Source organism: Dipteris shenzhenensis, chromosome 28, assembly GCF_047967505.1.
Source record: "Dipteris shenzhenensis isolate YYH24624 ecotype China chromosome 28, Dip_SZ_1.0, whole genome shotgun sequence".
In the NCBI taxonomy this organism is placed as follows: Eukaryota; Viridiplantae; Streptophyta; class Polypodiopsida; order Gleicheniales; family Dipteridaceae; genus Dipteris; species Dipteris shenzhenensis.
The window spans coordinates 2,768,806-2,891,360 of NC_141623.1; the positions used below are offsets into that span (position 1 = coordinate 2,768,806).

Consider the following 122,555-nt stretch of genomic DNA (forward strand, 5'->3'; position numbering starts at 1 on the left):
GCTTTACCCTCTTCTCACTTGCCAGCCAGTGATTCTGCAAAGTGCTCTGTAAAGACAGTTGAAAATCTTGCATGTTGACCTTTGCAGGTGGCATGGTCAAATATGCTTCCACTTTCCATCTGCTGAACCATTTTCTTATGTCGGTGAGAGAGAGAAAGAAAGAAAGAAAGAAAGTGTATTATTGTCCACTAAAGGCCAAAATGGGCCCATGGGACATCAAGAACTCTGCGTACAAGCATGAGAGAGAGAGAGAGAGAGAGAGAGAGAGAGAGAGAGAGAGAGAATTGCATACACGCACAAGCATGACACTGTGATTTTAAATTGGATTGAGAAAATAATACATCAATGATACATTATACATTAGTTTGAAGTTAAGTTACAATCATAAAATGAAAATGAAACTTTGCATAATGATACACTAAATTCTTTAAAATAACAATGTGATTGTAAGTGGGCTTAGAACTTTAAACGATGTAAGAAGTCTTTTTTCACACGAAAAGTCCAAATAACAAAATTTGAAATCCACAGCAATTCCATAATGAATGTTGCCATGCTCAAAAGTTGAACTTGAAAGAGGAAGAATCCTGACTAGATGATTCAATCAGGCCCTCAATTTGGGTTCTTTGGAAACAAAAGGAAATTCATTTTTTGGGGTTTTGAACAAAATCTGAAAGGGATACAAACCCCTTGTGTCATGAAACATCTTTTGCAGTGACTATGTGTCCTGACCAGGGCAATTGTTAGAAAGGGACCCCCTGGGGGCGGACAACATTAATGTTAGAAAGGTTAGATTGGAGTGCAGACCCCTAGGCAATCAAAGACGTTAATATGCTGAGCATTCCCTGTTTTATGACTTGCTCAAAAGCAGATGTCAATCTACCTTCACTGAACATCCTTGGTAAGCAGCAATATTGAGCGAGGAATGGGACCGGGTGGGTGGGCATGTGTTGCCTATGTGACTTCTCCATACAACAATCCAACCCTCAAGGTAACGTTATTTCCTGCATGTCAATCTTTGACACATTCCCCGGATTTTGCATGTCCAAGAGAATGATAGATTCAAAGGAACTGCATGCTGACAAAATTGATGTAAAATTTCCAGATAAATCTAACCTTAGCTATTCAACAAATTCCATAACCTTGTAAAGAGACAGCAATGGCTTAAACTTCCGCATGCAAATAAAAACTTATTGGACATGCATGAAAGTTTACAAAGCCTACATGAGAACAATAAGCTCTTATGAGGTGCATGAAGTTGTGCGAACTACTGTACAAGTCAGGTAGCTGAATTGCTTTGTCATTTAGCTGCAATGACCAGCCATATGTTAACAAACAAAGCACAAAGCTATCATCCAATTCTGACTCCAAATAAGATGACATGAGCCAAGGCTATGTGTGTTGTCAAATCCACTGGAATGGAAGCTCAACCTTTACCTCAACCAATATGCTATAACAACACAGAATCAGAATATACAGAAGCAACACACAGCCAACATGTAAGATCATTGCACAAGCCTGCTCTTTATATTCTGATGTTTGCTCCAAAGCTGCAAATTTGTGTGCCTAGATGGACAGATCCGTTGCTTAGCAAACGGCCAGATCATCTTAGCTAGCACCATTGTCACGTGCATGCTCAATCAATGAAGGTTCTTCCCCTTGATTCTCAGCATATGATGCACTTCCCCATGAACATGCAAATCTCCATATAGAGGCACAATTTTCTAGAACTGCAACACCAATTATATTGTTAGGAGGAGAACTAGACTTTAATAGATGATTAGAAAGCATACACTATGTTTACAGGAAGGCCTTCCAGGGAAGACCACTTTCAGCACACGACTCAGAAAGAAGCTATGGGAATACCCTAGGCTCTAAAGGAAGCTAGATTCAATATTTATATGAGAGCATATCACTGAATTATCAAGGACACCAGTTGATTTCTCAGAGACTACACACAACAACATAAATATCAAGCACGGATGCAGCCTCTTACCAGCTTTAATTGAATTATTTATTTACAAATAGATGAATCGATGGGGGCACACAGTGGGGCAAGTGGCCAAGTCTCAGGCCACACCCTCTTTTGTTGCCATGTGCAGATGATGTAGTTCTATTTGCAGGTGACTTTCAGAAACACTTGAATGCCTTAATTAAGTTCTGTGAGTTTTGTAGTATCTAGGTGAATATTAACAAAACAGAACCAGGATCAATGGGACACAACTTTTCAAGGAAAGATGTGGAGATGGTTGATCATGTCTTTTCAAGGAAAGATGTGGAGATGGTTGATTCATACATTACCTGGGTATAGAGGTGACATACAACTACAAAATGCATTGACATGGAGTGCTTTGGGAACCAAGTTTGTGTTGCCATAACGTTATGCTCTTGTGAATGTGGATGTCTCAGAATGAAAAAGTTTGGCATTACCAATGCCATAGGCATTGGTTATGGAGCATGATCACTTGAAAGACAAGGAGGTTAGGTTTGTGAAAGGATTGAAGAGAACAAAGGAGTTAGGCCTGGTGTATTGATTGTACCAAATAATTGCATATGTCCACTTATCTCCTTATCGTAATCTTCTAATTTGTCTATGAATAAACCGAAGAGAGTTAGCGAGAGGGGCACCCCTATGTCACTGCTTAATGATTCTCTTCTCCTTAGAGTTTGAGGGGGGCTCTTTCTAATGATTTAGCTTATGTAGATACTCTTCTTGATGAAGAAGAACCTGAAACTTTTGAAGAAGCCAAGGATAATGTGCGGATGAATGCCATGCACAATGAATTACAGTCCATTGAGTAAAATCAGACTTGGGATGTTGTGGATTTACCACCAGGAAAACATGCCATTGGTACCAAATGGGTTTTCACAGTGAAAAGGAAGTCAGATGGGTCTATTGATAGATACGAGGCATGGCTGGTTGCTAAAGGCTATGCTTAGAAAAAGGGCATAGATTATGAGGAGACTTTTGCTTCTACATCCCGGATGACCACCATCAGATCAGTTATTGCCATGGCTGCAACTTTTGTATGGAATGTCCATCAGTTGGACATAAAAACAGCTTTCCTTAATGGGGACTTGCAGGAAGAAGTTTATGTCAAACAACTTTTTGGCTTTGAACATTCGGGCAATGCAATTCAAGTTTGCAAGCTGAATAAAGCTTTATATGGGATGAAACAAGCCCAACGTGCATGGTATGCTAAGATTGATGCCTCTTGACAAGTAAGGGGTTACACAATAGTTCCACTGAAAGCACCCTCTACATCAAGAAGGATGGGGGGGATATTTTGGTCATCATTCTTTATGTAGATGACATGCTGCTCACACGGTCAAAATGAGGAAATAATTATTGGTTTCAAGGCTGAACTGAAAGCTGAATTTGACATGATAGATTTGGGCATGTTAAATTTCTATTTGGGGATCTAGTTCGTACAAGACAAGCGTGGCATTGTTATGTCTCAATCGAAGTATGTGCAAAAACTCTTTGATAGGTTCAACATGCAAGATTGTAAGCCTACAGCCGCTCCCATGGAGCCAGGGCTGAAGCTTACTATGTATGATGCACGTGAACTAGTGGATGCCACACTTTACGGCTAGGCTGTTGGATGCCTCATTTATTTGTGCAATACACGGCCCGATATTCACTATGCAGTATCTCAGGTGAGCAGGTATATGCACAGCCCAAAGACAACACATTGGCAAGCTGTAAAACGCATCTTCCGTTTCTTGCAAGGCACAAAATCTTATGGCTTGATGTTTCCCAGGGGGGGGTGACTTGTAGATGCATGCTTACAATGACTCAGATTGGTGGGTTGGAGACTATCACACTAGGCAGCCCACAAGTGGTAATTGTTTCTTTTTGGCAAAGCTTGCATTTCTTGGCTGAGCAAGAAACAATCTACTTTAGCTACTTCCTCATGTGAAGCTGAGTACAGGGCAGCTTTCATAGCGACAATTAAATGTGTTTGGCTGCGTCATTTGTTTGCTAATCTTCATCTCTTATTGGAGGGTCCTTCTCCAATTCTCACTGATATTCAGAGTGCAATAGCAGTGGCAAAGAATCTTGTGTTTCATGCTCGCACGAAGCACATTGAGGTTTATTATCATTATGTCAGAGAGAAGTTGCATGCAAGGGAGATCAGTATGATCTATGTGTCAACACATGACAAAGTTGCAGATATCTTCACCAAAGCACTTCCACGTGAGAAGCTTGAGGCATTTCGCAGTGCCCTGAACTTATCTCCTTTTGGTGATTGATCACTTCCTTGTACATCATCGCATTGGCACCTCACATGTAGACCAAAGAGCTTGTACCTTGATACTTGATTGACGCGTGGCTACCATAGGACACACTAGACTAGAACTCACACTAGAACACACCAAACTGACTTAACTTGGCTTCATATTCTAACATCCCCCTATGAAGGCAAGGTGAGAGACTACTAGAATGGAACCAAGGACAAAACATGATAGTGATAGGACTACTAAACTGTGCAATGTATGAACTAGACATGGCTCCCATGTCAACTCAGAGGCTGAAGTCTGAGCATGTTTTAGAGGTCGGAGTGAGCACTCACATGGCTTTACATCCCAAACATGACTCAAAGGCTAATGTCTCAGTGTGGATGCATGAACAACTCAAAGGTCTAGAAGACCAATGCACCAACATCCTGGAACTCATATGCCAGGCCTGATAACTAGACCCTATCACTACCAATATATGGCTCCCATAGTACATCCCCCTCTTGACTCCAAGGACTAACTAGGAACATGGAGTCACACACCAAACATATAAGAGAAAATACATCATTTTAGGATGACTATCCAAGGCAAAGGACCTTTATTAACTCTTCAAACATTCTTTTTATAGGGACTACTCGAGGCAGAGAACCTTTAACTTCAACATATAAAAATATATAAAAGATTTCATTCATTTTATGCATAGCAAGGGTAGAGAACCCATGAGCATGAAGTAGCTACCGCACAAGAGTGTGCACATCTTGATGCGAAGAGGTATGTCGGTGAAGAACAAGGCGAGGATGCCCTCGAATGATGTGTCGATGAAGGCCATAGGAGCAACTACCAAGGGTGATCACGTCATGACTCTCAATGTGCCGATCGGAGAGTCACCGAATGCGAAGAAGAGGCTCAAATTTGAGCAATTATGCCCTAAGAAGGCAAAATGCCTAAATGAGTGTACAAAATTAGAATGAGGTTACATGAATTTGAAGAAAGCCCCAAAGAAATTTACATGTTGATGTCCAGTTGGAGAAGCAAATCGTGGGCAACTCAAATCAACTTTGTGACCACCAACGGGAGCCTGAATAAAGATGGTAGTAGCAGAGGCAATCTGTGGCGGAATCAAGTGCAGATTTTGGCGTGGATGTCGAGGGCAGGAGCAGCAGCAGTAGACGGAATCAGATGGCGCAGCAATCGAGGCTATAAGCAGCTGCAAATGGCACGAAAATTGAGGGCAGGGGTGGCTGCAAGTGGTGATGCAATCGAGGGCAGGGGCAGTTACTGTTGGTGGCAGTCCCGAGGGCAATGAGCAGAAATGGCGGGTGCGTCACATCAGTACGGGCAGGCTGGAACTGTCCGTACTGTACGGAACAGTCTGTACAGCATGTACGAACTGTACAGCAGGCTGTACGGCCTATGCGGAGGTCTGGTGAGGTGCAGCAGGGGTAGGCAACAGTCCCGAGGCAGTACCGTACAGTCCGTACAGCCTGTTTGCAGCGGGCTGGAGCAGTTGGAGGCGAGGCTACTAAGGCGGTTGTTGGCGATGCAAAAGAAGCGGCCCTTGGCGAGGCATTTCGGGCTGTAGAAGGGGTAGTTGCTGGCGAGGTAAATCAGCTCCGAAGGTGAGGCTAAGGAGTGGAAGGGAGCTCAATCATGGAGGAGAGAGGAGCTTCCATTTGTGGGCTTCTCTCATCCTCTAGGTAGAGCAAGAAGAAGGGGAAGGTAGGAAGGGAGGCTCTGATACCACATGAAGGCACATGGTGGAGAGAGGGAGAGAGAGAGGGTAGGCTAGGGAGAGAGGAAGTGATACTCAAAAGGAGACATAATGAAATGGAAATTGAATGACTAGAGCAATGAACAAAAATGAGAGTACTCACATGTAGACCAAAGAGCTTGTACCTTGATACTTGATTGATTTGATACTAGACAAGTACAACTCTTATATAAGAGCACACACACACACATATGAACACCTATGCATATGGGATAACCAATATGACACGTGGCATCCATAGGACACACTAGACTAGAACTCACACTAGAACACACCAAACTGACTCAACTTGGCTTCATATTCTAACATTTACTAAAGTTTAAAAACCAGCCAGCTAGTGATGGACAATGGATGGAAGAAGAGTTCTTTACAGATTTTCCATAGATACTCGTAGATTATAAAGAGGCGATGCAATTGCAGAAGTAACAAGAGAAAGTACACGTAAGAGGAGGAGACAAGCAATTATCCAGAAGAGGACTTCTGCTCATTCAAGCAGGAGGGAGTGTCATGACAAGAGAAATGATTATTTAGTTAATTAATAGTCATTAGAACCTTATTATTATTAGGTGTCAATTTGATGGTGAGGTTATATGTTTGTATTTATGATCGATCAAGCGGTGTAAATAGTACCGCAAAACTATGTAACACTGGCCAATTATTAGTAATAAAGATGTGCACACACGTGTCTAGGTCCTAGGGTCAATAGGAAAGGGAAGGGTGCATTAGAGTGCATTGAATGGTAGGTGCATGGGTCATAGGATAAGGGTAGGTGTAAATGGGAAGATGGAACTTGAGTGATCTCAAGGGACATTAATGAAAGGGCATCACCCTTTCATTGTGAATCTCACGTAGCATTCTCTCTACCACATATAAGATAATGAAACTACAAGTGTGGAGGTGGCTTTGTCTAAGTGACAAAACCACACTAACCCACTAACTGTGGTTAGGGGGAAAAACGTCTAGTGAGGAAAAAGTGCCCCTAACTCACTTATGGATAATGTATTGGTCACTGCCTAGAATATGCCAATAATTCTAACACCCCCCTGTCATTTTTATTCATCTCTAGTCATTTCATTTCCATTTCATTATGTCTCCTTTTGAGTATCACTCCCTCTCTCCCTAGCCTACCCTCTCATTTTTATTTATTGCATATTGTGCGAAGGAGGTTGATTCAAAGGAGCATTTTGTTTTCAGGTGCCCAGTGTACTACGAGATCCGAGGTCGCTACCACTGCCTCTTCAAAGACGGCTTCGGGCTCCTTTCTAGATTCCTCGCCTACCCAGATCAGAGATGCCTCGCAGCCTTCATTCATGAGGGGGTCTGACACAGAGAGTACTTACTCAGGCGATGGGGCTTGGCCACATCATGAGACACCTCTCAAAGCAGGATCACAGAGTTCTTCCCATCGAGTGACATTGATCATCCAGTCTCTAGCCGCAGACGTGATAGAGATCCCAACCCAACGACCGCAGCAAGGGGACACACAGATCACTCTGGGAGACCTCTCGTCATTGTTTAGACCCGGGATACGTCCCACGAGAGTCACGGTGGCTCTGGTCTTGCGTTGAGCCTCATCCAGGAGACCGAGACACACGGCACCTCTTGACGGGCGCCAACGTTCCATCACTGGCTATGCACCAGCCAAGGCGACATGACATACGGAGGATGTCTTTCTCTTTTCATTGTTACATCCAGATGTATTTGATTATGTACGATCATACTTAGGATTCAGCACGGGTGATGATGCTCGTTTCAGTAGCTCCATCCTTACCGTGATTTGTATCAGGTTTTCTTTCAGTCTCATAGACCCATCGGTCTTCCGAAGACTCTAATAAAATTTCTTTCTTTCTTTCTTTCTCCCTCTCTCCACCATGTGCCTTCAGTAAATACATATATCTCTTCTTTCCACGAGTACTCTTCTCTTTATGGTACACAATCTGTTCTCCGGAGTAAGAACTTCAGTCCCATCTTCAAGTTCAGGTTCTTCTTGATGATGACTATCCAAAAACGCAGAAGTATTGCTTGCCAAAACCTTCTGGATACGATCTAATACCTTCAGAAGAAATCTTGTGTCCTAAGTAAATGATCTCCTACATAAAGAAGTCACATTTATTCATCTCATGGTATCTCTTCAAATTGCTCACATGAAAGTTATTCTTCATACGCTAGTGGGCTAGTAATTTCAGCTCATATGCTCTGGATCCTTCTTCTGGATATAAAGCTGCTGAAATCTGAAATGGACCATAAAACTTCGGTGCTAACTTGACACGTTTTGTACTTCCTCTCGACTTGATTCTTCTTTTATCAATCTTCAGTAAAACCCAATCATCCTCCTTGTAATAAACTTCTTTTCTTTTTTTATTGGCTGCCTTGGATTGTTGAACCTGGGCCTTCTTAATATGTTCTTTTACCTGCTCAATAACGTGTGGCATATCCTCAGTAAACTGGTCAGCAGCAAAAATTCGCTCCCCCAAGTGTGTTATTGGAGTGGGTAAACATTGCCCATACATAATTTAAAATGGGGCTTTCTTGGTGGAAGTATGTACAGTGTTATTATAAGCAAACTCTAACATGGGTAAGAACTCTGGCCACCTTCTAGGTTGGTCATGGACATAAGCTCGAAGTAAAGTAATTATAGTTTGATTGGCATTCTCACTTTGTCCATCTCCTTGTAGTAAATTTCAGTTTGGTTCCAAGATTCTCTAATAGGGCTGTCCAAAAGTTGCTAATGAAACAACCATCATTATCGGATACAATAGATTTTGGTAACCCATGTAACCTAAAGATTTCCCTAATGAGTAACCTCGCTGTTTCAAGAGCAGACAACTCTTTTTTACAGGAAACAAAATGAGCCTGTTTACTCAACCTATCTATATAACAATGAAACTCTGCTCAAACTGACCAACCTTAGGGAAACCTGACACAAAATCCATTGTAATGTGTTCCCACCTTTCAGAGGGAATAGGCAAAGGCTGCAAAAGACCAGAAGCCTTACTTGTGTCAGATTTAATGCGCTGACATACGTCACATTGTTGAACAAAAGTTGAAGTTCTTTATCCAATAAATCATCCACTCTTGGAATCGGATACCGGTTCTTAATCATAAGTTTATCAAAGCACGGTAATCTATACAACGCTATGATCCATCCTTCTTCTTGACCAATAATACAGGTGCTTTAAATGGAGAACTGCTGGGTCGAATCATGCCTTTTTGCAATAGAACTTCAATTTATTTTTCCACCTCCTCTATTTCTATTCTGTTCATCCTGTATGGGACTCTACATGGAGGAGAAGCTCTTGGCTCTAAGTCATCATCTTCTCTCTCCATAGGCAATTCGAATGAGTCATCTCTTGAAAATCGATCCTCATAAGCTCTAAGGAACTCATTTCTCTCCTGATCTTCTTTTGAGATATGAAGATCTCGTGAATCCTATATATACACAAGATTACAATCTACCCCTCTTTTTACCAATCTTTTCGCTTGGGTAGGAGTAATCAATGGAATTGTATACACGTCTCAATCCCCCATGATCCTTATGTTTTCATCTTTATGTACAAAGCAACAATGATGAGTATGAGGATGAATAGTAGGGTTAAAATCATACCGCCATGGTTTACCTAGAATCATGTCAATGTCTTGTAAAGGAGCTACTAAAAAATCCCTTCGATCTCTATATTTTTGTATACGAAAAGGGATATTCCATACTATGGATGTGTCTTCTTCATTATGTCCCCTAAAAGCTCTTGAGAGTGATATGTTTTTTATAGGTTCAAGTTTAAGATGGAGTAATTTTACCAATCTTTCACTCACTAAGTCATAAATACATCCATCATCTAGGAGAACCACTATCCTCTGCCCATTCACGAATTCATAAACCTTAAAAAGTTCATGAGGCCCAAAGGTATTGGCTAAATGGACAACATTCACTATTGGCTCAATAGTCACGGTAGATTTCGAGGGTGACAAGGTAGAAGCCTCACCCTCCTGCTTATGCCTTGGCTTTCCCTTTTATTGAATTCGTCTTGGCAATTTTAGCCAAGAGAACGGGACACTTATGCCATACGTGCCCTAGCTTATGTTTCTTACACCCGAAACATTTTCCTTCCTTAATCAACTTCTTCTTCTCTTCGTCCGTCATAGAAGGAAATGGCACCCACCAGGGACGTGATTGGCTGTTCACATTCCTTACAAGAGCTTTACCCTTCCCTTTATTATTCTTAAACCGGTATGGTTTCCTAAAAGTGGGTATGTTGTTGGTCTTAGATGTTGACCCATCCTCCTTATTGAAGGGTTTACGAGGATTCAATTTTCTCTCGACTATTTCAGCTAGCTTAGTGAGGTCCTTAACATGGTCGGGTTATACATTTCAACCTTGTATCTTACTTTTGGGCTTAAGGCTGCTAAATACTTCTTTCTTCTATCTTCCTCACTCTTTTTGGGTAACTCTAGAGAGAGTTTCCAAAGCCTGGCTGTAAAATCTGCATTACTATCATTATCGAACTGCCTAAACCTTTCCCAACGAAAGGTTAGGTTCTCTTCATGCCTCGGTGGCATGAAAGTGGCTTTCAATTGCTCCACAAACTTAGCCCATTCATGAATAAGTAGAGCATCCTTTTGTAGATGCAATGTGGCAAGAGCAAGCTTCTCTTGCTCGGTCTTGTCTTGATGGGCAAAGTATAGCTTAAAATGGCTAATCCAATTGAGGATTTTGTCAGCCTCCCTTGCTCCATCATATTTGGGGAACTCGATTCTCTCTCGCGGTTGGAAATTGGATCTCTTAGAAGAGGTACTCAACTCTTCATCCCCAAAGTTTAAAGTTCTCTTAGTCCCTAATCTTGTCATAATGGACTGTTCAATCATATTGCTGAGCTGGAAAATCAGCTTATCAACAAGAGTCTCCTCTCTTCCTCTTGCACTTGGATTATAATCCATATGTGCTGGGTTTCGAGTTGAAGGCGTAAACTCATCACCTTGTTCTTGGCTGGTCTCATTTCTTCTTTTATTACGAAAGGAGAACTTCCTATCAAGAGGTTCTTGAAGGAGAGACTGCTGTAAATCTAATTGTGGGTTATCATACTCAAGATGAGTGTAACTCTCACCTAATCCATCCTCTTCACGAGGGGGTGAAGGTGTTCTTTCTCTCTCTCCTTCGGGTAATGGAGGAAAAGCAATAAGTTCATTGTTATATCTCCCTTCCCCTTCCATTCTTTCCTTTTAGTAATATAAGAGAGAAAATGACTTACTCTAATTTAAAGAAAAAGGGTTTATTTTACAGCAAAAGTCAAGTGTTGTAGAGTTGGTGATACTTACCCGACTCCCGCTTCACTTGTGTCCAAAAACCTCTTCAAATGACCTCTTCTTCCCTCTCTTTTACACTTTTCTTCTTGTATTTTTGATGTAAACTGGTACACTTCGTTTGGGCTACTTATTTTGAGTGGATTGGAGCTCTAGATACCGTTATAGGGGGTACTTGGTGGGTGGATCACTCCCTTAAAATCTTGTTCCGATCCGACTTTCCGTTTGGGAGAACGGGGGAGTCTCTTTTCCTCACGGTTTAATGATTTTAAGGATACATTCACACAAGGGGGACTCAACCCGTTAGGACACCCCGTTCACCGTTCAAGAGCAAAATTTTCCAAACAGATCCCTTCTCTCAGACCCTCAAGAATTCAGGGTTTGGAGGGAATGAGAAGTTGGTTTGCAGCCCGAAAAAGTAAGTACCTTCGGAATATGCATGATACTCTGTTCGCAGCAAATACGTGCCGAGTGAAGGTTTCGTCGCTCAATTTCGATGTTCTATACTCCCGGAATATTGCTTCGTTCCTCCGCGCGTCGTCTTTTTTTTAGTTTCAAGCGTCGGTCCGTCACCTCGTACTTTCTCCCCACCGTGTGTTAATGTCCCTTGAGATCACTTAAGTTCCATCTTCCCATTTACACCTATCCTTATCTTATGACCCATGCACCTACCATTCAATGCACTCTAATGCACCCTTCCCTTTCCTATTACCCCTAGGACCTAGACACGTGTGCACATCTTTATTACTCATCATTGGCCAATGTTACATAGTTTTGCGGTACTATTTACACCGCTTGATCGATCATAAATACAAACATATAACGCACCATCAAATTGGCGCCTAACAATAATAAGGTTCTAATGACTATTAATTAACTAAATAATCATTTCTCTTGTTCAAAGACAGAGAGTTCAGGGAGGATCTCAGACCACGTTAGAGGAGACTAAGAGTGCAGTCTCTATGGACTGGAGGGCAATTGAGGAGCCACCTGTTGCACACGATCGTTCATGACTAGGATATTTTATGAGAAATGGAGGTCAACATGGAGGACTTTGGAGAATGTACAGCAGAGAGTCACGATAGCATCTCAATATCAGAAGAGGTGGTACATTAAACAAGATCCACCCACAATGCTTGGAGGTTTTGGGTATGGAAGAGCAGACCCTTGCAGAGGCTTTAGTGGGATCCAAGAGTGGTTTTGGGGACCCCTTTCATCAAAATGCTCTGGATATTCCCTTTTTCAGCTATTCAACGAGATTGGGCAGGAGCATCTAGATGGGAGAATTGATCGCATGCCATGTGCAACAGTGCATTGGCATAGCTAGGGACTCTCAAAAACATTTCTTAGGATTTTGGGGATAGGCTCTGGGATAGTAGGCCAAGGAGCATAACCCTTGCAATGGGCACCTGCCTTGGGTTTGGTCGTTTCCTGTTGCATGCTTACGAATATGGTTTCGTAGAGAAGAACTCAAAGGCATTGCATTTGGGATTCCCCATTTGCACAAGAGGTTTGGAGGAGAGCTTTGAGGATGGTCTTTGCTAGGATTCATGGTGACATGGGGAGCGGTGGCCTGAATTATAGATAGAGGACTTGCTTGTGGGTAGGATGACATTCAGGGGAATTCGTCCTTCAGATTCGTAGGGCAGGAGTTGACTTTCATCCATACTCTGCATTTCATAGGAGCTTTGAGGATGGTCTTTGCTGGGATTCATGGTGACATGGGGAGCGGTGGCCTGAATTATAGATAGAGGACTTGCTTGTGGGTAGGATGACATTCAGGGGAATTCGTCCTTCAGATTCGTAGGGCAGGAGTTGACTTTCATCCATACTCTGCATTCCATACTTTCATAGGAGTTGACTTTCGTAGGGCAGGAGTTGACTTTCATCCATACTCTGCATTTCAGGAGTTGACTTTCATCCATACTCTGCCACCTAGACACTGTCAAATAGGAGCTGATTGGGAGCATCGTTGCCTAGTACATATGGACAGCTACGTGCAGGCAGACCAAAGAGCAGCAGACCACATCAGCCTCTGAGACACTAGCCAGCATTTGGCTAGATATCATTCGTACTCTCAGACGTAGATGGGATAGACTCCAAGGAGATTCAGATCACGCTAGGTGCAGGAGGGAGGTTTTATCAATACATGGGAGCTAGGCCCTTTCCTTCATTCCAAAGTTGTTGGTATAATATAAAGAACTGGAATGGCTATTTGTTCAGCCCTTTGTACAAGGTAATCCCCATAGAGCGGCCAGCTAGGGGCATATCCTTGTGGTTTGTCCATTGTACCCTCCATTGGGAAGTTGTACTTTCCCTGTTGTCTGTGTCACTGTGGAGTTTATTAATAGAATGGAAAAAAATAGAAATGTACCTTGGAGCTCAGAGACCAAAGAGACAACGAGAGCACATAAATCAGATGTGGAGTGTTTAGTTCAAGATTAGAAAATTAGCAACATGGTAGCACTGTTGGATTGCAATGACTTTGCCTTTTTGGATTGGTAATTCACATCATCCTTAGACACATTCATAGGTCTTTATAATCCCAAAATGATGGCAACAAGGAAAGCATAAGGGCAACAAATGATACGCCAAGAATAAATCATTTGGAATGTAATCCCAAAATGATGGCATGTATTATTGGATGATAAAAAATTTAATTTTATTCAGCCACATAGCTCTTTTTTTTGCGAAAAAACCTAACTGATAAAAACAGCAAGCCAATCAAAAGACATCAAAGCATGATAAATATTACCATTTAATTGTTCGTCTTCAATTTCTTCATCATGTATATCGAATCTGCGCTGCCCAGAGGTTGAGATTGCCAATGGTAGAGAGGGGTGAAAGCCAAAGCAATTAACAGTATCTGCAACATCATATATATCCCCCAACATTTAGCGAGATTTGTCAAGCTACTGAAGTAATAGATAATCATCTAGTAAAATTGCAACATATATCACCCTGAGCTGCCTGGAAACTTGTCAGGTATTGTCCAGTTTGAAGATCGAATACTCGAACATAGCCATCCTATCAAGAGTTTTAGAAAATGATCATAACAGCTTTCCTACAAGGCTGACATACTTGTCTCTCAGCTGCCAACTTTGGCTCTTTGAAAATACAACTGGCCCAAATGTAGAAATAATTAGCCATGCCAATTGCAAATATAAATAATGGGCAGTTAGAAGAGACTCTGAAAGCTTTTAGACAGAAATTAGCATAGAAACAGAGGCCCAAAGGCTTACCTGGCCCCCAGTTCCAAGGTGGCGTCCAAATGGTTCAATATCAAAAGCAATGCGTTGATTTGTGTCCATTGTTGATCGTTCCAACCTACACTTTTGGGCAAAAGATAAACTTGCGACAATCTAGAACTGTAAAATAAATAGTATCCTATGTAATGGTAGACTGTGTAACAGCTGGCTTCTCAATTTTAATCATGAAGGCTATAGGCAAAGCACACCCTGCTAGATGCAGTTTAATTCCTAAAATTCCCTCTTCCTCAAGATTATGAGCAGTTTTTTCGTAGCCTTACAAGTCATTTTGAGAATGAACAGGGTTGATGTTCACGATGTTAATGAGAATCCTGAGCTTCAGGACCATTCCAAAGCAGAAATTCTCCTTTGAATTAGTTGGCATGTGCCTATTGTTGTTTTTTAAATTTCTTTTCCAAGCTTTCCTAACATTACAGTCATAGGTTGTGTTTACTGTTAGGTGCCAATGGATGCAATACATGCTTACATGTCAAAAGTCCAATAATACAAGTCACATACATGACAATTTCGCTTGAATTTCCATTTCTATCTTCACAAGAGAGATTTTGCTTTTTTCGATGAAAAGACCTTACTTAGGTATTGAAAGAATCCCCAAGAGCGATGCTCATGGCAGTGCCTTGTGCCAGTCCTTCACGTCTGTCCTGAGTTCGTACTTCGTACAGCAGTACGACTGCCATAATGTCAGCTGTGCACTCCAGTTGCCACACACCCCTTATTGCACTGCCATACTTTCACCCTACTGCCCCACTGCCTAATCTTCACTCACTCAAGCCATCACTCACACATGCACAAAGTACACATAGACGCATGGCATGTGCACGGGCATGCACACACACACACATACACTTTTTTTGGGGGGTCAAATCCATGTAACTTTATTATTACAAAAAGCAGTCCCCAGATAGGGAACATGCAATCACAGCATCAGAAAATGTCATTGCAAGACAAGCAGAAGAATCTATCTCACGAGCACACATACAATCGTAAAATGATTGCCATAGTGACATCTAGAAGAAGAGAAACTTGGAAAAAGTTGATTTCTATCTTTCCATAGAGTCCAAAGTCCTAGGTAAGGAGCCCTAGTGAAGCAAAGATCAAATAAGCTTTGCGAGCACCCAATCCGTTCATTGGCAGCGAGTGACCATCCACCCAATCCGTTTGTTGGCAGCAACTAACCCATGGGATAACCAAGATGATGAACAACCTGACTGGGCAAAACAATTTTTCCAAGCCACAAAGAATGGTGCCAGACTTTAGCATGCAAAGGACGAAGTTTAGAATTTTGAAAGTTCACCTGCAAGCCAGCAGCCAATCCATCCTGCATGGCTGCAAGTTGTGCCTCATGAGGCATCTTATGCAAAACCAAAGGGCATTGGGAAGCCTTGTTGCAAAATTTGCAGCATCCAAAACAAACACCATCAAATAAGCCCCATTTAAGCTTGTAGAAAGCACTACCCTTGGCCACATTATTAACAATAACAAAGTCTGATTCTACGGTAGCAATTTATCCGTGTCCCACAGAATGCAAAAGTGATTTGAATTTCCATTGTGCCGAGGGGGACACACCACTTTACCAAAGAGGCTACAATTTTAGGCAACACTGATTCCAAACATGGGGAAAGTCCATGACTTCAACACAAACAGGCATCGATGTCTGATCAACGAGGAATAGTCTCTTGTGGGAGACCAAGGCAACATGTGCGCCATTTGTTGACCATAATACAATGGAAAGTATTCCAAGAGCATGTGCTTATAGTTTTCCTATGTCTAAATCACCGCAAAAAAGCCCTTGGTAACCATCCTCATCAACCACTTGCCAACATCCTAAGCATGGAAAGAAAATGATGACAACATTATTTGCATACATCCGAACTGGGTCAACGTTTTCATCTCCCTCAATCAAAATACCCACAGATGGGACAGGATCTTCTGGTGTCTTCAAATCCCTCATGCACAACATCAAAAACAGGGTGGGTTTCATATGAAGCATGAACAAGATCATCTGAGCCCACCACTAGCTTTTAATTCTTATTTGTGACATCTTGTCCCTGCAATATGTCTTACCAACTGAACCCGAAGCCTTATTTTGAACACCAGCGATCAAAATAGCAGAAATGAAAGGGGGTCTTATAGACAGCCTGAAAAGGCGAATTGGAAGAAAGGCAAATACCTTAGAAAACAGGCAATTATATAGACAGAAGAAGGGAGCAGAGAAAGCAATACTAGAGAGACACAAACAGAAGGCGAAATTCTGTTTGTACAGACTGTGATAATCAGGTGAGCAGGCTGGAAACCAAGTCATACAAGAGGGGTATGTATATGTCATTATAGCAGGAAGCTAAGGCATAGAAGGGACAAACAACCAGCAGAAAAGGGCGTACAAAATGAAGTAAACAAACCCCAAAACCCACAACTCATACACCCTATGGGTAGTGGCAAAAGCAAGCGAAGTCCAGTAACAGCAAGAGAGCAGAGGGAAGATGAAATAGCAAAAGTCCAAAATTGGACTTAGCTCGAGAAAGGGGCAGGGAATGGCGCACAATAGGCAACTGCAGCTTCTAAGGACTTGGAAGACTATGTGAACCAGTAGAGGCTCCAAATGGAGGCATAGGGAAGCTAGAAACCCCCACCAAGGGGGCTGGCCAGCCAGTCTGTGCACACGAAGGGAAGGGGGAAGCTCCTCAGACTGGGTCTCCTACACACACACACACACACTCACTTTTTTTTTTTTTGGGGTGAAATCTTTGATTGATTATATTATATGAGTAGCAACCTCAAAAAAAGGTGCTACAATTACATCAACTGAAAATTTCAGTATATGCCAAAAAGACATCATGATCTATGCAGCGGGTCTGCAAGCAATCAAAGAAAGATTGCTGCAGAGAACGCCTAAAAAAGCCAAACAGAGAGAAAGTAGGATCACCAAAGACTTTACAATTCCTATATGTCCATAAAGTCCATAGTGCCCAGTAGCGAACCCAAACGAAGAAAAGATGAAACTCCGGTCTGGATGGATGAAACCCAAATAGCCAGAGGAACTTCCCAAATGGAACATATGGGAATCTTGCTCGCAGGTGCTGTCGAAGCAGATCAAAAAACTCACGAGAGCACGGACAATGCCAAAACAAGTGAGGCACAGTCTCCAAAGAAGCAGAACATCTATGGCAAAGTGCAGAAGCAATGTGTCGATGAGCTAATACCTGTCTAGATGGAAACACTCCCAAAAGAACTCGCCAAAAGAAAACCTGTTGCCGAAGCGGTACTTTATAGGCCCAAAGTTGCTGTAATCTTTTCCTCCACCACTTGGCTGGGCGATGCATTTGCCAAACAGAATCACCTCTCTCTGAAACCCAAGGTTGAGGCAAAAGGATTTTATACAATGCAATTACAGTAATCTGAGATAGCCTCAAAGGACGAGAAGAGGACCCTGGAGAAGTCAACGTCCAATCTTCTAGTCGTTCTTGGAGTTCCAAAGGAGGAATCAGAACAAAGGGCGAAAGCATAGAAGTAATTTGTCGCCACAAAGGACGATAATGAGAGCCCAATCCATATGTAGTGGTTGCTAGAGAAAAGGAGAGCACAGTACCAGCATCATCTATAACATCAGCAACCGAGGTGATGCCTTTAAACGAGACAAAGTAGGAACGTCAAGGTTCTTGTAAAGCAAGGGAGGCTGAAAGACTTTCGACCAGTGAATGCTCTCAGCTCTCAAAGAATTCCCAAGCAAAGATTGCCGTCCATTCCATTCCAGATGAGAAAGAACATGCTTCCAGTCAAGAAGCAAGCGGGAGACAAAAGGGCATCCAGGCAAAGTGCCATCAATGCAGCCAAAAAAGAAATCCCTGTGATCGAGTTGCCAATGACTCAACGCAGAAAAAGTGATATGAGTGACAAAGTCCTAATCATAAGAGCCCAAGGCTGATCACCTTGCAGAAATTGCAGCAACATTTTCCCCCTGTGGGCAAGAATATGCACATGAATATCCGTGATGTTCAATCCACCATGCATCTTGGGAGAACAAATGTGATGCATCGAAAGCAGCCTGAGACTTTTTCTGCCATGTTTGGATCGCGAGAAGAGTTCCATAAAGACAGACATGAAAGATGTAAGATCTGCCTTAGTGAACATGATCAATGGCAAGTAAAATTGAATATATGCCACGAGGATGGACTGCACTATTCGAAGACGAATGTGCAAAGGCTAGTTGCCAGTTTCCAATACTCAAGCTTTTTCCAAAGCTTAGCCAAAACCCAATCAGTTTGTTGTCGGCGAGTGAGTTCCCACCCCAAAGGGTAACCAAGATGACGAACAAACTGAGTGCGTGGAATGATATCCCCGGGCCATAATAGACTATGCCAGTCTTTGGAATGCAAAGGGAGCAGCTTAGACTTATGAAAATTAACATGAAGACCAGCTGCCAAACCATAAATAGAGAGGGCCTGCATCAAGGCACCAAGATCATGGGGCGTATTCTTCGGGGTAAAGAAAGAATCATCAGCATAAGCTTGAACAACCATGCTGCGATTAGCATCCAATTCCTGTAGCCACAAGATGATCAATATATTGCAGCATAGGATGAGTAGCAATGGCATACAGTAAAGCATTGAGAGGGCATCCCTGGCAGACCGAACAACAAAGAGTCCACTCATCAGAGATATCCCCATAGATAATGCAAGCCGCATTGCTATCTCTGTAAAGCCAGTAAATAACCTGCTGCATTTTTTGTCCAAACCCCAAAGCTCGCATAGTTTGCGAGATGAAATCCCATTGAACTGTGTCAAAGGCTTTTGCGATATCTACCTGCAAGAGTAGAACATCCTGCTGTGTGTATTTGGCATATTCAATAACAATATAAGCATTGGCAATGTTATCTGTGATATGGCAACGTGGAACAAAGCCATATTGGGAGGGATGCAACCCATCATGCAAATAACCTTTAATCCGATCAACCACCATTTTGGCAATGATCTTGTAAATGACTGGCATGAGCGTGATTGGCCTCCAATCACCCAGTGAATCACAGAGCTGCTTTTTTGGAATCAGCTTGAGAAGACCCTTTTTCCATGACAAAGGCATCTGCTGATTTTGCCATGCTGTATTTACCATTTGCAACGAGGTGAATTTAAGAAGATTCCATAATGCAAGAAAAAATTCAACAGTGAGACCATCCCATCCTGGAGATTTCCATCTGCCACACGATCTCAGTGCATCAGACAATTTCCTTTCAGTGAAGGGATGTTCAAGTTCCAAAACCTGAGCATCAAACAAAAATGAATATGCTGCAAAAGAAGCTGACGTACAGACACGACCCAAGGAGAAAGAGTATCCAGATGCCCAAAATGAGTGGAGAAGTGCTGCACACATAAATCAGCAAGCTCTGAACGAGATGTTGACCAAGAACCATCAGGCATCCAGATCCGACAGATATTGGCAGCCTGTCTTTTGTAGTGTAAACTCTTAAAAAATTGCTTGGAAGAGCAGCCTTTATCCAAAAATGCCCGTTGTCTGGATCGAGTTTCCCATTTAGCAAGCTTTCTGCGATCATTAGATTGAAGAGAGAATTGAGCCTGACATAAGAGCATGCTTTACTTTGAAGACAAAGGGCGAAGATGAGTAAGCTCAGTCAAACTCTGACATGTAAATTGGGCATGTGCTACAGTCTCCCTTGTGGCTTGCATATAGGATTTGCCATAATCTCGAATAATTGCTTGCATCCGAGCAACAAAAGCTTGCCAGGCATAATCCAAACCAATGTGTATCTGACGAGAGAGAGGCTGAATAGCATCAGAGACCAAGGCTTTAAAGTCAGCATGCTCTAGATAACTATTATTAATCAGCAAAAGCCTTCGGCAAGGCAATCTGTCAGTGGGAAATTCAAGTAAGGAAAGCCTCAACCAAAGAGGAGCATGATCACACACACACGCACACAAACACGTACACGCACACATATGCATACTCTCTCTCTCTCTCTCTCTCTCTCTCTCTCTCAGGAGATGTTTGTACAGATGACAGGTGGTGTGGGCTCTACTCTCTCAGGATCCTCCATTCCTATCCTCCTGTATGCGGACGATGTGGTTCTCATTTCCTCTACTGCTCAGGGCCTCCAGGCACATATTGAGGCACTCCACAGGTTTTGCCAGGACAGGGGGTTGACCGTAAACCTTGGCAAGACCAAGGTTATGGTTTTCAACACCTCTGATCGTATTTACAGCACGGATGAGTTTTACTTCACTTATGACGGACAGCCCATTGAGCTTGTTAGAGAGTACACTTATTTGGGGGCAGTTTTCAGGGGACCGGTCGTCATCATGACATATGCAGCACGAGATAGGATTAGTAAAGGATATGCTTCGTTGGCTCATCTTGAGCGTCAGTGTTTTCAGTCCCACTTTCAGCATCCCGATACGAAATCCTTGCTTTTTGATACATTGGTGAGACCAGCTGCGATGTATGCAGCTCCTTTCTGGGCAGGAGACCTCGGCGCTGCAGATTGGAGACGAGTAGAGAGGTTACAGATCATCATGTTCTCTCGGCTCATTAGGGCCAAGGCTACAGTTCCGCACGAGATCATGCTAGCAGAGTTTGGAGCTACTCCCCTTGCATTGGATGCAGCGTTTCAGTCGGTCATGTATCTGCACAGGGTCAGGGAGTTTGGAGACTCAGCAGCAGGCAGAGCTCGGTTGCCATGGTTAGCACTTGCATCTTCTATGGAGTTGGCACGATCAGGGACCCGATACTGCTGGTACTTCAGACTCACTAGATGGCTCACATCCCTTGGACTAGACATGGATAGACTGCCTCCGTTCCGATACAGCATAGATGCCCCTCATCTCGAGTTGACTCGCCACGAGCTTAGCCAGGTCACGAGAGCAGACTTGCTGCAGCTTCATACGTATCGCACTTGGATTTATCCCACGCAGCTTCCGGTGAAGATGGTCACATATCGTGACCACTTCCTTCGGATCTCAGAGGATGGATTTGTCATCCCACCAGGCTATACAGGTACCCACATGTCCCACTCACTGAGGATTGCCCTCGGCCAGCTTAGAGTCTCTTCGCATCAGCTCGAGATAGAGGCTGGTAGGATGCGACGCATGGAGGATGGACGGCGACCAGGCCGAGAGACCAGGATCTGCCCTTGTTGCACCATGGGAGAGGTGGAGTCAGAGGAGCACTTCATTTGCAGATGCCCGCTATATTATGAGATCAGAGGTAGATTCCACTGTCTCTTCACGGATGGCTTTGGACCTCTCTCACGAGTGATGGACTACGAGGATCAGCATTGCCTAGCCCTTTATGTCAGGGAGGCCACTATGCTTCGGCGAGACTACCTCAGAGAGCACAGACCGGAGCGTGATAGAGCCCAGCCTCATAGAGCTTAGGCACACGCCATACCAGAGGACAGAGACCAGGAGGAGCACGAGGACGGCAGAGCCCACACAGGACACATGCCTCCACCATGTGGATGTACATATGAGATGGTTTGTAGACGCCGCAGGATCTTGTTACATAGGGGACGTACTCGCCGCTTCATCTCCAGACGATCCAGGATGATGGCAGCATTTCGGAGGAGACTCACTCATGGAGATCTCGCCCCACCAGCCGCTCACCTCACTTTTGCCCAGATTTGTACTCTCATAGCAGGAGGCAGAGTCGATGGACAGGATTTCCAGTATTATTTTGGTTCTCAGACTCCGTGACACCTGGACTTGTATCTTTGCATTGGCATATTGTGCTCATCCCCCCCATTTTGCACCCGGGGGCGGTTTCCTTGCATCTAGTTTACTCTGTATTTAGGCTCAGATTTGACATTATGTACTTTCACTTGCATTATATTGCGTAGCACTTAGATGATATTCGACGATGCCTCTTCTTTGGGGCACGTTGATTTTGTGCTATCTTGTATGCAGAGTTCTTGATGTCCCATGGGCCCATTTTGGCCTCTAGTGGACAATAATACACTTTCTTTCTTTCTTTCTTTCTCTCTCTCTCTCTCTCTCTCACCCTCTATTGAGAAAAGGGCTAAGTATGAGTACTATTGTACACATATCAATCCCATCTATTGGGACACCTACTCCAAGGAGGAAGATAATGCACAAAAGTACATAACTATACCCATACCTGCAAATGCAAGAAGAAGTATTGCACTCATCCGCACCCGATCACACACTTTGGAGGTAGAGAAAGGTGCTTGGGGAGATGTCTCAAGGGAACAAAGATTTTGCAAGTTATGTGACCAAGAACAAGTAGAGACAGAGGCACATGTCCTCCTTACATGCCCACGATATGCATGCATAAGGAGGGACTTTAACAACATTACAAAGGAACACGACACCCTCGCAAGCTTGCTTTCACATACCCATATAGCCACTCTGGGCAATTTTATTGCCAAGATTCTTCAATATCGGGAATGTTGTATTACTCAATGTATTTCAGAATAGTTGTTTTCCTACCCCTTCCATAAAAGAAGGAAGACACTTGTATTGTGATTTTCATGGGTCCCATGGGTCGGTTTCTCGGCCCCCAGAGGACGGTAATACATTCTTCTTCTTCTTCTTCTTCTCACCCTCTCACCCTCTCGTCACCTGTGAGCTGCTGCTGCGTGGGGCTACTATTGCTACGTCACCTGTGGCTGTCACCTGTGAGCTGCTGCTGCGTGGGGCTACTATTGCTACGTCACCTGTGGCTGCACCATCGACGCTCCCCTCCGTTGGGAACTGCCGTGGCTACGCTACGCCAACGTAACCCCTCTACCATCGACGCCCCCCCTCTCTCTCTCTCGTCGCTCACCCCTCCCGCTCACCCCTCCGCCCAACCCCCCGGCTCACCCCTCCGCTCACCCCCCACAGCCCTCACAGCCCGCCCCCCCTCCGCTCAGTCCCCCGCCCACTCCTCCGCTCACCCCTCCGCTCACCCCCCGCACACCCCCCCCGCTCAGCCCCCACAGCCCTCACAGCCCCTCGCTCAACCCCCCCGCTCAGCCCCCCCCCCTCGCTCACCCCCCCGCTCACCCCCTCGCACTTGCAGCCCCGACCCCTTTTTTTTTTTTTTTCCGGGCGCAGCCCCAACCCCCCTTTTTTTTTTTTTTTTTTTTTTTCGGGCGCAGCCCCAACCCCCCCCTCTTGGGAGCAGCCCCAACCCCATCTTTTCTTTTTAATTTTAAAATCTCTCTCTCTCTCTCTCTCTCTCTCTCTCTCTCTTTCTCTCTCTCTCTCATCGCGCATTGGCAGCGCTCGCCATCTCCCGCTTTTCAATGTTGCCGGCTTCCCGTAATTAAAAATGGCCGACACCGTCAAACATGTTACAGAAGCAGCAACAGCAGCAACATCAATGGCCGCCACGACCGAGATGCTGCACTATAGTAGAAGAGGACTCGCATCTTCTACAAAGGATAGCGCACTGCCCGCACTTGCCGCACTCCCAGTCGCAGGTACACTGGTTTCAGCTCCATTGTCTCATCTTCCGCCCAGCGCAGTGCCCGCACTCCCAGTCGCAGGTTCACCGGTTTCAGCTCCATTATCTCATCTTCCGCCCATAGCTACTTTGTACCCGCAGTTTTTTTCACCCCTCCCCTCTCAGGTTCCTTCTTCTCCTACCCCTTCTCCACCCTTTTTTCTCTCCCTCTCACAGCCCTCTGTCACCTCTTCCCCTTTGTTGTCTATTTTACCTACTTTGCCAGAGGTTACCTCCTCCTCATCCTCTCTACAGACTTTACCCATCCCCTCCTCTCCTTCCCCGGTACCCGTTTTCTCTCCCCCTTTCCAGCCTTCTCCTTCATCCCCGCTACCCACCTTACCAGTTTCCCCCCTGTCTCCCTCTCTGTCTCCTTCCATGCCTTGCACTGTTTGTCCTTGCCGCCACATCCTGCCAGAGCTTCAGCACTTTGAGACCCATCTCTGAGCTGCACTTCAGATGCTTCACAGGAAGGACGAGACCATTTCTCTACTTACGGCTCAGGTTGCATCTCTTGCTGATCGAGTGACACAGCAGGATCGGGAGGTATTATCTATTAGGACAGATCTTCAGGTCTTACAGGCGACCCATAGGACTCTTGCTGGAGAGATTCATGGACACACAGAGCGAGTGCAGCAGATCGAGACTCGCGTTCAGCACATGGATACATCTCCCACTACAGCAGTAGCAGCGGTTGAGGAGCTTTTGACCTCCCTTCAGACAGAGGTCCAGAGAGCCACAGAGTGGGTGGATGTCGTCCGCCGTCAGCCATCACAGCCTCAGAGATCTACTGTATCAGCTACATTGGTCGAGTCACAGCAGAGGGCCACAAAGGCCCTCAACATTCGCATTCGTGGTATCTTACCCTCGGCGACAGAGTCCACGATGACACAGGCTGTGACCTTTGTCTCTCAGACATTGGGAGTACAGGATCATGGCATTGTAGGAGCATATAGAGTCGGGAGGGATCCTACTAGAGAGCAGCCCCTCATTATCAGATTCAGAGATGCCCAGGCACGTCTAGCTGCCCTCAGGAGGAGAGGGACACTCAGAGACCACCCACAGATTTCCATGGACGAGGATCTGACTCAGATACAGGTTGAGGAGCGCAAGGCGCTCATGCCTCAGAGAGATGCAGCCCGAGCTCAGGGCAAGTGGGCAGTGATTAGGGATGGCAGACTCATCACAGGCACCTTGAGGGCACCTTGAGGCGTGCTCCCACAATGCTTAGAGATGGCAGACCAGCAGATACAGCCCCACCTCCACCTCCTGCCCCGTCCGCTTGACGGGACAGGGCCCATGGGACACACCACCCGTCAGATAGTCTACGCATCGCTGTATGGAACTGCAATGGTTCTTTTACAGCACAACCAGGCAATCTACGGGGGGCATTCTTTGGGAGAGATATCATCTTTTTCACGGAGACACACGAGAGTCCAGAGAGACCTTTGCCACGAGTGACAGGGTATACATGGAGATCTGCCTTCAGGCAGCACGCCCGGACATTTGGAGTGAGAGGATCTGGAGGAGTGGCCATTTTGTACAGAGAGCATCTCGATCGGATCATCACAGTGGAGAGAGCAGATTCACATGCCCGATTCTTGTGGGTACGCATCTGCCGCAGGGCCCCTCAGCGAGATCTTTTTATTGCAGTTTGCTACTTCCCCCCGGCGCAGTCGATCTATTCTTCCACTGGACCAGGCCAGTCCATATTTGAGGATCTCTCAGCGGACATTGCAGATTTTTCACGTCGCGGAGAAGTCATCCTTTTAGGAGACTTCAACGCGAGGACCTCAGACAGACAGGCCCTCACTTATGACTTCATGGAGGATCCGGTCATACTCCCAGCATTTCACGATGATAGCCTCTGTCGGACTTCATCAGACTGCACAGTACAGCCCACAGATCAGGGACGTCAGCTACTGGAGCTCCTCACCTCGCACAGTATGGTCATTTATAACGGCTTGTCAAGGTGGCCACAGTCTTCCATGCCTACATTCTCTTCTGCTTCTGGGCGTGGTACTAGCGTGATCGACTACATCATAGGTCCCCCGACTCTAGTCCCTTCCATCCATAGCCTTACTGTTAGCCCCTTCATGCCCTCTGCCGACCATGCACTCATCCACTTTACTTTGACTCATGTCTCCCATGACCCACCTCCCCCTCGTTATCACGACCGCCAACCCTACTATGAGGTTCATTTCAACCACCAGTTCGATGATGTATATAGCCAAAACCTCAGCCGCCTACTCCGTCCTCATCTATTAGATGCTCTACCATCCACGCGAGACCGGTGGGAACTTGTACATACTTCACTCGTTTCTGCCGCTCACATGTCGTTCCCTGCCACGTGTCATTCGTCTAGTCCCCCACCGGTTGGTCTTGTTCCTTGCAACGGTTGGTATGACGAGGAGTGTAAGGAACTCCGCAGGAAACTTAACCTTGAGACCAAGGAGAAGTCTCCCCTCCTTGCCGAAACCAAGAGAGACTACAAGTGGTTGGTTAGGCGCAAGAAACGCCAATTTCTAGCACGGAATGAGGAGGAACTGAGAAGCTTGCTTTTCAGCTGTGACTCCAAGGAATTCTGGAGAAAATTCCTCCGCTCGAAGTCTCAGAGCCCCCTCACTGATCCACGTGTCTGGTCTGCATATACTTCAGCTCTATACGATGTTCCAGATCAGCCAGAGATCGATTTATCCCACTCCCCTAGGCCAGCTTCATCTAGTCTCTTCACACCAGAGAGTGTCCGTGTAGCAGTCCACCGATTGAAGAACGGGAGAGCTAAGGATCATGATGGATTGCAAGCGGAGTATGTAATCCATGGGATTGATACCTTAGCTTTTGTTCTCTCCCGTCTCTTCAATGAGTCTGTTTGTACAGGCCTACCACAGTCCTGGTTAGGCAATACCATAGTACCTATCCACAAGTCGGGGGACCCTATGGAGCCGTCGAATTACAGGACCATCATGATTGGCCACGTTATGGCCAAGATCTATGCATCAGTTTTGGAAAGCCGTATAAATGACCATGCCGAGACGACAGGACTCAGAGCCAGAGGGCAGGCTGGATTTCGCAGGGATCATTCGACGCTTGACCACATTCTCACACTCAGGGCACTAGTAGAGGAGGCGAAGTCACGAAGGCAACGGCTTTATTGTTGCTTCGTAGACTTCAGGAAGGCATTTGATACAGTTCCGCGATTCAGATTGTTTCAGAGGATTCGCGAGATGGGCTTCAGTGGAGAAACACAGTGGGCTATCATGGCTTTGTATGAGAGGGTCACTGGTCGGGTTCGGACACGTGAGGGGCTCTCAGAGGAGGTATGCAGCACGATTGGGGTGAAGCGGGGTTGCCCGCTCTCTCCTACTCTCTTTGGACTATATATTGATGAGCTAGAGATGTTCGTACAGATGACAGGCGGTGTGGGCTCTACTCTCTCAGGATCCTCCATTCCTATCCTCCTGTATGCGGACGATGTGGTTCTCATTTCCTCTACTGCTCAGGGCCTCCAGGCACATATTGAGGCACTCCACAGGTTTTGCCAGGACAGGGGATTGACCGTAAACCTTGGCAAGACCAAGGTTATGGTTTTCAACACCTCTGATCGTATCTACAGCACGGATGAGTTTTGCTTCACTTATGACGGACAGCCCATTGAGCTTGCTAGAGAGTATACTTATTTGGGGACAGTTTTCAGGGGACCGATCTTTACCATGACATATGCAGCACGAGATAGGATTAGTAAAGGGTATGCTTCGTTGGCTCATCTTGAGCGTCAGTGTTTTCAGTCCCACTTTCAGCATCCCGATACGAAATCCCTGCTATTTGACACATTGGTGAGACCAGCTGCGATGTATGCAGCTCCTTTCTGGGCAGGAGACCTTGGCGCTGCAGATTGGAGACGAGTAGAGAGGTTACAGATCATCATGTTCTCTCGGCTCATTAGGGCCAAGGCTACAGTTCCGCACGAGATCATGCTAGCAGAGTTTGGAGCTACTCCCCTTGCATTGGATGCAGCGTTTCAGTCGGTCATGTATTTGCACAGGGTTAGGGAGTTTGGAGACTCAGCAGCAGGCAGGGCTCGGTTGCCATGGTTAGCACTTGCATCTTCTATGGAGTTGGCACGATCTGGGGCCCGATACTGCTGGTACTTCAGACTCACTAGGTGGCTCACATCTCTTGGACTAGACATGGATAGACTGCCTCCCTTCCGATACAGCATAGATGCCCCTCATCTCGAGTTGACTCGCCACGAGCTTAGTGAGGTCATGAGAGCAGACTTGCTGCAGCTTCATACGTACCGCACTTGGATTTATCCCACGCAGCTTCCGACGAAGATGGCCACATATCGTGACCACTTCCTTCGGATCTCAGAGGATGGATTTGTCATTCCACCAGGCTACACAGGTATCCACATGTCCCACTCACTGAGGATTGCCCTTGGCCAGCTTAGAGTCTCTTCGCATCAGCTCGAGATAGAGGCTGGTAGGATGCGACGCATGGAGGATGGACGGCGTCCAGGCCGAGAGACCAGGATCTGCCCTTGTTGCACCATGGGAGAGGTGGAGTCAGAGGAGCACTTCATTTGCAGATGCCCGCTATATTATGAGATCAGAGGGAGATTCCACTGTCTCTTCACGGATGGCTTTGGACCTCTCTCACGAGTGATGGATTATGAGGATCAGCATTGCCTAGCTCTTTATGTCAGGGAGGCCACTATGCTTCGACGACACTACCTCAGAGACCATCAGCACAGACCGGAGCGTGATAGAGCCCAGCCCGATAGAGCTCAGACACACGCTATACCAGATGACAGGTATCAGGAGGAGCACGAGGAGGTCAGAACTCACACAGGACACATGCCTCCACCCTGTGGATGTACATATGAGATGGTTTGTAGACGCCGCAGGATCTTGTTACATAGGGGACGTACTCGCCGCTTCATCTCCAGACGATCCAGGATGATGGCAGCTTTTCGGAGGAGACTTACTCATGGAGATCTCGCCCCACCAGCCGCTCACCTCACTTTTGCTCAGATTTGTACTCTCATAGCAGGAGGCAGAGTCGATGGACAGGATTTCCAGTATTATTTTGGTTCTCAGACTCCGTGATACATGGACTTGTATCTTTGCATTGACATATTGTACTTATCCCCCCATTTTGCACCCAGGGGCGGTTTCCTTGCATCTAGCTTACTTTGTATTTAGGCTCGGATTTGACAGTATGTACTTTCACTTGCATTGTATTGCGTAGCACTTAGATGATATTCGACGATGCCTCTTCTTTGTGGCACGTTGATTTTGTGCTATCTTGTACGCAGAGTTCTTGATGTCCCATGGGCCCATTTTGGCCTTTAGTGGACAATAATACAATTTCTTTCTTTCTTTCTTTCTCTCTGCTGGTACTTCAGACTCACTAGGTGGCTCACATCTCTTGGACTAGACATGGATAGCCTGCCTCCCTTCCGATACAGCATAGATGCCCCTCATCTCCAGTTGACTCGCCACGAGCTTAGCCAGGTCACGAGAGCAGACTTGCTGCAGCTTCATACGTATCGCACTTGGATTTATCCCACGCAACTTCCGACGAAGATGGCCACATATCGTGACCACTTCCTTCGGATCTCAGAGGATGGATTTGTCATTCCACCAGGCTATACAGGTATCCACATGTCCCACTCACTGAGGATTGCCCTTGGCCAGCTTAGAGTCTCTTTGCATCAGCTCGAGATAGAGGCTGGTAGGATGTGACGCATGGAGGATGGACGGCGACCAGGCCGAGAGACCAGGATCTGCTATATTATGAGCTCAGAGGTAGATTCCACTGTCTCTTCACGGATGGCTTTGGACCTCTCTCACGAGTGATGGACTACGAGGATCAGCATTGCCTAGCTCTTTATGTCAGGGAGGCCACTATGCTTCGACGAGACTACCTCAGAGACCATCAGCACAGACCGGAGCGTGATAGAGCCCAGCCTGATAGAGCTCAGGCACACGCTATACCATAGGACAGAGACCAGGAGGAGCACGAGGAGGTCAGAGCTCACACAGAACACATGCCTCCACCCTGTGGATGTACATATGAGATGGTTTGTAGACGCCGCAGGATCTTGTTACATAGGGGACGTACTCGCCGCTTCATCTCCAAACGATCTAGGATGATGGCAGCTTTTCGGAGGAGACTTACTCATGGAGATCTCGCCCCACCAGCCGCTCACCTCACCTTTGCTCAGATTTGTACTCACATAGCAGGAGGCAGAGTCGATGGACAGGATTTCCATTATTATTTTGGTTCTCAGACTCCGTGACACCTGGACTTGTATCTTTGCATTGGCATATTGTACTCATCCCCCCATTTTGCACCCAGGGGCGGTTTCCTTGCATCTAGTTTACTTTGTATTTAGGCTCAGATTTGACATTATGTACTTTCACTTGCATTGTATTGCGTAGCACTTAGATGATATTCGACGATGCCTCTTCTTTGTGGCACGTTGATTTTGTGCTATCTTGTATGCAGAGTTCTTGATGTCCCATGGGCCCATTTTGGCCTTTAGTGGACAATAATACACTTTCTTTCTTTCTTTCTCTCTCTCTCTCTCTCTCTCTCTCTCTCTCTCTCTACCACAAGGCGACGCAGGCTACCTCGGTTGGCACTAGCATCTTCTATGGCATTAGCACCTCACGGTGATCAGAGATGGTACGCACTCACATGCAGATGGTTTGAGAGATTGGGTTTTCATATAGACAAGCTGCCACCCTTCCACTACAGCATTGACACTCTATCTATACCGTTCCAGGGCAAGGAATTCAACCCAATCATCCGGGACGATCTTCTACAACCACACATTCAAGGCTTGGCTAGCACAGACAGAGCTCCCTGTCTCAGGGCCTTGCATTACATCATTACATGTGTCATGGTCTAGACACCTCATAGCACTGCACTAAGTGTGCTTCACACAACACACACACACACATGATCATATGATTGCTAGAGCAAGCCCTTGATCACACAATTCCCAACATACCCCCTTCAAGGGTTTGCCTCTTGCTATGTCAAGGATACATCTAGTCACATAGTTTCACATGCCATCTCATGGTGGTCAAGGATAAATCTATGGCTAGGATCTCATGCTAGCAAAGGTGCCCAAGGGTCAAGGTTTACAAAATGGGATAGACCCCCCCCCAAATGGTTATCTCCCTTGCATGTACAAGGATTAATCTTAGGCCTTTGTGTGAACCTAGTTTCTCATGTCTGCAAGAGGTACGATGGAGGCAAATACATATCACATGGCCTACATCATGTGGTGACCATAAGTGATTTACAAAGACGAGAAAACACATTAACATTCTTTTTGCAGTACTACTCCAGGCAGAGAACTTCAAAATTGACTACATTACCAAGTGATGATAAAAGTTCAAAGATATTGAACTTTAAAAAATAAAATCTTGATTTTCTTCTACCATAAATTTTGTGACTTCATTTGCTGATGGAGTTCTCTCTTCAACCAGATTTGCCATGCTTTTCTTCTTCTCATTGCAAAACTTCTCAGAGTGATTGTTTTTTGCCACAATAAGTGCAAGGATTGATCTTATAGCAATCTTTTTCAAGATGATTAGTCTTTCCAAAATGCTTGCATGCTTTGTACTTGCTTTTTGATGAAAACTTCACTACAAGTGCTTGAGTTTGCTCTTCACCCTTCCTTGAAGTCTTCTTTCTCTCTTCTTCTTGTAGAGCACTGATGATGCCTTCTAGTGTTGGTTGGGGAAGATTCTTCAAGGTAGTCACAATATAGTCAAAATCTTGAGGCACACTCTTCAAGAGCACATCCATTGCATCATCTTCAATGACTAGGGAGTTGATTGGGGTCAATTGTGTCATAAGACTCCTCATAGTGTTAACATGAGCTGCAACAGTGTCTCCATCCATCTTAAGTTCAAAGAACTTAATTTTCAAATTCAACTTACAAGTATGAGAGCTAGCACCAAATAACACATCTAACTTATGCCAAGGCTCCAAAGGGGATTCCAAATCTGAAATATGATGCACATAATCATCTCCCAATCCTAATGCAATAATTGCATAAGCTTTCTCTAGTCTTTTAGCAACTACTGCTCATGTAGTTGAAGTAGAGTCACTTGCCTTCCCTTTACCTTTGGTTGTGGTGGATTCACCTTCTTGTGATTATTGATTCCCTAGCTTGACCAAATCCCACAAATTCTCCTTCATAAGCACAACTTTGATTTTCATTGCCGAGTGTGGAAACCTTGGCCATTGAACTTGTCTATCTTAAAGGCAGCCATGAGAGGGTCTTACCTTTATAATCAGGCAATGTCTACTCTCTTACAGATGGTCAATCTTCTTAACAAAGAAGTCTCCCTCACCATACCAATGCAAGTTATTGGCTAGGTACTCCAAAAATCCTAAATTCTTGGCATAAAAATATCCAGTAGGCTTTTCCCAAAGTCTCTTGGAAGGAGTTTTCTTAACCTTGATCTTTGCCCTTCTTGTTGACTTGGACTTCTTCACATAGTCCTCATTATAAGAGCCATAAGAGCTAGTCCTGTTTACCATTCAAATGCTCATTTAAAAAAAACATAGTGCATGTGTATCCAAATTTCTCATCTTCAAATCAAGGAAGGTAGCTACGATGGAATAAAACACTAAAGGAGAGTATTTGGACCAAAATATCAGCATCAATTGAGAGATAAGTAACTAATGGCATATAGTCAAGGATTTCGTCGGAATTTTGCGACAAATCGGCAGACGGTTGTCTTGTCGGCATGCGCAATAGAGACAAGCATTGCTTAATTCCACCGGGTCAGAGATTTGCCCCAAGATGAGGATCTTCAGCTTAGAGGGCTTGGAAAATGGCGCAACACATGAAAAGAACAAAGCTTAGCAAGATTTTGAGAGAGAGGATGCAAAAAGGGTAAGAAGGTGGAGAGTGGAGAAGAAGATGATGAGGTGGCATTTTGGAGCTAGAGTAGGCTAGGGGCACGAGGTGGCTCTGATACCACATGTTGGGGAGTGGGAGAGCATTATGAAGAGAGTGTGGGAACCAAAGAATGAAATGTTCCATTGATTTGAAAGGAAAGCCTCTCTTTTATAGAGTGAGAGAGAGGGTGGCCTAAATCATAGGCACCTCTCCTACATTAAAGGAGATAACTCCTACATCATAGGAACTCCTAAATCAAAGGCACCTCCCCAAGTGGGAGCCTTGCATTACATCATCACCTGTGTCATGGTCTAGACACCTCATAGCACTAAGTGTGCTTCACACAACACACACACACACACACACATGATCATATGACAGCTAGAGCAAGCCCTTGATCACACAATTCCCAACAAGTCGTATCTGCACATTGTGTGAGCGCCATGAGGTGGAATCAGAGTAGCACTTTTGTTCCTGTTGCCCATTCTACTATGAGATTCGTGAACGATACCATTGCCTTTTCAGAGATGGATTCGATGGCCTCTCCAAACTCCTCCTATACCCAGACCAGAGATTCTTGGCAGCTTTTATTCACGAGGCAGTCCAACATAGAGATTGTCTCATCTCATCGAGGAGACAGGAGAAAGGGATTGTGCCCAGCCCATCCCAGAGTACGATCATAGAGTTCTTCTAGGCTGAGCAGGTTGCTATCCTAGCCACGATTAGCAAGAGAGGCAGAGACCCTGAGACCGAGACGCGACACACTCGACAGAGGACAGACACACAGATCACATTCACTGACATCTCTATTTTCAGACATGGGGTGCAGCCGGCCGAGGTTACAGTGGCACTCGTTAGACGTCGGGTAGCGGCCAGGAGGACACAACAGGTTACTCATCTAGATAGCAGACAACGATCCATTACGAGCTTCTTGCTTACACTACCCAGTCCACCTATGGGTGTATCTTGATGTTCTATATGCCTATTGTATTGTATTGGATCAGATTGTGTCTCCACATGAGGATGATGATGCCAGGATGGCTGCATAGGTTTATGGTGGACATGTACTATGATATCACTGACTATACCTACACAATTTTCTAGCATGGGTTAGGATGCTCGCTTTGTAGCTCCACCCTTTTGCTCATTGTATCAGGTTTTTCTTCAGTCTCATAGACCCATCGGTCTTTAGCATACTTTAATAAATTCTCTCTCTCTCTCTCTCTCTCTCTCTCTCTCTCTCTCTCATTCACTCTGAACATAGCTCAACGGGTTCAGAGATTGAGGAGGCCAGCAGTGATAAACCCTTTGTCTCCGTGCTTTGGGCTCCTCAATGACACCTTGAAGTGAACTTTGAGTCTTGGAGCTCTGCAAGCTTGCAAACCTAGGTGGCGAAGACTGATGCATAGATCCTAGACGTGACATGCCCACATAATGGTCATGTTGTTTTTCAGGCTCATGGGATCCCCTGCCTTGTAAATGGGAGTGATGGTATTAAGGGTCCAACTATGGGGGAAACCGGTGAACTGCCATATGCCATGCATTTGGTACATAGTCCCTCATGATCTTTGGCTCAACCATCATGTAGCTTCGGAGCTGTGTGATTGATGTCACTAGTGGTGAATTGTTCACTATAGGCCTTTGACACAGTGTCGAGGCCCACCTCATCATACGCTTGCAGGATCTCTAGGATACAATTAAGAGATCATTTATGCACTTAGGGCACTCGATTGGAGGGTCTCATGCATGGTTCATATCGCAACAAGGTGGACAGAGGAGATTGCGAGTAAGGATTGGGTTCAAACACGGTCGTCCATTATCACCAACTCTGTTTGGCCTCTACATCGACAAGCTTGAGACCTTCATCGAGACACTAGGAGGGGCATGCTCCTCTCTGAAGGTCTCCTTGTTTCTCCTATATGCAAACGATGTGGTCTTACTCTCCTCTTTAGTTGAGGGCCCCCAATGACACTTCGATGGACTACATACCTTTTGCAAGACATGATATGAAGCTCAAACTTGGTAAAGTCTCTTCTCTTTGATTCCTTGGTCTGCCTAGCGAGCACGTATGGCAATCCTTGTTGGGAGCCTGATCTATCAAATGTAGACTTGGCTCAGGTGGAGAGGCTCCAAGTTCTCTTATTATCATGCATGATCTACAGTAAGATGTTAGTCTCACATCATATCATTTTCAATCTAGGGTGGAGGAACCATAATCCCTGATTTGATGAAGATATGTGATCACCTAGAACATTGCATCAAGATGTAGTGGGGGATGCCCATACATGTAGATGGTTTGAGACCATATCGACAAATTACCCCCCTTTCAACATAAACTCGAGGTCCCCTCTGTTCTGCTCACCCACCACGAGGCTAAACAGGTTATCCAAGAGGATCTCATACAACTACACACATTCAAGACCCAATTAGCTTCTAGCGAGCTTCTTGTGGAGCTCAACATCTACAAAGATCACAGCTTGCGAATCTCAAAGGAGGGCTTCATCGGCCTGCCAGGCTACACACGGATCCACCTCCCCCATTCAGTGACCTACATGAGATTCAATTAGAGGAGCACTTTGCTTTCAGATGCCTTATGTACTATGAAATCAAAAGGTTGCTACCATTTTCTTTCAAGCATGGATTCAAACCCCTCTCCAACAACTTGTCTCAGAGATGTTTGGCAACTTTCATTCATGAGGTCGTACGACACAAAGACCAGCTACTCAAGGCACAAACAAGATCAAGGTGCTCAGTCAGCCCCACTCAGAGTGTGATCACAGAGCTTTTTTAGTCAGATAGCATCGACTAGCAGGCCCCAGGGAGATGAAGTCAGAGCAAGAGACACGATAGACCCGTCAATGTTGTCGTTGCACAAACTAGACCTCGGGATCTTCCCTCCATGTTCAGCATACTAGAGGCATGATTATCCGATGCAGGGCCATCCTCTACACCACAGCCTCTCTTTGCCACGACTCTCTTATCACTCAGCCACACATTTCAATACTCACAAACACTTTTTGTCACAGACTCCATACACTCCTTCATTCTCATTCTCACCCCTCCCCCACACGCCTACATCCACCTAGACACATTCTTTCATACACATCTTTCTCTCACACACTCACATCCACATAGAATCACATCATCAAGGACCAATTTCCCCCTCGGTCACTTGTGAACTAGCCTTGTGATAGCCAAGATGAGGACACATTTGGATGCTCCTTCATGACACGAGCTCAGGACCATAGATCTTGCTTTTAAAAAAGGCAAGTGCCTAGGTGATAATGTCATCATACTTACTTCTTCCTTACTCACTGAAATTCCATAAGGGCTACGATCACTTCAACATTCACAAGATTTGGGACAATGGTATCATGGTGTCTCTCTTTCTTAGAGGGAACCATTCATCTCATCCCAAAAGGGGGAGACTAAAGTCTTATTTCCCATGGCTAGCTCCCAAACTCCGCAATAAGCTCTGTTGGGATAGAGTTTTTAGCTTAGTAGATGACAGTGGGGGGGTTGTCTAACTCCATGAGAATCCTGTGGATGATACCCTCTTTGAAATGCTTATTGCATCTTCCTCCTAACTGATCCCAAATTGAGGCTTACTACCTTGGCGAAGATTTTGTAGGCAGTGCCAATCACAGCAAAGATGAGGACACATCACTAGGATTCCATAGGGGCTACCATCACTTCAACCTTCATGAGATTTAAGACAACGGTATCATGCTCGCCCTCTCTCTCTCTAAGGGACCCTATCATCTCATTTCCTAAGAAGAGGACAAAACATTTAGTTCCCATGAAGGCCTATCACTCTTCTTGGCATCGCCTACAAAATCCTAGCCAAGGGAGAAAGCTTCAAACTTGGCCCTTCCCTTGTGTGACACTCTTGTATAGGGAAGGAGCATATTTGAGAATATCTTCTCGTTTTGGCGAGTAGTTGATGTCTTTTGTTGTACTTTGAGAAGGCTTATGACAGAGTGGATTGAGGTTTCTCGAAAGGAACTCTACAACTTATGAGCTTCTCTGAGCCGTGGATCTTAGGTCCTTCTCTTGACCACTCAACTCAGAGTCAAATTTGTCACTCAGGGTGGCAAAGGAAATATGTTTCAAATATCTATATCCATCTGCTATGGCTGCCCCCTTGAACTCTTCATCGCTAAGGCCATGAGTCATTTTCTCTACTCATGTTAGGGTAATTCGCCCCCTGTCGCCCCTCGACTAATACTAATCAACCAATAAACATCATCGTGGGGACCTACTCATGACACATATTACTGGACTTTCCTTCCCATTACCAATGACAAGGAGCTTCTCAACGATGAGCTTGTAGATGGAACAATATATTCCTACATGACTTTCTTAGGAAATTACGATGCTTCAAGGCATCTTTGGAGCATTAATGCTTCTCAATAGGTGCACTCATGAACCTCCACACATCCATTGGATTTTGGGTCAGTGATATAGATAGAAAGCATGGGGGATTAAGCTTGGATTCACATGGATAAAGAGGGATACCATTGCCAAAATTTTGACATGCTAAGTAGGCTAAATGTGACCCCCACCTAACAGTTAGCTCTAGTTATGGAGAAGATTAAGCTTTTGCATGGTATGCCACTTCCTGTTGGTGCTTCTCACGCTCATGCATTGGCTAGTTATGGAGATTGATACAAAACTATTTGTGCTTACAATCTGTTGGTACACATGACAACACTAGGGGCATGACTAGCTCAATGCCTACCTTTAGTGCCCACCATATCCAAAAAGAGGTCTACACGCCTAGCCGACTCGAGCGCTAGTTCATCGGCCAGGGTGCAACCTCTCTAAGCTACTCGTCCGGACCTAAGACGATTCACTACTTATCTACAACGGAATATGTTGGTTCCAGACCCAGGCTACAAAACCAAACACTTGGCAAGGACCTCTTGAGACTCTTCGAGAAAATCACTCAAGCCCTTACAACTAAACCTTATGCTGTGCAAGCCTTCGACGAGATCTTTGCAAAGATTGGTCTCTCAAAAACACTCCTTACAAACTAGACAACTCTTCGTTAATTTTCAAAAATCCTCTGGGCTTGCTCTCAAATTTCTCGACAACATTGCAAGGCCCAGGCCTCACTGTCAGTAGAGAAGCCAACTAGAAAGTACTTGTGTGTCCATGAGTGATCCACAACTCCTTCCCCTACTGCCCCAACGACTTCTCCATCATCCTGAACATCTGACCCCTAATCATTAGATCAAAGAAAAGAGGGGTCCATTGCTCCCCCCTGTGGAGCTGAAGTTGAAGCCTAGAAAGGACATGATGAGCTCCCAATTGCAACAGTGGAACCACCTTTCCAGGGCTGCAAGATCAAAACTGATATCTCTAGTGCAAGCGGATAGTTGTCTGGAATGTAGATAGCTCCACAGCTCCAGCTGCTAGAACTTTTGTGGAAGGGGCTGTCCTGGGCGGCACTCAACCCTAGAGTCCAAGGGGAACACTCTTGTGCTGGCCTTGGGGAAGACTCACTCTAACCCTGCCAAGAAGAAAACTGGGGCCAAGATGAAAAAGTCACACTCTCACCAAGGGGCCTGAGTAGTAGAGCTAGACACTAAGTGGACGACGAGGCGGAGGAAGGAAAAGGGGGAGGGGGAGGGGGGAAAACAGCAGTGGGGAGGGGTGAGGAGTAAGTGATTGCAACAAACGAGAGAAGAGAGGGTAAAGCTGAGCGTGAGTATGGGAGGGGGGTGGGTAGTGAAGGTGATCTTTGGCCTTACTAGGGCAATAGAGACGAAGGGGGGCAGAGGAGGCGAGGACGAAGAGGAGAGCAGGGGAGTGGAAGGAGGAGGTGCTAGAGGGGGGAGGGGATACGAGGGTGGAGGGGGAGTGCAGGCTAAGTGACGCAGATGGGGGGGCTGATGAGAAGGGGCACCTCCCTTGAGCTTGAGCTAGGAGTGGATTCACGAACCAGGCGAGAGCCTTGGGGGGTGGTAGGAGAACCGAGACTATCGGAAGACCGAAGGAGACTTCCCCCTCAGGTGTCTGGGGCCAACCTATGGGAACATGCTCCTCTTGTAGCGCAGGGGCTGATAAGGGTGCCATCCCCATTTGCTGATAGCAACGTGCTTAGCATCTACGGTTCTTCACGGCACACTAACTTAGTTTCCTTTGATCCACCCAAGTCCATTGATCCACCCAAGTCCAAGCCCTCTCATCTAGAAGGCCCAACCGAAGGAGTCTCCGTCGCATTCGGTTATCTATTTGAGTGCGGAGGCATGACCCTCTTGCTATTGTCCTACATAACGGATAGGCGTAACGGATAGGCGGCGGTGCTACCTGTATTGCACGCGAGCCTCTTGCAAGGTGTCCCAATTGTCTCCAACGCAGGCACGGCCTTGGGAGTCTATAAACCTTGACCCTCTAATGCAAAGAGCCCCCATCCAAGGTCTCGAGGAAGATCTCCTCTGGTAGGGACCCTCGACACTTTGCTATCACCCTGAGTGGCAAGACTCCGTCATCCGCTAGAATGGAGATTGTTGTGGGCGGAGACTCTAGCACTGTGTGAAAGCATGCTCTGATAGAAGACAAAATGAAGCAGTACTCCTTCAGAAGGTCAGGGAACCTGAGGGTCACTAGAAAGTGTGGCACATGGTGTGTCCAATCCGTGTCGTCCATGGTAAAGCCATGGTACCACGTGATAAAGAAAACTAGATGTGGGTTGAGGCAAATCACACTCTGCTCCAACAGGGCCTGGATGATGTTGGGGGATCTCAATAGGAGAAGAAAGACACCTCTCTCATAGATGGTGACCTCTTGCATGTGGTCACCCTCTAGCGTCAAGTTCGCCAAGATCCAATCTCAAACTTGGCTCCTCATGGGCGGAGCCTATGATGCGACCCGCCAAAGCTCTATCCTACAAGGGGTGAACTGCAATCTGCACCTGCTACTTGTCCTCTGGGGGGAGGGAAATCCGAGCAGCTGTGGCAGTCAAGGGAGCTGCCATACCAGCCCCTCTGGCTAGACCAAGAGGTCACCACCTACATTCCCGAACGTGACAAAGCTAAGAGCTGCTTGGGCAAGCTTGAATAAGAGGCGCTCGAGACGAGAGAAGGGATGGATAAGATGCAAAAAAGGGGGTTTGCAGGCCGCAGCCACCCCAACAAAAAACCAGCAGAGAAGAAGAAAGGAACTAAGGTAGCTCGGGATACCTTGCGGCACCTCTGCCCACCAACACAAAGGTTGGCTCAAAGCAGGTAAAGAAGGAACTTGATCTAAGATATGGCATAATAGGGGATCATGCTATAAATCAAAAGAACGAAATTTGTCTCCCTTCAGCTTGTCTACTTTACTATATGTATCAAATTCCACTTGCATTAGAATCTATGTCCACTTTTTGCGATTTTCACTAATTGTGTTCATGCTTTGTCTTGGGCATTGGTGGACACTTCGGCTAAATTCCAACCACCATACTTTCACAAGGTTTCACAAGTGACTAAAGCGAAGGTGGACCCTTATAAGAGCAAGCCTTGGCAAAAAATAAGCGTGAAGAACACTTGGCTTGCATCTTTTTTTAACCACTACTGAGGAAAACCAAATTTTGCATGGCTAATGTGTTGATAGAGCAAAATTAGACGTCCCCTACAAAATAAAACTATCATATCAAGTATGCGATGGGGCAGCTCACCTAGCTAAGCGTAAGCTTTTGAGAGATGCAAAACCCACCTGAGACTTCAACTATCTTTACACAATAAAATAACTTAATGAGCAGCAATTGAGCTTGTTTGACTCATGCACAATTACATAAATGCAACATGCCCTTATCTTCAATGTTCACTATAAACATTTTGTTAGAACGCGTATCAACAAGCGGAAACAGCCATTTGGTACTTTCGTGAATATCAACTTCAAGACATTCTTCATGCATAGATACAAAGAGAAATACAAATTGAATTATAGGCAATCTTCACCATCCTGAGATACTTGAGTAAAGCTATGTCGCAAGTAAATGTCTTACTTGTATACAATTCCACTTGTGTTCCGCAAATCCCAACAAAGAATATGAGGATCCTGCACCACAACGAAAAGGAAATCGACATCACTCTCTCTCTCTCTCTCTCTCTCTCTCTCTCTCTCTCTTCCTACTTTCAGATACTACATGATATGATATGACATGACATGATATGATATGATACGACATGTTTTGTATTTGATTTTGCTTGAGTTATCGAGCTCTTTATTTCAGCATAGTACTCAGCAAGGGCCTTAGCGCGCCCTTTGTGGCTTGTATGAGTTTTTTTTCCCTTTTGGTGTTTTCCGCACTTTGTCCCATAGGACCATGACGCCTTCTGTGGACGTTAATCTCTCTCTCTCTCTCTCTCTCTCTCCATGCCCCGCACCACCACATGTGACAGCCTGACAAACACAGATTCAGGAGATCTTTGCATCTCACCAGAGAGCCATCATGGAGCCTGAATACATGGGGCTCTGAGCACCTTATACTTTGAGAATTTTGATGCTATTTTCTATTTTGTTGTTACTAGTCTTTAGCACTATAGCACTCAGCAAGGGCCTTACCAAAGCCTTTGCTTCAGCCCGCAGTAGCTTGTATGAGTTATCTCTGTATTGCTCTTTGTCTCATAGGCCAGCGAGGCCTCCCGCAGACGTTAATATATAGTTCTTTCTTCTCTCTCTCTCTCTCTCTCTCGCTATACCAGAGGACAGAGACCAGGAGGAGCACGAGGAGGTCAGAGCTCACACAGGACACATGCCTCCACCCTGTGGATGTACATATGAGATGGTTTGTAGACGCCGCAGGATCTTGTTACATAGGGGACGTACTCGTCGCTTCATCTCTAGACGATCCAGGATGATGGCAGCTTTTCGGAGGAGACTTACTCATGGAGATCTCGCCCCACCAGCCGCTCACCTCACCTTTGCTCAGATTTGTACTCTCATAGCAGGAGGCAGAGTCGATGGACAGGATTTCCATTATTATTTTGGTTCTCAGACTCCGTGACACCTGGACTTGTATCTTTGCATTGGCATATTGTACTCATCCCCCCATTTTGCACCTAGGGGCGGTTTCCTTGCATCTAGTTTACTTTGTATTTAGGCTCAGATTTGACATTATGTACTTTCACTTGCATTGTATTGCGTAGCACTTAGATGATATTCGACGATGCCTCTTCTTTGTGGCACGTTGATTTTGTGCTATCTTGTATGCAGAGTTCTTGATGTCCCATGGGCCCATTTTGGCCTTTAGTGGACAATAATACACTTTCTTTCTTTCTTTCTTTCTCTCTCTCTCTCAATGGATAGCTACGGAACACCTCAAGGAAGACATATCAGTATTTAAAAGACTTCTAATCTGCAAAATCAGAACTAGTTCACATGATCTCGAGGTGGAGAAGGGAAGATGGGCAAGACCTAAGATCCCCAGAGAAGAAAGAACTTGCAAAATCTGCCCCACACGAGAGGTAGAAAATGAGCGGCATGTACTCCTAAGATGTAGAGCCTACGCACACATCAAAGAAGGTTATAGGGACAGTAGAGATAATCTAAAAATCTGCTGAACCAGCCAGCCAAAATGCTAGGAAGCTAATTGAAAACGTAAGGGATCACTATTAGTGGATAGTGATCGCCAGTCCCATAGATCCTTAAGGGTCTCAAATAGACTTTAATATGATCATATCATGTCTCTCTCTCTCTCTCTCTCTCTCTCTCTCTCCTCCCCCCCCACCAGTTTAGCACTTTAGCTTTCAGCAAGGGTCTTAGTGAACCCTTTGCTTCAGCCTCTGTGGCTTGTATGAGTTACTTTTTGGCTTGTATTTTGTCTCATAGGCCCACGAGGCCTCTTGCAGACGTTAATACATCTTTCTTTCTTTCTTTCCCTCCCTCCTGTTAGAATTATTGCTACAATTTAGCAGTGACCAATGTAATGTAATAAGTAGGTTAGGGGCACTTTTCCCTCACTTAGAGGTTTTTCCCCCTAACCACAGTTAGTTCACTAACTATGGTTAGTGAAGTGATAAGGTTTTGTCACTTAGACAAAACCCATCACTCTATTCAGTTGTATCACACTCATCTATTTGCAACTAAGCTTTCAGCTCTTACGCTCCTACTCTTGTTCTCTCATTTGCTCTCTCTCTCCCATTCTCACATTTGGTATCAGAGCATACTAAGCTCTTGGACCAGCTCCACCTGCCCCCGGACTAGCTCCCATCTTCAACCCCCAAGCTCTCGACACGTCACGCAGCTCCAGCTCAAGCTTCGAGGTGCCGTACTGGTCATACATCGTACAGTCACCTGCAAGCTTTGATTCTGTACAACTACGCTCAGCTCACACGTGCGCCGTTACAGCTCCTATGCTCGTCGTCCGTACATGTGTATGAATTTTGTACGAACAGCCCCCGTACAGATCTGTACTATCAGCCTGCATCAGCCGTACTATCCCGTACATCTGCACAGTATTGTTCCGTACTGTACGTGACACCCATACCAGCTCCTTGATTCCGATCAGCACCGCCTGCTTCACTGTACGGCTGTACAGCTCGTCGCCGTACAGCCTGCAGCTCTGTTCCGTACACAGGCGCCATTTGGTGGTATCTTCACCGTACAGTTCTATACCCGTACCAACTCGTCGACAGCGCCATACAGATCCCGTACTGTATGTACAAACCGCCATACAGCTTCCGTGTCAGCTTGCCGTACAGATCCATACAGCCGTACAGGTGTACGGATTCTGACCGTACAGGCTGAGTTGCACAGCTTCGTACAACTGCACTGGACTGACAGTTCCGTATTGTTAGTCCGTACAGTTTGAAGGTGGGCTTGGAAATTTACCGTTTTGCAGGACTTTTGAGCAGGGTTCTACTTGCAAGGTTCATTTGCAGGCGCATTCTTGCATATAGCCATTGTTTGGCTCAATTTTGTGGGAGCACAGTTGGATTTTTTTGGGCAAACATTGCAGTAAATCTGCAAGTGTTGAAGAAATTTGGGGCTTTTGCAGGAGATTATCTATTTGGGTGAAATTTGGCTCAATTTCAACTCCAAATTTGGGGCTTTTGTTCAGAAATTGCAGATTTGGGGCTTTTAGTAAATTTGCCCCTTTTTGGTTGCAATTTCAAGCCACAAATTGGGGCTTTTGTGTTGGGAGAGCAATTTGACAGGTTTCAGTTCACACTGCCTTTCTGTGAGTGCTTTGAAGTGCTTTTGGCATGTTTTGGGAGAGATTGAATGCTCTGGCAGACTTCTGACAGAAACATTACAGAGATTTGAGTTGCATTTTTAGCCAGTGTTTGGCTGTGTTTTTTTGGGATTTGTGCACTCCATTCCCAGCAAGGGAATTCAGATTTACATTTGCTGTATTTTCTTTCTCAGACGTGGCCCAGCAAAATCAGAATGATTTCGGTTTCAGTGGTCTCTCACAAGAGGACAAGCTAGATGGTACCAACTACTCCCTCTGGAGTTTTATGGTACGCAATATTCTGATTTCTCATAATTTGTGGGACTATGTAAGTGGGGATGAGTTCTGGCGAGCAAATGTGGCACCTAATACCCCTCCCCAACAAGGAGGAGGCAGAGGTCATGCACAGGGTACAGCTACAGCACAAGTTATTGGTGCAGTTATACCTACCACTCCAGAGCAAAAGAGATGGGATTCATGTGATGCTTTAGCTTTGTTGTGTATTTCTCCTTCAGTGAAAAGATTCATCATTCCGCATATCCAGTCGTGTAAGACCTCAAAGGCAGCATGGGATATTTTGGAGAGCATGTATGTAGCTCGGAATGATGCCACGGTGTCTTTTTTGAAAAGAGAATTGTCTCATACACATATGGAAGAGGGTGACTCCATGTCACTGCACCTCACAAAGCTACAAGATTTACGAGAGCAGTTGCTGAATATTGATGAGATCATTCCTAATTCAGAGATGATTACCACTACTCTGAATTCTCTTCCTGAGTCTTATCTCAGCTTTCATACCTCGCTGAATTTGTCTTTGAGGGGGGGGTGCAAATCCTCTCACTTTTCACGAGTTGAAAGGACTTCTGCTGCAGGAAGAGTAGACCAGGAAAAACATGGCTTCACGAGCAGGTGAACATGCCATGCTCTCAAAATTCAAGCCTAAAGTAAAGGGACAGGCAAAGACTTCAGCAAATCAGCCTTCCAGTGGTTCAGGACAGCCTTCTCAAAAGGCTAAGGGTGATGCAGGTAAGCCCAAGAAGAAGGGAATATGTCATTACTGCAAAAAGCCAGGTCACTACATTGGAGAATGCAAGAAAAGGCTTGCAAAAGAAAAGAAAAACAGCTCCGGTATGGGCTGTCTCAGATTCAACTCCTCATGCATCTGACAATGAGCAAGCTACAGCCAACTTTGTGGAGCACGACTATGCCTTCTTGTCTTGCATTTCAGACTCTCAGTTGGCTGCTCGGGATAGTACAGCCACTTGTAATGATGACACTTATGCTTTTCTGACATGCAGTTATGATTCTTCCAAGGATGCATCAGCTTTCAGCGTCAATGAGACACATAATACATGGTATTTTGACAGCGGTGCCTCAAAGCATATCACTTCCAAGAAGTGTCTCTTCACATCTCTGCATCCACCACCTGTTGGTAAAAAGGTCACGTGTGCCAACAACTCCTCCTATTCAGTCCGTGGTACAGGAGAAGTTGAACTTACAGCCATTGATGGTTCAACATTCAGCATTTCTGATGTCTTGTATGTGCCTGGTATCACAAAAAATCTACTTTCAGTGTCCACTCTTAACAGAGCTGGATTTCAGGTCATTTTTGAAGATGACAAGTGTGCAGTCCATGATAGAGAGCATGACTATGCCTTGAGATTGTCTGGCACTCTGTTGCATGGTCTTTTTCAGCTTGACATGTATGAGAAAAGACCAGCACATGCTCTTGCAGTTTCCACTCCCACTGCGGCTATGCAGAATGCGGAGTTATGGCACGCGAGATATGGACACATGCATTATGGCAGCTTGATGATGCTTCAAAAACATGCCATGGTTGATGCATTGCCTCCTCTCGAAACACCTCCTCCACATGCCTGTGAAGGGTGCATTCTTGGTAAAATGCACAGATCTCCTTGTAAGAAGGATGGATCAGTTAAAGCTGTTCGAAAATTACAGCTTATCCATAGTGATGTCTGTGGTCCCATGAGGACTCCATCATTGGGTGGTCATCTTTACTTTGTCACTTTTATAGATGACGACTCCAACTTCACTTGGGTTTATGGGCTGAAACGCAAATCAGAAGTGTTTATGGTCTTCAAACACTTTGCAGCCATGGTTGAGAATGAATCCGGACTCAAGATACAGACACTACGCACAGATAGAGGAGGGGAGTACTTGTCTGTAGATTTTGATGCTTTTTTGAAAGACAAGGGCATTGTACATCAGCTTACAGTGAGGCTAACTCCTCAGATAAATGGGAAAGCTGAGAGAAAAAATCGTACTCTTATGGAGATGGATAGATGTATGCTGAAAAGCAAAAAATTGCCTCACAAATTTTGGCTTGAAGGTCTCATGTGTGCCAATTATGTTTTAAATCGGGCACCCACAAAAGCTTTGAAGACCAAGACTCCCTATGAAGTTTGGCAAGGGTGAAAGCCTTCTGTGGATCATTTCCTCGTCTTTGGATACCTTGCTTATGCTCATGTGCCTGTTGAGTTTCGGCATAAGTTGTCTGATAAGGCAATCAAATGCATTTTTGTTGGGTACAGTGCAGAAAGCAAGGGGTACCGTCTCTACAATCCTGTCACACGCAAGATCATTGTCAGTAGAGATGTAATATTTTCAGAAAATTCAGCTCACACTCAAGCTGAATTTTATATGCCTTCTTCTTCCGGTGATGTCTTTGAGGGGTTACTACCCATTGCCTTGGGTTCCCCTGCTGATATATCTGATGAAAATCAGAATTTTCAGATACCTCCACATGCTCCGATTCAACCACAGGATGTCATACCACCTCCACAAGCCGTGGACGAGGTTGTTCAGCAGGAAATTGCAGACATACATGCAGCAAAAACAGTCCCAAATTGGCTGTTACAGACTCTCATGGACTGTAAAATTGATGCTCCATTACCTGGCAGAACTCGGAGTGCAGTAAGGCATGGGGGAGGTGCTCTTTCAGTTGAATCAGCTTATGCAGGTACTCTTCTTGATGAGGAGGAACCTGAGACATTTGAAGAGGCACAGGATAATGTGCATTGGATGAATGCCATGCACGATGAGTTGCAGTCCATTGAGAAAAATCAGACATGGGAAGTTGTCGATTTGCCACCAGGTAAACATGCCATAGGTACATGGTAGGTTTTCAAAGTTAAAAGAAAGCCCGATGGCACCATTGACAGGTACAAGGCAAGGCTGGTCGCAAAAGGATATGCTCAGAAAAAGGGCATAGACTATGAGGAGACTTTTGCTCCTACATCCAGAATGACAACCATCCGGTCAGTCATAGCAATGGCTGCAAATTTTCAGTGGAATGTTCATCAGTTGGACATAAAAACAGCCTTCCTTAATGGAGACTTGTTGGAAGAGGTTTATGTCAAACAACCTCCAGGCTTTGAAATCTCAGGAAATGCACTTCAGGTATGCAAGCTGAATAAAGCTTTGTATGGGCTGAAACAGGCCCCATGTGCATGGTATGCAAGGATTCATGCCTTTTTGACCAGCAAGGGGCTGCACAACAGTCCAACTGAAAGCACCCTCTACATCAAGAAGGATGGGGGGGATATTTTAGTCATCATTCTTTATGTAGATGACTTACTCCTCACAGGGTCAAATGAAGATAATATTGCAGATTTTAAAGCTGAATTGCAGACCACTTTTGACATGTCAGATTTGGGGCTGCTACACTTTTATTTGGGGATCCAGTTCACTCAAGAGCATAGTGGCATCGGTATGTCTCAATCCAAGTATGTGCAAAAACTCTTGGACAAATTCAGCATGCAGGATTGTAAGCCCGTAGCTACTCCCATGGAGCCAGGGCTGAAGCTTACAATGCATGAAGCAGGTGAATCATTTGATGTCACACCCTACAGTTAGGCTGTTGGATGCCTCATTTATCTTTGCAATACACGACCTGACATTCAGTTTGCAGTTTCTCAGGTGAGCAGATATATGCACAGCCCAAAGACTATGCATTGGCAGGCTGTAAAACGCATCTTCCATTATTTGCAAGGTACCAAGTCTTTTGGCTTGATGTTTCCCAGGGGGGGTGACTTGCAGATGCATGCCTACAATGACTTAGATTGGGCTGGAGATTATGACACTAGGCAGTCCACAAGTGGCAATTGTTTCTTTCTGGGGAAAGCTTGTATTTCTTGGTTGAGCAAGAAACAAATTACAGTGGCTACCTCTTCATGTGAAGCTGAGTACAGGGCAGCTTTCACAGCGACAGTTGAATGTGTTTGGCTGCATCGTTTATTTGCTGATCTTCATCTTTCATTGGAGGGTCCTTCTCCAATTCTCACTGATAGTCAGAGTGCTATTGCAGTGGCAAAGAGATGAGTTTATTAACCCGTTGCTTGAGTTGGGTCATAGTGAGCTCTTCAGATATCCAAATCCTAGGACCTTTCAGCTTGTTGGTTTGTCTAAGAATCTCGACCCTTGATCTTTTTTCTTTGAAGTAAATATGTGCCTGGTTACCCTCTCGAGTGATGAAGCTTATGTCATTCTCATCCCAATCAACTTGTGGTACTACCTTCTTGAGTTCAATGATATTGCTCTCATCAATGTGTTCCTCTTCCTCTTCCATTCCAAAACAGCTAAGACAGTTGTGTTGCAATCCTCCAATGCGTAAAATCTTCTTGTTACTTACTATGTTTTGCTGCTCTCTTACCTCAATATAGAGATCACATTTGTCGATCTTGTTGTGTATTGCTGCTGAAATTTCATGTCCCATGGATTTGAGCTGAGTGTTGACCATTTCTTGGACCTTGACTACGAGCTGTGGTGTCGGAGCCGCGATGTTGCATTGCTGTAGGACTTCTTGTATTACCTCTTGTCTGCCTTCATTCTTCATTTTTGAAACTCTCTTCTCCAAAGAAGCAATGCGGAGCTTTGCATCTCTGAGTTCTTGCTGTAGGAAGTAAATCCATTCGTGTGGATCAAGCTTACTTTGAAATCTGTGATAAGTCAAAGCATAGGGGGAAGGCGTCGATGCCATGGCGGTGTAGGATGGCTTCTTGGTGGTTGGAGTCGATGGGAAAAACTTTGTTTTCGGAAACTTTATATTGAAAAAGACCTGTGCAATAAGCGACCCCTTTATTTGAGCTAACACCTCTGACTGAGCCAGGGGCTCGGCTCAGCTCAGCCTGAGGCTAGGTTAGCTGATGAGAACCGCCCCTGTACGGCGAGCTATAAGCAAGCGGAGGTGGAGGGGCTAGTAGGTCGAGGGGGCTAGCGGATGGAGAGGCTAGGCTATGCTAGCAGCTAGCGGGCGGGTGGAGAGGCTAGTAGGCAGCGGCGGAGAGAGAGCAGGCGGGGACGCTGAGTGGCAGGAAGGGTGAGCGACGGAGATGCGAGGCTGAGCGGGGGAGGCTAAGCAGGCGAGCGGAAGGCCGAGCGGGATGGCGGAGAGGGGGGAGAGAGAGAGAGAGAGAGAGAGAGAGAGAGAGAGAGAGAGAGAGAGAGAGAGAGAGAGAGAGAGAGAGAGAGAAGGGGGGGGGGGGGGATGGACCTCACACATGCATCAGATACCCTTGTCTTAGTGATACCGACGTTGCCACCAGATCCTTTCCCACAACACGATCTTCACCTGTCCCAGATGGGAAGATGCCCCAAAACCCCTGGTTCGACGATGAGAGCAGAGAGATTAGAGCCCACCTTACACATGAGCGAGCACTGGGACACTTGACTTCACTAGAGGCACAATAGATCTCACGCTTAGTGGCACCGCGTAAGAAGCGGGCTTTCCTCATATACAGGATGGATGAGGTGATCAGATCCTTTCGTGGAGGAGATCCTACTACAGGATGGGGGCTCTTGTCAGAGAGTCATCCATCCCCATCACAAATCCAATTGTCTAGCATACATATGCATGCTTTCTATATGATGTCCTAGGTCAGGCACCACTTGATATGTCCTCTATGCCTAAACCCACTATGTGTCATTTGTTTACTGCGCAGAATGTACAGGCTGCCCTTCTCCTCATAATCAGAGATCACCAGATCATGAGGGACTACATACTGAGCACTTTGCACATGAACAGGAGATCTTGACCCGATCCTAGCATAGCCGTTCAACCATGTCGTATGCCATGGCTTCCCACCTACCTGGAGCACCACCACCACCATAGTACCGATACACAAGGCACGTGATCCCATGGACACTGGGAACTACCGCGCTCTTATGATTGGCCACACTTTGGCTAAGATTTATGGGTCGGTACTAGAGAGGGAGATCAGCAGCCCCATAGAGGGTCACGAGCAACATGCTCTTGGGCAGGCAAGTTTTCAGAGACAGCACTCAACCCTGGACCACATTTTCACCTTGAGGGCTATTAGTGAGGAGGCGAAGTCGAGGCATCAAAAAGTCTACACTCGCTTCGTAGACTTTCAGAAGGCATTTGATACTATCCCACATTCTGGTCTGATCAGGAGGCTACAAGAGTTGCAGCTCCGAAAGATCATGATTTGGGGGATCATGAGTCTATATGAGTTCATCAGAGGGAAGGTACGTGCCCCAAGAGGCCTATCAGACTGGGTTGAGCGCACTATCAGAGTGAAATAAGGCTGCCCTCTCTCACCGACTCTTTTCGGGCTCTATAATGACCAGATCACTTCTTTTGTCAATCGCCTAGGTGGAGAGGTTTTGCTTCAAGCTGACCTGATGGTGCAGATATTGCTATACGCAGATGACATAGTTCTCATATCATCCTTGACAAAGGGACTGCAGAAACATCTAGAGGCTCTGGGGATGTTCTGGAGAGAGAGAGACTTGACAGTTAACCTTGACAAAGAGAGAGACTTGACAGTTAACCTTGGGAAAACCAAGGTTATGATCTACAACACCTCGCGAGCAGTGTCCTGTCGCCATTGCTTCACATACCGTGCCACTAGTGCAATCTTACACATATTTGGGGGTAGTGTTCACCAGACCAAGTTTCACAATGACCCATGCGGTACGGCAAGACTCACACGAGGATGGGGTGCTCTGGCCCGACTAGACAGGCGATCTGAAGTAGGCTGAGACTAGAGCTGGAACTGGAACTTAGAATCTGAAACCCAGCACTATGGTGGATCGTCTATGAGTGGTAAAAATGTCTCGGATCTGCGTCTATAAGGCTGCTGTCTCATACTGTGGTGGCGGAGGGGAACGTGGTCCCCTCGATCTTTGAACCCACTGAGCTATGTTGACCCCAGTCATAGAGATGAAGGCACAGATAGCCACGATATAGTCGGCTATAGCAGAGACGACTAGATGGGTGGACGTGGCAAAACGGGAGCCTGCAAAGGCAATTGTTTCAGCCGCCATACAGGAGCAGCAGCAGAGGGCTTCGAAGGCCCTCAACATCCGGATACGAGGGATCACAGGAGACAACACTAGCGCCACTACGACGCCCATGGAGGAGGTTATCAGCTTTGTGACCACCACCATGGGGGTCCCCGACCATGGCATAGAGGGAGCATGGCCTCTTGGGAGAGACCCCAACCAAGAGCAGCCCTTAGTCATTCGCTTCAGAGATTCACATGCTCGACTAGCGACACTCCGACGCCGAGCCGCTCTACGAGAGCATCCCACCCTATCCATGGACGAGGATTTGACACCACTACAGATTGAGGAGCGACGAGTTCTTCTGTAGCAGCGGGATGTTCCCCGCAAGGAGGGAAAATGGGCCGTGGTCCGAGATGGTAGGTTGTTGACTGGAACCCATTGGGCTCCTACCCGTACCCCCTAGGGGGACGGGGCCTATGAGACTCAAGTTTCCGAGACCCTAGCCTGCACCATTTGGAACTGTAATGGTACCTTATGGTTAGACTCGAGGAACTTCTCGGAGTCTTATACAGGACGAGACATAGTCTTTTACACGTAAGGATTTTTGGCGGAGATTCCTTGAGCGTAGGTCTCCATCACCTCTCACCAACACAAGAGCCTGGCACACGTATGCACACCATCTTTATGATGTCCCACACCAGCCCACTCCAGATCTCATACACACACCTCGCCCCACCACTTGCACGTTGTTCACCAGAGGGGGAGTCAAGGACGCGACATTGAAACTGCACAATGGCCAAGCTAAGGATCACGAGGGGCTATGCACTGAGTTTATCGCATATGGGATCGACACGTTAGCCCCAATCCTACCAAAGCTATTCAATGACGCTGTTTGCCTTGGCTTCCCCCGCACTTGGACACTCAACACCATCACCCCCATCCACAAGGCAGGGGATCCCATGGACCCGAGAAACTACAGGACTATCATGATTGGACATGTGATGTCCAAGATCTATGCAGCTGTATTGGATGTGTCGGTTAGCCTGTTCGCAGAGATGAGAGGGCTCAGAGCAGAGGGTTAGGCTGGTTTCAGGCGAGACCATGGGACTATGGATCACATACTCACACTCAGGAGTGTCATTGAGGAGGCCAGATCACGGAAGGAGCGGGTTTATTGCTGCTTTGTGGATTTCCGCAAAGCCTTTGACACAGTACCTCGAGCTCGTCTCATCACACACCTATAGACACTCGGATTTGATCGAGAGATCATCTGGGCTGTCATGGCATTTATGAGAGAGTCTCAGGCTGAGTTCGGACAGGTGCAGGTTGGACAGATGAGATCTTGAGTACCATAGGGATCAAACAGGGTTGTCCCTTATCACCAACCCTGTTTGGCCTCTACATCGATGAGCTTTGGGGGCGTTCGGAGGGACCGGTTGCTCACTTGCCGGGATCATCATCAAGATTCTTCTTTATGCAGATGACGTGGCACAAACGAGGGAAGCCGGTCCATCTGAATGCCATGACTGGCAAACCATGTGGTGATGCGTGCATACCATGCTGTACCGACCCCACTCTCTGCTAGTCATATGAAAGACTCTAGGGCCAGTCTCAGAAGTCTCTCGCAAGGTAGGTCCCAAACTCTGTGGAGGAATGTCACTGTCTGAAAGATGGCATCAACCTGGAGAGGGGTCATGGCAAACTCTGCCTGTGCAATCTGATGGAGGACGAGGACTTACTCCGAATCATCCTAGAGCCCATAATCAAGTGTAGCCGCTCAAATCTCCTCCATTCTGCTACTGAAAGAACACACCCCCAAAAAGGTGCCGCATACATGGCAGTCAGCCTCACTAGAGTGTCAAAAAGCCAACACTTCGTCGGTGGATCCTGGAAGTGCGGCTGGAAGCACTGTCGCTCTAGTCGGGCCAAAGCACCATGCCCTCGTGTGAGTCGTACTCTGGCTGCGTGGGTCATCGTGAAAACTAGACCTATGAAAACTGCACCCAAGTATGTGTAGGACTGCACAATCTCCACTCGTTGACTCTGGTATGTAGAGCTATGTCGATGAAGCATGTGTAAGAGGTGTTGAAGATCATGACCTTAGTCTTCCCAAGGTTAACCATCAGGTCTCTCTCTTTGCAGAACACCTCTAGGGCATCTAGATGTCTCTGTAGTCCCTCTGTCGACGATGACAGGAGGACTATGTCATCCGCGTATAGTAGAATCTGTATCATCAAGTCAGCTAGTGGTGCTCCCTCGCCTCCTAGGCGGTCTATGAAAGATCATCTCATCAATGTAGAGCCCGAAGAGGGACGGTGAGAGAGGGCATCCCTGTTTTATCCCGATCGTGCTCTCAACCCAATCTGATAGACCTTCTGGGCACGAACTCTCCCTCTGACAGACTCGTATAGGCTCACCACTCCCTAGATCAGAACCTCTGGAATCTGCATATCATGTAGTCTCCCGATCTCATGCGGGATCGTGGGACAATGTCGAAGGCCTTCCGAAAGGCTACAAGCGTAGACTTTCTGGTGTCTCAACCTCGCCTCCTCAATGATAGTCCTCAGGGTGAAGATGTGGTCTAGTCGGAGTGTTGTCTCCACAAACATGCCTGCCCTAGAGCACGTTGCCCATGTGCCTCTGTATGGCTGCTCATCGCCCTCTCCAGTACCGATCCTTAGATCTTGGCCATCGTATGGCCAATCATGTCCGTGGACAGACGATCCCTAGTCACAACCTATAGGTATGCAATATTAGACATGGATAGGATACATTAAATCATCATCTATAATGGCTTGGATCGCTAGCCCTCCTCATGTGGCTTTCCTTGTTTCACATTTGGGGGGGGGGGGGGGGAGGGGCACAGGTGGGCACATAGTTGACTATCTCCACTTCACATATCACAGACTTTCTCTATCTCACCACCACCTCCAGGAGTGGATCGCACCTATCTGCCTTTTCGTATATCCATCCCATGGCTTACGGCGCAGACCACGACACCACTCACACACACTAATCACAACATACATTTTGATCACAATCTCACCCGAGTACTCTGCACGCCTCTCCACTCTACTCACATACATAACCACATACTAAGGGATCGATCTGCCTTGGTCACACGCTCTCTGCATGAGGCTGCCCTACACATTTTTCCACACACCACTCATTCAACGCTCTTACTGCCTCTTGGCTCAACACCCTGTAACAACTCCTATGATGACGAGTGTAAGGCTTTACACCGCCAACTCAGATTCGAGGCTAAGCATCATCTTTCGAGTGATGCAAAGACGAGGCGCGAGTATCGTTGTCAAGTATGCCAGAATAAGTAGACTTCCGGTCACCAGAACGAGGAAGACTTAATAAACATTATATTTAGTAAATACTCTACTTATGGCGAAAGATCCTGCACAGCGATGAGTCCCATCCCCTCTCACGGACACCAAACTCTGGCACTCCTATGCACACATGCTATATGATGTCCCTAACAAGCCAGCACACGATCTCTTGCACGCACCACACACTACATCGTGCACACTTTCACAGCCAGTGGTGTCAAAGGCGCAGCCTTGAAGCTTCACAACATCTGAGCAAAAGATCATGAAGACCATTATGACTAGACATGTCATGCCCAAGATCTATGCGTCAAGGCTCGACACAGAGGTTAGCCGCTTTGCATAAGCTTTAGGAACTCAAAGCCGTGGGACAAGTGGACTTCCCGAGAGATCATTGAGGAGGAGACACAGGGTTACTGTTGCTTTGTGGATAATTGCAAAGCTTTTCATACAGTGCCAAGAGGTCGACTCATTGAGTCGTGTATGAGCTATGGAGGGTACTTTGCCTATGCAAGGGTGCCAAGGGAGGTAGGCCACTGGGTGTTTGGAATGGAGACAGACATGGACATGGAGCTGGCAACGTGGAAGTGATTCTTTGCCTTTAATTCTTGGAGGCACTTGACATTCCAATATCTGATAGCATATCATCCGATAGCTTTGATGAAGCTCCAAGATCACGTAGTGCTACTATGGCTGCAAGATCAGAGTGCTCTCACAATATTTGATCGATTACATCTTGTGGGGATGACTCACAAGGCCCTATACCTTACTTCCCAGCTTGGAAACACGACAAAGGAATCGGGTGATAGAGTTATTTCCCTCTTTGCCGCAATAGATGCACCTCCATTTCCTTTACTGGGTCCGGCAGTGGAAGGACCAACATAGGTGGTGTGTACATCCCATAAGGGGTTAGGTGGTCGAGGCATTGTGTGAAAGAGCTTGGGAAGATCTGATAGAGGGCTGATATAGGGGAAACGGGCATGAGAGAGGGCTAAATTGAGAGAGGGCAAGGGCTCAGGGCTGAGTGTATGCAGAGAGAGCTCACAGGGCAGCAGGCTGAGAGAGGGGAATGAGTGTGCGGGCTGAGGGAGGGCAGGATGTTGGCTGCTTCCTGCAGCAGTGAGCAGAAGGCTGAGAGAGGGTAGGGCTGAGTCTTGAGAGAGAGAATCAGCTGAGAGAGAAGCAAAGAGGCTCCAGCAACAGCTATGCAGTAGAACCTGAGAGCAGTTGCGCAGAATAAACGTATGCCATGCGCTGTGCAACGTGGCAAACTACCTGCACCTTATGGTAAGGTTCTTCAAAACACACCTTACCATAACGTGCACTGAATCAACCCTGGTATTTGGCGACAAAATGATGGTGTGCTTTACAAACACGGGATGAAGGGGGCTTCGGCATCATGTAAACTCGCATCTACATAGACAAAATTCAAGGACCATCTCCTACAGCTCCACCGAAAGGGTATCTGTGCTGAATCCTTGACCTAAAATGAACAGATTGCCTTGGGGATAATCTCCTCTATTTTCATGACGCAATCAAACATGATGTTCCTATAATTCTAGCATCAAATATCCATTGGCCCTAGATATCCATTCAGACATTCCACCATCTAACAACTATCCATCAATCTACACGTAGAGAATATTCTAATCTACTAATATACAACTGCAAGGGTGTACATGTTTCAGAACAGGCCAACATGTCAATAAGTATACAAGAGATTCCACTTAGGGAAGGTGAAGCTTACTCACCAAATATGAAAATAGAGCAAGAAGCATACCTTTCGACCCCCAGTATAAAGGTAGTTGCCATCTTTTGAAAACTGTACCTGCAAGGTCAGCCAAGAAAAATAGGAAAATATAAAAAATGCACCTAGACTTCTAGCCTTCCTGCACAAAAGAATGCCATCACTTAAAAAGAACAAGTACATAAGTAGTCAGAGAGAAGACTTCAAAAGTTGAATTACCTGAGTGACACCACCTTCTTGGCCATGTAGGACAAAAAGCAGCTCTGCATTATCCTCAGTGTATAGCGCAGTGGTTCTATCATAAGAACCAGCTGCTAGGATCCCAGAATTACAAGGATTGAAAGCAAGGCATGATATTATTCCTGTGAGAAGACAACACTTGCTTCATCACATTCAAAACAAACACCAAAGTACAGAGAACAAATCGCATTAAAATAACAAGTAGAGAACTTTAACCTTGCAAACAGTCACAATACCTATTTTTCATACAGATGCAGCTCCCCATCGTGCTCCCTCTCACCCGCTCCCCTAGCTCCTTCCTCCAAGCTGCCTTCCCTACCTTCCAGCCTCCCTCAGCCCCACCTCAGCCCTCCCCGTCTCCCTATCTCCGCCTCCTCAGTCCCCGCCCTCCCTAACAGCCTGTTCATCTATCCTACCTAGGGCATAGAAACTGAGGCAGCAAGCTGCATTTAACATCATACCATCAAGCTTAAGTTTAAACTGTTTCCAGCTCAAGTTTCAAGGCCAGACACTGTGCTCCAAGTCGTGCAACCCTGCTTCTGTTCCACCTGGTCCAATTAATTCGCCATCTGCTCCAAGACTTTTGCCGTCAACAGCTTCAATTCAAAAGCTTCAAATCTTCAGCAAGGTTCAGCTTCAAGAATGCAACATCATCAGCTTCAAAATCATGCCTCCAACAGCTCCATTTCTCGCAGTATTCAACTGCGCAGCTAATGTAAGCCCAGCGTCTCCCTCGCTCTCAGCCCCTCAACCTTTCAGCCTCCTCCCTTACAGCCTCTCCCTCCCCCCCTTCAGTCTCTCTCGCTAAACCGTTCAGACCATCGCTTGTCCGTCGCTAGCCAGTCATTCCTCGCTCCTCTCTCTCATCCCGTCTGCTCACATTCGTCCTCAGCTCATCCATCCCTCTCTCTCTGCCCACGCTGTTGTTCACCCGCCATAGTCTACACCATAGACCCGCCATAGCTAGCGCCACCTTAGCCTTAGCTTTAGCCTTGCCATAGCCTTCGTTCGACACCTCAGCAACAGCCTCCATTCGTCACCTCAGCAGCAGCCTCTCTCTCTCTCTCTCTCTCTCTCTCTCTCTCTCTCTCTCTCTCTCTCAATGGAAACCTATAGAATGCAGAAATATCTTGGGGAAGACATATCAACGTTTAAAGGACATCTAATCTGCAAAATCAGCTAGTTCACATGATCTCGAGGTAGAGGGGTGGATGGGCAAGACCCAAGGTCCCAAGAGAGGAAAGAACCTGCAAAATCTGCCCCACAGGAGAGGTGGAAAAAAACCAGCATGTACTCATGAGATGTAGAGCATATGCGCATATCACAGAAGGCTATGGGGAAAGCAGAGATCTAAAAAATCTGCTGGAACAGCCAGCGAAAAGGCTGGGAAGCTACTTAAAAGAGATTCTGGAACATCACAACAAGGTACTGGTTCTAGCTCACAAGCTAGCCCAACAAGTACTCACAACATGACTAGTATGTAAGATTTTTTCTTTCACTGGATGTAAGAGATCACTATTAGTTAATAGTGATCGCCAGTCCCATAGATCATGAAGGGTCTCACACGGACTTTAATACAATCATATCATATCATATCATCTCTCTCTCTCTCTCTCTCTCTCTCTCTCCACTGGGAAGTTACTGGGAGACTCCACACAGCTAACATCAGTCCTTTCCACTGCCTCGCCGGCAGCATTAGGATCTTTTGTTACCCGCCTCTTTTTGTACCGTTAAGAACTTGAAAATTCTTGACCCATCCACACCGGAGGAGACTTTTCTTGTACACCGTTCGGGTCCCATGGGTCGTTTTCGGCCCCCCGTGGACGATAATAATTTCTACTTCTACTTCTCTCTCTGGCCACTCTTGTTGGCAACTGCTCGGCCTTAGCCGCTATGCCGCCTCCCCCTAGCCATCTCCGCTAGCTGCTAGGGGCTGCTCCGCCAAGCCGCCTCTACCACTGGCGGCGCCACCTCCTTGCCCCCTTCCTCCGTCGCCTCCAGCCTGGCCCCGCTACCTCTGCCTAGCCCTCCCGCCTGCGTTGCCAATGCCACTGCCGTCATGAAGACCCCCCACCATGAAGTTCGCCGTCTCTGCCCTAGAGCCATGAAGACCCCCCGCCATGAAGTTCACCGTCTCTGCCCCGCTGCCCATGCCCTCTCAGAATTGGCTGTTAGGTTAGTTTCTAGGTTTAGTTAGGTGGGGTTGGGTTGAGTTAATGGGGTTAGGTAAGATCACGTTAAAGCACGGTTAGGTTAGTCTAACTACTGGTGATCTAACTATGCTGACTATCTTAGTGATCTTTAGGTCAGTCCTAGGTGACTTAGGGGGCGGGAAGGCCGCCTCATGAGGAATCACAGCCCCTACATGCTACTGTTTCACGTACCTACAAAAAAAGAAAGAGTTTTAAAATCAGCGCCAAAGCATGGGAAAAGGCGAGCGTGAGAATGACAAAGACAAAGGGAGAAACAAGAAAGAGGACAAGATTCCAAAGCAACTGAATATAGACGATGTCCATACACGTGTCAACAGGGGCCTAGGAGTGGACAGCAAAGCAATAATGAAGAACGCTACATCATCCACCTCGGCGGTATCATCATCGTCATCATCCTCATCAACATCCACCTCAGGGTCTTCTACTTCAACTTCGACTTCACATCGATCAGTTCATCGACTATAGTTTTTACACCAAGTTCACCACCTACTTCACAGTCTCTGGATACCCATGCTGGCCTACAGTACTCTTTCTCTTCCCTCTCACCCCTCCCTCTTAGCCAACTCTCCTTTTTTTTTTTTTGGCAAAAAGGAGACTTCTAGTAAGTAAGAAAGAAACTTGCTAGAGCAAGCTTTGTGCGGAAATACAACATGCTAAGCATGTAATGAAAACACCTCAGAGGAATGAGGTAGAAAGAAACCAAGGCTGAGGCTGAAAATGCCAAGTCAACCTGTAGAAGTCTCAGCAAAAGAAGGGAGAGTCTCTCTAATCTCTGAGAAAAGTAACTCTCCTAGAGGAGGCTGCTCGAGATGATCCCTGCATGGTCGCCCAAATAGCCATTAAAGTGTCTACCGTATCTGTCCAAGTACTGGCCAAGATCTGAGAAGGGTGAACCTGAGAACCCTCTAGAGCCTCAGTGTATTTGGCTCTCCAAATGTGACATGCTGCAATGCTAGCTATGATCTCCCATGGAGAGTCAACCGAGGAATGAGCAACTCTAAAGAGAGTGGCCGGAACATCCTCTAGAGAGCACGACTCCACAAGATGTTGGATGTGAAGAGCCCAAGAGGAGTCAAGTCTCTCAAAGAAGACCTGGGGCCCTAAAAGAGTGAGCCAAGCCACTGATCCCCAGGTCATGAAGAAGGGTAGGCGAACAAAAGTGCTGAAAAGTCTTGCAATACCCTTCCATATGATTCTCGCCTGTCTGCAATCCCAAAGGCAGTGTTGTATTGTCTCCAAAGCAGAAAGGCAACGAGGGCAAGAAGGGTCAGCTCCGAACCTAGATCTCCATTGGTTCATTGCTATCCCACCATGAATAGAAAGCCAAAAGAAGAGAGTGATTTTTCTATTCCGGTGGGATTTCCAGAGCCTTTGCCAAAAAAAATTCTGCAAGTCAGCAGAAATCTGAAAGTTCTCCCAATGACGAGCTCTCGTAGGCCTCCAACCCCTACAGCTGAGCTGGAATTTCCTGGCATTACTGACCGTGTAACAAAAGAAGGGGATGCCCTTCTCTCCGTGCCCTTCATCTATCCATTCCCATTCCCCAGGGTCCCACTGCAAAAACTTAATTGGGACACCTCCATAGAGCCGCAGCCTCCATGAGCCCAGGGCGATGAGAAGCGGGTCAGGATCCAAGTACCACTGTGAGAGAGAGCCATGCTCCATGAAGCCCACTATCCTGACTGGCTGAAACGGTACCTCCAACAAGATATCATCTGTGGATATGGACAGCCTGCCCCCCGAAGAAACATCAAAGACTAAGGCATCCTCATGAGTGTCATGAAAAGCAATCACCTGTAAAGGAACTCCCAATCTAGAAAAAGCCCCCATCCAGTTGGAGCAAGTAATAGGCATATCATCTGTGTCCACCCAATCCAAGGGCAAGGCTGCATCAATCTGTTGGACTCTCCCTACACTCCCTCTGAGATTTCTGGGCCTATCGATCTGCAGGAAGCTTCCTGAAGGCTTTCCATGCTCGCACAGTAGATGCAGGGCCCCTCTCCCATCTTGGCCACTGCATGTAAGGAGAAGCTCCAAGTGGTCTGCCATGCTCATCCAAAATACTGTCGTTCCACATGATAGGCTGCCTTTCAATCTCTTCACGGGTGGAAGGGGAAATCCTGCGAAGAGTGCTCCTGAAGCTGGCCCATGCTTTCACGATAGCAACCATAAGAGGGGAAGAGGGAGATCTGAGGTGGGCTGTGGTGAAAACCCATCTAGTATTGTGTGTCCAATCCTCTCCAAAGGTGGGCGTGCGAGACTGTACGCATCTGATAAAGAAATCCTTCCAAGGCTCTTGCCCTGGCATAAGTCCTCTCACAACGACCTTGCAGAGTAGGGCTCTACACTGTAGACCCGGGTCGATGATATTCAAACCCCCTTCTCTTGTAGGAAGAATCAAGGTCTCCCAAGCCACCCTGGCTGTAACATCAGTTGTGCCATGTAGACCACTCCATAAAAAGTTTCATATGGGCCTCTTAAGCTGAGGAGGACAGTGTCTGGGAGGTGATAGCCAACATCACGGCTTGGAACATTTGGGTGGCTCACTGCAGTCTTGTGATGGGTGAGCACCCGGTTCCACCCACGGCTACCCTAGTTGCCATATGGCAAGATATCATTTACACTCTACAATCCACTTGGGAGCGTGGGACTCCAGGCTCTAGGACGACTATAGAGAGGCGTGCTCGTTTCTGCAAGGCTTGGCCTGCAGGTGTTTTCTACATCTTCACTCCACGAGGGATTCACTCGCTGTATAGTCCCCCCACTTGGCTGTTAGCCCCCAGTTCCAAAGATCCCCTAGGTAGTGAGCTGGGTTTCTCTGAAACAGGCCCGTTTTTCTTGTTTTTTCCATACTCAGCACCTTCGGGGCTGCTGTCTTGTATGAAAATCTTTCAAGCATTAATGGAACGTTCCTTTCTTTGAAAAAAAAAAAAAAGGCAGCTATGAAGGAGGCAACCAAAGAGGTAACAAAGTTGTTTGTGCATTGTCCTTTGAATCCCTCATCGGAAGTCAGCTATGCGAGCCATCTCGCACATTGGATGGTCCGAGCTAGGAGACATTGCGTAGAAAATAGATTTGCTACAACAAAAAAGCATTGATAGAGGAGAGGAGGAGTGGAGGAGAGGGGGGGGGGGGGGGCTGGCTGCAGCAGCGAGGGAGGGGAACCAGGGGGGAGGCGGGGGGAGCAATAGGTAGGGGGGAGGGGAGGAAGGAGAAGCAAGGAGGGGAGGGAGGAGGCGGGGGGAGCAGCAGGTAGGGGGGAGGGGAGGGAGGAGGCAGCGCACGGGGGAGAAGGCAGAAAGCGGGGGCGGGGGGGGGGGGCTGCAGCAACGAGGGAGGGGAGTCGGGGGGGGAGGCGGGGAGCAATAGGTAGGGGGGAGGGGAGGGAGGAGAAGCAAGGAGGGGAGGGAGGGGGCAGCAAGGAGGGAAGCAGGAAGGAGGGCAGCAGGAGGAGCGGGGAGCAGCAGCAGCCCGCTACGGGCTTTTTTTGCTTCTTTCAATTTGGATCTTACGATTGAGGATATAGCGAAGCTACAAAGCTGGCTCAATTTTGTGACCAAAGACCCAAGGTATTGAGCATGTTCAAAGAAAATAGAGACCTTGAGCTTGTAAAGCCCTCAAGGACACAGTTTGCTTACATGTTCATAACGGTGGAGAAAATGTTCATAATGAACATATTCACATGTTGCATTACATGTTCATTATGTAATGAGATTCCCGTTTACATGAGGCACGCCACTTGGTAATACTTAACCCTAGACGCAATACTTTCTTATTAGTTCAAAACATTTGTTTATAGCTCAAGAATTGCAAGCGGCCACCAAGAATGTCTATCTTGTTGTGTTTATAGCTCAGCAATTGCAAGTTGCCACTAAGAATGTATACCTTGTTTTGTTTCAGAGATGCATACCAATGTGAGTTTCTCACAAGACTGTAGCTGCAAGACTTGTGAGAGAAACTCAAGTACATGGTCCTTACTCCAAACAAAGAAGAGGAACAGACTATCCATGGTGCAATTGGAGAGGTTAGTCTTTTGCCACTGCAATCTACGATTGCTCAAGCAAATAGACTACCCCATTGATCCCCAACAGGTAATCAACATCACAAAGTGCCAACACATGCCCAATATTCCAACTGAGGAGGGGGATATCTACACCATGAGATCACGGCTCCATCTCACAGCACCTGATCTAGTGCTAGTACTTCGCATGCACCTGCACCTGATAAGGATGCATTCTAGGAGTCTTCTAAGAGTGCTGGTAGCAGTGAGGAATAGGCTGATGAGGACATGTATACAGATGAGGAGCAAGATGATGATGAGGCTTAACTTTTAATTTGTCACTTGTAGACAATAGAACTCAACATGTTTGGCCTTCATTTATAGTTTGCAGAATTATCATTTGTCTTGATGACTCTGGCTTCATATTTATGCTTCCTATGTAATCTCCTTTAAGTAGTTATTCATCTTCATTCTATTTGCTACCACCGGCCAGTTGTAGCCTTTACTCATTGTTATTATGCAAAATTATGCTCATATATGATCCGTATGTTTTTTGTGTCATTAAGGAGTCATTTACAATATTTATTTGCACATTTTGTGTATGACATGAGTCATACCCTAGGTATAAATGTTGATATTTTCTCTATTTAATGGAACCCATTTCATAGTTTTTAGAAACGTGTTCAAAACCTATGAAACCCATTTAAAACCTGCCGTTTCAGAGACGTCTGGCAACTATGAACATTGGCAAGTCTCCACAACTAGCCAAAGGGGAGAAAGAGTTCCTCTCAACCAATAACTCTGTAAGATCGCTGCCTACAAGGAGGCTGCAAAGCCATAGGCTAAGTTAGACCCTCGACCAAGAAGTGTTGAAGGGGAAGGGGGCTGCTCGAAAGCAGAAGAATCCAGAGGGGGGGATCCTCTTGCAGAGCAAGAGGAGCTAAAGGAATGCCATGTCTAGCCACAACCGAAATAAGGTGAGGGGGTCATGAACAAGAGAAGGGGACTCCTGGTCTACAAAAACAGGAGGAGGTATGCCAACTCTAACCGCAACCCAACAAGGAGCAATAGGTGGCAAACTGTAGGAGCTCTTGGAGGGACATTGTACCAAAAGGAGCCGCACCAAAGGGCTTCTTGGTCCTTTATTTCTTCCTTCGCAGAAATCTCTAGCAACTTGTCCAAAGATTTTTACAAATCTGACAGTAGTCGTGCTTGCCCGCAACCTCAACTCTCTGCCGAAAGAGAGAACCATCAAGACACTGGAGCATAATATGGTCATCATATAAGTTAGGCTCAGTGATGATCATCCTAACTCGAGGGGTTATCTTTGAGCACCCTACTTGCAACTCCAAGAGAATCAAAAACCACCTTTAAAAAATCTTGCCCCAATAAACAGCATCTAAATAGGTGAAGGTTGAGGTCAAAAGGCAAGGCAACAAGCATCCAGTCCCTAGCCTAAGTCCTGGAGGAGTGGGACCCATGGATGCGTGCAAAGAATGTGGTGGAGCTTTGAAATCCACATCCTTCTAAAGCTGCAGCAGCTCATCATTGGAAAAAATGCAAGTTCTCGTGACCCGTGAAGGGGACGAGGATTAGCTAAAAGGTTAGCCATTCGCCAATAGAAAACAGAAAACGATTTCAACACAATTAGGATCTGTCTGTCATTAGGTAAAAACTAGGAGAAAGGAGGAGGGTGGGATGGGGCGAGGCGGCAGTACAAAGGTAGGGGGGAGGGAGGGGGGCCCAGCAAGAGAGGGAAGGGTAGGGGGAGGGAGCATACAGGGAGGGAGGGGAGGGAGAGCATCGAGGGGAGGGAGGTGGAAGGGGATGGGTGGGGGGAAGTAGGGGGAGGGAGGGGGAAGGGAGGGAGGTAGCAACGTGGAAGGGAGTGAAAGAGGGAAGCAGAAGAGGAGGCGCGACGTGGAGGCAGTAGTGGGGAGGGACGGAGAGGGGAGAGAGACAATAGAGTGGGGAGGGAGGGCTGGGAGGGGGCAGGCTGAAGGGAGAGGGAGGGGTAGGGGAGAGCAACGAAGGGGGAAACCAGGAGGTGCAGGGTAGAGTAGGCCGAAGGGTGACGGAGAGGCTAGCAGAGGGGGAGGGAGGTAGAGCGGAGCAGGCAGCAGGAGGCAGGGAGGGACAGCAGCGTGAGGGGAGGGGGACAGCAATGGGGGAAGGAGAGGCAGCGAGAGGGAAGGGGGCAAGGGGAGGAGGGGTGACGGGAAGGAGCAACTTCTTGACTTGGGGGGTAAGGAGGAGCTGAAAATTATTTACCCATTGTTCTGCTACTGAGAAATGTAATAGGTATACCCAGTCTAGCTTGTGTGTGGAGTGACGTACAGATCCGTTGGGAGAGTGTCCATTGTCTTGGTAGGGAACAGTACAATGCCCTCTTTGTATACAATCTGGCTTGGTTTTTGTGCAAAAGGTGAACTTCTGTTAAGTATAATCAAAATATACAGAATCAGGATAAAATCATGTAAAAGCATAACCTATCCAGACCGTGGATGTGACATGAAGGCCCTATGTCTGTATATATGAAGAATAAAGCATGGGCCCCCTCTCTTATGAAGCCTGGCCACTATGGCATGTGAGGAACCTGAATCCCTTTCCCAAATAGCCAATTAGGATTTGTACAATATCTTGCCAAAATCACTGAAAGTGATTGAGAGGAATAGGTCTCAGTCCCATCTAAAGCCTACATACTTCTCCTCATCTTGCCAAGCATGTGTGCCCTGCCAGATACTGCGGGCCTCTAAAGCTGTGAAGCATTGCAGGCATCTGGGATCCGCATGAAAAGCTTGCCACCATGTATTGACTAGGAGTCCACTGTGCCAGAAGTATCTGAAAAACATTGAGATTTGCCTTTTCTGGTAGGATCTCCAAACTAATCTCCAAAATGAGTCTACATGGGTAGAGTAATGCCACAAGCCTCCCTGTGTGCTCACTGCTTTTCTATGTATCTAATGCAGGCTCTGAATCCTTCCTAGGCTCATTGCCAGTTTGTTAAAGTAAAAAATCCTAGAGAAGAAGAAAACTTATTCACTGACACAACCCATCAAGACAAGCAAAAGTACATATAAGAAAACCCTATCGAGCCATTCATGCCGCCTGCATGAACAACAAAACAACAACCAAAGCATCCAAACAAATGAAGCAAACCTATTTGGCCATCCTTGGTGCTGGTAAGAGTGGAATGCTGCTTAAAATCACGACCTGGACGAGATGTGTCAAACACGCGTAAAGTCTTGTTGTATCCACAAAACAATCTGCAATTAAAAAAAAGGGAGGGGGGGGCTCCAATCCATCACGACACTGAAATTTGTAATAACAAAAGACCATACAACCAAAACAACTTCGTGACAATAGTGATTTAAAAACGAGTGAAACTTCTATCTAATAATTGAATCTTAATTCTGGATCCTTGATGATCAAATGAAAAGATGCCTTCTACTCAAACCATAATTCCACAATGCATTTCTATAATGCCACTGTTGTATTTATTAATTTTTATAATCGATCATTTTGGTTCATGTGATGGAGTCCTTAGTTCAACAAGCTATTTTTAGGGCGCTTCAACTGCCTGCATCTCAAGCCCTAGGTATCTCACACCTTGTCAACTAGTGCATGATGATATGTTGTTAGTTAACATTTAGTGGCAGTGGAAGATCAGTGGAAGATGACATGAGAAATTTACTCTCCTTACTCCCACATGCAAATGCACACATTCTTGAAGAATCCATATGATGAGGCTCCCTCAATCCCCTTATCCCTTTTGAAAAGGGAGAGAGAAACCAAGTGAGTCATTGGGCAGCATCTTAATGACTCGTACAAATGTAGATAGGATAGTGGGTGACCAAGAATCCTAAGGTGTGCATTGACATGTGGAACCTAAAGCACACACAAACACTTCTAAACAGGGTTTCAGCTTCCCTTAGCCCACGAGCTTCCCCGAGCTTCATCTCTCCCACCCTCCTTCTCTGCCCCCTATGCCTTTTTCCCATGCTTCCTCCTCTCTTCAGCAGCTTTCTAGCTCACCCATGACTGCTCCCCACCATTTTCAGCCCGTCTTCTCCCTAGTCTAGCCTTGTTTCTCAACCTATTCTGAATCTTGGATGAAAGGTTTATAGGTACTAGATGATCTGTAGTCCCTTCACAGACCCTAATGGAGCACCATTAGAGACCAAGGTTAGAGATCTACCTATCAATGTCTCAGCTACGAAGAGTTACACCACTTGAAAAAAACATGCTTTTCTTCACAAAATGCAATAGAAACTCCACATCAATCATAGTGACTCACCTACTAGATCCCTCCTGACCACAGGCTACCCCATAAGTTCTAGCTTTAACGTCCAACATTTAGGAAGGGTTTGGACCAACAAGGCACAAGGTAAAAAGACTGTCACCAAAAATGTGAGGAGGCGAGCCCAAGAAGACAAAAGACCAAGGTCCATATGGATATCTAGCAGCCAAGAGACACTAGACATGACCAAAAGTTTGACTCCACACAGACCTTATCCTTGCACTCCGCTCCATCCCCAATGAAGCTCATATGCCCATGGCGCTCATTTGGGTTTGGAACAAAAAACTGGGCGACCATGGTGTTCTTTTCTTTTTTTTCAAATCTATGCTGATTGGCAAAAATAGCCAAATTTTTTATTTTTTTTTCCAAAGAAAAAAATAGCCAAAATTTAAAAACCTATATCTTTTGATTGACAACAAATGGGATCATGCAGAATGTCAAACAAACACCAAGACATAATTCAAATCATTATCATGTCTTTTGCACCATTTAGCAAAGTAACATGCATCAAAATAAGCATTTTATGAAGTTATGCCTAATTTTCTGCACCAAGTTTAGAGCACTCATGCCAGTTCTAACAATGCCAAATCCAATATGTATAACAACTCAAATCTTATTGAAAGGGCTATCCAACCATGAATTTATACGCTGAGTATTGAAAATGAAAATCATGAGAAATCAAAATATCCTATATGACATGCATAGGTAGAGGATTTGTCATCATTATATTTTCTTCACATAGTATAAGGAAAGGAAGCAAAAGGTGATTCAACAATTGCCTTTTAATCTACAACAAAGACTTATAGAGAAGAATACAATTATCCCATGACCAAATATCTTTAGTGCTGCTTAGGAAAGAAGATTCCAAATGACAAGAACATAGGCTAAAAAATCATAGGTTATCCAAAAGCTTGTCATTTTGGCTAAGGCTATCAATCATTCAATTGAGCATTCTTCTCTCTCTTGCTATACCTGTTGGAGTAACTGGTTGTGTTAGCTCCATCATGGGGAGGATCTTGTTGATCAAAGGTTCGAGAAGTGGTCGACTGGTTGGCTTGTGGTCCGTAGCATGACAAAATTGATTGGCTGGTCCAATGTGTAGGCACATGGGATTGGTTCGAGACCTTGATTGCATTGTTCACACTTGGCACGGTGTCATGCAGCGGCAACGACAATTTGCAAGGACATGGCTTCTACAAATAAGCTGGGCTACGTCAAGATCTTTTCTTTTGTCCGTGCACTCTTATGAGAGTCATCTACAGTGTCGTTATGGAGCTTAGGCTTCTATGAGCAGCCGTTCGTCACGCTAGGGTCGATAGGGTCCATAGCATCGAATTTCCTTGTAAATTTGCAACAAGGCTCGATAGCATGAGTAGATGGTCTTGTGTCCTGGTGGTCGTGTCTTGGAATCAAGACTTTCGTGAGTAATATTGTCATTTTTGAGTTGCAATATTATTCTTTGTTGTGAGTAATCCAATGCTTTACATGTGATATGAGTAGTTGGATTGCAGTATTGATATTTCATGTGTTAAACTTTGTGAATTCACTTCGAGTTAATCGAATACTTTGAATACCTCAGATTCTAACATTTGGTATCAGAGCTGGACGGTTGAGAGGACCTATTGTCTGGCTAGGGTTCAAGAGATTTTAGTGAGTAAAAGGCTTTGAAGTTCGTGAGCTTGCTTCTGTACGTGAAATTGTTTGTCATGGAAGCTTTGAAGAAGGACAAGCCTGAAGCGACAGTTGTGAGATTTAATGGTCAAAATTTTATGACCTAGCAGCTGTCTACTCATCTTTGGTTCATGCTCAAAAAATTTTGGGGCGTAGTGTCAAGCACTGAAAAGATGCCTAAAAGTAGTGGAGCTAAAGTAGATAAATTTCCTACTTGGGAACAAAAAGAACGAGAGGACTCTAGGAATGATGGGTCGTGCATTAGGAGTAGAGCATTATCACGACCTTGATGTTTCAAAGGCGGCGGCAGATAATTGGAAGCATTAGAAACACTCTTCGAGGTCAAGATGAAACACTTGAAGGCTTTATTGAAGCAGGAGCTATACGACCTACAAATGGGAGAAACTGAAGGACTTGGAGTCTTCTTGAATCGTATGCATGCATTACTGAGGCAACTCAATGATATCGGTTCTAAGATCAAAGAGGATGATCAAAAAGCTATTCCATTGAAGAGTCTACCGTCCAGGTATGCAGAGACAGTCCGAATTTTACGACTTAATGGTCATGCTGACTTTCTCGATTGCGTGTCACTTTTGTTGAGTGAGGAGAAATGGGAAGAAGGACTTCAACGCTTGGAGAGCTTGCATATGAGAAGAGAAAGGCCACAAAGGATGCGAGGACGCCAAGCCATATTGAGAGATTTTGCATCAAAAAGAAAAAGGATGAAGCTGGGAGAAAAGGAAAGGTGGTAGACGAGTCTCCTTCTAGTAATGAGGGTGGAGGATTTGTAGATGCCGAGAACCTTCGATGAAAAATGGGCTTTTTAAGATTATGGACATGTTTTAGGGTGGTTGTGTTTTTTTTTTAAATTTTAAAGGGTGGTTGTGTTTGAGCAACTATGTCAAATGATCAGACTCGTGATTGGGCTAATCATGTATTCAGATGTCCATAATTCGATTGATTTGTTTGTCGGTTGTTTTGCTTGTTAGATCCCCATTTGATCGAGGATGGGATTGTTGGAGTAACCGGTTGTGTTAGCTCCCTCATCAAAGATTTGAAAAGTGGTCAACTAGTTGGCTCGTGGTACGTAGCATGACAAAATTGGCTGGTCCAACGTGTATGCACATGGGCAATACATGATTGGTTCAAGAGAGACTTCGATTGCATGGTTCACACTTGGCACGGTGTCATGAGGCGGCAACAACAGTTCGCAAGGACACGTGCTTCTACAAAGAAGATGGGCTACGTCAAGATCTGTCCTTTTGTCCATGCTCTCTAATGAGCGTCGTCTACTTTGTCATTATGGAGCTTAGGCTTCCATGAGCAGCTGTTCATCACGTCAGGGCCGATAGGGTCCACAGCAGAGTCGAACTTTCCTTGTAAATAGCATGAGCAGATGGTTTTGTGTCCTGCTGTGTCTTGGGGTCGAGACTTTCATGAGTAATAGTCATTTTTTAGTCGCAATCTATTCTCTTTTGTGAGTAATCAAATGCTTTACATGTGATATGAGTAGTTGGATTGCAGTATTGATATTTCATGTGTTAAACTTCGTGAATTCACTTCCGGTTAATAGAATAGTTTGAATACCTTAGATTCTAACAATACCAATTTTAGGCTTTCATGTTCTAAGATCCCAACAATTGGTATCAAAGCCACCTTTTCTGACATCTATGAATCTGTTGTCTTCCCAAAATAAAAAGGGAATCCCACGAGCACTTTGTGAGGAGAAGGCAGGCACAAGCTTGTTATAAGCTTGGAAAGACATACAAGATGTAAAGAAGCAACTTGAAGAGAATGAAAAGTTCAACAGCACCAACTGCCCCAAGTTCACCACGAGGACATCCTTGTAGCCAGAAGGTTATGGAGATCAGTTGAAGGCAAGGAGAAGCAGCCGGTCATGCAGATAAATCACTGAAGTTGAATTGCAAGAGACTGATGAATTGGAGCAGAAATGAAGTTGAATTGCAAGAGACTGATGAATTGGAGCAGAAACATTGATGATGCCACGGCCACTATTGCATCATCAGTGAAGAGAAAAAAAAGTTTCAAACTCATCTAGAATTTTGTACTTGGAAAATTAAATGTATGCCTTGAAGATGCAAGAGAATGACTCTATGAAGACTCGCTTAACAAAGAGGAAAGATATACTGGAGCAGCTTGCAGCCATAGAGTGGAGATCAAGGATGCAAACCTAAATCCTCTTACCTTAAACAGCTTGACACCCAAATTCAGGGTTTAATTAGAAGCTAGAACATGCTGCAACTGCAAACGGCAAATACTCCTGCATTTATAGCTTCTTTAGAAGGAGCAATGCCGAAAGAATTCTGGACAACCATATGGTACTGGAACAGTGGAAATAGCAATAGTACAGAATGTGACATTGCAGGCGTTAGAATCATAAATCCAAAAACGTTGGAACTCCCAATGTTCAGTCTGAATCCAAAACCTTTTGTAACTCCCCTTCAGGGTTCCAGACTGTTCACTCTGTGTTCCAGACTTGGGCAAAAGTTAGGAAGTTTCTAAGGAAAAATACAGGGTTGTATTTTTTTATTTTTTTCCTGGATATGAATGCCTTGTGTGAATAAAGAAAGGACATGAAGATTGTTGCTAAAGGGAAGATTAATTCAAGCCTTTACAGATTTGAAGGAAAAATAGTTACAGACCAGCTGACTAAATCATGGCACAAAAGGTTTCGTCATCTCAACTAGAAAGCCCTCAAACTCTTAAGAAATTTGTAGATGGTTAGATGCATTGACAGTATACATAAGAATCAAAGTATATGTGAACCTTGCATTTCAGGATGCACAGAAAGTCTTTTGGAACAAAACTGTTCATGAAAGCAATCATGCCTACACAACTGTTGCAGACCAGTTGAGTGAATTATGGCACAAAAGGTCCAGTCATCTCAACTAGAAAGTCTTCAAACTCTTAAGAAATTTGTAGATGGCGAGATGCATTGACAGTATACATGGGAATCAAAGTACATGTGAACCTTGCATTTCAGGAAAAACGCACATATAGCCTTTTGGAACAAAATGGTTCATGAGAGCAAGGAGGCCAATTGAACTGGTCCACGCAGATCTAGCAGGACCCATGCATGCCAAGTCACTAATGGAGTTGTTTACATGCTTACTTTTATTGATGGCTATACAAGGCAGGTATGAATGTATTCTCTAAAAAATAATAATAACCTTTTGATTATTTCAAAGAATTCAAAAGTGTGGCAGAAAAGCAATCAGGTACAAAATCAAAAACCTCATGATGATGAGTATATGGTGGGAGCGTTTAGGACCATTGCAAGAAGCATAGTAGGACAGCAATTTACCCCTCAGAGGATAGGTATAAGCTGAAAGGAGAATAGAACCCTACTTGAGATGCCAAGATGCAAGTTAACGGAAAGGTAGGTACTTAAAAGGTTTTGGGCAGTTGTAAGTACAATAGTTGATATCATCAACAGGACAACTACAAAAGAATTCAGCAACACGACACCTTAGTAGGCTTGGAATGGACACAAGCCCAATGTTACAGGTAAAAATATTTGGTTGTGTGGCTTGTGTTCAAGTAAGAAGGAAGCTTGATGGAAAGTAGTTGTGCATGTTTGTTGGATACAGTGATCAATCAAAAGCATACAGTTTATATAATCTTTAAACAAAGGCAATCATTGTAAGCAGAGACGTCATCTTTGCAGAAGATGAGGATGTTTGATGATCTATAACCAAATTATCTTAAAGTTACTGGAGGCTTTTAGGAAAATAGAAAAGTGTATTCCCAAAAAAAACCATGTATTTAGAACTATTAAATAACAAATCACCCCTTATATATAGGCATCATACTTGGTAATATGAACCTCCTCCTGAGAGTTATATCAATACTCAGATCCCCAGGAATAGGCCTAAAACTGAAAGGAGCATGAACATTGTTGTATTGTTAAATTAAAGCCTCCATATTCCAGCCATAAACCAAGCCAGCGTGAATCCAGCAACCTTTCTTAGAGAATTATTCAAGACACAAGTGGGTCTTAGAACAGAAAGTTCAGAGCTTACTTTCCCCCTGTAGGATTAAACACCACCGAAAAGGCTGTTGTAATCTCATCCATTGCATCATATGCCCTATATGAGCAACGCAGCTGTTTAAGCAAGTTACCAAAGAAAAAGCTTGATCAAAAATCTAGGCAATAACTCAACCAATTCAATTTCAAATATAGACTAAATTAAAGCAGTAACAGAAAAGGATGCAGGTCGTAGTGTAAGCCAGACACCTGGCCAGTTAGAGCGTCCCATAGATGAACTGGATGGTCTCTAGTTGTAGTAGCAAATACACAGGTTGCTGGATCTGACTCCCAAGACAAGAAGCAGGTGAGAAGTCTCATAAATAGACTGATGCAGACAGATTAGGCAAGTATTACTGATTCATGAACCATCCAACTTCAAACACCTCTTGCAATGAGAAACCATTGAATTTGAACCCAGAATAGTCTATGTTGCTGGATCTCTCCAGATTTGTTTGTTGAGTTGGGCTTGACCCTCGCTGGTCTTTTCGCATGTTACGCATGGTGTATTCTTGCCGTGAGCACTCTTAATAGGAGTCTTTTTCATACTTAATAGGAGTCTTTTTCTTGAAAAGGAAAAAAAGAGCAAGGTTTAGGGTTTGAAAAAATTTGAGACCCTATATCACACCATCACACTTACAAAGATGTGTGAAATGACACTCAAGCCCATTGTTAGGCCAATTAAACCTAACCCCCAATGACCACTATCTTACTCTTATCTTCCTAACCTGAAACCGGCCTTCAATAAATTCAAGGGCAGTAAAACTAACAAGTAACCAGTCAACACTGTTACATTAACAATTCAGCAAAGGTATAACCAACAGATTGGGAGCTAGAGTGCCCCTGCACCAAGACAAAGACACAGATTGGCCCCAAACCTTGGCACCCCTTTCGGTATTTCTTTAATTAAGCGAGAGGCCCTGAAATCCAGGCTACATAAAGGATACATTCCTTCTTACAACTGGGGCATTCCACATCCCCATGGGCATCCACATACCCTGCATAGCCCTTACTATTCACCGCTCTCACCACTCCTGGCAGTAGGTCTCCATCCCTAGTCTAGGAGGAGGCTTGCACACAGCCCGGAACTGTTACTACCAGCCCACTCAGCCACTCAGTTCCCCACAGCTGTCACTAGTGCCCAATTAGTCATTCATCTGCTCAAAGCAGAGAAAGAAAGCATACAGGAGCTTTCTCCACTGTCCAGTACTGCCATGACCAATAGTCTCTCACCCTAAGGGTCACACATATCTTGATACATACACTTGACACAGCAAACAATATGGCAGACACACCTGTACCATCCCTCTCGGGGTTCCAGGGATACTTCCCATTCCAAGCATGGATTCCCGACCCCTGCCTACTCAGCAATGAGGCTGTACCAAAGATGTGCCATCTGCCTAGCAACCACTGCCTGCATGTGACCCATCTCCTGGAGAAACCAAAAGCATATTCCCACATGGAACATGTTACTAGCCAAAGCCAGCCAATAGGATACACAATGAATTCAATCCCATTTGCATTTCAATGCATCTTCCACTCTCAGTAGGCATCAGAATTCCTAACATTAGCCCTGCTGGGCCCTGCTCTCACACCCCACTGACAACAGGCATTCACATCAGTGCTAACACCTGCATGAGAACCAAAGAGCGTTTACTAGCAGCCCAAACAAGGCCACACGCTCCCCAAACAATCACAAGTGCCCACTGACTCATTGGAATACCCAAACAATGGGTTGAAGCATCACTGAACTGCCCATGGTGATCAGAAGCACAAACAACCTCTGCAAGCATTCATTATGAATCACCCTGCCAACCAGGCTTTTCCAAACACAGCTCACAAGCAGAGCAAGGATACAGAGAAGTCAACCAGCTTACCCTGGTCAACCAAGCAGCATTCAAACGAGCTCTTACACGAGCTTGAGCAATTCGGCCCCCGATTATGCATTGCCATGTCTGTAAATCAGCTTAGCCTGCTCATACAACAGCAATGGCTGAGGGAAAAGGGAAAGAAAGAGACAATAGAACGAGAACAGCCCCTTCAGGAAGCGATTTGTGGCTTGTCTACTTGGCCCTATGAGCAGCCAGGCCCTCAAGCATTGAAGCAGCCAGCCCTCAAACAATTCCTGCGCTGGCTGTTCTCTGTACCAGCAGCCCACGGAGCTGCAAACGGACGCCTAGCCTCCCGTACAGACTCCCAAACAGCCACACAACAACCAAAACTGCTGTGCGCAGTCCCCGAGGCAGATTCGTGCGTCAAAAAGTGTCAAAATCAGCCTGTCCATGCGTCCAAAGTCTCACCGTCGGCTCCCGTACGTGAAAAACGTGAATTTCCAGCCCTTTTCTCCACATTGAACCTTGCTAAGTGCATCTAAGGATGGGAAAATGCCACGTGGCATTCCCCCCCCTTCATTTGCCCCTTGCCCGAACCTTTTTATGACCCAACCAATGGCCAACTTTGGATCCTAAGGTTCTTTGCCCCCTCTTCGGCCCAAACCCCCAAATTCACACCCAAGGCACAATTTGCTAGGGGTTCTAGCCAATCGAGCAACCCTTGACCTCGCTCCTTGTTTTCCCAAGGCCCTACCCACATTGCAGGCCAACATGCATGCGCCAGAAATCACGCCCTCGTGACAATTTACATCCTCAACAAAAATGTCAGGAAACCATTTCTTGAGCTTGCTTACACTTTCCCATGTAGCCTTCTCTTATGAACCATCCTTCCACTTTACTAAATATTCATGAATAATTGAATTGTGTATACGCCTTTCTTTAATATCAAAATTCTTTTTGCCTCATGTAGATGCACTAGGGGTTCAATTAAATCTATGGGAAGTTCTGCTCCTATAGACTATCACCTTCAAGCATCACTTCTTCAAATGACTAACATGAACTAGTAGATGCACTCTACATCCATCAGGTAAGGCTAATCTATAAGCAAGCTCACCAATACTTTGAAGTATTGTGAACCAACCCACAATATCTCAGAGACAACTTAGGACATTCACCGATATTTAGGGTTTTCGAGGACTCCGGTACTCTCAAATCAACTTTCTCACCTTCGTCAAATTCCACTTCGCATCTATGTGGATTTACACGAGTTTTTAGCTCTATCGTGAGCTTTCTTAATACTTTCTTGGGCATGTCTCAGCATATAGGTGCTTCTCCAACAACAGGCGCAATTACTTCGTTTTGAAAAGCGTTGCTATTTGTAAACAGATGAAGCTTCAACTGGACTCCTTTCACTAACCCCGTTTACAGAGAACCCAGCTCACTACCTGGGGAACCTCTAAAATAGGGGATAGCAACCAAGGTGGAGGACTATACATCCAACAAATACCTCGCTCTATGAATAAATAGAAGACACCTGCAGGCTAGGCCTTGCAGAAACGCACCCGCGTCTCAATGGTCGTCTAAGAACCTGATGTATTCTGCTCCCAAATGGCTTACAGGGTGTAGATACTGTCTTGCCAAATGGCAACTAGGGTGGCTCCCAAGGTATCATGGTGGCCTCCTGTCACAAAACTGCAACGGACCACCAAGATGTTCCAAGCAGTGATGTTCGGCACCATCACCCATAGGCTATCCTCAGAAGATGGTAATAGATGTCATCGGGAATAAGGCGTCATGCCATGTGCTCTATCCATAAGACCTGTTAACCGTGAGTTTTGTAAGTTCGAGAGGTCAGGTCGATGGAGAAGGCATGACCTTCCTCTGTTAACCAGGCAACCATCCCCCAAGTGAAGTCATGTTGCATTCTGTATGTCCTGGCGAAAATTTGGATGGACCCAACGAGATCCTCTGTGTTGCAAGGCCGCTCCAAGAACAATGTGGGATCGTCTCCATATCTCGGTCCATGCAACGCTAACATGCACCATCTACGCATATCTACTCTAGCCAAGGACCCATGGGCTAGCCTCCATGAGCCACCATTCAGAAGAAGTAAGAACTCTCTTGTGGTTTGTAGCAGCTGATACATAAGTAGAAACAAAATCTAAAGACCACCACGTAGGGAACCTACTGCTCCACCCAATGATGCCCCCTGGTGGATACGGTCTAAGTTGTCACCTCCAACTACAACAGCAGCCCAATGCATGTCGTGTACAAGACGGGCACCACCTCCACCTTGCTTAAAGCCCTATCCTTGAGGACTAAAACCACTCTTTTAGGTCCCAATACACCTCTCGAAGAGGCCAGCCCTCCCATAACCAAAACTGCCACCACATCCCAATACACCTCTCAGGGAGGCAGCTCCATGGCCGGAAGGAGCTTGTTGGACCTATATCCCATTGTGCCCATGGGCACCATGAGACCCTCTTGCCACGAACATCCGGGTGACAAAGGAGGGATTTCCACTCAAACTCCTCTCGACAACAGGGGCTGGCCCGAATGAGACCTCCAAACAATCGCTACTACACTCTGTGAAGACTCCACATGAACGAGGAGCCCTTTCCTATGACGGGATCCTTTGAAAAATTCCATCTGTAGGACCCCTTCCATAGCCTCTCATGCACGGCGTGTTCCTAAAGCCTTCGCTATAGCAAGAGCTTCCAGTGCTCCGAGCCTAGAGTAAGTCCCCATGCCACCAGCTTGCCTAGAAGGGCTCTACTCTGCATCTCTAATGCCAAGTTCTTGCTCCCCCCAGGGAAGAATCATCGTCTGTTAAGGATCCTGGCTCTAATGTTGGTGTCCTTATTTCTTTCTTTCTCCTCTCAAAATGGTGTATTCACTTACTCTTTATAAGCACTACTACTCAACATTGCCCCTACCACCCAGCACCATCGGCATACTACTAGATGCAAAAGACATAAGAGTCATTCTTTGAGTGTCTTACCTAGCTTGAGCTTCACAAACCTATTGAGTAACGTGGTTAAGGTAATAACTGAGTCATCAAGATGGGTAATCCTCTTGTAAGGGGTCAGGACTAGGTGCTACAAAATGCGGCCATAGATTGATTATGCTCCAAATCTAGCATATAGGAAGCCTCATTAAAAACAGCTCAACACTAACCCGAACTGAATGTGAGGGTTGCATTGTGATAAAAACAAAATAAATGGAAGCAAATAAATTTCAAGCTACATGAATTTTACGTGAAATCTTCTATCGAGATCTATGGCCATACCAAAGGGCTTTTCGAGATAAACAACTTGGTCGAAGCCTATGTTCTATTTGTAACAATAACAAAAGTTCAATAGGTTTAACCTTGCCTTTTCCAGTTATTGGCCAAGTCGTGGGTATGTGGAAGACTACGTGGGTGCCTGGCATGCAAAGGTAGACAAGTTGGCAACCACTTTGGTTTGACTCCTTTTGCTCTTTTGAGTTTAGCATTTGTGGCGCAATTTCCTAAGCAGTGCACAAGGTCGGAGTCAAGGCTGTTTGTTGATCTATGTATCAAGTGATTTCTTGGGGTGTGAGTGTGCGTGAGTATCTAGAATGTGTGAAGTCCACTCAGGAGCAAGCTATTAGATGATATTTTGCTCAAGGTTCCTTTTCAGCCTGTGAGGATCTTCGGTTTTATGGAGCATAGTTCTAACTCACAGAGGTACCTTGATCTTAACCCGCTTCTTATTGCCCTTGGTTCATGTAGAGTGAGAGGTCCCCATAAAGTCCTTACAATGGGACTCTTGGGAGTGGGAGTGGATTGATGAGGAGCACCAAGAGAAGAGCCTCCCCTTCTTTCGCGACACTATCAGTAATGCCAAGAGATTCCAGCTCAGCTGCAGAGGTTAGAGGCCTTCCCGATCCACTCTGTTATGCTCTAGCCGAGATAGCATGACCTCGGAAAGATCGGTGGGCATTTTCTTAGATGACCAACTTTTGTAATAGTTAATGTGCGTGAATGAAACGGTCAAGAGAAGTAACTGCCAAGGTCCTAGGTGAGGGTGAAATGGCATTGACTAGGTGGTTCTGAGTGCTAAGGCCTAGGTGCACCTAAATGTGCAATAATGCCAAGGGGCAAAAGGTTTTAATGTGCCCCAAGAGAGGGGTAAATGGTGCACCAAGTGAAAAGGGCTAAAACGTTGACATGTGGCAAGGGGAACCATCTAGGGAGTTGTGGGTCTTGTAGATATGCAGGGGAAAAAACAAAGTGACGTATCTGTAGGAAACTTGTGATCTACGAGAGTAGGCTGGGAGGATATAACAGATGCCATCACCCGTGATCTGAGTGAGTGTCAGAGAATAGAGATTGTATCAATTGGTATCAGAGCTGAAGGTAAAGAAAGGAGGCTCGTAGGCTGTGTGACGGACAGGAGGCGGAGAAAAAAAAAGAAAAAAATTTTAGCGGCTGCTCGTCGACGTGCTCCACGAAGACCATCGTCGCCTTCAAAGACCATGCGGAAGACGATCGTAGGCTGGGAGCGCAGAGGTGACGCGGGCTGTCCGTGACGGGGTGGTGGTGGATTTCGATCAAGCGTTGACAGGCGTCTCAGGTCGACGTTCTGCTGCGACGGCGTGGCGTAGGATTGACGGACACTTGTTGCAGGCCTTCCTCCATCAGAACGTGGTCCGTCAACGAATCTACGGGAACTCGCTTAGTCAGCGAATTATTTACCCTGGTGGATTGACGACGTGCAGAGGAGCAGGCGATGACCTGAGCGCTACAGCAATTGTGACGAAATTCCTCACCTAGCAGCTGGTCACGGAGATTGCAAGATCTCTTACCTTTAGAAGAAACGCCTCACGGTCAGGATAGGCGAATTTTCTTGCAACGGCCTTCGAAGGTCGCCAAACAGAACCCTGTGGACGTTGCTACGAACATTGTGCCCGTAAATCCCACGCACGTGCCTAGGTCTGGGTACTACTTTCAGGTGGAGGGAAAAGATCGTGGTTAGCCCAGGATGCTTAAACCCGATCGTTGAACTCGGGATTTTTAAAAAAAAATTTGACAGCGAACCAAAGATAAATACGACAAGGGGGATCAATCGACATTTCGAGAAAGAAATCAGGGAGCACCATCTTTCGATATAGTTTTTACAATTATTATATATGGTCCTGTTATTCCTGCACAGTAAAAAGGAACGTTCAGAATATTATGTATTTGGGAGTTTAGTGTGCAGAAGAAAGAAAAACAGGAAAGCAAAATAGAAAAGAGGTGTATATATATATTTTATTTGGGTTCTAGAAAAGACTGAAAAAAAAAAAAAACCATTTTCCCTTTTGAAACTATGGAGGCAGAAGGGCAGAATTCTAGGGTGACTACTAGTGAGTCTAGAGTACGGTCTACACAACAAATGTCACATCACACAACACCTACTTTGGTCGGTAGGATTTCGATATTAGAAGATGCTTTACAGCAGATTATGAACCAGCAGCTTCAAGTGAACGCTCGTCAGAATGAGATCAGGGAGATGGTGCAAGCCTTGTCGGCTAGACCGTCTAGAATTGATAAGGGCAAAGCTCCAGCAGAGCTAGAGCCCAGTATACATTCATCAGAGAGTGCGAGGGTCAAGGTGCCTAATATTACTAACTATAGACCAGAGAAGTACGCTGGTCGGATGACCGAGCGCAGTTCTGATGTGATCGAGGTCTGGTTACACAAGTGGGAAGAAGCCTTCGCCATTTGTGAAATCAGATCTGATCTAAAGAAAATCCGTGAGGCCACTCACATGTTTATTGAGGCAGCGGATAGATGGTGGATAAAGCAACAAAAGGATCAAGTTGCTCCTACCACCTGGGAAGGGTTTAAAGCTGAATTTAAGAAACACTTTCTTCCACCTGATGAGGAATCCCGAGCTTGGGATGCTTATAGAAATCTTCGTCAGAGGAGTCTGTCGGTGGCAGAGTACACTGACAAATTCAAGGAATGTGTCATGAAAATAACAGACCCTCTCCCTATGTCGGTTCAGTTAAAAGACTATATCTATGGACTGAACGACAAGATCAAAATGGAAGTTCGGGCTAAATATGTGACTACATTAGATGAATCTATTGCAGTAGCCCTGAACTATGAGGATGCCAGAGGCAGATCTGGTGGATTTGTGCAGGCAGGGACTAAGTATGAGTACCCGAAAAAAGGGGGATTTCAGAGGAAATGGACTTCAAAGACAAGTGTCTCGCAGCCAAGTGGCCAAACCAAGCAGATGAAGCCGGTTGAGGGACCAGCAAAAACAAGTACCACCGTTGGGGTGAAAAGGAAGATAACTCCAATGGCAGCCCGGGCTTGGTCAAAGTCCTTGTTGACCCCTGAACAAAAAGAGAAAGCTAGAAAAGAGGGATTGTGCTTCGGCTGCCTTCAGCGACATCAGTGGAAAGATCTTCCACTGAATAAAGACCGTCGCACGGCTAATATGATAATATCTGAATGCGACGTGGAAATGCAAGAGAGTCCCAATGCGGAACATATGCAGATGCAATTGGCGGGACCTTCAGCGACATCAGTGGAAAGATCTTCCACTGAATAAAGACCGTCGCACGGCTAATATGATAATATCTGAATGCGACGTGGAAATGCAAGAGTCCCAATGCGGAACATATGCAGATGCAATTGGCGGGACCTTCTCAGAGGTTAGTAACCTGTGTTGTTAAGTGTGTCTGTTACTAAGTTATTAAGCGGTGCACCTGATAACATCCTTTCTAAGCCCGCAGCAACGGGGTATACGGTTTTCGATGAGCCCGAGTTGATTAAAATGAAAGGGCAAGTAGCCAGTCATGATGTGATTGTGTTGTTTGACTCAGCGTCAACACACAATGTAATCAACTCGAAGCTTATTAAGAGGCTGAAGTTGAAAACTAGTCCGTCTGACTATGCTTATACAGTCAGGATGGCGGACGGAAGTTCAACTGAAGTATGGGACCAAAGGGTTACCCAGTTGGAACTTCGAATTCAGGACTATGTTGAGAAGCTGGACTTTGAATTGACCAGACTTGCTCACGCAGATATAGCCCTAGGCATGGCTTGGCATTTTCGGAAAAATCCAGCCATTGATTGGAAGAAGCATATTTACCAGTTCAAGATGAACGCGATAGAATATGTTTTGCGAGGTGAAAAGGATTTACCTCGAGGACCATTGATTTCAGCCATGGAAATTCGGAGGACTCCGAAAGAGTTTCTGTGTCTGTGTATAGCATCGGTAGAGTCGATTGATGATGCATCGACTAGCACTGAGGCTGCCCAAGATGGGGAAATGGCCGAGTTTGCTGAAGAGATATCAGAGAAGTTCTCTGAATGTTTTAGGGATGAACTACCTTATGGGTTACCTCCAAAGCGGAAAGTTCAGCATAAGATTCAACTGATCCTGGGGGCAGAACCTGTAAATAGGCCGCCCTATAGAATGAGTTTTACTGAAGAGGCGGAGGTGCGTAGACAACTAGAAGAATACCTCAAGTTGGGGCAGATTCAACCAAGTTTCTCACCTTTTGCTTCGCCAGTGATATTAAAGAAGAAAAAGGATGATATGTTTCGCCTTTGTATAGATTACAGAGCATTGAATAATATCACTGTTAAGCACAGGTATCCGATGGCTCGGATTGATGATTTGCTAGATGCATTACATGGAGCCGTGATTTTCAGTAAGATAGATCTTAAGTGTGGCTACCATCAAATCCGGATTAGAGCCGAGGATGTGCATAAAACTCCTTTCAGAAGCAGGTTTGGTCATTATGAGTTTTTGGTAATGCCCTTTGGACTTACCAATGCTCCAGCGACCTTCGTCATGCTTATGAACGATTTGCTACGTCCGTATATCGAAAAGTTCGTAGTACATTTTATTGACGATATCCTGATATTCAGTAAAAGTATTACTGAGCATCATGAACATTTAAGAGTAGTTTTCAGTACTTTGAGGAAAGCCAGTCTTTATGTAAATAAAAAGAAAACTATACTGTGTATGGTTAGACTGGAATATTTAGGATTCATAATTACTCCACAGGGGGTAGAAATGGATCCGAAGAAAGTGGCTGCGATACTAACTGTAGATCATGATACTCTGAAACATTTTAGTAAACAGCCTGACTTGAGGGGCCACCAAGCTAGGTGGGCAGAGCTCATGCAGGAGTTTAATTTAACGATTCGGTACCGAAGAGGAAAAGACAATAAGGTTGCTAATGCGTTGTCTCGCATTATGCACAACCTGAGTTTCACAGTATTAGAGAGTGCTCTAATGACCAAGATTAGAGAAACTCAAAAAGTGGACGAGTTTGTCCAGAGCTTATGGCCTAAGGCTCATGTGTTAAAACCCGGGGAAAATGAAAAGGATGACCTGGCATCCAGAAAAGGCCAAACTTATGCAAGATATACCATAAGGGATGGTATGCTAGAAAGAAATGGCAAGGTTGTAGTACCTAGTCAGAATGATCTCAGGCAGAGAGTCATTTGACAGTGCAATGATAGCCCATGTGCGGGCAGGAGTCGAGAAGACATATGATCTCGTGAAGCGAGATTTCTTTTGGCCAAAGATGAAAAAGCATATTCATGAAAATGTGACACGGTGTTTTTCGTGTCAGGTAAGCAAGGCCGAGCGGGTGAAGCCACCCGGACTTTTACAGCCCCTGGAAATACCACTAAGTAAGTGTGAGAGCATTTCCATGGACTTTATTGTAGGGTTGCCTACGACACAAGGAGGGTATGATTCTATCCTTGTGGTGGTTGATCGTCTAACCAAGATGGCTCACTTCATTCCGACTAGAGAGTCTGTTAGTGCCCCGCAAGTGGCGGATTTGTTCATTAGACATATATTTCGTCTGCATGGATTGCCTAGATCCATAGTGTCAGACAGAGATGTCAGATTTACCGGTCATTTTTGGACAGCGGTATTTGAGACACTAAGGACTGAGTTGGGAATGAGTAGGGGGGATCATCCTGAGACGGATGGTCAGACGGAGAGAGTTAACCAAACTTTAGAGGATATGCTGAGAGCATATGTGTCATTGAGGCAACATACGTGGGACAAGTGGTTGCCATTGTTGGAGTTTGCCTACAATGATAGGAAGCATTCATCTACCGGGTTCAGTCCGTTTGAGCTGAACTATGGTTATAGACCAGCCAATCCAACTATAGTTGGAGTACCTCCGAAAGTGCCTAGTGCCGCGAACTTTGTGGTTCAGATGCGGGAGATGCTAGCACTTGCGAGAGCTAATATCCGCCAGGCTATGGATAGAGCCAAGGTGAGAACCGGTCTATAAGAGCATTTAAGGAAGGAGAAAAAGTTTTTCTTAGAGTTCCTTCGCACTCGAAGTCGTTGACTTCAAGAGAGTGTGCTAAGTTATCACCTCGATACTGTGGGCCGTGGTTAATTCTGAAAAGAATAGGCAAGGTAGCCGATAAATTAGAATTGCCACCGGGGTGTAAGGTGCACCCAGTGTTTCATGTTTCTCGTTTAAATAAATTTTTGCATGTTGGTGACTCACTAATCGAAGGTGTGGTTTTGTTTCGGGAGATAGAGGATAATGCAAGACGCAAACCAACAAGAATCCTGGACCGAGGAACAATGCAAATACGAAATCGGAAGATACCCACGGTGTTGTTGCATGGCATGGTCAGCCTCTATCGGAAGCTACCTGAAATCCGTATACCAGTTACGAAGAGTGTTCCCAGATTTCATCATCGAGGACGCTAACGCTTGAAGAGGGAAGGAATGTTATGCTCTAGCCGAGATAGCATGACCTCGGAAAGATCGGTGGGCATTTTCTCTTAGATGACCAACTTTTGTAATAGTTAATGTGCGTGAAAGAAACGGTCAAGAGAAGTAACTGCCAAGGTCCTAGGTGAGGGTGAAATGGCATTGACTAGGTGGTTCTCAGTGCTAAGGCCTAGGTGCACCTAAATGTGCAATAATGCCAAGGGGCAAAAGGTTTTAATGTGCCCCAAGAGAGGGATAAATGGTGCACCAAGTGAAAAGGGCTAAAACGTTGACATGTGGCAAGGGGAACCATCTAGGGAGTTGTGGGTCTTGTAGATATGCAGGGGAAAAAACAAAGTGACGTATCTGTAGGAAACCTGTGATCTACGAGAGTAGGCTGGGAGGAAATAACAGATGCCATCGCCCGTGATCTGAGTGAGTGTTAGAGAATAGAGATTGTATCACACTCACAGGGAGAATTTTCAGGTTTCTCTGGACTCGCAGAGGGTTTTCTAGAAAAGACTTTTGAAAATCCATCAGGAAGAGAAAAATCACTCTTTTCTTTTGGCTTTCTATTCATGGACGGATTGCAGGGAACAAGTGCAAATCCAAATTAATGCTACTTGTCCTCGATGCATGTCGACCATGGAGTCAATCCAGCATTGCTTATGGGATTGCAGACAAGCGAAGATAGTTTGGAAGGGGGTTGCCAGGATTTTCAGTACTTTTGTACCCTCTCCATTCTTCATCACTTGGCGCTACCTAGCTGAATTTGTCATTGAGGGAGGATGCCAATCCTCTCTCTTTTCACGAGTTGGTAGGACTCTTATTGCAGGGAGAGCAAACCAAGAAGAACATGGTCACACGAGCTGGCAAGCATGCCATGCTTTCAAAATTCAAGCCCAAAGGGAAAGGGCAGAAAAAGCAACATGCAAATCAGCCTACACATCAGCATAAAGCTGATTCCGGACAGCCCTCTCACAAGGCTAAAGGTGATGTAGAGAAGCCAAAGAGGAAGGGTATTTGTCACTACTGCAAGAAGCCGGGTCACTACATTGGTGAATGCAAGAAGAGAATAGCAAAGGAGAAGGAAAAGGATTCGGGTATGGCTGTCTCAGATGCATCAGCCCCTAATGCACATGAAGGAGGGGATGTTACAGCCAACTTTGTGGAAGAGGATTATGCTTTTTTATCTTGCATTTCAGATTTTCAAGTGGCTGGTCCAGATACCACAGCCACTCTTGAGGATGACTCTTATGCTTTCCTGACTTGCAACTATGACCCTTCGAAAGATGCATGCACTTTCAATGTCAATGAGACATTAAACACATGGTATTTTGATAGTGGTGCATCCAAGCATATCACTTCAAGGAAGAGTCTTTTTGCATCTCTGCATGCATCACCCACTAAGAAGAAGGTGACATGTGCAAACAATTCTTCTTATCCAATGTGTGAAGTGGGTGATATTATATTTACCTCCACGGATGGCACAGATTTCAGAATTACTGATGTTCTTTATGTGCCTGGTATTAGTGCTTGACTTTACTCTTACATGGCCTCAGGTGTTCTACGAGAGGCATGACTCTTCATGGGCTTCTCGATCTGACAACACATAATCGAGTCATGCTCTCTAGATGTTATTCCTGCCTCACCTTTCAAAGCTGTGCACCCTTTTGTGGATTCCTCCTGCAAGATACTGGCTAGCACTTCAGCATGGCACAGTTGGAGAACATGCACGGAGGCTATGGATGGATCTCAGGTTCACCCTGCTCTCAGTTTGGCCAGTATTTGGACCGATAGCGTCCATACTCTGATGACTATTTGGAGTACCATGTAGGGTTCATCTCGGGCAGCCACTGCCAGGAGAACCATCTTCCTTAGAGAATGGAGTGGTTCTCCCTTCTTCTCAGAGTTTATTGCAAGGCTGAGGTGCAATTTTCAGCCTCCACCATGGCTTTTTTCTAGCTCTTTTTTAGGAGCCTTTTTCTCTCATGCTTCGCATGTCCGCTTCTGAGCTTATGCTTGCAAGTTTGTTTCGTACTTAATAGAAGTCTTTTTATTGAAAAAAAAGGCCTTAAGACCAACAAAAGGGCGGTAATAAGCAATAACCAGCCAATACAACAATTCAGCAAGTACACAACCAACTGCTTGGGAGCTAGAATGCTCCCACTCAAAAAGGAAGACACACATTGGCCCCAAACCTTGGGGGCCTTTTCGGTATTTCTTTATTAATTGGAGGTCCCTAAATCCAGATTACACATGGGCTACATACTCTTGCAATCAGAGTATTCCACATCCCATTAGGCAACATTGCCCCATGCATGGTCTTTGTTGTTCACTGCTCTCACCAAGCATATCCTATGCTGGACTCTGTTTTGACCAATCCCTAGCAGAAGGCATTTATTTCTGTCCAACAGTAAGCACACATCCCAAAACTGTTACTAGCAGCCACACCAGGCCACACAGTCCTCCACAGCTGCTATCAGTAACCACAAGGCCACTTATCTACTCAGAGCAGAGAAAGAAAGCATATGCATCACGAGCAAAAAAGAAGCTTTGAAAAGAAGAGGGAATTACCCATGTGAGACCCCTCTGTGACCAGCCAAGTTTCGAAAGGCTCAGCCAGCTCCCAAAGTCAGCTCGAGGCAATTGAGAAAGCTCAAAGTGACCAGCCAGCCCCTCCTCAATGACTCAAAGCAACTGGCGAAGCCCATGTTGCCAGCCTGCTCTCTTCGCTTAGAATTGCCTTCAGCCAAGAAGCCCCTGCGCAAGGAATGGGGATCTCTACTCCTGGGCTGGTTATCCGTAGGATGGTTTGGCCACTTGCTGCCCACAAGCCAAACTGCCGTACGTGAGATGGCAACATGACCTTTGCCAATGAAATGTCAGCACATGAGTACAGAATTCAACATCAGCCTACGTGTCTTCTACTGTATGGCCAAACCTGCCATACACACAGCCCATGAGCTCTCAACCGGTAGAAATCACCAATCTCCACACATGGAATTGCGATCTCAGCCTCCTTCGAAGAACTTCCATATAGACGATAGAGTCGTGACCTCACCTCATGGCAAATCCGTCGTACGGGCAACCCGTGCTTCAACCAAGCCTACCTCGATTCTTAACCCAAGAGTCCCCTACCAGACAGATTTGTGGCTCACAGGCTCACCAACCAGACCAAATTCCCCGTACGGAATGCTTGCCTCCCCCCATCGATGCCCAAGCAACGTGATCTGTCAATGCATGCAAGGCCTTGGAATTTAAAAGGTGCCACACAGCAGCCCTCGATTACATTTGCCCCTTGCCCCCTCTTTGGCCCCACTCTGGGCCACTCCAATGACCCAAAAATTAAATGCACCCCAAGGCACATTTATTTCTAGGGGGGCTTTGACCACCTAACAACCCAAGGGCTTGTCCAAAAGGTATGCACACCTAGATTTCTCATTCTCAGTTAGAAATTCATGTGCTCGTGACATAAGCATTGATCCGAATGCGAGAAAGCATACAAATAGCAAGTAAAAGCATCATGTTAATGCACATTATGCATATACCAGCGATCCAGTCGGGCCCGATAAGCTGAGTGAGCATTATGCTAAAAAGTGTAGCCAGGAGACAAGGGCTGTGTTTCTTTCTAAAGGTCAACAAGACCAAACTGAAAAAGTAGCTGGTCCACTGCACACGTTCTAAGGCAAGCACATGAGAATGACCAGATGTATTATGTCCTGGCTCTAGAGCATTATCAAAATCCCCACAAAGAAAGGCCATTTACATCCAAGGATACTGCTACATGGCCTGCCAAATTCATGCTCTGCGATAGGATGATATGTGGGGCATATGCCGAGGCAAACTCAAGAATTTCTCCATTCAAAAGACATTGCATGACAATTCAAAAACCTACTCGGTCGTTGAAAGCCACAAAAGGCTGCAAAACATGTTTCACAAGAATTACAACTCCAGAAAATGCATGTTCACCTACGCAAACAATGTCATATCCTGCAAAATGCCATGGCTGGCCTGCATAAACATGCGTATTATACTCTTGTAAGGCCACTATATCGGGCTGTAATCTCTCTGCTGGTGGTCGCGATTCTTTTTGGCCAAGAGCTCCTCAACTCCTGTCTAGAGAGAGAGAGAGAGGCTGCTTGCGAGCTGGTCGGACTATCTATTACCACCATAGAGAAGCTTGTGGGCTGGTGGCACATTTGTCTGTAGAGGCCTCCTAGGCTGGCCAACAAGGTCAAGTGCTAGTGCGCGGGCTGAGAAGAGCTATCTACACGGACTGAGCAGGGATCAGGGATCGTAATTTCTAGCGTGGTGCACAAGTCTTCTCACAAGGGCTCGAACTACCCAAGTATGTACTAGGCATACTAAGCCCTTCTGTGGGCTGTCCCACCATTGCCTGAAAAACTGATCCTCTGCCAAAATATCCTGGATGCTTCATGGGCTGAGAGAGGACTTGCTGTCCTTGATTAACTGAATGAAATTACTACCAAGAGAAGCTTGCATAATCTCCATGAAAGTTTGTTGCAACTGTAACAAGGCTCCCACTGCACTTTGCATTCGTAACTGAAAAAAGGCATTGGGATCAAGCTCCTCTACCTCATCTACCTCATCCTGCGAATCCTCAGTGGCATGCTCAAGAGAAACATGATGTCCCTCATCATTTTGTTCTTCTTCACCCTCACACGTGTTGTGCTCCTCCTCAAAGCTGTCTGCTTCCTGCTCGGAGATAGCCAATGATCTCTCGCGGTGTGACATGATTGTTGATGATATGTCTAAAACAAAAATGCAATGGGGCTTTCTTCACCCAACACTCCTAGGGCTCACCTTTTTAGGAAGATGGTGATATCCCGGCAATGGAACCACTGTAACCGGCCTTTAGTTTCCTAAAGGGCTACTAGTAGACCATAACTTGCATTGCATATTCATTACTCATAGCCACATTGCATCATTTCCAACCACTTAACTTTAAACAATATCACTTAGAAACAATTTGAGAAATAACTGGATGGAGGCTAGAGTGCCCCTGCTCAATGAAACCAAGTACAAGACACCACATTGGCCCCAATCTGCCCCACGGGCAATTCCACTGTCCAAGCCAAACCTTGGCTATAACCTGCATTCCATCCTAATGCACACACGAGTACCCAAGTGCCAAGGCAAAGCTAAGGCATTCACCATTTGTCCATGACCAATTGTAAAGGTGTCCAAACATTCCACAAAGACTGTAACCAACTGTTAATGACAAGGCATCCATACACTTCCCAAAATGCTCAAGCAGCCCCAAGGTATCCAAATGCAATACACTGCCCCTCTGGCACTCTCCTAGGCACACCCTCTGCAACTGAGTGTCTGCTTAAGCCTGTAAGGTCCAGAGGAAGTTCTAAACAACAAATGCAATCAACGTGAAAGGGATAGTGACAAGAGAACTCAAACCAGCTTCAAACAACTTCAATCCAGCTATAGATCAGCTCCAAAGAACTCCAATCCAGTCCAGAAAACCTCCATGGGCAACAGATCTAGTGGGGAGGCTAACAGGAGGAAATGGTTGCTTGGAGAGGGGAGGGAAGAGAGATAACGGGCTGGAATCAAAGATAGAAAGAGAGCAGGAGGATCACGGGCAGGAGAGAGGAGCTGAGCAGGCTGTACAGCAGGAAAAAGGGGGTGCACAACAGCGTCGAAGGAATCTCGGGATGCGTGCCAGCAGAAGAAAAAAGCCGTACAGCCAACAAAATCACCCGTACCAGCAGGAAAATCATCCGTACAGTCCGCCTTGGATCCCGTACAGCAGCACGTGAGAGTCCGTACAATCAACCTAGAAAAACGTGCATCTTTCCATACAGCCAGCAATAAAAGACCCGTACAGCCAGCAATGAAAGGACCGTACAGCAGGTACAGACACTTTGAATGTAGTTCCTGCACTTCGTACAGCTGTACGGACTGCCTCGAGATGCGTGCAAGCCAAAAATATAAGGAGTCAAGCCTTGGAATGCGTCCTTGGAATTCGTACAGCGTGCCCCCTTCACCTTGGGATGCGTGAAAAATGAGAGAGGAAATCCAACCTCCAAAAATCATGCTTTTGCCTTGGAAGGAGAGGAAGAGGGTAGGTGTGCATGAGGGGCTGCCACGTGGCCCCCTCATTAATGCTCTAACCCACACAAACCAGTGAAACATTGGTTTGCCCCTCACATTAAAGTCCTAACCTCTACTAACCAATGAAACATTGGTTTCTCCTTGGGCCCAACAATTAGACCCCTCTAAACCTTGCCTTGCCCCTAGCAAGTCGGCCTAGTGTGTGCACCTAGGGACTTCTAGGAAGTGTCGCTTCCCTTGGGCTAGTCCCCTAAGCCAAAGTTAGTCACGGTTCATAACTTCACGTCCCCGTGACACACACTCCCTGAAGATTGCATTGGACAAATGCCTGTCTCGTCCCATCAGCTTAGGATCAAGGCAAGGAGAGCCATAGGTACGCTTAGAGAGCAACAGATCTATAGATTAGGCACGTTGGGGGAAGTGGAGACAGTGGAATATTTCCTGTGTACTTGCCTAGTCTACTACGAGATCCAAGGACACTATCACTGTCTCTTTCAGAAGGGGCACGGTTTTGGACCTCTCTCTAGCTAATTCACTTCCATGACTAGGTTTGGATTGGTCTCTATCTGATGGAGGTGTGACGACATAAAGAGACTCTGTTGTGTCAGATCAGATAGCAGGAGGGGATAGTGCCACGGGAGATAGAGATGGATCAAGCTCAGTGGCACGTCGTAGATTTCTATGAATTCGAGTCTGTCCTTGGACATAGCGGACTAGAGAAGAAGAGATAAGATGATATGAGGGTAGCATGGGTCAGTGAGATGAGACAACACAGAGAGACGCAACCAGAGACGCAAGGCCACTCATGTTGCAGAGACGGACCAGAGCACGTGAAACAGGCCTTAAGACCAACAAAAGGGCGGTAAAGCATAAATAACCAGCTAATACACTCATTTTGCTTATTCAGAAAATAAGCAACCAACTGATTGGGAGCTAGAATGCTCCTACTAAAAAAGAAAGATATAGATTGGCCCCAAGCCTTGGCGCCCCTTTCGGTATTTCTTTATTAATTTGAGGTCCTTGAATCTAGATTACACATGGACTACAATTGCTCTTGTAATTAGAGTATTCCACAACCCATTAGGCAACATTGCCTCATGCATAGTCTCTATTATTCATTGCTCTCACCAAGCTTTTCCTATGCTGGACTCTATTTTCACCATCCCTAGTAGAAGGCATCCATTTCCGTCCAGCAGTTGGCACACAGCTGGAAACTGTTACTAGCAGCCACATGGCCACACAGTCCACCATAATTGCTACCAGTGCCCACAAGGCCATTTATCTGCTCAGACCATTAAGAGAAAGCAGATATACACACGCAGCATTAATGGAAGCTTGCACCAAGAATAGAACCATCAATTGTGAGTCACCCTGCACGACAAAGGCCCTCCATTCAGTTCGCAAATGCGGCAGGGCATCCTGTGAGTCTAGCTTGGCTCCCAATTGCATCAGGCTACGTATGGGCAGGCTTCTATGATCAGTCATGCCCGTCAAACAAGCTCGTGGCCAAGGGTAGGCGCCTCCAAATGACCAGCCAGCCCCTGCTAAATAATGCGCACCAGGAATGCCGAATTTCCAGCAGCACATGGAGGGAGGAATGCCCCCTGCAAATGCCAATATGATGTGTGCAAACATAGGGATGCAGCCCAATATGCAGACAGGGATGCCAGGAATGATGAGCAACACTTGGGAGTATGCCAATGATGCAGAGAATGGGATCTGGAATGATCAACCCCACCATGGGCATAGGCAATACGGCACAGAATATGGGATACACAATGCCTCCACCATATTTACAGCCCCCCGTTTATGATAATCTTACTCCCAAAGGTAAGCTGAAAGATTATAAGGAGGGAGAGGCAGCTGTGAAGTTTGAAACCTTCAATGGGATGCAGGACAGATTGAAGGCTCTGACATTTGTGCAACATTTTGATGCTGCCTACTCTGGGGGTCATTTCACGGAGTCTTCCAAAGTTCGAAAGGCAGCCACCTTCTTGAAGGGTAACGCACTCCAATGGTGGACCAATTTGCTTTTGCAGGGTAAAGCCCCTAACACTTGGGTTGAGTTCAAGCAAGTTTTCTCATCTGCTTGGCTCACCACCACTTTTGAAGTGGAGATAATGACAGCATGGCATAAGCTGGATGCCGCAAACTGTAAGAATCTTGAAGAGTATAACAAACAGTTCTGGGAGGCCTTATTGTCAGTCAGTTCATATAGGACGGTATCATTGTCTGAGGCTTGAGTAGGTAGAAAAGTATTGTTGTGGGCTACCAAAGGAGCTTCGTGACTATTGCACCAAGACAAAGGTCTCCAACATATCTCAGCTGATTGAGAATGCTACTACAACCTATGCTCTCATGCAAGGGATGACTCCAGGGTTCAAAGGTAAGCAGCAGGATGACTCTTTCATGAAAAGGAAATTTGCCAAGACCAAAGTCAAGTTTGATATGGACCCGAGACCTGATAGTGGACAGCCACACGCGCAGGAGATTTGTTTTCTTTTGGTAAAAAACAGTAATATTGGTATGAATAATTGTAACAGCTAGAAATTGGAGAGTCTACTCTTTCTAGGCTGCCTTGTTATTTGCAGGATGTTTATTCCATGCTAGTTTTGCATTGTAATTTGCAGGATGGTTCTTCCCTGCTAGTTTTGTTACTTTTTGTATCCGTCAGAAGATGGAGAGTCTCCTCTTTCTAGGCTGAATGGTAAATTGCAGAATAAGTATTCCTTGCTACTGTTGGATTGCTCTTGTTGCCCAGCATGGCTAGAGCAGCACATCCATGTATCACATGCCTGTTTTGGGTGCTCTTGTTGCCCGGCATGGCTCGAGCAGTAAATTCATTTAGTACATGCCAGTTGGTTTTTTATTTGAACCATGAGGCAAGGATCCAAGTCTAGCATAGATTGGCTGAACCGATTCAGCTTGCGGTGATGCAAGTCTGAAAGGACATCGGGTACCGGGATCTATGTTCCTAAGATCCATTATTGCCATGTGTGTGTGGTTCAAGTTATTGGAGGCGAGTGAACTAGTAGATTTCACTCATTCCGCACAGCCAGCAATAAAAGACTCGTACAGCCAGCAATGAAAGGACCGAATAGTAGGTACGGACACTTTGAATGCAGTTCCTGCAGTCCGTACAGCCGTACAAACTGCCTCGACGTGACTAGACACTTATCATAGAAGTCCCGTAGCAGATGTATTGTCAGCAAACAATACCTCAGGTGAGACATACAATGTCACCAAGCGACTTCTAGATATCATGAGCCTGTCTGTTGAGAAGGGGGTGGAGGAACTACCCCCCTCTTGAGCATCAGGCAATGCTCCAGACCTACGCTCTGCTGAGCCTGAAGGAGCTACAACCGAAGTCAGCTCAAAGCACAACAAACTGAGTGGACTACACCACTGCGGATAGATGCACGTTTTTCTAGGCTGATTGTACGGACTCTCACATGCTGCTGTAGGGGATCCAAGGCGGACTGTACGGATGTTTTTCCTGCTGGTACGGGTGATTTTGTTGGCTGTATGGCTGTTTTCTTCTGCTGGCACGCATCCCGAGATTCCTTCGACACTGTTGTGCACCACCATTTTCCTGCTGTACAGCCTGCTCAGCTCCTCTCTCCTGCCCGTGATCCTCCTGCTCTCTTTCTATCTTTGATTCCAGCCCGTTATCTCTCTTACCTCCCCTCTCCAAGCAACCATTTCCTCCTGTTAGCCTCCCCACTGGATCTGTTGCCCATGGAGGTTTTCTAGACTGGATGGGAGTTCTTTGGAGCTGGTCTAGAGCTGGATTGAAGTTGTTTGAAGCTGGTTTGAGTTCTCTTGTCACTTTCCCTTTCACGTTGATTGCATTTGTTGTTTAGAACTTCCTCTGGACCTTACAGGCTTAAGCAGACACTCAGTTGCAGAGGGTGTGCCTGGGAGAGTGCCAGAGGGGCAGTGTATTGCATTTGGATACCTTGGGGCTGCTTAAGCATTTTGGGAAGTGTATGGATGCCTTGTCATTAACAGTTGGTTACAGTCTTTGTGGAATGTTTGGACACCTTTACAGTTGGTCATGGACAAATGGTGAATGCCTTAGCTTTGCCTTGGCACTTGGGTACTAGTGTGTGCATTAGGATGGAATGCAGGTTATAGCCAAGGTTTGGCTTGGACAGTGGAATTGCCCGTGGGACAGATCGCAAGGGTGAGCCCTTGTTGTATGTACAAATCTCATTCTTAAAGAAACAAATAAATACCGGAAGGGGTGCCAAAAGTTTGGGGCCAGTGTGGTGTCTTGTACTTGGTTTCATTGAGCAGGGGCACTCTAGCCTCCATCCAGTTATTTCTCAAATTGTTTCTAAGTGGTATTGTTTAAAGTTAAGTGGTTGGAAATGATGCAATGTGGCAATGAATATGCAATGCAAGTTATGGTCTCCCGCCCTTTAGGAAACTGAAGACCGGTTACAGTGGTTCCATTGCCGAGATATCACCATCTTCCTACAGAGGTGAGCCCTGGGAGTGTTGGGTGAAGAAAGCCCCATTGCATTTTTGTTACTGACATATTATCAACAATCATGTCACACCGCGAGAGATCATGTAGGTCCAACCGTATGATACAATTGATCTCCTCCTGTGGGACCAAGGGATCAGGGGCATCCAAGCTGTACTGAAAGGGGGAGAGACCGTCCATCTGAATACCCTGACTGTCAAACCATTTGGATATGTGTGCTTACTTGGCCGTGCTAACCCCACTCTTTGCTAGTCGTATAGAAGAGAGTACCACCAACCTCGATAGTCTCCACCTAGGTAGGGCCCAGACCCTATGAAGATAAGTGAGAATGTTTGAAAGACGACATCAAGTTGGAGTGGTGTCATGGCAAACTCTATCTGTACGATCTCGTAGGGGACTGAGGGCTTACTCCAAATCATCTTGAATCCCATAATCACCTACAGCCTCCCGAAACCCTACCACTCAATCATCGTTGATAGGTCACTCCTCCAGAAGGATGTTGCGTACATTGTTGCCAGTCTCACAAGTGTGTCAAAAAGCCATCCCTTTGTCGCGGATCCTAGAAGCACTCTCACTCTAGTAGGGCTAAGGCTCCCTGTCCTCGTGTAAGTCATGTCATGGCTGCCTGGCTCATCGTGAAGACTTGCCTTGCAAAGACTGTCCCTAGATAGGTGTGTGATTGAAGTGAACTTGTGGTGATGAAGTATTTGCCCATGAGGTGTTAAAGATCATAACCTTCATTTTGCCAAGGTTGACTATCAGCCTCACCCGCTCAGCCTCTCCGCCTCAAGCCCCCCCTCTCACCTCTCTCTCTCTCTCTCTCTCTCTCTCTCTCTCTCTCTCTCTCTCTCTCTCTCTCCCCCCTCCGTAACCCCTCCGTACAGCTCGCCGTAACCCCTCCGTACAGCCCGTCGTACAGCTTTGTAACCCCCCGTACAGCTCGTCGTACACTCTCAGTACAGTCCCGTACAACTCGTCGTACAGCCCCATACAGTTCTCCGTACCCTTTCCATGCATCTCGTACCAATCCATCGTACCTACCTGTACTTTCTCGCAGCAAGCTCCTAGGGTTTCTAACCCCGAGTTGGGCTAAACTCCCAACCCAACTCGAGGCTTAGGTTCAACTAGGGAGTTCTAAGAAATAGCCAATATGGAATGGCCTACCCTCTCCTCCAAATCCCCCTCAACTCCATCAACCTCAGCTATCAGGACTCCGTACTCTACAATTGCAGCCATGACACCCTCTCCGTATGCACGAATTACCAGCAAGAAGGGTCCAAACGACCTATCATTGGACAACATTAACAGATTTATTATTTGCAGCAAGCAGTCAGACAAAGACTGTAACCAACTATTAATGACAAGGCATCCATACACTTCCCAAAATGCTCAAGCAGCCCCAAGGCACCCAAATGCATTACACTGCCCCTCTGGCACTCTCCCAGGCACACCCTCTGTAACTGAGTGTCTGGTTAAGCCTGTAAGGTCGAGAGGAAGCTCCAAACAACAAATGGTGCAACAACAAGCTTCCAAAATCACCAAATGCAATCACATGAAAGGGATAGCGCAAGAGAACTCAAACCACTTCAACTGACTTCAATCCAACTCTGAAACACCTCCAAAAGCAACAGATCCAGCGTTGAGGCTAGCAGGAGGAACTGGCAGCTAGGAGAGGGGAAGGAAAAGAGAAAAGAAAACTGGGAGCTGAGAAATACGAGAAGAGCAAGGCTCACTGGTGAAGAGGCAGGGCAGGAGAGAAAGAGCTAGTCTACCATGGCAAGGTCCACCCGCAACATGCAACCTATCCTTGAAATGCATGAACTAGCCTTTGAAGAGAGTGCCCAAGCTGTCCGTACAACAGCCTTTAGTGTCCGTACAGCCAGCAGCATTAATGGCGTGTACAGCAAGCAAAGAGGATTAATACCGTCCGTACAGCCTGCCTTGGGAGTCGTGAAACAGCCCGTACAGCAGCAATGAAACATCCGTACAATCAGCCTTGGATCCCGTACAGCAACATTGAAAGGACTACAGCAAGTACAGACGCATTAAATGCAGTCCCTGCAGTCCGTACAGCCATATGGACTGCCTCGAGATGCATGCAGGCCAAAAATGCAAGGAGTCAAGCCTTGGAATGCATCCTTGGAAATCGTACGGCGTGCCCCTTCACCTCGGGATGTGTGAAAAATGAACCACCAAAAAGAAACCGTACGTTAGCCTTGGAAGGAGAGGAAGAGGGTAGGTGTGCATGAGGGGATGCCATGTGGCCCCCTCATTAAAGCTCTAACCCTTTCTCGAAAATATTCATTGTTGCACCCTCTATAGAATTAATGTGTCACCATTGTATCTTCCCTTGTGGCTCTTGTAAACTCAACATTTCCATTTTCACCCAGCAAACCAATGGAACATTGGTTTGCCCCTCACATTAAAATCCTAACTCCTTCCCCCTCACATTAAAATCCTAACTCCTCCTAACCAATGAAACATTGATTTCCTTGGGCCTAACTTTAAGACCCCTCTAAACCTTGCCTTGCCCTAGCAAGTAGGCCTAGTGTGTGCACCTAGGGACTTCTGGGAGTATCGCTTCCCCTGGGCTAGCCCCCTAAGCCAAAGTTAGTCACGGTTTCATAACTTCACGTCCCTGTGACAACAATGATGTAGGTATTCTAAATAATTGGGGTTGCTTTTGCACTCCCTGGGAGCTGCCATGTGCCCTCCCTAAAGCATATGTACTATATGGTTTTTTGCTGTCTCATAGACCTGTTGGTCTCCCGTGGACATTAATAGACTTTCTTTCTTTCTTTCTTTCTCTCTGCAAAACACCACTAGGGCCTCTAGGTGGAGAGAGAGAGAGATACACCCTCTTTCATAAAAGCATCATGTGAATAATAGTAATTATCCTAGCAAGAACTTTAACTTGTGTAATTAATCAGGCATTAGTAAATAAAGTATAACACAACTAGCTTTCAGCCATTGTGTGTGTGTGTGTGTGTGGGTGCGCATGCTCACAGGTGATGCTTGGGGTTATTCCATTTGGCCCCACCTTTTCTAGCATTGCCCTATGACTAGTGACTTTCTTCTTTTTCTATGCCGGGGTCTCTGAGTCTGGTTTCCTACTGCTTGCTTTGGCAAGCTTTTTTGGCTATTCGGGATTTACACACCGATGCACCAATTTGATCTTTTCTTTACTTGGGTTCGATATTGGGGACCCTGGACTCTGTGGAAAGACAAAAATCATAGAGTCTTTGGAGATTCTACTTTTTCCAAGTTTCACTACTTCCTAATGTCATTCAGGCAATCTTTCTATGATTGTCTGTGTGTTCGACAGATAAATTACTCTATTTACTTGTCGTACATTGAAATCTTATGATATTGAAATTGCATGTCCCCTCTTTGGGGAGGACTGCTTCTTGTAATATACGCCCTCATTCGTAAAAGCACCTGCTGAAACTACAGGAGGGGATTGCAGCAAGACCTTTAATTTCTGCATTGCAGGAATTGGTAGATAAAGTCTAATGTAATTACGTTTCAGCCATTATGTCTAAAATAAACTTTAAATTTGAGCAGTCTTACGTACAACTTGAGCAGTCTTACTTTAAATTTGAGCAGTCTTATGTACAACTAAATCCAATTAAGTATCCCATAGCAGCTGAGAAAACAAACCATAACTCTATCCATATATATATACCTTTGTAAGACTAGAATATATCCAATCGTACAGATTCAGATTTTTGTTTTGTTCTAAAGACCAAAATTTTCTAAAAACCATGTTAATTGAAATGTGTTAAGATCGCAACTTTGCATCGAAATTTGTATCAGAAGATCCTGGTTCAAAATACAAGTTTGCATATGCCTACTATCTGAGTCCCTCAGCCATTCATATTATGGATTGCTACGTCACCTAATCGCAAGCCATCACAACCATGTCCCCTCATTCATTTTATTGCAACCGCCTTGTTGAGACCTCAGCTGGGGAAAACAGAGATGAGTGATGCTAATGTGTCAGTCAAGACCTGAGGCCAGCATGTAAGGGTACCAGCAGAAATCGTAAACAGGTTCTCCTTCACACAGCTCCATCTTTGACATAAACGAGTCTGCAAAAATACCACAACATTTTGACTAAATAAAATCCTTCAAATATATAAAGAAGTGGGGGAAGGAAAGACTGGACAACTACCACATGATTACTTCAATACAAGCCAAATAATGAAACAGTAAGCATCCATTAAAACCTTGTACCAAGATGTGAACTAGATCCAAGAATAAAGGATGTATCATGTTGGGTATGAAACATAACTTGAATTTCCATAATCACACATAGCTGACCTTGGATAGTATTGGGATTTAAAATTTTAAGAATGTTCTAGTTACAAGTTATGAACAAGTATTTAACCCTAGTGCAAACATCACCTCCCACACAAGTGACAAATCGCAGCTCAGGAAAAAGCTATGAACCCAAGAAAATGCACAACCTTTCAACGCACTTCCAGCACTAAGCACAAGTCTCATGGTTTGAGAACCAGCTTTGAGTGTTTGCAGTATTAGCAACGTAGATGTGTGAGGAACCAGTGGATGAAAAAGAGCTTTGAGATAACTACTTCTACAAGAGGAATCCTTATTTTAGACAGAAAAACAGTTGCATATGTTATCTAAGGGGAAAACATGATAGAAGAAAAATCTTACCATCTGCCATAGAAGAAGCATCCACCTCTGGAGTATACCAAATTGAATCATTTTGCCTGCAAAACGTTAAGACTTACTTTCACTGCACTGATTTAAAGAGCAACAGCTATAATATTGGTGCAGTTGTAAACTAGCCTGAAAAATTTTTTATTTTGTTTTGTTTTTTTGCAAAAAATAGACTTCCATTAAGTATGAATAAAGCCCGCAAGAGCAAGCTTCAAGCAGAACACATCATTCAATGCAAGAGAAAAAACTCCTCAAAAAGAGGTAGAGAATAACCAAGGTAGAGGCTGAAAATGCCACCTCAATCCTGTGCAAGTCTCAGAGAAGAAGGGGGAGCCGCTCCATTCCCTGAGGTAAATAGCCCTCCTAGCAAAGATGCTAAGAGGATCTCTGCATACTCATCCAGATGGCCATCAGTGTATGTATAGTGTCTATCCATACACTGGCCAAAGTGTGGGAGGGGTGAACCTGGGATCCATCCAAATCCTCTGTGCATCTAGCTCTCCAAATATGCCATGCTTGCCATGCTGATATGCTTGCCATTATCTCCAAAGAAGAATCTATCGAGGCATGCACAGCCCTAAAGGGTAAGGCAGGAACATCATCCAGAGAACAAGCCTCAACCAAATGTCGTCTGATCGCTAGGGCCCAAGATGAGTCATGTCTCTCATAAAAGACATGATGCCACAAAAGAGAAAGCCAAGCAACTGATCCCCAAGTCTTGAAGAATGGGGATAAAGCAAAAGAACTAAAATCCTAGCAATCCCCTTCCAAATAATCCTCACCTATTTGCAATCCCATAAGCAATGTTGAATAGTCTCCACAGCAGAAAGGCAACGAGGACAAGTACGGTCGGTCCCGAACCTGGACATCCACAAGTTCACTACTATCCCACCATGAATAGAAAGCCAGAAGAAGAGAGCGATTTTTGTATTCCTGCGGGATTTCCAAAGTCTCTTCCAAAAGTTTTTCTGAAAGTCAACAAAAATATGAAAACTATCCCAATGAAGAGCTCTGGAAGGCCTCCAACCTTTACAGTTGAGCTGAAATCTCCTGGCATTACTGACAGTATAACAAAAGAAGGGGAGGCTCTTCTATCGGTGCCCTTCATCAATCCACTCCCACTCTCCTTGGTCCCACTGCAAGACCTTTATGGGGCCACCTCCATAGAGGCATAACCTCCATGATCCCAAGGAAATGAGAAGATGGTCAGGATCCAGGTACCATTGTAAGTCAGAACATAACCCACGATCCTGACAGGCTGAAATGCTCTATCTAGCAAGATGCCATCTGTGGATCTAGAGAGCCTGCCTCCCGAACACACATCAAAAAGCATCTCGAACTGCAATAACCTGAAGTGGAATGCCCGTACTCGTGAAAGCAACCATTCAAGTGGAGCAAGTAATAGGAATGTGATATGTCTCCACCCAATCCACTGGCAATGTTGCATTGATCTACTGAGTTCAACCTGCACTCCCTCTAAGATGACTAACCATCTGAGATTTTCCATCCATTGGAAGCTTTTTTGAAAGCTTTCCAGGATCCCACAGCGGAGGCAGACCTCCTCTCCCAACCGGACCACTGCAAGTAGTGAGAAGCACCAAGTGCTCTACCATACTCATCCAATAAATTATCGTTCCACATGATGGGCTGCCTGTCGATCTCTTCACGAGAGGAAGGGGTAACCCTCCAAAGAGTACTCCTGAAGTTGTCCCATGCTTTCAGGATAGCAGCCATAAGAGGGAAAGAAGGAAATCTAAGATGGATTAAAGTAAAGATCCATCTGTTACTATCCATCCAGTCTCCTCCTGAGGAAGGCGTGCAGGATCGTATGCTGCGAATGAAAAGTCTTTCCACGGCTCCTGCCCAGGCATGAGTTCCCTCACAACCATCTTGCAAAGCAAAGCCCTGCATTGTAAATCTGGATCTATTATATTTAGACCCCCTTCGGAAGTGGGGAGAATCAAAGTCTCCCAAGCCACCCTGGTTGTAACATCTTCTATGCCATCAAGTCCACTCCATATAAAGTCCCTTACCGGTCTCTTAAGCTGAGGGATACATTCCCTAGAACGGCGCCAGCAAGAGCGAACAAACCAAGCCGTGGATAACAGGACTGGGTTAACCACCACTACTCGAGGCTAGGTCACGCTTGGCAAAGCCCCAAAAAAGAAGCTTACTCCTTATACTCTCATAAATTGTTGTAACAGTACGAAACTCTAGGGTTAGCAGTCAGCCACTTAAATGGACACAGTTAGCCTTAAAATGGGGGTCCCATTCATTGTAAATACTTTGGCATTCTCTTGCACTTTTAATAGGAGTTCTAGCCTTCATTGTGGGTTTGCCATGTGGCAGCCTGTTGTACTAATCCCATAAGCAATGGTGTTGCTGGCCCACTTCTTTTGCTATTTTCTGCTAAGCAGTCCCTAAGTTTTGTTACTGTTAAGCAGCATTAGTAGAAGGTTTTGTTTCAGTTGGTATCAGAGCACTTTTCGTGGGATTTCGTCGCCAAATTTTATCCTTTCGCTCTGAAATTTGGAGCATGTATTCTTTCTACAAAAATCTATGGCGGACAGGTGTCCCAATCATCAGAATGACACGTGTCAACCTTAGATTGGCTCAAAACTCCAACTGCTCAGAATTGGATGATTTTGACATCAATGTGTTCAGCATGATCTCCTGATCATTAGCCTCAAAAATCTCAGAGAAATTGCCACTTTTGGGCCGAAAATTTTCTGGGAATCAGTGCGCCACCAGCTAGCTCCCTCTATTTGCTACAATCTGGAAAAATACTGCTTCAATTTTTGTTCTAATGGCATTCACTGAGTCGCCTCAGCTGGGGGAACATCTATTCGAGGTTTGTCTTGATTGGATTCCACTTGCCCTCTCATTAACCTCGGAATCTGCTCCATCAGGTACAATTTAGGGCTTTTCTCTCCCAATTGCCCATGACCACTCACAACCCAAGTCCCCTCACCACAAGGACAAGCTGGATTTTGAAGGTTTCAGGGCAATCATGTTGGAGCAGCAAGAGCAAATGATGGACAAACAGAGCAAACTGATTAGCAGCTTGTGGAACAGCAGCAAAAGTTATTTATCCAATTAGGACAACTCACTTCAGTACTGGAACAAAGGGTTGAAGGTGTGGAAGAGGCTCCAAGGATAAGTTTGACGATGCTTTCACTCAGTTAAGGACCATGAGAAGTGATGTGAACTTAGTCAGGAGTAGGGTTGAGCCAAAGGATAAGAGATTGCCAGGGATGATCCACCTAAGAATCCTATGGATATGGGACAGGCTGGATTAAACACAAGTAGGAGTGAATTATGGCTGAAGCTAGAAGGTCACATCCACAACAATCTCCCAAATCTGTACCCTCATGGAATACAACTCAATCAGGAGGTTCAGAATTCAGTCCAGCCCCCCATGGGACAGGTCTTGATTGTGTGCCCAGCTCATCCAAAGTGTATCAAGCCTCCCTTAGGAGAGGTGAATTCTTGACTCAGCAATTGTTGGCCTACAACCAGTTAGACCCTGACGTGAGAGAAGCCATGACCTTTACTCAATTTGTGAAGGCTACTCAATGTGAAATTCAAAAGAAGTTGAGACAAGGTACAAGCTTGGGCAAGGATTATAAAAATAAGATCATTTTACAAAAGTTCAAGGGGGAATCTAATTCACCTAATGAGCTGCAGGAATGGATAAGCAAGCTAGAAGACTACTTTAAATTAAGCCGAAGAAGTGATGCTGCCAAAATCCAGTTTGCAGTTCTTTATTTGGAGAATTATGCCCACACATGGACTTAGACCAGCTATGGCCACATGGGAAGAGTTTGAACATGAATGGTAGTTATATTCCTCTCCCTTTGATTGTGGGTCAGTATGTATGCCAGCGGTATGACTTGGTGCAAAATGGCTTAGTTAGACATTTTAAGCTCCTTGGGCTAAGGAGCAAAAGAAAAAAGAGGTGGAGGATAAGAAGAAGAAGAGAGATGACAAAGGGGAGGGTAGCACTTCATCAAAGAAACGATGAAGATTATTTTTACAGTTTATAAAGTACTCCGATTTGGAGAACGTTAGTTACAGTTTCTGGTGTATGAGAGGGAGCCCTCTCTTGGATATTTGTTGTAACCCCTCTTGGATATTTGTTATGATATATGTTGTATCCCTCTCTTTGTTATTCGTTATGCTGTATGTTTTTTAAAAGATAGAAAAGATAGGGAAAAATGTTTGAAAAGAGAGAGAAAAAGATAGGCTTCTTGCACTGGTGCAGCCTGGTCATTCTTTGAATTCTTGGGTCTCGAATCTTAGCCTCCAAAATGCATTACGGAAAAGAGAGACTCTCAGGAATTCAAAGAATGATTTGGAGAGGGACGCAAATGACACAAGTCTGCATATTCTTGCTCAATGTCAGGCTGTTGCAGCTTCACATGGGTGGGACCTCAAGGAGAAAAGAGAGAGGAAAGAGAGGAAAAGAGAGAAGGAAAAGAGAGGAAAACAGAAGGAAAGAGAGAAGGAAAAGAGAGGAAAAGAGAGGAAGGAAAAGAGATGAGGAAAAGAGAAGAAAAGAGAGAAGGAAACAGAGAAAAAGAGAGGAAAAGAGAGAAATAAAGAGAGGGGAAAAGAGAGGAAAAAAGAGAAGGAAAGAGAGGAACAGAGACGAAGGAAAAGAGAGGAGGAAAAAGGAGAAGGAAAGGAGAGAAAAAGAGAGGAAAAGAGAGAAGGAAAGAGAGGAAAACAGAGGAAGGAAAAGAGATAAGGAAAAGAGAAGAAAAGAGAGAAGGAAACAAAGAAAAAGAGGGAAAAAGAGAGGAAAAGAGAGAAATAAAGAGAGGGGAAAAGAGAGGAAAAAAGAGAAGGAAAGAGAGGAACAGAGACGAAGGAAAAGAGAGGAGGAAAAAGGAGAAGAAAAGGAGAGGAAAAGAGAGGAAAAGAGAGAAGGAAAAGAGAGGAAAAGAGAGGGGAAAAGAGAGAAGAGGAGATTGGGGAGGGGAGAGAAGAGGAAGGAAAAGAAAGAAAGAAAGAAAGAAAGTGTATTATTGTCCACTAAAGGCCAAAATGGGCCCATGGGACATCAAGAACTCTGCATACAAGATAGCACAAAATCAACGTGCCACAAAGAAGAGGCATCGTCGAATATCATCTAAGTGCTACGCAATACAATGCAAGTGAAAGTACATAATGTCAAATCTGAGCCTAAATACAAAGTAAACTAGATGCAAGAAAACCGCCCCTGGGTGCAAAATGGGGGGATGAGTACAATATGCCAATGCAAAGATACAAGTCCAGGTGTCACGGAGTCTGAGAACCAAAATAATACTGGAAATCATGTCCATCGACTCTGCCTCCTGCTATGAGAGTACAAATATGAGCAAAGGTGAGGTGAGCGGCTGGTGGGGCGAGATCTCCATGAGTAAGTCTCCTCCGAAAAGCTACCATCATCCTGGATCGTCTGGAGATGAAGCGGCGAGTACGTCCCCTATGCAACAAGATCCTGCGGCGTCTACAAACCATCTCATATGTACATCCACAGGGTGGAGGCATGTGTTCTGTGTGAGCTCTGACCTCCTCATGCCCCTCCTGGTCTCTGTCCTCTGGTATAGCGTGTGCCTGAGCTCTATCAGGCTAGGCTCTATCACGCTCCGGTCTGTGCTGATGGTCTCTGAGGTAGTCTCGTCGAAGCATAGTGGCCTCCCTGACATAAAGAGCTAGGCAATGCTGATCCTCGTAGTCCATCACTCGTGAGAGAGGTCCAAAGCCATCCGTGAAGAGACAGAGGAATCTACCTCTGAGCTCATAATATAGTGGGCATCTGCAAATGAAGTGCTCCTCTGACTCCACCTCTCCCATGGTGAGAGAGGAAAAGAGAGGAGGAAAGAGAGAGGAAAAGCGAGGGGAAAAGAGAGAAGAGGAGAAGAGAGGAATACCTCGAGGATAGGAGAGTCTCACACACCTTGCGGATTGCTATCGGACAAATACGGGTCTCGTCCCATCAGTTGCAGATTAAGGCTGGCAGAGCGGCCGACATACCTAGAGAGCAGCGGGTCTATAGACTATGCACGATGGGGGAGGTCGAGACAGAGGAGCATTTTCTGTGTGTTTGTCCGGCCTACTATGAGATCCGAGGGCGATACCACTAGGCTTCGGACCACTCACACTGCTGATACATTTCCCCAACCAGGTTTGCATTGGGCTCTACCTAATTGAGATGCGGAGACACAGAGGTTCTCTTATGCGACAGGCCAAAGATCAACTACAGTCGATGCCTCAGGACACTGAGCTATACTAAGCACAAACACGCTTCACTAATTTTTACGCATCAGAGCAAGCGCCAGATGAGATCAGGATGGAGAAACTCAAGGAGACGAGAGCACTATGGATCAGCAGTGAGACCCATCATCACCACGATATGGCTGGAACGAGAGACGCGGAGACCACACACGACACGTGGGGCAACCAAAGCATGCACGATTGAGGTTCGACCTATCTCAACCCTCCTCAAAGGGGACCGCCAGAGACGAGGCATTACTCTCGATGTAGCCCATCGCATACAGAGATCCAAGAGAGCGCGCCCCCTGCCACCGCAAGAGACAGCCCGACAATTAGCTCTTTGCATCACATCAGAGGGCCATCAAGGAGCCGGGCTAGCCTCCACATGTACTTGGAGCTCTGGTTCTGAGCAGTTGATTGCTCTTTTTTCCTACTATTTTTTATACTAGTTTTTTGCATTCTTAGCACTTAGCACTCAGCAAGGGCCTTAGTGAGCCCTTTGCTTTAGCCCACAGTGGCTTGTATGCGTTACATATATCTTGTATCTTGTCTCATAGACTTGCGAGGTCTCCTGAAGACGTTAATGCACCTCTCTCTCTCTCTCTCTCTCTCTCTCTCTCTCTCTCTCTCTCTCTCTCTCTCTCCTTGTCGTCTGTACAACTCATCATCCGTACAGCTTGTAGCCCATCGTCCGTACAACTTCCGTATAGGTCGTCGTACATCTCATCAGACCTCCGTACAGCCCGTACATACCTTCTTCTCCATCCGTTAGTTAATCCTCCTTACACCTAACAGGTTGCAGCAGCCAATATTTTCGGGAGGCCTCTAACCCCTAGCTGGGCTGAACCCCTAGCCCAGCCGGGGGGTTAGTTTAGCCCGGGGTGGCAGCAAACATGGCCAGCAAGGAATGGCCAAGCCTCTCCTCGAAATCCCCTCCCTCAACCCCAGCAGCATCAACCAGCAAGGCCTGATATGCCACAGTCGCAAAGCGATGACACCCTCTCCGTATGCCTGAAATAAAGCTGACATTCAAAAAGAGATTAAAGAACACGCAGCAAGACGTGATAATGCCTTGAAGATAAGAATAGGGGGACTTCCTGAAGGATGGTATGAAGATTCAAGAAGAGGACTCTTTCGGTGACACTATAGCACATGTCAAAGCAACCATGCCTAACATTGATTGGACGGTTGACAAGGGTGATGATGTCGATGATGATGATGAAGCCATACCAACTCAAATCTCACGGTCTCAAGGTCATGCAATCATTACGCTCAACTCACGCGATCTACGTATCAAGCTTCGAGGAACTTACACGAGCTCAACTAAAAAATAAAGCAACGAAATTAGCTAAGGTCAAGGCTGCTAGGAAGGATGGAAAATGGGCAGTCTTAAACTGATGTATGACTGATTATGTTTTTCAAGCTATAACGTAGGTTCTATCTTATATATTCCGTGGACGTTAATAGACTCTCTCTCTCTCTGATTCACTTACCCCACTCATTGAGGATCTAATAGGCAGTTTCGGGTCTCTTCACATAGACTGTGCATTGAGAGTGGCAGGGTAGAGGTTCTACTCCGAGAGAGGCGCATATGCACATTATGTGACATACAAGAGGTTGACTCGAAGGAGCATTTCATTTTCACGTGCCCATTATACTATGAGATCCAAGGAAGCTTCTACTGCCTCTTCAGAGACAGTTCTGGGGTGTTGTCCCGATTTCTCTCCTATCCAGACCAAAGATGCTTGGCGGCTTTCATCCATGAGGCAGTCTTCACCCTCACATTTTGTTTGTATCAGGATTCTCACAGTCTCATATACCCATCGGTCTTCCAAAGACTTTAATTAACTTTCTTTCTTTCTTTCTTTCTCACATTTCTTTTTCTTAATTTGTCGTTTGTTTCTTCCTTCTTGCTATCGAAGTTTTTGTTGTTTGGGTTGGGATTTAAAAGCTTAGTATACACCAGGTTTACACAAGAGATTCTGGAATCTTTTGAAACCCAAATGGCAAGCTTATGCTTGGTAATGATGAGAACATAAACATAGCTTTGCTTACTAAGTTAATAGTTTTTTTTTTTTTCTCTTTTACTCATAATTTAGTTTAAAGTGGCTTACAAACTCCCTTCCTTCCTTGGTTCTTTTGCTATTCATAAAAATGTAATTTGTAAGATTGGATATATTATAGTCTTATGAAGGTATATATATATTCATCAAAAGTTGAGTATTTAATCAGGCTTGGCATAATGAGAAATTCCTTCAAATAATATGTATTGTAGGCCCATGTCAAAAAAGGGTCAAGTACCCATTGCAACACATTGTGCATCGTTCACAAGAAGGCGCCAAACATAAGGACGAAGATTCAGCAGCTTTTAGTTACCCTTTATATTTATGAGAAATTAACCTTGGTTTAAAAGGTGCCCTCCTGCAGGTTAACTAAATACACACTCAGAATCTCCAACTATAGAGCAAAATTTAACCTCACTTACAAGTCAAAGGCCCTCAAGAAGTTGTCTTCGCTGCTGGTAAGGAAGCAGGACCCATCCGGAGACCTGCAGATCGTTAGACATCGTTATGCCCATGACAGCTTCCTTTAACAATCTGATGTAGCATTGCAAAGAAAACGTTGGCCAGACAACAGTAAGTTATACAGATTTGGATGCCAGAGATAGAGGCAAACCATTTGGCACCCTTCAAAAAATTATTCGCAGGGCCCAACTTGGCTGCGGAGTTTTTGAACTGGTGATGACAGTGATAGATTCTCTGTGGAGATTGCTCGAAGCTGAGGATGGGCCAGTAGTAGCTCAATTGCGATTCATTCACTGGCTGTTCGCTGGGAATAGATGAAGCATCCAGTGAGTTCTCAGCAGCTGCGATGGCAACCGACTGTTCCTCCAGTGTCATGGTTGCATGTTGTTGTTCAAAGGGCGCCATTTTTGTATATTTCATAAGGAGCATGTTCTCTCTCTGGGACTCGAGCTCTCTCTCTTTACACGTGTCACATAATGCCATTTTTACTTGGCAAACACTAGAGAGTTTTATAAAACTCTAAAATCCTTCGAAACCATGTGGCACATTCTAGTCAGCCAAGCATTCTAGTTAATTATGAAGAAGATTTTGAGACAAAAGAAGGTGCAACACAAATGGGTTCCTTAGTGGTTGCTTCTAGGAACTAGATACAGTGATGTTGTGCCATAACAACTAACAAGTCCCCTGGTGGTAGAGTTTTAAGTCGTCCAACATGCCACCATGCCATTTTTAGGGGTGGTTATTTAACTCAAGGGACTTGATTTTTGCTTGTGAATCATGAGGCTCCTAACCCAAGAGTGCTCTATTTCCCAATGCAGAAATGCAAATAGCCTATATTAAGGATCCCCTATCTATTCACCTATTATCAATCATTTTGGCAATACTATCGCACATTTTTAAGACTCCTTGAGAATACCACTCCTGAACCCAAGGGTGGTGTATTTCCCCAATCCAAGAATGCACTCTAAGCAAGGTAAAACGACTTAAAAATAGCCTATTTTAAGTAGCCCCTATCTATTCAAGTATCGAAAATAATTTTGGCAATGCTACCGCACATTTCTAAGACTTCTGTGTGTGCCCATAACCATTTCGACCCCTAGAGATCAATGTGTGTGTGACAGATGAATGGAGTGGATTATCAATGCTTCATATTATGGGTCCCAAACAACACTCGTGGTTGCCTATCTTAGAGCATACAATAAGGGTCCCCAAGAACCATGCCACATCCAAATCGACCCAAAACTTGTGGATATTGAAAGAGCCTATGTCAAGCAGCCCTCCATAACTCTCGCCCATAACAACCAGATTGTTTTGAGATGTTGTGTCCTCAATGGGCATTGGTCTACAATGTTGTATCCTCAATGGGCATTGGTCTACAATTCTTACCTCCAATGGGCACCAATCTTCAAATGTTGACCTCTTGTATTTAAGTGTCCCCACCAGTCTCTCTTATCTCCCCAATGGGCACTGTAAGTATGGATTTTAAGTATTGTATGTGTATTGTTGTGTCCCCGATCTCCAAGCTATATATGATAGTAAAGTCGGTTTATTATATAACAAATAAGGCAATCGAAATATATTTTTTAAATCCACATAGTTTACAAAGTTCATTACCTGGGTTTAACCGTGGTCCCAATAGACATTGGTCTCTTGTCTTTATGATTCGACTCATGTTTCAAGTCTACACTTGCCATTTGACGGTCAAATATCTCTCATGTGCATGTATCTCTTTCACAATGGCTCCTCATGGACAATACTTCACCACTGTTACAGAGGGGAGCCAACTGAGATTGTACATTCATACACCTAATATTTTAATGCTTGTGTGTCCTAGTATTTTAAAAGTGGTCTCATGTCTTTATGATTCAACTCATGTTTCATGTCTACACGTGCCATTTGAGTATCAAAGGTCTCCCATGTGCATGTATCCCTTTTGCAATGGCTCAAGTAGGCATTATGCATTTGTAATATTTTAATGCTTGTGTGTCCTAGTCTTTTCAAAGCGGAGATAGATTCCAATGAGAAAATTATGCCTGTATGTCCAGTCTTTTCAAAGTGGAGATAGATACCAATGACAAAATTTCAAGAGCTAAGAGTAGATAAAAACATTTGTTGGTAGCTTTTAAGGTTGTAAAGTTTCATTCAAAGAAAGATAATTTCAAGTATATGAACTTAAGTCAATTGAAAAAATGGCATAGCTATTGTACGTGTTTTAGCCATGGTATGTAGGTGATCTAATAAACCTCGAGGGTAGATTTAAGATAAACCCTAAAACTCTTCAGCAATTTCTCTCACAACCAAATACGTTACTTGGGAAAATGCATACTACTGTAAGGAAATATAAAATGAAAAAAGCACAATGCATGGGTAAATAAAAAAGCACAATCTAGTGTCCCATAACTAAGATTGAGTATGTTACCTGTGTAGTCCTCCAATTTTGTGAATGTATGAGCAAAATGCCATACCATATGTGTGTGTGTGTGTACATACGTACACGTATATATACTGTAGGCATTGAAAAAGGGGATGAAAAAGAGCCCAGTGGACAAAGGACTAAAGATCCAATATTAATGTAAGGAAACAATCATTTAGAACTAAAAGAGGGGGGCAATTATAGATAGAGAGGGGAGGGGATAACTAAATAAAGAAGAGTATTACATAATTATAGAGGGGGGGAAAAATATAGGTACCTACAAAGAGGGGAGGGGGGGACCAAAACATAGAGAGGGGGTTTAGCATAGATGAAAGAAAAAAGGGGGGTTTAAATGAACTTGAAGGTGACGTGTTTGATGGGGCTATCAAGAGGAAGGAAAAGTTTTGTAGTACACACTCCAAAGGTGCACGAGGTTGCTTGGAGTCGACCACACGAGGGTCGAAATCGGATAGTAGCGCAGCACGACTGCAGAGTAGACGAGGAGCTTGGATTAAAAAAGTATTGTCACAGCACTAAGCAACAAAGTAATCGGTATGGGATGGGAGGCTCAAGGGCTAACGTCGACCCACACAGTACGCACGGGCAGAGGGAAGTCGAATCGACATTCTTTAATGAGGAGCGACTCAGTGAGGCATGAAGGAGCAGGGAGTGGGAGGCAGCTAGTACAGGGGGTGTGGCATAGGTGGGCACATAGTTAGAATGATAGGCATGAGGTAGGTAGGGAGGAGGGCCTATATAGGTGAGGGAGTCTCAGTCGGGGAAGGGGGGTCGGGAAACCAAGTCGGGGAGAGGGGAGTCGATTTTTTGGGTTTTGGTTAGGGAAAAATTTTAAGGAATATGAGGAATAATTAGGGAAATAAGGAGAAACTTAAGGGAAGTAACAAAATAGAAAGGGGGGGAAGAGGGGCGGGGGGAGAGGGAGGGGGAGCTAGAGGGAAAATGGAGGAGGGGATAGAAAGTGTGTGTGGATTAGAGGGAATGTAGTTAAGCTAGAGAATGAGGACAAAATCGAACTATGAAAAATTAAGAGAAAACTATGACGATTAAGAAAAAATTAGGGGGAATATAATGAGTTAGAGTAGGGGAAGAGAGGGGGGATGAGTTGGGAAAGGGAGAGGGTACTTTGGGGGGAAATTAGGCAAAAGAGGAGGAAGAGGGGTAGAGAGAGAGGAGGGGGAAATTTTGAAAGAGGGAGAGGGAAGAGGTAGTTTAAATTGGGTTTTCAAAGGATTTTAAAGGGACAAAAAGGTAATTCGCAAGGAGAAAAGAGAAAGTGAGGATAGTATGTGTGTGTGTGTGTGTGTACCCACCTTTGCCCCAGTAGGATACAACAAACTAGGTGAGATAGTAGGTCATCACCTAGTGTGATGACCTACTGTCTACCCAAAGAGAAAAAGAAGTATTGAGAAGTGTAATTTAAAGTAATGGAAAAGGAATGGAAGACAAGTACTTAAGTGCAATACGAAAACAGTATGGGAGCAAATTGGTTTAATAGATATATGGGTAAGTTGTGGTTATAGTAATATTAGGCAAGCAAAGGAAGTGGACAATTATGATAGCAATCTAGGTTAGAAGAGTTTTATATATATAAAAAGGGAAAAACTAACAAGGTAAGTGTAATAAAACAGTATTGCACAAAAGAGAAATGAAAGGAGTCAAAATGGCCAAAAGCCATGATGACTTAAATGTATTGTATTGGAAGGTGGGAGCCGAAATCAGGGGTGAGCTATTGAGAGTTTTGCATGGTGAAAAGTCAAAAGAGCTAGCGAAAATGGATCGAAAGAATATTCAACCGAATGATAGGCCTACTTGAGAACATGATGGAAATTGACGAAGGAGATGGAGAGGGATCATCGATCCCAGTCAAACTGGTCTTCTGATGTGACCTTTGCAGACACATTTCCAGAACTCCCCAGAGAAAGAACACTTGCTGCCAACCTCCGCCAGTCGAGCCTTGAAAGGGGCTTAGGGACCCTCAAACAAGATAGACTTTCTCCCACCTTGAGTGAAAAACCAACACCACAAGAAAATAATGGATGCGCGTCGCCAGATTTCAGAGCTAGGAGGGGAGGCGCCACGATATCTTACTTGGCTGCTACTGCTCAAAAAGCTAGAGGAGGGTTCTTCTCCCTCCCACCAGTGAGAAAGGAACTTACTACTCGCTTTGCTAGCTCACGAAGGACAGAGGAGGCCAAAGAAGGACTTGCTGCCTCTACTTCAACCCCCAACCCACAAGAAACCAGAGCCCCCTAGAGCAGTTCAAAGCTCTTCGATCGTAGCAAAGGAGGTGAAAGAGGAACCTTTGGAACTTCTCCAAGAGCCAAAATCCACCGAAGCGGAAGCGAAGGACCCCAAGGGGAAGAAGAAGAAGGAAACAAGGAGCCCCTTCACTGCAAGAAGGAAAAGAATGACTAATAGACCCCAGAAGACAGCACCAAACCAACTGAAGAAGAAGAGGCTACTTGTGGTGAGGACTAAGAATCTATAAGAGGTAAGCATATTGCTCCCTTCATCAATGAAGACTTGCTTTCTGATTCCATTGAATGGCTTAGTACCCATGCATTAATTGGTTTCCTCCCAAGGCCTAGACCTCCTCTAGCCTTCATTGAGAATTGGGTGAGAGCAAATTGGGTTAGACAAGGCATAAGAGTTACCAATGTTAGATTTCTAAGGAAAGGGTTCTTTGTCTTCCTATTTGAGTCTCCAAGCATGGCCTACAAGGCTCTCAACTACACCCTCTAGACTGTAAGACACCAACCTCTCTACTTAGAGAAGTGGAAGCACAACTTTAATCCTGATCTCCCTAGATCCAGTAGTACTCCTATGTGGGTAGAGCTCCTAGATCTACCCCTCTCTCTGTGCAACCAACTAGCTTCCTTGTGCAGCTGTTTAGGTGAGGTAGTTGGAGTTCAGAAGGAAAACTTCATCAATCCTAGAGCTAACCCACAAGTGTGTATTAAGATGGATTTTGCTGAGGATCTTCCCAACACCTTGGTTATGGTCATCAGGAATGGAAGCGTGTACATGGAACAACCCCTTCTCTACAAAAATCTTCCAAATTCTTGTTTCCAATGTGGACTCTCTAATCATGCAATTAAGAATCGCCCACAGAGGAGGACCAAATCTAAGCCCAAGGATCCTTCAGCTTTGGGTCTCTCTTTGGACAACTTTTGAAGGGATTAAAAGCCAAATTGTCTTTTCAGATAAAGGTGCCTTTATGACCTTGGACTCAATTTGGATTTCTGTTATTTTCAAAGAAGCTATTCTTTCTAATGAAGAGATAGCCAAGGTAGCTCTTCTATTTAAAAAGGGTTTGCAAAGCTGGGGGTAGCTGTGAAATAGATCTAAACTAAGGTGGAAAACTTGGGTAGAGATTAGGAGAGAGTTCAGTCTAAACAACAAAAGCCAGTCACTTGTTATGAGTAGATTACAACTTTGGAGTGGTAGCCAATAGTGGAAAGGGGGATCTTTCCTTGTGTACAGTAGGGAGTTCAGCTGGGTGGAAAGTTCCTCATTCTTCCCCATACCCACACCAAGCAGGGACATGGGTGATCTCTGTAGGGTTCTTAATGATAGGTGGAAACTTAATGACTCTAAAGAGAAATGGAAATTCAGGTTCTGTGCCATCTGGTCTCCTTCAATTCCAAACAAACTATCTGCCCTGATGTGGCTCATATTGCATAAAGCTGTGTGGACCAATATCAGAGGACTCAAGATTGGGAAGGGTAATGGTAAATGTATGAATTGTCCCTCTACTAATGAAGATATCTTCCATCTCTTTGTGGCTTGTCCAATGGCTAGAAAGGTATGGAAAATAGTCCAACTGGAGACAGGGGAGCCAGTGAATTGGAAGGCCATCTTGCTTGGAGACTCTTTAAGGACAAAACAGGACACCTGGTCACCCTTGAGAGCACATGCACTTTGGTTTATATGGGTAACAAGTTATTTGCAAGCTGACTTACTGTTTGTTAACTGGCTGAACAGGACCAAAAGAAAATCATAGAACTGATCCACACTTTCCAAGCAGGGGTTGCCATCTTCAATGCTAACTTACAAGAACACACTCAAAGCTGCTTTGGGATTGATAATTCCATACCCTTTGAAGTCCCTATTGAGATCACTGAATTTCTTAATCAGCTACCCTCCACAAATGTAAAAAAGGAACCTAACTCACCTTGTGAAGCCTAGGCAAATGACACTGATAGCTCTAGAGATTCAGAGAGTTTCAATTACTCTGATTGCTTCAATGACGACAATACAGATGACACTGAGGACTCCTACGTCCCTCTCTTTTGATTTTATTGCTACTGTTTATGTTTTACTCATAAATGTTTTGATGAAACTCTCCCCATGGGGGCTGGTTGTTATTTACCAAAGAACATGTAAATACTTACGATGATGATGATATCCTAATATAACAAAAACTTTTACTGCCCAAAAAAAGAGCTAGCGAAGCTAGACAATAGAATATGACTAATTGCATTAACAAAAAAGTTTGTACAAGATGGTGAATCCCTGTTTATAAAGGAAACCAACAGTGGGCCATTTTGTAGATGTGACATTGTGGAAAATGTATAGAAGTTGAGCTTGGATAAGTCCAGGCAAGCATCACTTTTATTGAAGAGGGGACTCTACCTACCTGTCACCACCCAACAAGAAAACATGATAAGAACCAGCTTAGCTTAGGTTGGGAAGACAAGTGTCATAAACACCCCTCCCTTGTTATCGGAGTTGCAATAAATTAGAAGCTTTTACCAAGAACTTAAACCGCTCAAAAAAATGCAAACAAATATGTGTTGTAAATTGTGGAATGAAGTGACCCAATCATGAGTTTCAAACAAAGGCGTGGGGAAGGTGTAAGCAAAAAATAAATGGAGGTGGCAGTAGAATAGAAAAATTACATCTTTACTTAATTTAGGAGAGGAGAAAAATTAAGTGGGAGAACTATGGAAAAATGAAAAGAGGAAATGAAGTATTAGGATTGGTAAAAGAGAAAAAAATTTGGTGGGAAAAATGGGGAAGTAGGGGGCGTTTGTCCTATAAATAATTAAGATAAGGATAGAAAGAGATCTTAAGTAGGGTTAGGATGAAGGTTAGATGAAAAAATTATGGTACAAATTTCCGAATGTGAGAAGCACGGAAAAGAGGAGGTAAATAGAGATGAGGGGAAAATTACGGGCGCATACTTATTGGGGGGGGGTAGGGATTATATATATAGAGAGATTTATAGATAAGGGGAAATAGTCTAGATAGATCTATAGAGAGGGGGGGGGGTAAAGAGAGATCTATATAGAGGGAGCAAAAGCATAGCGTAACAAGTATTTATATATAGAAAGACGTATAGGCATTTTGTTAGCCAATATTAATGTAAGGAAACAATCATTTAGAACTAAAAGAGGGGGGAAAATATAGATAGAGAGGGGAGGGGATAAGTAAATAGAGAAGAGTATTACATAGTTATAGAGGGGGGGGGGAAATATAGGTACTTACAAAGAGGGGGGGGAGGTCCGCGGGGGGGGGGGGGGGGGGGGGGGACCAAAACATACAGAGGAGGTTTAGCATAGATGAAAGGAAAAAAGGGGGTTTAAATGAACCTAAGGTGATTTGTTTGATGGGCTATCAAGAGGAAGGCAGAGTTTTGTAGTACAAACTCCAGAGGTGCACAAGGTTGCTTGGAGTCACCCACACGAGGGTCAAAACCGGATAGTAGGTGCAGCACAATTGCAATAGACGAGGAGCTTGGATAAAAAAAGTACTGTCACAGCATTGAGCAACGTAGTAATGGGTATGGGATGGGAGGCTCAAGGGCCGATGCTGACCCACATAGTTCGCATGGGCGGAGGGAAGCCGAATCGACATTCTTTAATGAGCAGTGACTCAGCGAGGCATGAGCAATGACTCAGGGAGGTAGGAAAGAGCAGGGGGTGGGAGGCAACAAGTATGGGGGGTGTGGCATACATGGGCATGTAGTTAGAATGATAGGCATGAGTGAGGTAGGGAGGAGGGATTATATAGGTGAAGGAGTCTCGGTCGAGGAAGGAGGGTCGGGAAACAAAGTCGGGGAGAGGGGAGTCGGGTTTTTGGGTTTTGGTTAGGGGAAAAATTTAAGGAATATGAGGAATAATTAGGGAAATAAGGAGAAACTTAAGGGAAGTAACAAAATAGAAAGGGGGGAAGAGAGAATAAGGAGAAACTTAAGGGAAGTAACAAAATGGAAAGGGGGGAAGAGGGGCGGGGGGAGCTAGAGGGAAAATGGTAGAGGGGATAGAATACTCACATGTACATGTTGGAAATACGGGCCTTGGTGTGTGTCATCCTAACCCCCCTCGTGGTGGCACCTTGGTAATATATGGGTATTATAGGGCTATTGAGGCCCCTTGATGCGAAGGTCACACATGGACTTGAAGGGAGAAATTCCATTAGGATGTAATCATGAAGATTCCTTGGTATTTATAGAGAAAAGGATAGAACCCTTCTTGAGTTTCCTGCCAGCCTTTGCTAGGGGCTAAAGGAGCCTATGCAAGGCTAGGAGGTGGGGTGCAATGATTTAAAGGAAGAACTCATATACTCATATATATTCATATATATATGTGTGTGTGCGTGCATGCTTGTGTGCGTGTGTGTGTGTGTGTGCATGTATGTATGTATATGTATATGTATATATATATATATATATATATATATATACATATACATATACATACATACATGCACGCGCACACACACACACACACATATATATATGTATGTATGTATGTATGTATGTATGTATGTATATGTATGTATGTATATGTATATATATATATATATATATATATGTATGTATGTATGTATATATATATGTATATATATATATATATATATATATATATATATATATATATATATGTATGTATATGTATATATATATACATGTATATATGTATATGTATGTATATATATATGAGTGTATGAGTTCTTCCTCTAAATCATTACGTCATTAGAGATCGATGCAAAGATATAAAAATGGTATAGATGCCTTGAGCTCTTATTAAAACATTAGAAAAACGTCATCCTTATAATTATTACATTAAATTTATTATCTTAACAACATATTAAAAATATTATTATGTTAAATTATTATCGAATTATTATGTAAAAAGCATATTAATATTTTTAATAATTGAAAGCACACTCACACTTTGAGCCCATGTTCTTCATAGAGCTCCCTTTCCAGTGCACACTCCTCGCATTCTGCCTACAGAGTAGATCTGCACTTTGAAATATACATTCTCTAGCAAGAGAGAAAGAGAGAGAGCACACATGTGTTAAATCTAACCTTTGCAAAGTTTGCATCCACCACGTTGGTTGGCACATGCTGAGATTGGCTAGAGAGAGAAGTTGTTATGGTTAATTGTAATGCTGAATCTATTCCATTCATGGATTTAGGTCAATTGTAAGTAGTGTCTCCATAGCTTTAATGCATGAAATATTGCAAGCAACTGTAGCTCGTAGAAAACGTAATTCCTTTCACATGCCTTGATTTTTTTGGATTCATAGGCTACCACATGACCACCCTACAACCTCTCTATGAACCCACTTACATCATTGAATACCTTAGATAGCTTGTCAGTTAGGTACATAATATAATGGGTTGGTCCCATTGATGAAGATTTTAATTATTGAAAGCACACTCTCACACATTGGGCCCATGTTCTTCAGAGAAGTCTCTTTGCAATGCACACTTCTGCCATAGACCTTTGCCTACAGAGTAGATTTGCTTTGAAATAGACATTCTCTAGCTAGAGAGAGAGAGAGAGAGAGCACACGTGTTAAAAAGACAGAGTAACTATTATATGTGCTTCTACCAAGATTTTCATTTTTAATGCATCATCATTTAGAATGCATATGGGATAATCATTGTAATACAAACATCCCTCTACGTTCCTTAGTTCTAAGGGAGTCTTCCTCTCTTGTTGAAGAAAGCTAATCATGGGTGAGAAAATTTTGTATAGACTAATGCTCTATGATTAACTTAGGCAGAAGGCGATCACCCTAGAGGCGCGAAAAGCTCCAACACAATTGAGATGGACCTAAGCTTGAATATTTCTTGGGTGGTGCATCCTTGGGAGGGCACTATGTGGATACTTAAGGAAGCATGGATGCTTCAACCCACATTTGCAATAAGCCCAACATGTCGAAGGCAAGGCACACCCTAGGGAGTGCCATGGAGCATTACCCTTGTAATGCCATATGGCATCTCACGAAAAAGAAAATATAGATAGAAATTAAATAATATTTTTTAATCTTTCTCAAAAAAAATCATAAAACTTTCATAAATTAATTATCAATTTGGTAAAAATAAAGTTGATTTTTCTTGCAAATTATAAAAAGTGGAAAGAGAAGAGTTATAGCTATTACTTAGGGAGAGGTAGTTGATTCAAGGACTTCATTGTACTTTTTCTCTAATTTTAATTTAAGGAATAAAAAATGAGTTACACACACACACATGATATAGATAAACAACTTGACTACTATTTATTTTAGATTGCACAAATCAAATTCATGTGTTACCAAGTGAACGACATAGAGAAACAACAGATCAAACTCAAATGTCACCCACGTGATTACTATTTTCTCAATATCAAGACATGGCACATAATTTATAAAAAAGCAAAACTTTCCAAGACATGGCGTATATTTGTATATTAACAAATATAAAAAGGGGGAAAAACTTCAGTTTACAATCTACATACATAATATGTATGTACGTACGTAAGTATAGAGAGAGAGAGAGAGAGAGAGAGTATGAGTTCTTCCTTTAAATAATACGTCGCTAGAGACTGATGCAAAGATTGAAAAATAGTATAGACTCCTTGAGCTCTTATTAAAACATCATCCTTATAATTATTACATTAAATTCATTATCTTAAAAACATATTAAAAATATAATTATGTTAAGTTATTATCGAATTATTATGTGAAACCATATTTAAATGTATGACACCTTAGAATTATACATACATACATACATACATACATACATGTATGCACGCATGCACATGTGTGTGTGTGTGTGTGTGTATACACACACACATATATATATGAGTGTATGAGATCATGTCGTTAGAGACCAATGCAAAGATTGAAAAATGGTATAGACTCCTTTGGGTTGTCTTTAGGCATTGGTCTCTGTATGTAAGGGGTAGCGGTTGCTTTTATGTAATTATTCTAAAATGCCAATTGTGCACATACACCCAAGCTACATTTTGGCTAGATTGGTGGCATAGCATGGGAGCCTCGATTGTTCTTCCTTTTCTCCTTTTGGAACTTGAGAGAGATACAGAGGGAGAGAGGAAGGGGGTGGGGGGAAAGCTAGGAAGAGGGGATCCTAACTTCATGGTCCCCCTACCCTCCCTCTAGCCTTCGTCCCTTCATAAACTTCACCCCCTCCCATGTGTGTGTGTGCATGTGCACGTGCGCATGTGTGTGTGTGTGTGGGGGGGGGGGGAAGACAAGACAACAACCTCTTTTGCATAGTGAAAAGACAAAAGAGTTAGGGTAAAGGAAATAAAGAGAACATTATAGAATTAAGGAAGAGTATGAGTATGTAGGTAAAGCACCTACGAAATTGCATAAAAAGTATATAAGAGTTTTGATAAGAAATGACAATAATGTTTTTGCAAAAAAAAAGGAGCTTGGTGAAGTCTTGATAAGCATCTCTTTTATTGAAGAGGAGAGTCTACATACCTACCACCATTCAACAAGAAAACATGGTAAGAACCAACTTAACTTTAATTAGGAAGATAGGTGTCATAAACACCCCTCCCTTGTTATATCAGTGTCACAATAAAATAGTGGCTTGAACATAGACTTAAACAACTCGATGTGGACTTTAAAGGTATAAAAAAAGGGGCCTAGAGAGAATTTGAAAAAAAGAAAAAAGGATTTAAAAAGTTAGTTTTAAAAAATTAATAAAAATCATTAGGGGGGAATCAAGTGAAATTAGGGAAAATTATGGGGAAGGAAGAGGAAAAAATAGGGAGGAAAATAGGAGTAATTTGGTTGAATATGTGGGGAAAGGGGGGGCTGAGAGAAAATTTTAGAGCTTTAAGAAAGAAATTGAAAAAAATTAGGAGGAATCATGAAAAATTAGGGATTGTTTGTGAGATAGAAGGAAAAAGAATTAGAAAAAATAAGAAAAGGAAAATTTAAGAAATTAAGTGGATGCAAAAGAAAAAGGAGAATAGTAAGTGTGTGTGTGTGTACCCACTTTTACCTCAATAGGAGATAATAGGTAAGTCATCACCTAGTGTGATGACCTACTATCTACCCGAAAAGGACTAGTAATGTTTCAAAAGTGTCAAATAAGCAGTGGAAAAGGAGTAAGAGAAGTGCTTGAGTAAGACCTGCAATTTTAGAGCAATGGGAGTAGTTGGTTTTGCAAGTAACGAGGGGCAAAAGAGTTTATATGATAGCCATAACAGGGATGGAGTGGGTTAATCTGGGAATTATTTGGGGTGGAAGACTTCTTAGAAAGAAAAAAACCAAAAGAAAGGGAAAATTGTTCAGTGAGCAATGAACTGAGTCAAAAGGCAACACCATGATGACTTAAATGTAATAAGTGCAACCATCCAAAGCTACTTGGGATGAGGGAGAAGGAGCTAGAAGAGGGTTGTTGAGATCTTCTGATTGGAGCGAACCATCCCATGAATTTTTTTTAAGGAAAGCAAGACACAAGTTAGAGAAAGGAGTCAAGAAGCCCAAAAAGGCCTAATGACTTAAGTGTACTATGTGCAACCGTACAGAGTTGCAAGGGAAAGGACATGTGTGTGGAAGACAAGACAACAACCCCTTTTACATAGTGAAAAGACAAAAGAGTCAGGGTAAAGGAAAGCAAGAAAACGTTATAGAATTAAGGAAGAGTTTGATTATGTAGGTAAAGCACCTACGAAATTGTATAAAAAGTATATTAGAGCTTTGATAAGAAATGACAATAATGTTTTTGTAAAAAAAATTAGAGCTTGGTGAAGTCCTTATAAGCATCTCTTTTATTGAAGAGGTAAGTCTGCATACCTACCACCATCTAACAAGAAAACATGGTAAGAACTAGCTTAACTTTAATTGGGAAGACAGGTGTCATAAACACCCCTCCCTTGTTATTAGGGTCACAATAAAATGGCTTGAACACAGACTTAAATAGCTCAATGTGGACTTTAAAGGTGTAAAAGAAGGGGCCTAGAGAGAATTTGAAAAAAGGAAAAAAGATTTAAAAAGTTAGTTTTAAAAAATTAATAAAAATCATTGGGGCAAGTGAAATTAGGAAAAATTATGGAGAAGGAAGAGGAAAAAATAGGGAAGAGAATAGAAGAAATTTGGTTAAAGATATGGGGAAAGGGGGGGGTGTGAGAGAAAATTTTAGAGCTTTAAGAAAGAAATTGAAAAAAATTTAGGAGGAATCACAAAAAATTAAGGATTGTTTGTGAGATAGAAGGAAAAAGAATTAGAAAAAATAGAAAAAGGAAAAATTAAGAAATTAAGTGGATGCAAAAGAAACAGGAGAATAGTAAGTGTGTGTG

At 44.8% G+C, this 122,555-nt stretch overlaps 1 protein-coding gene across 1 annotated transcript; it reads right to left on the reverse strand.

The window, feature by feature from the left end:
- Nucleotides 1-793: 793 nt before the first annotated feature.
- Nucleotides 794-108,983, reverse strand: LOC147883043 (Transducin/WD40 repeat-like superfamily protein). The gene is made up of 14 exons (XM_087399717.1): nucleotides 108,715-108,983; nucleotides 108,524-108,586; nucleotides 99,772-99,827; nucleotides 99,102-99,182; nucleotides 73,160-73,233; nucleotides 72,945-73,027; nucleotides 66,090-66,196; nucleotides 56,697-56,839; nucleotides 56,511-56,558; nucleotides 40,956-41,008; nucleotides 14,548-14,632; nucleotides 14,266-14,332; nucleotides 14,061-14,171; nucleotides 794-1,727 (listed from the first exon to the last, which is right to left on the reverse strand). The coding sequence occupies exons 1-14, from the start codon at nucleotides 108,981-108,983 to the stop codon at nucleotides 1,606-1,608; spliced, it is 1,362 nt and encodes a 453-aa protein (XP_087255843.1). The 3' UTR covers nucleotides 794-1,605.
- Between the last annotated feature and the right edge of the window lie 13,572 nt (nucleotides 108,984-122,555).

Excerpts from the sequence above, each read along its gene's own strand:
- LOC147883043 (XM_087399717.1), bottom strand. The coding sequence starts at position 108,983 with ATGAAATATACAAAAATGGCGCCCTTTGAACAACAACATGCAACCATG. Across the intron at positions 108,587-108,714 it reads TTTTTGAAGGGTGCCAAATG|GTCTCCGGATGGGTCCTGCT; the intron begins GTTTGCCTCTAT and ends AACGATCTGCAG. Across the intron at positions 14,633-40,955 it reads ACAAGTGGAATTGTATACAA|GTTGGAACGATCAACAATGG; the intron begins GTAAGACATTTA and ends CCAAAAGTGTAG.